General features: G+C 32.7%; 12 protein-coding genes and 2 long non-coding RNA genes across 25 annotated transcripts; 7 read left to right on the forward strand and 7 right to left on the reverse strand.

Moving 5' to 3' along the window:
• Nucleotides 1-17,078: 17,078 nt before the first annotated feature.
• On the forward strand, nucleotides 17,079-19,493 carry RpL26 (ribosomal protein L26). Its single transcript, XM_089703537.1, has 4 exons — nucleotides 17,079-17,192; nucleotides 17,418-17,598; nucleotides 18,148-18,288; nucleotides 19,315-19,493. Exons 2-4 carry the CDS (start codon nucleotides 17,431-17,433, stop codon nucleotides 19,450-19,452), a joined length of 447 nt encoding a protein of 148 aa, XP_089559663.1. The 5' UTR covers nucleotides 17,079-17,192; nucleotides 17,418-17,430; the 3' UTR covers nucleotides 19,453-19,493.
• Nucleotides 19,494-21,485: 1,992 nt separating this feature from the next.
• NO66 (Bifunctional lysine-specific demethylase and histidyl-hydroxylase NO66) lies at nucleotides 21,486-23,488 on the forward strand. The gene has a single exon (XM_089703538.1). The coding sequence runs from the start codon at nucleotides 21,633-21,635 to the stop codon at nucleotides 23,388-23,390; it is 1,758 nt and encodes a 585-aa protein (XP_089559664.1). The 5' UTR covers nucleotides 21,486-21,632; the 3' UTR covers nucleotides 23,391-23,488.
• A 71-nt stretch (nucleotides 23,489-23,559) lies between these two features.
• LOC149482807 (protein PBDC1) lies at nucleotides 23,560-24,870 on the reverse strand. Its single transcript, XM_089703540.1, has 3 exons — nucleotides 24,714-24,870; nucleotides 24,533-24,631; nucleotides 23,560-24,434 (listed from the first exon to the last, which is right to left on the reverse strand). Exons 1-3 carry the CDS (start codon nucleotides 24,714-24,716, stop codon nucleotides 24,045-24,047), a joined length of 492 nt encoding a protein of 163 aa, XP_089559666.1. The 5' UTR covers nucleotides 24,717-24,870; the 3' UTR covers nucleotides 23,560-24,044.
• Nucleotides 24,871-25,657: 787 nt separating this feature from the next.
• LOC149482808 (uncharacterized) lies at nucleotides 25,658-40,625 on the forward strand. 7 transcript variants are annotated; one of them, XM_089703544.1, is made up of 9 exons: nucleotides 25,659-25,781; nucleotides 26,440-27,422; nucleotides 27,589-27,704; nucleotides 28,644-28,807; nucleotides 30,347-30,520; nucleotides 33,091-33,197; nucleotides 33,586-33,765; nucleotides 36,257-36,383; nucleotides 38,103-40,625. In XM_089703544.1, the coding sequence occupies exons 2-9, from the start codon at nucleotides 26,448-26,450 to the stop codon at nucleotides 38,189-38,191; spliced, it is 1,932 nt and encodes a 643-aa protein (XP_089559670.1). In that variant the 5' UTR covers nucleotides 25,659-25,781; nucleotides 26,440-26,447; the 3' UTR covers nucleotides 38,192-40,625. The 7 variants fall into 7 exon arrangements, with proteins under 7 accessions (XP_089559667.1, XP_089559669.1, XP_089559668.1 ...); XM_089703546.1 differs by having other exon boundaries at nucleotides 26,458-27,422; XM_089703545.1 differs by having other exon boundaries at nucleotides 25,675-25,707.
• A 2,487-nt stretch (nucleotides 40,626-43,112) lies between these two features.
• On the reverse strand, nucleotides 43,113-55,053 carry LOC149482809 (potassium channel subfamily K member 6-like). The gene is made up of 5 exons (XM_089703298.1): nucleotides 54,308-55,053; nucleotides 46,749-46,889; nucleotides 44,948-45,157; nucleotides 44,064-44,252; nucleotides 43,113-43,849 (listed from the first exon to the last, which is right to left on the reverse strand). Exons 1-5 carry the CDS (start codon nucleotides 54,663-54,665, stop codon nucleotides 43,548-43,550), a joined length of 1,200 nt encoding a protein of 399 aa, XP_089559424.1. The 5' UTR covers nucleotides 54,666-55,053; the 3' UTR covers nucleotides 43,113-43,547.
• A 1,114-nt stretch (nucleotides 55,054-56,167) lies between these two features.
• Nucleotides 56,168-68,832, reverse strand: LOC149482810 (potassium channel subfamily K member 4-like). The gene is made up of 3 exons (XM_089703600.1): nucleotides 68,671-68,832; nucleotides 57,924-58,034; nucleotides 56,168-56,289 (listed from the first exon to the last, which is right to left on the reverse strand). The coding sequence occupies exons 2-3, from the start codon at nucleotides 58,021-58,023 to the stop codon at nucleotides 56,168-56,170; spliced, it is 222 nt and encodes a 73-aa protein (XP_089559726.1). The 5' UTR covers nucleotides 58,024-58,034; nucleotides 68,671-68,832.
• LOC149482811 (uncharacterized) lies at nucleotides 65,243-66,701 on the forward strand. Its single transcript, XR_016316600.1, has 3 exons — nucleotides 65,243-65,782; nucleotides 65,909-65,970; nucleotides 66,045-66,701. It is a non-coding gene; the product is annotated as an uncharacterized LOC149482811 (long non-coding RNA).
• A 2,610-nt stretch (nucleotides 68,833-71,442) lies between the features above and the next one.
• Nucleotides 71,443-74,114, forward strand: LOC149482812 (uncharacterized). The gene is made up of 4 exons (XM_089703365.1): nucleotides 71,443-71,515; nucleotides 71,987-72,189; nucleotides 72,756-72,861; nucleotides 72,969-74,114. The coding sequence occupies exons 2-4, from the start codon at nucleotides 71,988-71,990 to the stop codon at nucleotides 73,438-73,440; spliced, it is 780 nt and encodes a 259-aa protein (XP_089559491.1). The 5' UTR covers nucleotides 71,443-71,515; nucleotide 71,987; the 3' UTR covers nucleotides 73,441-74,114.
• A 1,158-nt stretch (nucleotides 74,115-75,272) lies between these two features.
• On the forward strand, nucleotides 75,273-79,028 carry Tango4 (transport and golgi organization 4). Its single transcript, XM_089703288.1, has 8 exons — nucleotides 75,273-75,547; nucleotides 75,637-75,764; nucleotides 76,059-76,277; nucleotides 76,552-76,638; nucleotides 76,800-76,885; nucleotides 77,454-77,648; nucleotides 78,231-78,551; nucleotides 78,802-79,028. The coding sequence occupies exons 1-8, from the start codon at nucleotides 75,432-75,434 to the stop codon at nucleotides 78,991-78,993; spliced, it is 1,344 nt and encodes a 447-aa protein (XP_089559414.1). The 5' UTR covers nucleotides 75,273-75,431; the 3' UTR covers nucleotides 78,994-79,028.
• An 844-nt stretch (nucleotides 79,029-79,872) lies between these two features.
• Tbcb (tubulin-binding cofactor B) lies at nucleotides 79,873-84,311 on the reverse strand. Its single transcript, XM_089703566.1, has 5 exons — nucleotides 83,708-84,311; nucleotides 83,241-83,440; nucleotides 82,975-83,118; nucleotides 82,600-82,758; nucleotides 79,873-81,843 (listed from the first exon to the last, which is right to left on the reverse strand). The coding sequence occupies exons 1-5, from the start codon at nucleotides 83,831-83,833 to the stop codon at nucleotides 81,726-81,728; spliced, it is 747 nt and encodes a 248-aa protein (XP_089559692.1). The 5' UTR covers nucleotides 83,834-84,311; the 3' UTR covers nucleotides 79,873-81,725.
• Nucleotides 84,312-86,237: 1,926 nt separating this feature from the next.
• LOC149482815 (uncharacterized) lies at nucleotides 86,238-87,845 on the reverse strand. The gene is made up of 2 exons (XR_016316632.1): nucleotides 87,069-87,845; nucleotides 86,238-86,981 (listed from the first exon to the last, which is right to left on the reverse strand). It is a non-coding gene; the product is annotated as an uncharacterized LOC149482815 (long non-coding RNA).
• Nucleotides 87,846-90,895: 3,050 nt separating this feature from the next.
• Isha (Insulator su(Hw) mRNA adaptor) lies at nucleotides 90,896-109,656 on the reverse strand. Of its 5 annotated transcripts, none has more exons than XM_089703574.1 (23): nucleotides 109,503-109,656; nucleotides 109,143-109,433; nucleotides 108,640-108,781; nucleotides 108,341-108,408; nucleotides 107,992-108,242; nucleotides 107,307-107,388; nucleotides 107,129-107,194; nucleotides 106,868-106,989; nucleotides 106,034-106,138; nucleotides 105,607-105,713; nucleotides 105,154-105,362; nucleotides 104,504-104,695; nucleotides 103,573-103,787; nucleotides 102,975-103,042; nucleotides 101,914-102,000; nucleotides 101,411-101,517; nucleotides 99,977-100,129; nucleotides 99,230-99,507; nucleotides 98,691-98,828; nucleotides 98,089-98,264; nucleotides 94,671-94,751; nucleotides 93,757-93,798; nucleotides 90,896-93,577 (listed from the first exon to the last, which is right to left on the reverse strand). In XM_089703574.1, the coding sequence occupies exons 1-23, from the start codon at nucleotides 109,536-109,538 to the stop codon at nucleotides 92,148-92,150; spliced, it is 4,446 nt and encodes a 1,481-aa protein (XP_089559700.1). In that variant the 5' UTR covers nucleotides 109,539-109,656; the 3' UTR covers nucleotides 90,896-92,147. The 5 variants fall into 5 exon arrangements, with proteins under 5 accessions (XP_089559700.1, XP_089559699.1, XP_089559698.1 ...); XM_089703573.1 differs by having other exon boundaries at nucleotides 103,600-103,787; nucleotides 108,341-108,441; XM_089703572.1 differs by having other exon boundaries at nucleotides 99,977-100,126; nucleotides 108,341-108,441.
• A 1,127-nt stretch (nucleotides 109,657-110,783) lies between these two features.
• On the forward strand, nucleotides 110,784-112,353 carry FRG1 (FSHD region gene 1). Its single transcript, XM_089703363.1, has 4 exons — nucleotides 110,784-110,989; nucleotides 111,232-111,602; nucleotides 111,748-111,940; nucleotides 112,152-112,353. Exons 1-4 carry the CDS (start codon nucleotides 110,928-110,930, stop codon nucleotides 112,297-112,299), a joined length of 774 nt encoding a protein of 257 aa, XP_089559489.1. The 5' UTR covers nucleotides 110,784-110,927; the 3' UTR covers nucleotides 112,300-112,353.
• A 920-nt stretch (nucleotides 112,354-113,273) lies between these two features.
• SCCRO4 (DCN1-like protein SCCRO4) lies at nucleotides 113,274-120,506 on the reverse strand. 2 transcript variants are annotated; one of them, XM_089703579.1, is made up of 9 exons: nucleotides 120,236-120,506; nucleotides 120,025-120,145; nucleotides 118,970-119,085; nucleotides 118,245-118,345; nucleotides 117,680-117,808; nucleotides 117,433-117,557; nucleotides 116,611-116,818; nucleotides 115,689-115,778; nucleotides 113,274-114,935 (listed from the first exon to the last, which is right to left on the reverse strand). In XM_089703579.1, exons 3-8 carry the CDS (start codon nucleotides 119,071-119,073, stop codon nucleotides 115,705-115,707), a joined length of 741 nt encoding a protein of 246 aa, XP_089559705.1. In that variant the 5' UTR covers nucleotides 119,074-119,085; nucleotides 120,025-120,145; nucleotides 120,236-120,506; the 3' UTR covers nucleotides 113,274-114,935; nucleotides 115,689-115,704. The 2 variants fall into 2 exon arrangements, with proteins under 2 accessions (XP_089559705.1, XP_089559704.1); XM_089703578.1 differs by having other exon boundaries at nucleotides 120,029-120,145; nucleotides 120,236-120,505.
• Between the last annotated feature and the right edge of the window lie 1,263 nt (nucleotides 120,507-121,769).

A 121,769-nucleotide genomic window follows, 5' to 3' on the forward strand; every position in this document is an offset into this window, starting at 1 on the left:
TCCCTGTTGGAAAGTGAAAACTGTACATCCAACATCCAATGTTGAAGTAAAAACAAACAAGGTATATACTTACTACCTATGTGTAGCTAAATGAGGTTCCTGTGCTAAATAATAATTTGTAGCATAGAATCCAATACCCATCCAATTAATTATTTGCATAAAATATAGATTTGAAATCGTGTTCCTCCAATTAATGTGAGCATTGTTACAACGACATAAAATTCAACCTTCCCATCAAATACAAGGGCCATCTCTAACACGTACTTCATCAAATCGATGATTGGAAATTTCAAATCCATGCGTCCGTGCTATTTTAATTAACCACTAGTAATATTTGTTTCACTACAGTACATATTCATGGTCTCATCAGCTTACGAGTTAAAATTCATCGGAAATCATGACATGAGTTTACTCGAAACGATTTTATACACACCTAGTTATCGTAAAAGAGTTATCAAAATATACATTTTTTATATAAAAGCCCTTTGAAACTAATATTTGCCGTAGTAAATAATAAAAATTAATATTTTACATCTTCAATAGAAATATATATATTAGTCTTTAATTTTCTGAATTCATTATTTTTAATTTGTAATTCAATTGTAAGTTCTTTCATGCTAATTGTATGAAATGTACAATTTATAAACTCATAAATGATCAGTCTTCATTTATAAAACCAGTATTTACTGTGGGACGCGTTAAACTTGTGATAACTTTTGTCCCCTCAATGTATTTAGGTTAATTTTGGGACAATGTACATTCTTGTTTGAGCATTAATCTCCCAACTTTTAAATCCGTATCCCAATCAGAAATTCAGACCGTAACGTATTTCAGCCATGTTTGACCAAAACCAATATTATCCCACAGAGCGCACCCCATAAATTGTCTCTGGTCGTAAATGTTGGTGAATTTAAGTTTACGAGGACGCGCCAACCCACTGATTGATATTGGAAGATTGTCTTTAACTTTACGAGAATTTATGATTTTGTACATTTTATGGTGGCTTACAAACCTGATTGATCAGTATAGTCGTAGTTATTGCTTCTGGTTGAAAATGTTCCTCGACATTTATGGTAATCGCTATAAACATACGATAAACTTATTGAAATAGTTAATTTCAATCTTTATACGAATGTGAACGGAGATTTTTTACATTTCCAGGCCCAATAAATTTCTAGAAATTTTACGATCGGTTGGGGACGGATGCAAATCGACACAACGGGAATTTTTATTGGGTTTTACTCACAGATACGACCTTGTACGTGAGCCTAGTGTTGGAAAAATTGGATTTTTATACTAGTGAAAGAATTCATGAGAATTATTTAGCAATAAATTTTTGCCTTTCATATAAATTTCGGTGTACCATTACCTACTGCCATCTATAAATCTGCCGTATACGTATTATAATACGATTAATACATACAAAAATAACAATATGTGAGTGTCTTTTTTTTAATTTTAACCTAAAATTAAATCATTTTTAGAGGCCTATCTAACAAACTGTTTTATTGGCTGAACTGAAATGTATACATATTTCTATCAGGATAGACCGAAATTGTATATTTCTTATTTATTTTTCAGGTTATAGGTACTTATAATGTGCGAACACGTTTTATTACTTACCTTTTCCTAATTTTACTTTTCTATAATGCCGCTAAAAAACAGAATTTACATACAGAACAGTTTCCATCCAAAAATGCATTAAATTTCATTAAAAACAAACTGGAGTTATAAGTGCGCAACGGTCGCGCGGGAAACTCTTTTAATTTTTTTCAAAAGTTCTCCATCTCGCTTCATCAAGATTCTCGCAATTTGCATTGAACTTACAAAACTCGCTCTCTCTGTAATTGAATCGTAAAAGAAAATTAAATTTATAACATTGAATTAATGTTTTCACTTTTTTAATACATTCTACAGATAATAAAAACCAATTTGTAAATGAAGACGATACTTTGAAAGTGTACTTCAACGTCTGAAGATTATAAGCTTAAAATTCTCATTTTTACACGATTTTATATGACTGCATATAGTGTTAGTTCGTACTGTTTAAACCAGATATTTAGTTTAGCTATCTTAGAACACGTAATTTTTTCAAACATTTTCATTAGGACTTTATTTCTTATCGGAGTTAGGTATGAGAATTTATCTATCCTGTAAAAGATCTACAGATATTGAACTACGGCGATTTAAATCATTATATTTTTTATACTTTATGAAGTTGGGATAACCTTTCAAAGCGTCACAAATATCCATTTCTATAAATAAGCAATGACCTATTAAAGAGCCTGTCACAAGCAGGTAAGTGGGACAGTGTGTGGAGAGTAAGTGATTAAGCACGCTACCGACTTTTATATTTTTAACTAACAACCCTTTGCGTTTTATTAACTTTTCAATGAGTTTTTACTGGCAACAACTCAACATTTAATTTGAATTGTGAGAGCTGTGAACTGGTTGAAGTTAGAAAACTAAGAATAATAAAAGGAGAATAGGTACGTTCGAAATTCAAATTTTGTATATAATCTGTAAGGATACCGCGAACATTCGTCGATTTTGCTTACGCCATTTTGTGAAATTCTCTTAAATATAATTCTTAAATTATACAAGATGCTTAAAAATATTGTGTTTCTTTGTAATTTGTAGAAAAACTTCATTTCCAGTTCTCGACTGAGTTCGCACGAATGCCATTAGTCACGTCTACGTTGTAATGTTCTACGCTTCGTAGTAAAATGCGAACCACAGACAATTAGGTATCTATCTTTTTCTTGCTTTTAATAGCCCGCTTAGAATGTACCTAATTTAAAAAAGCATAGATAAAATAACTCAGAGCGCTGAAGAATGAAGATTTTTCTGAACCATTTTTGTATTTATTTAAAAATGTATTTTTACTTCACTACCTATGCATTCCCATACCATCTTAAATTTTATTATAGGAAATTTAGTACAATTAAAAATAGAATCAGTATTACACTTCGATATTATTTAATTAATATTGAGCTATAATAATTCATCAACGCTATACGTACGGTGCTAATTAGTAATTATAAATCGATTAGCAGTACACAGCTGCGTTTCATAGAATTATGAAGAAAATGTATTAACTACAAATTTATGAGACAACTAGCGCCACGCCCTCGCTTTGATTCTTCAAAATTCCTTACACTATACATACTCCATTGAAAAGTTACATTTGGGGTTGCATTTTTTAGAGGACGCAATTTTATTTTTTTGATGTGTAGGGGGGGTCAGTATGAAGCTATCACCAAGTATGTGGGGTCGCCACCCTTGTCCCACGGCCGCCATCTTGAAAATAGCGGTTGATATGGTTTTTACGATATATCCCTTAAACTATTTATTTGATGAAAAACATTGAGTAACATTATTTGTTGCAAATTAAATTCTCTACAACTTTGGTCCAGTAATTTTTTGTCGTAGAACTATAAATAAAAAAGTTATAAGTGAAAATGTTCAGAAATTAGAGATATTTATATTTTTCAATAAAACTTTTTTTTATAATTTTACGAAGAAATGATATCAGACCATTTTTGTAGATTGTTTTTCGAGGAACAACTTTTATATACAACATTTTGTCATTAAGTAAATAGCTAAGGTTTTACAGCGCTCCGAAGTGAGTACTAATTTTCAGTACTCTGATCTATACAGTATACTTATATTATGTGTGTTAATAATAATTTGTCATCAGTAATTGTTTTTTTTTTTTTTGTTATTATAATATTTTTAATAATTAATTTTGCAATATTATTAATAATTAATTATTGAATCTTTTCCCCACCACCCAGGAGATAGAGTCTGGAAGCGCGTTTTTTTTACGTCGAAAAGCTGGGCTGAAATGTTCTGCAGTGTGCTTCCATTATTGTGGTGTCTGGGAAAAGAGCCAATAGCTAATATATTATGTATAGTTACTACTGAAAAATAGTACTCACTTCTGAGCGCTGTAAAACCTTAGCTATTGACTTAATGAAAAAATGTTGTATATAAAAGTTGTTCCTCGAAAAACAATCTACAAAAATGGTCTAATATCATTTCTTCGTAAAATTATAAAAAAAAGTTTTATTGAAAAATATAAACATCTCTAATTTCTGAACATTTTCGCTTATGACTTTTTTATTTATAGTTCTACGACAAAAAGTTACTGGACCAAAGTTGTAGAGAATTTAATTTGCAACAAATAATGTGAACGATATTTTTTTATCAAATAAATAGTTTAAGAGATATATCGTAAAAATCATTCCAACCGCTATTTTCAAGATGGCGGCCGTGGGACAAGGGTGGCAACCCCACAAACTTGGTTTTAGCTTCACACTGACCCCCCCTACATATCAAAAAAACAAAATTGCGTCCTCTAAAAAATGCGAGGTTAGGCCTAAAAAATGTAACATTTCAATGAACTAACAGTGACCTATATAAAAGCTGCCTGTTGATACTTATTTGAGACCAAAGTATATAAGCCTATGTTTTTTATCTAAGTTATAAATCATCTTCAATGTAATTACGTATAAAATGGCTCTATATCTCCAACTTATACATTTTTATAACTTTTAATGAAACTTGTAACTGGATTTTAAGTGTCAGTTTTAAACCCTCGACTGCGTGAAAAACAGTGCTTATGATACCGTAAACTATACGTCAGAACTATTATTTATCCTACGATACCGTAACCTTTGCATAAGAACTATTATTTATCCCTTGTTTATCCCTTGTTTATCCCTCACACACTTTCCACAACCTTCATAGATTAAAATGTAGCATGTAAGGATCATTTCAGCTTCATTATGTGAGCAGTGAGGTACTTGAGCCCACATGTAGCGTTACCTAGAAGGTAATTCCAGCTAAACTTGAGTTCCTTGCATGAATTACCTCGCAAATTCACTACATGTAACGTTCTACGTGAATTTACAACATGTAGACTGTGTACTGTTTTCACAGCATTACAATTGCCAATGTTATCTGAATACAGAAGTTTATACCATAACATTTTGCATCTTATATTGTAATTAGCTTTCCGCTGGCGGCTTCGCAAGCTTTGTGTTAAACTTAATTATATACTAAAACCTTTTTTGAGAACCACTCTATAGGTATATAAAAAAAGACTTTAAATCCATTGCCTATTTCCTTTTAAAGATCTAAGCATACATCATTACATTGGGACAGATAAACAGCGACGAAATAACTTTGTTATACTATGTACATATTATTCAACATAATGTTAGTTACTGTTAGTCCATGATAATATTAATCACAAGTGATTCCCGACAGTCGATAAATTTTAATTCAATGTACAAATAAACGATGTCAGCTTCTATAATTAATGCGTTTATATGAATTAATTGGACAAATTGATTTATACCACCTACACAATAAAAGATTGAAATACATATATGGTCAGGATCACGCAGTTCTCTACATTTCGTTTTGCAAGTAATAAAATATATCTCAAGATTGCAATCCCACAAAATTCGCTCTCAATATTATAGTAGTAGCGTGAGTAAATGCTATAAAAATAAACAATAAAACTTATTCAGCGTACGCTTTCACACAATAAGGTGATAGCAAAGTTGTTTAACAGAATAATAAATGGTTTAGTCCTTCGAGCTAGCGTTGTACTGACCTTGCATGAAGATATTAATGTGGAGACGTCTCAAGACAATAATGACGGAGGTTTCCCCTTGTCCTTTAAGGGTGTGATAACTGATGCGTGTAATGTGCTCTTTCATCATGTGTATGGTGATCGTTTGTTATTGTTAATTAGCATATCTTTCTAGCTCACTTGGAGATGGGATCATTTTCGTTTCATCGCAATCATCATTTTTAGTAAATTTATATTTGTACACAAGACCACAGATTGCTAAAGAGTTCCCAAATAGATTTCCATTGGTTGTTGAATATATAAATATGTATAAGTAATTTGACTGGAATAGAGCACTGCCTCCATCGTTACTTTTATGCATATTATGAACAACCATTATCCTATAGATAATAAAATTCAATAATATCGTAAATTACGTTACAATACTTCGATTGACAATCACCTCAACTAAAAATCTGTACTAGAGACGATTAACTGTAAAATCCTTTGTCTAATAATTATTTAGGTTTTATTACTGATTTCAAAACTTCAAATCTATTAGCAGATTGTTGTACAAATATCGCAAGATATTTTGATTTCCACGTGCTATGACTGTATCACTTTTTATAATCCTTATTTTATTTTTTGAATGTTGCTACCCACACATCAATTTAATTGTACAAAGAATCAAACTTAAACTCAGTTAATTTAGTATAATACCATACTTAAAGAACGAACAATTTTATGGGCTTTATCGAAGCGCAGTACCTACACGTTGAGCTAGCGAAGCGTGAACGATAAAACTTCATAGTCTTTTACTTTCTCTTTAAAATTTTCCCTCGGCTATTTAGTTCCTTCGTGCAGGTTTAATAGTTTATGTTGTACCTTTTTTTTAGTTTTTATAGATATTGTAAATAAGTAGTAGGTAATTTACAGTTAGTTTAAGTGATAAATAATTAATATAGGTACCTTTGCAACCAACATTTTTAAAATGTAGAGCTTTATCAATTTATTGTTGAAACTAATGAAAACTTCAAAAAACGGCTCCGTAAACGGCACAAAATATATGTATTATGATTTCGTAAAAGTCAATAGTCTAAAACACATATTTACATCACTTCATAAGGTAGTTTTTCGTAGCGATTTACAAAGACACGCCCTTAAAAACTGCAACAATTAGTAAAACACTGAATATTATTTAAACATTAATCTTTACGAGCATCCATTATCCTGCCATTTCATATGTATCCCCATTTTATGACACGATTACGTGGGATGCAAATTTTATTGCAACGTTACACGATAAAAGTGAATTATGTCAAGCTTGTTATCACACGGATATATTGTTTTCCCATAACAATGAAAAACCATTTTCGTTCCAATCATGAAAAAATGTTATTTCAACTGAACCGCGCCCGTATTTTACTCTTTAAACGAGATATTTTTCAATTAATACCTGATATACATAAAATATGGCTTAAAATCATTTTCAATTCGTGATAACGCTCGCGTTTTACTGTAATAACTATAAGAATGTTTACAAAAGGCTATTATGAGATACTATTGATGTACTGATTGCCTTTTTATTCCAACCGACAGTGTGCCCACCAAAATAAGAATACAACCACTATTACCTAAAACCAGAAATTACATAGAACTCTTTCAGAACTACATATTATATCAATTAGAAAATTAAATATACATCTCAAATTACATAAAATATTTGAGTTATCATTTTAAAAATGTAAATCATAAAGTCCATTACATATAATACTTTTCTTCTTCTCATATTAAATATCCAACTTGAAACATTCAGACGATCGTCTAGCTAGTTCGTATTAGGAAAGATCAAGGAAATTTCATTTATCCACGCCGGGTAGCGACATTGACTACCTACTGCTTCAAAATTCTATACAACCGTTTTCTATCATCGGCCGGTAAAACAATTTGCTTGGATAATCATTTGAGGAGGGAGCAATTCACGGTATGAATACACTGAGATAAAAGAAGCTCTGCGTAGTTTTTTCATGTTTATGAAACTTGTATCGTTTCACATTTCTCATTCATCGTATGGGTACGCATTATTTTTATGGAGCTTATTAATTGCGTATCTATTTTAATTTGAAAATATTATTTTAAAATAATGACCTAGATACATCAATTATTACTAATGAGAACAATTCATTCGTTCTAAATTACAAAAAGAATTGTGAAAAAACGACTCCGCTATCAGCATGTAACAGATTAAAAATCTTAAAAAGCGTCTTTTACACTTCACAAAATTCATGTCCATTTCGCCCTCTTACAAAAGATATGAATAATGAAATCAGAGGCACTCAGTTTTAATTATCCCGCCCTACCGCTTTACAGCAAGCCACTTGAGCGATTGGGCTACATAACTATCAAAAACATTAACTCTCGTACAAAAGGATCGTGTTTAAGTAAAGTGTAGACTCGTTAATGTTACTTTAAATAATTAGCTGAAATTGAAGCTGTCTTTATGGTATGCTACGATAATAGAAATAATATTATAACGTATAGACTTATTTGATGGAGTAAAATTTCTTGGAAAGTATTTATCGAATACTTGCGGTCCGCGCCGGCTTCGCCCGTGGTACATATTTATAGACCGGGAGATACTGACACAAAATTTCGAGTCATTTGTAACAGGATGGCGGTTCTACAGGGGTCTTAGTACGCAATGACAAAAAGAAAAATGATGGTGTGAACGCTGGTACCGGTGGGTTAGTCGCGTGGGCGTTAGTCGAACTCGTCGGAAAAATAGCGAAAGTCAAACGATTTGTAACACAAAAATTTTAGAATTTACCGATAGCCCATAAAAAAGAAGTAGGCGGTAGTGTCATGCCATACTTTTCCGGTATGACTTACAGCCCGCCATACCGACGCGAATGTGTTGATTTAAAAAAAACAATTATTCAACCATTTGTACCAAGCTAACTTTTGCACAGGTAACCATCGTCGTGCAGCCATTTACGAAAATCGCCATGCCATACTTTTCGGACGATTCCAAATGGTCGCCATACCGCCGAAAATCTGCAAAATTTTTTTATTTCGCCTATCTTTTTGTACCAGTATTGCATTTGGCTTTTTGGAGAGTATTTGATAAAATGTGACCATTATTATATTTGCCATACTTCTACTAGGGGGAAAAAGTGCTGTCATACTTGAAAAATAAATTTATTATTAATTTATATAAGTGAAGATTTCCAACACCTAGATCTTTGAAATTTTGTATTTATATTCGTTGATCCTCAAACTTACAGGAAAAATAAGTGCCATACTGTTACAAATCGTTTGACTTTCGCTATTTTCCGACGAGTTCGACTAACGCCCACGCGACTAAGCCGCCAGTACCAGCGTTCACACCATCATTTTTCTTTTTGTCATTGCGTACTAAGAACCCTGTAGAACCGCCATCCTGTTACAAATGACTCGAAATTTTGTGTCAGTATCTCCCGGTCTATTACGTTTTCGTTACATAAAAACCATCCTCGTACTTCAAGGAATATAATAAAAAAAGAATTATCGAAATCGGTCCAGCAGTTCACGCGTGATGCCGTGACCAAGGAAAACGGGTTTAATTTTTTTTAATATAATAGATTTACAGACTTAAACGTTTTAAAATTTATATTTAATTATTATTTTTTATTTCGCGAACAAACTAAGTAGTTTTTGACGCACAAAAACTTATGGATGTTCACAATATTATTACAAAATATTTTAACTAACGTTTCCAAAAACAATACAGGAACTGTATCATTGTAAAATGTAATCTTGGATATGCGTCCTCATCCAAGTCCGAAATGAATGAATAAATGGTACAGCCTTTTTACGGTAGCAAACTATATTGTTGGTATGAAATACACCAGTAATAAAAATGTCATTTTTACTATTTGCTGTGTGTACATTCGTGTGATAAAAGCAATCAAATGATGTGAATTGTTTGAATGCTCTCTTTGTGTTTTATTTTTTATGGCCACATGATGGCAAATGGCGGTTTTAAGAAATGTAATTTAAACTTCAATTGAATATTATTCGTACTAAAACATGTATTTCCCATGGAATTTGAATAACATAGAATAATATCATGCGAGCTTTGTATTATTGATGTGTACAATAATTTTAATCGTCAACTTAAAGTCAGATTTAATAAACATAATTATTTTAACTATCTTCTTGCAGAAAAAACTACGAAGGCGTGTATTTAAAAATAAAATTCGCATATTTTGCTACTTTTAAATACGAAATCTTACAAAACCCCGACCTGTTACCACAATTTTTGTTTAACTACCCGCATAAATAAAAGCGGATTCAACAAGCGCAAGTCCACGGTTTATGTGGTAATACGACATCATAAAATATTATCTGGAACGACCGTACCTTCATACGAGCCTCGACGTATGAATTTTTCACCGAGTCATGTATAATTATGAATGTAAAATAAAATATTACAAGTGATGAATTTTTATTCGACGAAGTGCTTTTGCAAATCATGGCTGAAGCTTTTTTTATTACAGGAAGATGGTTGATCAAGCGGAAGCACAAAAAGTCTTGCAGGTTTGCAGTTGCTGATGTGCCATTTAAAAAATACCTTAATAATCATGAAAATAGAGATGTAGAATGCAGAATTTGAGAAAATTAATAAAACGAAGAGTAAATATGGCCTTTTCAATAATGTATTCATTGTACATATACATTGGCCATTATAAAATATAAACTTTACAAAATCGACAAATCCCGAACAAAGCCATTACCGTTTCCTATGTAACCAGTATATAATCCAAATTTGAACTATTATACACTAATAAATTCATGGATAGTCCCAAAGGTAATAAATACATAATAGTCCAACTCAAACAAACCTACCCACTTAGTCAATTCACAATTTTCCATTGCGGACTCACATTACACTCTACAGTATCTCTACGTAACTACATATTACCATTTAAACGTAGTAGAAAGATATGTACGTAACATATTTTTATAATTAAGAAAATTTAGGTTTGGCTTTTCTTAAACTGTTGGTAGATAAACTGCAGCATTGATTAACATGTAACTTACAATGATAAAGCAGCAAAATTAAATTATAATCAACAAAAATACGCTTCCAAATAGATAGAAACAATTTGTATCCCCACATTTTGATCAAGTTTCATATACATTTTCTAATTGTCACAACTCACAGTCTACATACTGTTGTCTAGTTATTGGCATTGCACCATTATGAAAACGTGATCCGCTTAACCAACATTATTCCTTCAAAGCTTTCCCTTGTATTCATTCTGCTCGCCCATTAGTATACCAGGAGCTTACTGAACAATGTAGCTCTCATCTATGGCGATGATTGTTTAAATCTAGTTACGAATTAAAAAACTTTACAAATCATGACTGTTGCCTTCAATAAACAGGAATATTTGAGAATTCAACCTACCATCGTTACACGTTAGACTTACATTTTTGAAGCTCTAGAGTCTAGTGGACATAACAAGATTTGCAAATTTATAAGACGGATACTAGGAATTGCTACGGTTGAAATGTATATATGTAATAATTCCATGTAACTTAAAAAATATAGAGTAAACATTTCTCTACATTTTTGCAATCTATCTTAAAATTAAGGTACCTATCCTTTATGGGATATAAATATTACTCGCGTAATGTTAAAAAAATATCGTATTCAGTATACATTTGTGATTTACTCTTATATTTACCCCAACGAATAAAACGTGGCTTTGGTTTGCAGATATTTTTATTCAACAATATTTTGGCTCGGTGGAAACTATTCAGAATGGATAGTGTTATGGCGTTAATGTACCACAACTCACAAGTTATGCTGAATCAGACTACCCTTTTACAACAACAAAAATAAATACATTTATCATTATTTTTATGGCTAGTGGAGAGCTTGAGCCCTGTGAATTACCAGCAGCCGGCCTGTCACAAGTAATACGAATTTTGTTTTGAAACGCTTCAAGTCACACATTTGCTGAAAAATAAACATCTTATTATGTCTCGCTTTCTTTCTTGGGAATTCCATTGTTATTATTTTATGCATACTGTTATATGTTCTCCATTCATATTAGATACATATTTAAAAGGGGGATTTTTTGTTTTTTCGTATGCAAAAAAATAATATCATAATTTAATTCTGTACATTTCTTCAAGTATTAGCCATATTACAGCGTTACAGTAATGAAAGTCATGGTCAATATGCAAAATCTTATCCAAATCAGTACCTATACTTACTTATTTCACCAACAAACAAGCTCAATAACCATTAGCTTTGACTACAAACACTAATAAAGTACTAAGAAGAAAGTACACACATCTGATTCTCGGCTTAAATTAAACATTGAACCTTTTCTTCGAGCTAAAATTATACAAAACGGGAAGGAACATATTTTATGTGCATGTACAAATACGCATAAACATTTCTAATGTGAGGACGGTCGTATATTCACATTTCAATAAAGGCGCTCGCATCTCCGCCTGAATAAATGATTTCAAATACGGTGGAACCTTTGAACATGTATGAGGACTGTAAAATTCTATATCACTACTATCTTTGGAGTTATAAAACTAGCTTAACAGCTGAAATCTTAAGATTTATGACATATTTAATAGTTGAGTGGGATTTAAGGTTGAATATTAACAGATTGTTAAACAATGTTAAATACATATATATTATCACAAATTCTGATCAGAAACTGTTTAAAAAAAGTTCATTGACATTTTATAAAAAGCAACGAACTGATATAGGTAAATTAGGTCACGACTGGAACTACAAGTTTAGCTACACACATGCAATCTTCTGCAAATTTTTCAAGTCTAAGTAGACAAATTTACCAATATCAATTTAATCTCGATTACTGTAACACATTCGATGTATCCGTGTTCTTACTAATATCTTAGCGTTTAGCTACTATTATGTATTCTGTGCTAATATCATAGACAAATAATACTAATACATATAACACCAGAATAATATATATAGGTAACTAGTTAAATTTACAAAAAAAATGTTTTCATAATTAAATGTACTTATTGATTCACATTCTCTTACATTCACTTTACAAGATCTCAAAGTGAGATTCATCATACAAGCTAAACACATAAATAAACATACTTAATTGATTTTCAATATAATCTCATCCAGTGAGTAAATAACTCTTTCAATCATTGATACATCTAAATACAGATACGTGCGATTGAAGCGACAGTACCTACATATCTGAATTTAATTTTGAATTTGTATCCAATTTCTATCGAGTATTTGCTCCCAAATGTAATAACTTTTGATACGAGTTACGACTCACTCAAACACCAATGTGCGGCTTAGAATTTCATCATCGGTATTCTAGCTTCTTTCCATTTATGTAGGTTCGATGCACGAGGATTTCTGGTTTTATTTCCATTTAACATTATCTAGTATATTATATATAGCCTTCATATTTTAAATAGGTAGAGTTTAAAAAGTAAAATCAATTTTAAAATTTTGCTCAATTAATACTTTCGTTTGGATGTATTATACATTTTACTTTTATATTATCACAATATTAGATAAACTGCCATAGGGTATAGAATAACCATTTTATGGGGAGTTATTTAGAATCACAGAGGCTACGACCAAATGCCTCTAGGATCCTCTGCTACATGCCTAAAATTATAGCTATTGTAGCAAAATCTTAAAAAATACACTTTTAAACAATGCAGGTCTTATACCCACCATGTTAATTTCAACATAAATACGTTAAGAAGTTCATACAGCTATGGCTTAGTTACGAGCAACGCTGAATTAATCCACCATTTAGTTTTGTACAATTAGTTATGGAATTTGAACGTAAATTTCGCTCAGTAACATAATGTGGAAGGGTCTTAAAACCTCTTTGAATTTATGTTACGTGTATCTCTATAGGTATCTATATCCTCTAGCAATTTCAGTATGAACTGAAAGATAAGGTGGAAGTAATTCGATAAAATAAAAATTGTTGATTCTGATTGTAAATGATATTTATTATTCATGAAATTTCGAAATTAGTTGAAGTATACTATAAAATGTATTTCGTAAACTATACATCGTTTTGCCTAACAATTGATGTTGAGGAACGTTAACAATATGTCCATTCATTCGTTTCAAATTATATTAAATTTGAGAATTATATTATTAAAATAAATTAAGTTTCCTATATCTAATGAATATAATGAAATGAAATAGAAAAATACGTACCACTTGCTATTACTAACTATTTAAAATAAATATGTTAAATATGAAATGTCTAAGCATACATAGGTATTACATATTCTTAAAGAAAACTTATTATTCAGCACGTACATAACCTTAAACTTGGACAAACTTGTTAATTAAAGTTCAAAATGTAGTTAGAAATTATTAATCTCTACGCACCTAGCACAGAATAATAATTAAACCATAATAATTTATAGGTAGGGCTTGAGCTTCACCTGATCATAATAACACTAAAATTATACAATCTTTGCTAATTCATAAAAAATATTTTTTCAAATTCACACAATATGTCAAATAAAAATCCACTGAGAAAAAATGTGTTTGTTTTTCATGAATCAAAATAAACATAATCCGCCCTGATTGTATTTTTCCGCGCGGAAATTCATATAAATTCCTACAGATAAAAATTGGAATTGAATTTAGAAATTGTCTAAATCATAGGTGCCCAACCCCGCGACGGAGCATTTTGACAGACGGGTTCGAGCCAGGATTTGGGGTGACCTTCACTTACCTACGACCCCGAACATGGTCCACAGTCGCCGGGCGCTTTAGGGCGCGCGGCCATGTCTCTTTTCACAGATTTATCATCACCACGCTACGCCATTCACTGCACGTCACTCATATTATAACCGGGGGAGCAACGCGAGTAGCGTACACCCTCTGTACACTCTCTCCATTCACTGAAGGCCCGGGCGAGGGAGGTTTGCGCAGACTCGGATGCGATGGTACAGGAGAGCCCTCTGCTCTCCTTTCACGGGTACGCCTCAGAGGTCAGAGGAACAAACGTGTGTCGTGACCATAAATAAGTAAACTCCGAGTTCTCACTAAGCATTTATTTCAGTTGCTAACTGTTGAAACTGATAGTTCTAGGTTATCCTTAAATCTTCAATGCCAACTAATATATTTATGAAGCTATAATTATTATGTGAATATGTTTTGTAATAGTTTTAATTAATTTATTTATTATTGAGGTTTCATACTTTAATTTTTGTTTTTACTGTTCTGTGGTTTCACATCATGCATTTTTTCAGTGTATTATCTCAATTTATCTCGACTAATGATATTCTTAATGGAAAATATATTTTATTAGCCGCTCCACGCGGTTTCACCCCCGTGGCTCCTCTCTTGTTGGTCGTAGCGTGATCGTATATAGCCTATAGCCTTCCTCGATAAATGAGCTATCTAACACCGAAAGAATTTTTCAAATCGGACCAGTAGTTCCCGAGATTAGCGCGTTCAAACAAACAAACAAACAAACAAACTCTTCAGCTTTATAATATTAGTATAGATTGGTAGTTACCTAATACATACCTATATTCTAACATTAATTTTCACATCCCATAGATGATCTATTTTCGATTCGAATGTATGATTGATTCTATAGTGCGAACGTAGGTACAAACTGCAGAAAAAAATAAATTTTGATAACATTTTTTTTATATGTTACTAGTTACTACTTGGCAGTGTTATTACAAGGTTTATACGGTAACATATTAAAAGAATTTCATAAAACATGCACACTTTATATTTCGAACGTTGCATACAAGTTAAGCACTTGCTAAGCAATCGCTCCAGGGCCTACCTACTGCAAGGGCCTCCAAAAAAATAAGTTGTATGTAAAATCCAACATATAATGTTAAGGATTTTTTTTTTATTTGTTGTTTTTATGTTATTTTTTAATGATACGGACTAAAAGCAATAGACTCAGTAGCTGGACTATTTTCAACTATATTTTGTTCATGAACAATCGCGAATACTTAATATATTATTTCATAGTAGGTACCCGGCATTTATTAATTGTTTTTATACTTATTATAATAGATTCACAATTTTGCTAAGGGTGGGTATACACTAGACTACGGCATATCCATTTAATTTACCGTTACATCGAAATGCGATTAGTCGATAAATGTACAAAAATTACCTGTAGGTAACATTTCGATTTTCGAATTACATTTAATTCAGTTTTGCTCGTGAAATCATACAACAATACACTAATGGTTTTTAAAATCAAGGTTTTTACTTTTTACTTTTTACCCTATCATCGTGTTCACTGTTCGCATCAAATTCAAAGCATTTCTATAAATTAAAAAGTGTCGAATGCAGATGTTTTGTTACAAGTAAACGATCTAATCTGTCAACCTTCGACACCCTAAGGTTTTAAACTTTCAAGACATCAAAAGCTCTGCAATATAAAGCGAATGTAATACGCAAAATGTTCAGGGCCTCGCCAAGCTTCGAGCCAACTCTGAATAAGGAAGCCTCAAGCCTGAATCTCCCCGCATACAATCCAAACAATATGGCCACACATCCGCAACTTATGAGACGCGTTATAGCCGGTATGGTATATCTACTTCTATGAAGAAAATAAAGTACCTATATTGCAAAGCTTGTATTTATTGTATATGTATTTCGAAAGTGCTTAATTAAGCATTGTTTCTTTTTTTTAATTTAATGACTGATACAAGACATGAGTTCTAGCATGGACCAATATGTTCTAGACATAATAAGAAATCGACTGATTTTACTAAAATGTTTACAACAAATAGGCAATTTTAGATAAATTTTATTATAAAAATAAAGTACATTTCTTACAGGAAATACTATAGGAATATTTGTAAATACTATAGAGTATAGTAGTAATACTATATAGTATAGGCTAAGAGATTTTTTTTATTTACCTATGGGCGTATTCAGAAAGAAAGCTTGAAACTTATAAGCGCTTATAAGCGCTTATCGGCGCTTATAAGCGCTGGTAACCCGCGCTTATAAGCGCCGATTTACAGTATTACATTTTGCATTTTGCAGTATTTCCACAGAATAATAACTAGTAGCTTGGTATTTCTAACTAACTATGTAAGCTTTTTATCTGCATTTAAAAAAAAATTATATTAATAAGTAAATACAGATCAAACGATAGTAATTAATGTACATGGTACAAAAACACAATTATTTATTCCACTTTAATGAATACAGGCCCACCAAAAATCAAAATAAGTTAAATCCAGTTCATAAAATTACACTAGGTACTTAATAAAAGTGCCCTCTATGAAAAATAAACTGTACTAACACTTACTACAGAGATGGCAATACCAAATATTTTTCATTTAGGTATTTAATTTCTTAAATACGTTTTTTATGATGACTTATGAATTTATTTATATATAAAATATCTTTATTGTGGTTTGTTTTTTAATAATTACTTTTTTCTTCTTAGTTTTCGGACGACGAAACTGAATACTAGTTTGAATATTTTGTATATGGCAACTCAGAACTTAACATACACATCTGTTTTTAATCTGTATGTCTTTTTAGATTTGATTCTTTGCCGTGTCGATTCGGGTAGGTCTTTCAATCCCAAAAAATCTTAATAAACGTGTAAATTTATAACTTAAAACCACCAAATTTATATTTTATAATAGTCTAAAGACGTTTAGCAATGGCTATTTCCCAAATATACGCATTCAGTGCTTTAAAAAAACATTCCGGGAGTTTGACATCAAACACGCACAAACGGTAACCTATTGAAGTAGCGCAGTGAAATAAACGTGATATTTTGGATTTCAGCGAAGACGCCAGTATGAAGTACAATAAACTGGTTACGTCCTCGAGGAGGAAAAACAGGAAGAGGCATTTCAGCGCTCCTTCCCACATCAGGAGAGTACTTATGTCTTCGCCTCTTTCAAAGGAGCTCAGGCAAAAGTTCAACGTTAAATCGATGCCCATTCGTAAAGACGACGAAGTGCAGGTGAATATCTTTACATTATTTTAGATGATACATAACCTATTTGCAGATTAAAATAACATATTTCTTAGCATTCATAAATTGTCAAAAAAACAAACATACTTTCGGTTTACCACGTGTTTTCTTTACTAAGTTATGTTTTCATATAAATTAAGTTGTAAAAATGAATGCAAAACAAAATGATGATGACAAACCATTCTTAGACCACAGATATTTGTCGTCACTGGAGAGGTGGACTTGAGGTTTTCTCTGGTCAGCCTCAAAGGTGTATGGCTAATCTGTGCCATGGTGTATTTATGGCTCTGATTGTTTTGCAAATGTAAATACCATGTGCTTATATTATGATGCAAGTCCAGAAGCATTCTGAAATACATATTTTACTTATGTACCATGTATTATTAATGCTTTACTTTGTCTAGCTATGAGCAGTATATTAAACAATGAAACAATTGTAATTTCAAGTTGTAGTTTTCTTTACTATTGCAATACAGCAAATTATACGCTAAATATTTTCTGTAGATAATTTAAAAATAGTTAAAATTGCGGTGACAGGTTGTTCGTGGCCACTACAAAGGACAACAAGTTGGCAAAGTTGTGCAAGTGTACAGAAAGAAGTTTGTCGTCTACATCGAGAGGATTCAGAGGGAAAAGGCCAATGGTGCCAGTGCATATGTCGGCATCCACCCTTCAAAGGTTTGTTATCAATATATTTTTCTTGTTATAAGTAAATTATTCAATATTACAATGTACTATTCCTTTCCAAATCAATCTACTAAATTCTGTCGCATTATGTGACCATTGTGTGGCTTATTTCTATATTTTATGTACAATCATTAAATTATGCATTTATAACACTTTGGGATATGCTTATTTCAAATTATAATGAGAAAACAAAGTACCTATATGCTTCTTTCTTTCCTATATGGCAATTCCAGATCCAAGTGAGCATATAGGTTAGGAAACTAATTATTTATCAATAGAAGATAGTTGGCTTAGTTAAATTGACTGCTTTTTAAAGAGTGATTTCTTTAAATTATTAGATAAACACTTCTGTCAGTGGTAAACTAATATAACATACGGGAACAAAATTAATATTAAGTTTTTATGAACTTTTTTTATAAGAAAAATACATTTCTAGTTCTTAATTAAATTATGTACTATTGTATATTTTAGTTTTGTTTGAACATTCATTCTTTTTTATGCCTATTGTCATGCTTTATTATCTACTAGATTTCCGCCCGCGGCTTCGCCCGCGTTTTCAAAGGAAAACCCGCATAGTTCCCGTTCCCGTGGGATTTCCGGGATAAAACCTATCCTATGTGTTAATCCAAGTTACCCTCTATATGTGTGCTAAATTTCATTGTAATCGGTTCAGTAGTTTTTACGTGAAAGAGTAACAAACATCCATACATCCTTACAAACTTTCAGCTGTATTAAGATTAAGGTATAAAATAAAATTTCTTGTGGATATCAATTATGTATACATTTAGTGATAAGAGAATAGAACTCCACAAAATAAAATGTTGTAAACATTACTTATGTTGATTTTATGATGAAAACATTTATACTTAGGCTTTATCATGTCACATATTGGTGAAAATCAATATGTGCGTGATATTGTTACTGCTGAGACACTTCCATGGCTCTGAAAATTAAAAAAAACTAAACTATTTTAGTCTATGCTACAATGGGATGCTAATACAAGTTTTTTCATTTCAGTGTGTCATTGTCAAACTAAAGATGAACAAGGATCGTAAGGCGATCTTGGACCGCAGAGCGAAGGGCAGATTGGCGGCACTCGGCAAAGACAAGGGCAAATACACTGAGGAAACCGCTACTGCCGTAGAGACCTCATGAACATAGATTTAAGAACAATAAAATTATTAAAACACACATAACTTTTCTCTTTTTTATACCTGTTCAAATCAAAATAATCAGCTAGCTAACTAAACTTTTTTGCTTTTACAGTGAACTGTAATAAAGCAAAAAGAAAATGCAAATGAGTTCAAATGCCAATAATATTTCACATTGATACAAAAATTTCACATTCTCTTGGACTTGAGCTCCCTTTACCAGATAGTTATATATGTATCTTGAAATCTGAATATTGTAGTTAATTACCAAAATGTTATTTCAATAAATAAGAACCTTAACAACTTAACTGTCCAATGAGTCACATATGACTCATGGTGAACTTTTGGAATAAGTTCGTGAGTCACAGGTGACTCCTTTTTCAAGAATCTTTGGGGTATATTTTTGTTATGAACGTGGAGTGATATACTAAATATAATTACGTGAACGTGTGGCAAAAACCCTAACCTTCAAGAAATTTAAATAAATTTTCGCAAAAGTTTTATACATTATCTGTGGTAGGTCCTAAGGTAGGTAGGTGTGTGTATCCTATTTGTTCGAAATAAAACAAAAAATACAGTGAAAAGGAAAACGTTTTATTATGAAAAGTATGTTTGTAAGTATTATTAGGAGAACCAATCAACACATAATATTATGTTTTTAAACAAAATGCTTTTTTACATGTTTTGCACTCTGTGTGCACTTGTTTAGCTTTTCGAGCCAACTGCCCTTGAATTATTAATTTTTCATAGCAACCGGTACATCTCTTTCGAACTAACTTATTGTTTGTAGTATTACGCGGAATTTCTTGAACACTATGGCCAGGAGATGAACTAGAAACTGGAGATCTGGGAGTCAGAGAAAGCGAAAGTCTTTGAGGCACGTTATTTTCTGTAGTTCTCGCTGCTAACCCTAGAAAATGTCGAACTAAATGTTCTTGTACTTGCAAAACAGACAATTTAGGACATCCTGATGCCAAATCATTGTAAATGCACCTAGCATTTATTAAAGCAACTTGAAATAAAATATCAAAAGCGATTTTTTTGTACCAAGTTAGGATTTTGCGTAAAGGAGAGTGAAAGGATGCTAGTTGGTCCGAAATATCTATACCTTTTGCTTCATTATAGTCTATTATAACGTCGGGATCATCAAATTCGATTCGTCGGGTCATCAATCAAGTTTTATTGTCTATACTTGATGTGTACACATATGACTCATTGAACTTGGAAAAAAAAATCTTTTATCCCACGCTCATGCTCATATATGAGGCTTAAATATAAATTGAATAAAATACATAAAAACAATAACTATTTTCATAAAATATAATTTATTAAGACAATGTGAATGTTTTTTACCCTAATAGATAAAAAAAACTGATGGACGTGGGCTAGTGTTATTTCGTATTGTATGGGGACTTGATGGGGACAGTTAAGTTGTTAAATCTCAAAATAAAAATGTAATTGATTTGGTTTCAAACATGATGATTATTGGTTAAGTCGTTCTCGAGTTTTGCGCTCACCAACTGCACATTTGGCGATTCATTTTTGTTTTAGAGTATTCTTTGTTTAATTATTATGATTAAGCTTCGATCAATATTATCGTTTATTCGTTGAACTAAAAATAAATTTTGTGAATTATCCTGGATTCATAATCCATTCGCATTCAATTCTCTGATGACATGTTATATTATACACATGTTATGTTAGTAAAAAATATAAAATACTAGAGGTCCGCCCCGGTTTCGCCCGTGGTACATATTTCGCAATAAAAGGTAGCCCTTTCTCGGGTATCAAAATATCTCCATACCAAATTTCATGCAATTTGGTTCAGTAGTTTAGGCGTGATTGAGTAACAGACAGGCAGACAGAGTTACTTTCGCATTTATAATATTGGTATGGATTACTACGTGAACACTTTAGTACCTATGTAAATTATTATACAGGTGATGCGTTAGAAGCGTCCCAATTTACTCGTATTCTGCTCTGTGGTATTCCAATCGATTAGGTAAGGCATTGACATAGGTAATATGACAATTGAGTTTGACACATAACCTAAAAACCTGAAGATTCATGCTGTTTTTTTATATAATTATTTTACATTTTAGAATAAGTTGTTGGCAAGAATCGTTGAGTGTTTAAATGAATAGTTGTTCCTTGGTGATTCTTATATAAGTTGATTTTTCTATAATGGATTCGCCTGTATCAGCATTTGCTGTTTATAGTACTATTAAACCTAAAAAACCGAAGAGAAACAAAAAAAGAAAGCCGGTTTCACCTAAAATCTTACTGAATCAAAATATAAACGACGAAACTATGCAAAAAATTGGATCAAAACTCAAGAAAAAGGAAAATGTTCAAAAACTTGGGAAGATATCTAAAGAGAAAACTATCAAGAAGAAAAAGAAATTGATCCAGAAAAAACCAAAAGTTGAAGTTGATAAAAGATTAGATAAAATTCAGACATCAGATGATGAAGATATCCCTGAGTTAATACAAGGACCATTACAATCTAGTGTTTCCATAAAATATACAAATGATATTGACTCTGGGACATACTCACCTCAAAGCAATGAGAGCTTTGACTTCACTCCTGTAATGACTGACAGTAGTGAGGAAGGTCTAAAGATACTTAAGTGGATGATAGCACCTTGTACAGTTGATGAATTTCTTAATCAAATCTGGGAAAAGAAGCCAATTCATATTTCTAGAAAAAAGCCTAAATACTATAAAGAGCTTATTACAACACCAATGATAGATAAAATGCTGAGAACAGAAAATATTCAGTTTACCAAAAATATAGACATTACATCTTATATAGACGGTAAAAGAGAGACACATAACCCAGCTGACAGAGCTCTCCCTCCCTTAGTGTGGGATTATTATCTAAATGGTTGTAGCATAAGATTATTAAATCCACAAACATACATGTCTCGCTTACACTTACTTAATGCTACTCTTCAGGAATTCTTCAACTCATTTGTGGGGGCTAATGCCTATTTAACACCACCAGACAGTCAGGGCTTTGCACCTCACTATGATGACATAGAAGCTTTTATATTGCAAACTGAAGGGAAGAAACGTTGGCGTGTTTACAAGCCTAGGGAAGAAAATGAAGTGCTTCCACGTGTTTCGTCTAAAAATTTTACTGATGATGAAATAGGATCACCCATGATGGACATCATCTTAGAGGCTGGAGACTTACTTTATTTTCCACGTGGGTATATCCATCAGGGTGTAACTATTGATGGAGAACATTCACTCCATGTCACAATCAGTATGTATCAAAAGCATTCATGGGCTGATTTGTTTGAGAAAATGTTACCCGCAGCTTTACAACTTGCTATAAATGAAAATGTAGAACTACGGCGAGGATTACCTTTTGATATTTATGATAATTTTGGTATAGTACATTCTGATGTGAATACCCCTCGCAAGCAAGAAATTACTGATTTAATTATAAGTATGTTTGATAAAATTAAATCACATTTACCAATGGATGAAGCTGTAGATCAAATGGCTAAAAATTATCAAAGAGATGCTCTACCTCCTGTTGTCACCGATTTGGAAAAGGCTGTAACTGTGTATGGAGACACAGATGTTATGGTGAATGATGGAAAAGTAATAAATAGAGTGGAGATAGGCTTGGACACCAGGATTAGATTGTTAAGAAAAAATGTATTGAGAATGGTATCGGAAGACTGCATAAGATTGTATTATCATGTTGCAAATTCTCTAGAGTATCAAGGGAATGAATTACCATTTTTGGAAATAGAAGAAGACATGGCTCCGGCAATAGAAACTTTGATAACAGCATATCCAGAATATGTGTCCGTGGAAAATCTCGATTTACAAGATGACTATAAAAAATTACAAATTGCTGATGTATTATGGACTAGGGGATTGATTATGACTGAATATCCATTAGATAATATTGATGATGATTAAAATATACTTTTTTGTTTGAAAAAATATTTTATTTCGTCAATATCCTAATTTCATGAGTTGAATCTGATGAGTTATTGAATATTAATGTATCGTTGATATGGTCTTCTATTTTGGTTAATGAAATTATAATAATTATATGTAGTCTTTTGAATAAAATAAAACACATATGTACTGCAATACAAAATTTATTATAAAATGTATGAGTAATTGAGCACCTCATTCATTTTTCTAAATTGATAATATCATCTTGGATACATGTTTTTAGCATACATATTTTAACCAAATATAATATTAATAACGAAAGATTACTTTTATTACAATTGCTGTTGGCAAACAGTGTCCTTATTCTTATACCACTGTAATAAATAATTTCAAGACTAAAATATATGTACAGTCTTATGTAAGAAATTATCATATACATGGATAGTAGATCTTAGAATTTTTTTTTTTTATATGATGTGTACTGGCAGGCTATTAGTAAAGAGTACAATTTGAAATTGCTTGTAATAAAGTATTTTTTGATATAGTGTAAGAATGTAAAAATACTAAGATAAAATACAGATGATTATAATTATAGTTCTATTACTTGACAATGGCAAGACTGTATTTTTAACACAGTATACTTATAATATAAGTGTAAATCATTTTGATAGTTTATGCCATTATTTCAGTTTGATGATTTTGTTCCTCCATATTTGCTTTTGATGCACATTTGTATCGTTTCTTAACTTCATTGTTTAGCCCCTCACGGTTCCTTGCTATCTCTATAGCGTAGAACTGAACCCGAGGAACCAGTATCGTATTTGATTCTGAATAATCACCTTTAGTATCTGCCCTCATCAATGTGCCAAAACTGTAATCTTCAACAATATTTTTAAATTTTTCGCAGTAAGCTCGCCATTTCGCTTTATTCATGTTATTTTTTATTTCATCTTCTTTGATGTATGATACATCCAAATCTGGAAAATCTTGTCTGAAGTGTGTGTAAATAAGATCGTCATGTGGAGTTAGCTTTAGCCACCTTGTGTCCACTGAACACAAAACCTGCAATTTAAAATATATTTAATTTGTGATAACCTAGCTTATAGGACATATAGAGAGCAATATATATTATAATAATTAATAATTTCATATAGACATACATTAAAATAAATATCACTGTGCTCCATTGCCCTAGCTGCCCATAAATGCTCCAAGGTCTCATCGTTACCAAATTCTTCTGCCGGTCGGGTAAGTACGTCCTGAAATACCAATTGAATGCATTGGAGTACATTTCAACAGCAAGTGTTCTAATATTTTTGTTATAAATAAGAATATTCTTACCATATTTAATACAAATGATTATGAGGAGTGCAGATACAATTATGATGTATTGTTGTTCTCTATGTATTATTACAAATATTCTAATAAATACTTTTTCTCAATGTAATTACAAACACGAGTTCCTTTTGAGAGCCGCAAAATGCGATTGACGTTGACAGCGAAGTGCGAACTGTCACCCTGTTTACCATAGATAATTATATTAACACAGAAATACTACATTTATATAGATAAAACTAGGACAAGTGAAGCTATTAAAAGGAAAACAACAAAACCAATTTTGGTTCCCAATATTTTTTTGTAAAATCCTGCATACTTTGGGCCTGTTTATTCTTTACAGCACATAATCCTTAGCAGTGAATTAAACTATTGGTTACTATAAATTACTATTATTAACAATGTAATTTAAAAAATCACGATTACACTATATAAAACAAGCATTTTTTATGATTGCGAATTCATCAAAAATATTTCAATCGTCAAAATATTTCATTTATAAATAAAAAAAAGATTTCAAACAAAGGATTATTATCCAGATTATTCATAAGATTCCGTCCTTTATAATGTCCCATGTGTAAAGAAGACAAGGGTTTGAACTTGGTTTGAAATATTTCTAATTATGTATTATCAAATAACTAGGTTAATACTACCTAATTAATAAAAAGATTATGATGATATCTTCTATCTATCTTTTCTTTCAAAACTTTTGTAATTTGTATTGACCGTGCTAGCTGCTAGCTAAACATTATAAAAAGGCAGCTTCTCGCTTGGGCTTTTCATCTATTCATTTCTGTGTTGACATTTCCAAAAATGTTTTTTGAACGTGACCGGATTTAGAACGAGATAGCAGTAACATCAATGTCCATCTAATACGTGAGAGAGAAAGAGATAAAATATTTTCAGATTTTATGTTTGAAACTTGACTCTCTCTAGTATTTGATTGGAGAGTGGTAAGAAGAAGGTGGCGCATGCGCTGTAAGCCGACGCCATCTCTAAAGTACTGTGCATATTACTTGTTGAGAAATTTCAATGATTTAAGATTTTGTTTATGCTAATTTATATTAAAAAGTGGTAATGATGGAATTACTTATTTGTGACTGAGTGCAAGTGTTTTTAATAAGTGTTTACCAACTTAAATCAGAGAACGCTGAAGGCGGGTATCGGTGTTGCGGAAGTTCTTAGATATAGGAACGCATATTTTTTACGACTATTTCCATTACGATCGTTACACATCGTTTTCGGACGTCTTTTAACATTTTATTTTTGAGTGACGACTTGTCATAGATATTGCTCCGCCTAAAAACAGTTTTTAGGACTAGTGATAGAAAAAGCGGGCAGTTACTTTGGCGTTCTTGCGCGCGTACCGCCTATACATAGACAACTTGTGTTATGTATGAAATATGAATTATTGTTTTGGGTCAAAGACATCTCAGTGTGTTAACCTGTGTCAACAACAGTGAAACCGCGGTCTTTAATGTTTTAACTTAGTAACGTGAGGAGAGATCTTTTACTGAAATGAACTCGGCGTTAAAGCCAGTCCTACCACAGCCGGGGGTACCGCAGCCGGGGGGTCAGGCTAGTCCCGCCAAAGCTAATGTGGCTAACGCTAACCACGCGGTTGGCTTACCTCAAGGCGCACAAAATTCCCTCCATCATGGTACTAATAACCTTGTAGGTCAAAATTTGACCCATCACATACCTAACACACCACCGTTGCCCGCCCACGCAGTACCGTCAATGGCGCCAGTTACAGCAAATATGGCTCAAATGGCTCAAAACATGAGCCACCATGGCAATTTATCTCATGTAACACAAAACTCTGTAACACCAACAAATGTGGCGGCAAGCCCTAGCAAAAGTGCAAGTACAAGTGCTCCAACTCCATTAAGCTTAGTGCAAGATAAGGCAAATGCATCACAACCACTAGCATTAACCAGAACACCAGAAAAGAAAGAACCAGACTCTACAGCACAGGCAAATGGTACGATTGATTCTCCTAAATCAGGGACCAGTGCACCATCTAATTTAAAGCCTCAGAATCCTGAGGTAAACAAAGATAAACAGGATATAGCTAAGACTTCACCTAGTACCCCAAAACCACCTGAAAAACCTGCAAGTGCTCCGAGCACGCCCCAAAAAGCAGACACTTCAACTCCTGTATCTCAAGGAGATGGTCCTGCACAACCAAAAGTGGCCACAGCAAATGAACCACCAGAAAAATCACCATCTAAACCTATAGAACTCAAACCAGCTCAAACAGCAGATGTTGCACCCACACAAAGTGACAGTAAACCTGTACCAGAGTCAGCTAATGAAAATCCAAGTCCTGTAATACCACCACAACCACAGAAAGAAGTAGTACCAATTGAGAATCCAAAGCCTGAACCATTAAAGACAGAAGAAAATGGAGACAGTAAAGATGTCGCACAAAGTTCTGAAGATAAACCTGTAGAACAAAAAGATAAAGTAGAAACACCAAAACCTGAAGAAGTTAAAGTGCAAAAAGAAGAAAAACCTGAAGAGAAATCAGAAGTAAAAACTCCAGCTAAGGCTGAATCTAAAGTATCTACAAAATCAACATTAAAATTAGCTACAGTCACTCCTCCCATGAGAAAAAGAAGGCAATTGTCAGAAAAAACTGAGTCTACACCAGCTAAGAAGTCAAATGAGGACTCAACACCTGATACAAAATCAAAAAGAAATCGAACCAAGGTAAATAATCAATAAAGATAACGTAAAAAGTGTCCCATAAGATTTTTACCAAAGAACTTTTTTACCAAAGGCTGAAATCTGAGTGAAAATTTAAAAAGCTAATTACTTAATAAGACAAGGAAAGTTTTCTGAAAAATATATTCGTAATAAATTCCCACAATTTCAGGTGCAACTATACCAATCACCAACTCCTGAAATAGCGATGGCAACAAAGTTATCTGCTTCTGCTGGAAGATCTACACCAACAAAACAAAATGACGATAAATTGATTGTCTTTTATAAGTGAGTATAGATTTTACCTATTGAAACTATAATATGTTTTAGGTCATATAATTAGCAATATAATTACACACACAATTTCACAACTCCTATATAATAATTGCTAAAAAGTTGATAATGTAAATTTATAAAGAATAGAAAAAATTCGATCACGAGGCGGGACTCGAACCCGCATCCTTTCGCGCCATTCCGGGGCGGATGCCTGACCAATTCAGCCACTCGTGACCCGCCAGAGCAATCGAATTTATTCTATTCTTTCAGTTTTATGTGTCTAGGGACACACCGCGCGCCATCTATTGTGTCCCTAGACACATAAAACTGAAAGAATAGAATAAATTCGATTGCTCTGGCGGGTCACGAGTGGCTGAATTGGTCAGGCATCCGCCCCGGAATGGCGCGAAAGGATGCGGGTTCGAGTCCCGCCTCGTGATCGAATTTTTTCTATTCTTTATAAATTTATATTTATAAAGCATTTGAATGCCATAAAACCAAAAATATCAATTTCAAGTTGATAATGTTTGAATTTTGAATACAAACATAACTTGTCTTTGAAAACATTATGGTGATGTCATCTTAATTTATAGTTTAAATGTATTGATATAAATCAAAACAATTCCGCAATCATCAATATAAAAATAGTCTTGTTATATATATTACATATATAAATGTATGAAATAAACATAAAAACAAAGTTGCTAGTAAATAATATTATGAATTTGTGTTACTGATTGATATCTTATCTTACATATTATATAAAATGTTACAAACAAAATATGCAAGTGTTAAGTTACCGTAAATAAATAAAAAGAACTTATTCGAACTTTTCTTTATTTAGCCTAATATCTGAAATAGGAAATATAATGCTTGTATTTCTACTTATTTTGAATTTCTGTGGTTGAAATTGTAATTTGTAACTGATTATTTTAATTTGTTTTTTCTTAGGAATGAATACTTGGCTGTCCGAAATGCAGAGGGTGGTTTCTATGTATGCCAAGCTTTACAAAATGTGTACCGCACCACTCGCAAGATCAAAATTCGTTGGCTTTCGCAAGATAAAGCAGACCCCACAGGAGAGACATACAAACCTGATTTCTATGATATCACAGGTGGGATATTACAGTTTTATTATTTTATAATATACTTACGCAAAAATAGAACATGTTTTTTTCAATATGTTACAGTATGTCATTAGTAAATACTAAGAACAATTATCTATTTTTTAAAATACCCAAACTTTGACTCCGATCGCATGCATCATAATAAAATCAAATAAACCGTCTTCATTAAACACTAGTAATATGTACATAATATAATTATTATATTCTAATTTGCCTTCTTATCTCTTATGCACACATGGTAACAATAAAAAAAGTTGAATAACATTACATGTTTATTATGTTGATATTTATATCTAATCTATTAATAATTGATATAATGATCTCTGAATGGTCTAAATAAATCCATATCATTCTTGAGACTCATTTGTGTGCAACTGCCTATAAATCATGAGACATATTATATTCACAAATGATTATGTCGAAATAAGTAAATTGAAAACAAAGATTTAAAATTTATTTTAATTACATGTATCATAAAATTACAAGTAGGGCACATTTTAGATACACACAAAATGTATTAATAACGATACATTAGTATATTTATTATTAATAATTACCAGTCCATTTATTAAAAATTGCATTATATATTTTTCATTTACCAACAATTCAACTAGGTATCACAATCATTGTAAGAGCTAATCACTTTCATGGACAATGTTTACTACTTAAAATCAGGTTGCGCAGCTGCTATTTTACATGCAAGCAGTTTTATTATTTGAAAATAAACATTTGTCTATTACATTTTGATAATATTACTACGTATGGAGGAGACACCACGAACAAAATCTGTGCGCCATTTTTTTGCTGTAACTAAGTTTTAAAAATTATTATCTAGTTAGGTACTTACCGATGAAAAGTTATGTTAGTCACTTTTCCGTATTATTTGTGTAATATTGTAACACACACGAAGGCATATTTGATGCGTATCACTTTAAAACAAATAAAAAATGAGCGTACAGTTAAGCCATATGTTGAGCGGAACATAAGTGATGTAGGCGGTGTCGTCTCCATATGTATATCTCAATGGTCTATTATAACAATTTTTGTTATTGACACGCAACTGTTGACGACGCGGTTGGCGCAGTGGTAAAGTAACTGCCTACTGAGCCGACGGTCCCGGGTTCGATCCCTGGTCAGGGCAAATATTTGTGTGATGAACTCAATTATTTGTTCTTGGGTCTGGGTGTTATCTATATATATATATATTTATTAAATATTATATTTATCGTCGCCTAGTACCCACAACACAAACCTTAATTGAGCTTACTGTGGGACTAGGTCGATTTGTGTAATAATGTCCTATAATATTTATTTATTAAAGTGAAACTTTTATTACATCGTCTCAAACTTTTTGGTCTGTGTAGCGCATGTCGCGTGACGGTCGGCTGCCGAGTAGGTATAAAGCAGCGGAGTCATTATCGTACAAATACGATAATTTTGTGCCTAAGTTTCACTTTTACCGTGGTTTCATAAAACCACACAACATTTTTTATTTATTTATTTATTAACTCTAAATTGGTATTCCAGACATGGAGTGCGTGCTAACAACGTTATCGCTGACGCGGTCCGCGAGCGGCGGCGGCGCGTGGCTGCTGCGGCCGGCCGAGCAGGCGCGCGCCACGTCCATCCTGCAGCGGGCCCTGCGCGCCGAGCAGAGCGGCGCCAACTGCCTGCAGCTCACTGAGGAGCACCCCGATGGACGTGAGTACACGCACACGCATGCACACACGTGTATACACGCGCGTTCTCACACATCAAAGCCGATTCAAAGGTGACACACTGACATTAACGCTTGTAGGAACGCACCCGTATACATGTGTGCGTACACATGTATACAGGCGTATGTTTTTTATCCCTTTCAAAGGGAATAAAGGGATAAAAAAACATACAGGCGTCATTCAACGTCATATTTTCTTGTTACAAGTTAATGGTCATAGTGCAATCTCCAGTGTATTAGATATAAGCTTCTTGACACGCACACGCGCATGCGCACACGTGTATACAGGCGCCTTCACACACACATCGAAGCCGATTCAAAGGTAGACACACACTGACATTAACGCGTGTAGGAACGCACCCGTATACATGTGTGCGTACACATGTATACAGGCGTATTGACACACACATGAATGCAGTTTCAGAGATAGGCATCCACAATCTACTTATATATTGTACGCGTAGGATCGTATACGCACACTCATGCACGCGTGTACGGACGCACTCATGTATACTGTCGCGTTCACACACACATGAAAACAGATTCAGGCGAAGGCATGCAACGCGTACGAACAAAAAACAGACAAATACTCTGGAAACATATACAGGATGTCCCACCGTCGATATTTTAAGCTCAATGGAGGTTATAGTTTTGCATGAATTTTAAAGAAAAATTTAGCAAAAAAATTTAATTTTGTTGTTTAAGTATTTTTTACGTGATCAGTGTATGCAAGGCTACAAGTCCCTTCGCGCTTAGTATACCGACAGTGGGACATCCTGTATATTGAATGTTTAACATTTTTTTTATTCACACAACAACTACTTACCATACTACTACCGCATTCTACATTCATAAGTTAAAAAAAAATATTTTCTTTTACATTTATACTAATTTTTGTTTGTGTGTGTGTTTTGCTTTGTTTCGAAATTGCTTACAGTGTTTAAATTGCTGGAATTGTTTATCATTTTTTTGCATGACTACGAAAAATGCGTTACTAGTAGGGCATGCAGAACCGAGTCCGGTTCCAAGTTTCTGAAACCCGGTTCCAAATCGAGCTCAGAACCGGGTAGAACCGGGTTACCCGGTTCTTTTATAATACCTCGAAAAAAATACGAAATTAAACAAAAGTAACTGTAAAAGTACCTGATGGGCCTTTTATTTTACGCGGCTTGTGTCTTATTTTATTAAATTAATAAAGAAACAAAATTTTCAATATTTCTCTTTATTTATCAGTCTTATAAAAGTACCTTGTTATCATAATATCACATATAAACTTAAACCTTATTCATTAACTGCGAACTGTAAAGCAAAAAACCGGCCAAGTGCGAGTCGGACTCGCGCTCCGAGGGCTCCGAACAAACCTATTTTTTATAATGTTGTAACTTTAAAGTTTATGTTTCTAGCAATTATTCCTTTACTAGATTTCCGCCCGCGGCTTCGCCCGCGTTTTCAAAGGAAAACCCGCATAGTTCCCGTTCCCGTGGGATTTCCGGGATAAAACCTATCCTATGTGTTAATCCAAGTTACCCTCTATATGTGTGCTAAATTTCATTGTAATCGGTTCAGTAGTTTTTACGTGAAAGAGTAACAAACATCCATACATCCATACATCCATACATCCTTACAAACTTTCGCCTTTATAATAGTATTAAGATATTAAGATAAGAAGATCTGTGTTATAAGACGTTAATTTTACCAAATTTAAAGGCTCTGTGTTCATGAGAAGTACTTTGTAGGTTTTGAGTCCCATGCGGATGTCGAAATTTGCGAAAATTTTCAGCATTTACGGCTCTTTTGATGCGTTGGCTTGTGAGTTTGACTTTTTCACAGCATCAAGGGACCGAAGACTTGAGTATTCGATATAAATTTCAGCTTGATACCAAAAACAAAATCATGACTGGATCATTATATGAAACAGTAAAATCAACAGCTTTTAAAATTCACGACAAATCTAATAAAAATATTTCAGAAGCCTAATTTGTCATTTTCGAAGCCTAATTTTTTTTTTTGGTAATACACCCGTAGGAAACTTATAGCATCTAAGGTTAGTCAACCAATAAGACCCATGCTTGAGGCGTGGCAAGAAAATTCGCGATGCACGTGAGTCTGACGTTGCCAGATAGAATAAATTTGTTAAAGTAATGCAGCAAAATATAAATAATACTTTATATTTTAATATTTTGGTCGGAACCGGGAGAACCGGGTTTCATACTATTCAGACCCGGTTCTCAAGATCATCAAAAAACCCGGGTTTACCCGGGTTTTTCGGAACCGGGTAAACCCGGGTGCATGCCCTAGTTACTAGAGAGAAATTACTATTTAACCCACTTTTTCAAGAATTCTCGAACAGTATCACATTTTTTTGACAGCTAAGTTTTTGTGAGAATTGCATGTTGCGTACTTACCACTGTAATAAAATGCTTATCATTTCATAACCTCATCGCATCCTATCCATAAGATTTTAATAATTTCACTATTACTATACGTCTTCATCATTTCAATCGCAAAAGACGTCAGCATGGTGAATAGTGAAATATTTAAATCTGTTTGTCAGTGGATCTCTCGCTGTACACAGACGAGTCGCAACTGGACAAAAAGTCAAGGAAACGGACCAACTCCAAGTCTTCGCCGCGGGGAAAAGACGACGACAATGATACTTCAGTAAGTCGTTACTTTTACGTTAAATCTAAGATCCCACTGCAGGATTACTTCGTTCAAAGTTTTTTTGATGAAACCAAAATTTTATGTATATTTTGCGGCCAAATTTTGACTGGCAACCTAGTCGATATATTATATATAAACGAAGTAATGCTGCGGTGGGATCTAGTACTATATGAAACAATGTCGACTATATTATATTATGTGTGTTTGTACATTACGCATTCTATTTGATTGTGGTTCTAGTTAAAACGTAAGGACATTTATTATTTACGATAACAATATTTAGATATTGTTTGTTTCCAAAATCTAAACAGAAATTAATTAATATATATTTAACAGACTTGAAATAAGTGTTCATACAGATATTTAACAAACAATAAAATTCCAGAAGGAAGAATTGACGCCAAGCAAAAAGGCGCGAACGACGCCCAAGCGCAGTCCGCGTTCCGCGAAAAAGAAATCGCCGAAAACAGGCAAAGTGGCCGCAAATAAAGCGAAATCATCAGGTAGTTCGCCCATAGCGGCGGTCACAAGCAAGGTAGGCATAGTACGGCGGATTTATAGAAATGTACGTACTGCTCTCATCTCACTTACATACATTGTGGATTTGTTGCGGGGTCAGCACTTTAAATGCAGTATTATAAGTTTTTTTTTTTGAAAAAAATTTTTTTTTCCTTATTTTTTTATGTTCTTTATCTGAGTATATAATATTATGTAGCTAACAATATTGTTGTATTATGCATTAATATTCGTTATTTTTTTTTATTCATAAAGACGTAATTGAAAGCAAAAAAAGTTTGTTGAAATAAAGTATAGTTTTATAATTAGTACAAGATTTATAAGTATGCCGTGTTAAAGTGGTGACCCCAGTGTGTGTATGTGTGTCTGTGCCGGCCCGTACGTACGGTTTGGATGTGCGTTACGATGGGCTACGTCTGTTTAGATATTTTTTATTTGTTTTTTTTATTATTTGTTATTTTTTTTATTGGAAAATTGCTGTATATTGAAACGTCGAAAACTTATTTATTTATTTAAATGTTGTTGAATGTTATATATTAGTGTTTATCGAATTTGTGAATTTGGTTGTAAAAACGGAGTAATAGTGTAAACTATAAAAACAATTTTGGTCCATTATTTTTTGTTCTTAAAAATATTACGCAATATTAATTAAATTTTCCTAGAGATTTGATATGAGTATCAATTCTAAACAGACGTTGGCACAGAGTTGTATGAATACAAATTTTAGTATGAAAATAGACATAAGAATGTGTAAACGAGTGAATGTTATGTCGAAATTAATTGATGCAAATGTTGCATGTTATAGTTATATGCGGTCCAACTTTTCGAGAATATTATTTTGATTGGGTCAAGGTATTATTTAGTTTTCTTTTTATTATTTTTTATGACGTCACATACCATTGCATTTTTTTCATTTTCGAATTTGTGTTAGTCTCTGGACGATGTTTTTTTCTTTGTTTGAATATATTATCATGGTCAAACATGAAATCACATGACAGGTGTTCATTATTTTCATATATTCAAAGTTGTTTTCTTTAATAATTATTTCTATAGGTTTATATGAATGATAGCTTCAACAACTAAACTCTAACAAAACTAAATAAATCATTCATGAGTCATTACCCATCCGCCATGCTTGCTTTGTGTTCTATTTGGTGTTCTTAATTTTATAATTATTTAATTTTCATGACCTCTAATTTTATATGATATTTATTTAAATGCATGTATGTTAAGCATGTATTTATTTAAATGTGATTACTTTGTTGAAGGCACATTTAGCTGATTATTCTTTTATTTTATAAATGTTAATTAAAAGTAATGTGTCTTTAACAAAGATTATGATAACTAATGTGTTTGAAGAAATAGTGTCAATGGAACACAAATAAAAGTGTATTTTTGCGATAGATAGGTATTCCATATAATTGGATATTTGTTTTAAAAATTTATGCATTTGTTACGACCTTAGATCATTAAGTAATGGATGGAGTACGCTGGCAAATGTTCTAACTAAACTTTCTGCTGATTTTGGTGCGGGGAGGGTAACTCACACTGATGAAACACAATGAAACATAATCACACATTCACAAAAATAATTTGTGTCACGAAAGTCGTAAAAATTTACGACCTTTTAAGCGACGAGTTTTTAAATTCAACTCCATCACTAAGATAATAAAGATTAAATTTGTATTTCATTCCAAGATAGTCATGTGGAGTGGGGTTCAATATCGCGTTCTAAATTCAACTTTATCACTTAGGTCATAAAGATTAAATTTGTATTTCTTTACAAGATAGTCTCGTAAGGAATGGGCGTTTTAAATTCAACTTTATCTCCTAGTTCATAAAGATTAAATTTGTATATTTTCTTTCCATGATAGTCTCGTGGGGCCGCATCAATGATCGAGTAAACATGACTCGATTATTTTTCTTGATCATATCGCTAAACGATACATCGAAGATTATTAGAAATTGCATTTTATTAGAAATGTACGTTAAAAAAATAAAAAAAATATACACAAATGAAAGGTTATTCCATCTTTTTTAATATTCGACATGTTTGAATTGCTTCTGCAAGACTTGACAGTACAAAACGGCATTTTTAGCGGAGCACTCGCAGACGTCCGTTCGACGTTTTACGAATACGCAGAGTGCTTGTAATCGATTACGCAAGTAGTTTTTATGAAAAGATAAGATTTTTCGATGAAAATAATCTTATACCTCGGCAAAAGGGGAAACGCCTGCGAGTGTTATCCATTACTTAATGATCTAAGGTTACGACACAATGTATTATTTGGTTTCCATTTACCTAATTCTTCATTCATTATAAAATTAATGTAACAAATATGAATCACTCTTTGGCGTTCATAAGTCATCAATATGTTCATAAACTTGTCGTTAAATTCATAATCATCATAGTAATACCATATCGCACATTATGCAAAACGTCAAAGAGTGACTACATTCCATTTTTGTGTGTATTTCATATATTATATGTAATTTATAATTATAAAAGCGGTTTTCGTAAACAAAATCGATATCCACAGACGGCAACGGCGGTGACTGAAAAAGCAACGGATAAAAAGAAAAACACACCGGCCAAGAAGACGCCGACCAAACCGGTCAAGGTTGAAACGCCGACGTCTACGCGCAAGGGACGGAGAGCGGTTAAAGGTAAGTTTTATATATTACTAGATTACCGCCCGCGGCTTCGCCCTGTTTTTCAAGGAAAAACCTCCAAAGTACCCGTTCCTGTGGGATTTCCGGTATAAAAAGTAGCCTATGTCCATTGAGATATCAATACTACGTATGGAGACGACACCGCCTACATCACATATGTTCCGCTCAACATAGGTCATATGGCTTATCTGCACTCAGTCGCTTTAGCGCGATGGTCGCGTTCATGTCTTGTTTGTTTTAAAGCAAAAAACCAAGAAACTCGTCAAATATGCCCTTGAGTGTGTTGCGATATTGCACTTATAATTCAAGTAATGCGGCAAAGTGCAAAGAAATAACTTTTCATCGGTAATTAATTAGATAATCATTTTTAAAACTTCATAGACTAAAAATTTAAGAAACGGCATTGGGTATGAAAGATGTTTAGATATTCGTCATATTAGAAGACGTAAATTTTTATAGTGGAAAAAAATAATTTTACACATTTAGAAAATATTGTACTGTGGATATTATTTGAAAAAAAGGTTAAATCATGAAAGATGAAAATAAATTACCTAAGTATGTATTAATTTTTTTTTTGTTATATTGATTGGTTTTATAGTTGAGCCAATTTAATAGGCAACATTTGACGTCTATCAATTTTATCTTTGAAGAGAGGTAACCTGCTTAAAAACATCGATTAAAGTGAATTAATTGATACTGACTTGAAACATTTGTCAATCGAACTTGAAACACATTTATTAATATAAGATGATTTTTATTCAGAAGTAATCAATGCATTCGATTCTAGATGTCAGATTTCGATTTTTAGAGTAACGTCTCTGGTATTTAAAAAGAAAAAAGGTTTATTGACACAAAATTGTAGCGACGTCAGTTCTTTAATTCAGAAATTGTTTATTATGTTTAGAATGGTTTATCAGTAAAATGAAATCTTAAAATTACTTGTATCGGTCATTATTATTATAAATATGTAATCGTATTTGAAAAAAGTTAAGCAAATGTGCAGTTCTAACAAAACGAAATATCATGTTATTCAATGTCGTCGTTACTAGGTTACATTGTTGAATTTTGTTGAACTGTCAAATGTTGCCTATTAAAATGGCTCTACTATAATTGATAAGTTTATTAATAATTTATTTATTAGAATAATTATGTTTTTTTTGTTCCATTGATTGTTCTTAATTGATAAGTAATAGGCAAAATATTTACAAAGTTTCGCCTCTATAGCGGTGAGTCGATGACATCGCTTAATCTATGACTCACAAGCCGCCCCGCGCCGCCGCGCTTGCAGCACAGATTTTGTCCGTGGTGTCTCTACTATACGTAGTAATAATAGCTCAATGCCTATGTCTTATTTTTTGTCTTCATGGGATACATGTGTTGATACACATGTATCTTAATCGTGCAAGTGTAATTTTTTCCTAACATTACATCCATTCCAATATTTTTCCATTCCCACCATTATCACTACATAGTATAAAACAAAGTCGCTTTCTCTGTCCCTATGTCCCTTTGTATGCTTAAATCTTTAAAACTACGCAACGGATTTTGATGCGGTTTTTTTTAATAGATAGAGTGATTCAAGACGAAGGTTTTAGTATATAATTTATAAGGTTTTAGACAAAGCGGGCGAAGCCGCGGGCGGTAAGCTAGTATCCAATATTTTTCCATTCCCACCATAAGGAACAAAAAATACATGTGATATTTAATTTGCAGAAACAAAAAGCTCTCCGCTAGTCCCGACCCCGTCCACATCGACGGGCAAGACGACTCGCACGCCGCGAAAGCCGCCCTCGAAGAAATAATACACACAGACATACCGACACACGTTGTATGTAAGCTAACGGTTTTGTCAAATCGAGAGACTATGGAATGTAAAGATATTGCAACGTGCCTATTGTTAATTAGTTTGGTAATGAGATGATTTTAAATGAACTTTAATGAGATACATTAATTCAGTGTAGGTGCGGTACGGGAGCGCGTTTTATGCGCTCGCGCACGTGAAATTATAGCGTTTTTATTATTGACATATTGTCAATATTAAATATATCTTTGGCCTAATTGCTAAAGTTGTTCCCGATGATTACACGTTTAATGTACAATTAATTATCATTTCACAGGATTACCGATGAATTTCGATAGATGAATTTAATCCTTATATGCATGTGAATATAATATAAAAAGTGAAAACTGAAAATGTTATATTTTAAATATTCGATTTTTTTTAAATCCATTTCAGTTTTGTCGTTTGCACCACATTGCTCTCCATTTGACAAAACCAAAAATGTGTTTTCATATGAATGAAAATATTTATATTGAGTTAGCATAATGTAGTTTTATTAATTGACTTATTTACCGGGAAACATCAGATTTTGTATTTGTTGCGACCATTTTTGGTTATGACGTCATAATATAGTTATTGTAAGTTTCCAAAACTGACACGCCTCTTTAGTGAAAAAAATTTAAAATGACCATTCATGTCTTTATTGTATTTGATTTGTTAAATTTAATGGAATAATTTTGGTTTTATTTTTGTGAGACTACAAACAAGGTTTAAAAGTTTATCGCTCAAAAATGAGATTACTTTCAAAGAAATTAAATTCTATAGTACGCCTCTAATAATAGTACCAAATACCACGTTTAATGAAATATTTTCGCACTAGACATATCATATATGTAGCCTCTCATAAAGCGATAGACTGTTTGATTCTATAGAAAATGTAATACTGTTCTTGGCGCGAATATAGCATCTTTGTTAAATGAATTGAAAACAGATGTACATTGTTGTACTGTAAATTTTACTCAATATGAATTCTTTGAATGTTTTAAAAGTACAATAGTTGCAATTTAGATCGTAATAGTTTGAAAAGATAGATTGATATTACATAGGATACACAATCAGAGCTTTTATAAGCAATATTCAAGTACACGCCACAATTTTCGTCAATTTACATGCAATTATGTAATTTTTTGAAACGCACAGTTCAATTAACGATTTGTAGGCTGTGTTAGTTGCAAGATCTATGAACAAAACTTCATTGTTTTTCCCTTTGAATCACTAAATATATCACAATATTTCATTTCATTTATTTCTTTTTACTTACATTTTGGAAGAATTAGTTCATAGGGTGTAGTTTACGGAATAACCAACGTTGTAAATAAAATTAACAAAAAATATCATATTATAGTAATGTCCGCGCCGATTGAAGAGTGGCTCCGTGCAGTCAATATATGCAGTAAAGTTTTATAAATTGAGCCATCATATTTAATTGGCGGAACATTATGTAACGAGGTATTTTTACCTCAAAGCGTTGAGCAATAGCTAATTAAGTTATTTTAGGATTATCTAATTACTATATAAATTCTAAACTTTTTAGAGTATTCGATTTATTGCGACACAAATTGTATATTAGTACAAAACATCAGCGAGTGTGTTATTGATAAATTTTTGGATGTTATTATTATATGACTTTAATTTACAATCACACTATTTTGTGCAAATAAAAGTTGAAAAACAATCGAAATCTGGACCAAACGTAACGTAGTGAGGTAAGTGTACAATTTGATGCCAAATGTTGAAACACTGCCTCGGAACTTTATATGAATTTATCACCTGAAAGTCTCAAAAGGCAATTTATTCGATGTTTTCTTTTTCTCTTTTAAGTAAAAAGTATCAAATATACTAATATAATTTTATTTTGTGGAAATGTTATGGCGTACTGGTTGATGAAGATGACGAATGAGTTGGAATAATCATAATTTCTAATTTTAAGAGAGAAAATTATGAAAAACGAGATTTATATATAATCAACTCAATTGTCAACTTCGTCGACATAAATAGTATGTAAATAATTACATCACTGGCACAATATTGTTACGAATGTACTAATACATTTATATGTAGTTTTTTATTTGTTTTCGATGTATGGGTGACCTTATTGTTGCAACGAGCTCAGTGTGAGCGTGTGTGTGTGAATCATTAGTAGATGTAAGTACCTAAATGTAGGTGGTATTTTATTATTAAATAGAAATAAGGTGGAATAAGATTAGTTATATATTATTGCGTGTGAATTTTCTGTTTTAAGTTAGAGCAAATAACTGGCCCTCTGGTACAATAGATGTAAAACATAAATTTAGCGTTTTATACAAAATAAAGATATCAGACGAAGAGTACTATTGTAACAGAAAGTCCACAAAATTTCTATGCAATTCAGAAATAAATATAAATAATTTAAGAAATGCGTTGTTTCATTTTTCTATCAAATTGTCTTACCATACATGGGCAACGGTCAATATTAAACATTTATTTTATCAAATCTTCATGTTGTAATTATTTGGTAAGTAAGTAACCGATATAAATTGCATTATCTTCAAAAATATATTTTCTCATAAGCCCTTGAGATGAGTGAATAGTTTATCCCTTTGCATTTATTTTAATTCGATTAATAAATTACATTGTATTATAGCAAGATTATAGCCTATTGGAGCCACCCTTGGATAGAACTATAACTTGAAGCATAAAACGTACATATATACACTGCTATGTCACACTTTCTTAACTTTTTATCATTTTAATTTTTCATTCTTTACTTATCTTTTGTCAGTCGTTTCTTGACTGTATCAAATATTCAAATTTAAGATGACAAAAGCAAAGAATCTATATTAATCTGATTTAAGGTGAACGCACACTTATCTGAGCCCAACGAGTCAGTCAAGTAGGCCTCGCACAGAAAGCGAAAGAATCGACCGCGCTGAAGAAATGCTCCGTCGTACGCAAAATAAAAGGAATATAGTGAATGACGTCATCCGAAATAATCTAGGATACCCAGAATACTCTTGAAGGTACGGTGGATTCCACGCGGGCAAGTGTTCAGATTTCATATACGTAAAGAATTTCAAAATTTGTTCCATTGGCCTCGTTCGATGCGTTCGGAGGGGATAAAAAATAAAAACACGCTGCTACTTTACAAATGTTTATTTCAGATAGGTAAATCTCGGATACAGTTTTCTTTCTATTAATGCGGTTATTCATTGAAGGCATTTTGTGAGTCAACATCTATAACAGCTACAGTCTATAGCTACATCTCAAAATATTATAAATTCCTACATCTTTAACGTTGTGTTTTTTCGACAAACTACAGTGACATAAATATACTAATACATAGACGAAAATTACTAAGTAATTTATAATAACAGTAAATATTTCCTTTAGCTCGTCAATCGATTCTAGTTACGAGGCAAAGAATTTAATAGATTATTCAATGAATATCAAGCTTATCTCCTTTAAATTTTTATTCGTTCATCTACCAAAGATGGCGAGATACTGACCGTAACATTCAAAATCTGAATTTTATTTTAAGTTGACAATAGTTGATTATTACGTATTTAAATAGCTGTATCTGTTGTGTTAAATTCAATATATTTACGCATAAGTTCATATAAATTCGTTAATTCTGTGCATTTTAAATATATTTCTTTAGTTTCATGTTTATAAATATATATTGAATAGAATAAAATAAATAGGTATATTTTTCATTAGTACATATACAATTCCTTTAATAACAACTTCGCCATACAGATCCTATTAGGTATTTTATTTAATTATGCATTGTATATTTTTTGTAATTTAAACATTTGCTATATTGTCAATATTTCGTTCTATAAAATCAAAAAAATAACGGAAATTATAATCACAGCCGTAGTTAAAAATTAGGCTAGGAAAATACTTAGAATGTTTTGTAAAGTTCATAATGAAATCAAATATAACGATAATAAATTATTACATATATCGCAACATTAAAAAAATATAATAGTGTAACAATAACAAATATGTAGTGAGTTGTAGTGTGTACTGTGTTAAATATATTTGAGCAGAGCTTGGATCATTTTAAAATTTAATTTCGTCGAAACGTAAACTTTTTTTAAAGTTTTGATATTAAGGGTTGATATGCATTTTGTTTTTATTTTGTGGTAGGACGTTATGTATTTTCATGTAGGTATTTATCAGGACAGGGAGAAGCATTCAAACTCTCATTAGAAAAGTGCAAAATTTTATAAATTTCGTCAGTCTTACTAAGAATTTCTAAATCTATTTTTTGCGGATTTAATAAGAATTTTCATAATATTGTGGGGACGGTAATATAAACAAGTATATTAGGACATTTTAATAATAAAATTTGAAAATCTCTCAATTGATAATTTATACTTTTGGGATTGTCAAAATATTTTCGTTTTATTAAAGAAAATATACTTAGGTGGAAGTTTGTGTATATTTTCCTTTAGACGGTACCTAAGTTTTCAAGTATGCTAATATATTTTGTAAATAGGTTACTTAACTACACATATAAGATAGACACATATACATTATAAATACTCTCTATATACATAAAGTTTTAATCAGTTTCTAAATATTTTGTAATGATATTGATACGTATATATTTTTTGTAAATTTTGTATTTTTTTATACGACAACATCTAAAATACATTGATATTTCTTCTCTTACGCTATATTCATATTTATTGGTCTAACATAGAAAGGATTTGTTATCAGTTAAAATTGATTGAATTCAATAAAAAAAATATACCTAATAAGTCAACGTAGAACATAATAATTCATGACATGTCATATTTTAAGGTCTTAAACCTAAATAAGCTTACTTACACTACCTAATTGAAGCAAACTTTTGATGAAGATTAATTCTTGCAATATTACAAGGAGGTATGTATTCAGATTTTACAGAGTTCTGACCGTTTAAAAATTCAGGATACTATAGCAGCATAGAGGAGCTGCCATGATTTATCGGCAATTATTTTTTTCAAGTCAGTAAGTATTTTTTTTTTTATATAACTTAACGTTAAGTCATATCCACGATAAAATTTTTAAATGAACAAATTATATTTTGTGATGTTAGTACATGTATTACATTTATGTTTTTCTCTCATACATCAAAAATACCACAATATCTACATTAAATCAAGCATAAAACTCACAAAATACTTAAACTAAAGAAATTCAGTGAGCAAAATATTCACATCGCGTCTAGTCTAATATTTCTTGACGGCCGCTTTTATCGATCCTTTAATAGTGGATACAATGACGTAAGAATAAAATATGAGTCGCGCAAGGTTTTCAGAATAAGTCGGTCTATTGTTGGATAGAATTTACTGGACTCTAAGGTCTCTGGCGTGTACTGGCGTGGTGTCCTCGGGGCTGGGGCTGTCATCCAAATGTGGCCTGATGTGTACAACGGAGCGGCGTTGGTCATGGTGGTTGTAGTCGTCCCTCATCATAAGTCCCCCGATACCATACCCAGGGCAAATTCCCCCAGAACCACTTAAACGCATCTTCTCCGGATCATCGTCAAGTTTCATCGAAGAAAACACGCTGCTGAGATTCAGCTGAGGTATATCGTAGAAGACAGTCAGAGTCAGCATGAGGAACGTGAGACCCAGTAATAAGTAAACTGAAACGAAATCACAAATAAACATCAATTTAAATGAAACATCTGTTTGTGATCACGTAAAAGGAGAAAATCTGTTATCGGATCGTCGTCGCTCGACCTAGGTCGAATTGATACAAACTACTGTAATTTAATCAATAATGGATTTGGATTTAGTTTACTTTGGCAAATGTAATAAATGTTGGTATAACAAAATCGAATAAAATCATCAACTTACACGTCGTAGCAACTTTGTAGAGGGGTCTATACATCTGATCAGGGGAGTCTCCTGGAATGTAATCGCCGAGGCCGATGGTAGTGAGCGAAATGAAGCAGTAGTAGAACGAGTCCAAGTAATCCCATTCCGGCTCGATGGCAGAAAACACCCCCGCCGGTATCACCAGGAAGAATATCACGAGCATTAGCACTAAAAACATATAATTATTTTAGTTTTGTTCAATTCCCAAGAAAAGGAAATAAAACTATTTAAACTAACTATTCCTATTGTCTCTTCAAAATATTGTCTCATATAAGAATAATATTTACGTAGCTTTTTTTATATCGAAGGTAGCTACGTAACTTCAAAATCTTTTCAAAGCTTTATTGTTCATCAGTATAAATTTAGTTGTGCAGATGATCGGTCTACCGCTTTCTAAAGCGTTAGGAAACTCGTCTATCATCATGGTTTATACAAATTCTTTAGAAATTTTCATGTGTTGTAACGAGGAATTTTGTAAAAACTGTGAAGGTACGGAATCAATAAATAATGAACATTATTTCGGCAGTAGTAGGTAAATATTCGTGAAATAGCCGTGGGTATCTTTGGAAGATTTCCCCACTTAAAAAAAAGGTATTAATATTGTGTAAATATTACACTATTCACGGGCTAAGTGACTTGCAAATACAACAATAAATCGAGAAGATATTATTCCTTGAAATAGAAGTTAACATTGAGAGGACTAAAATAGACTTGTTCTGAAACTAGAAAACAGAAACACCTTAATGCATATTTCTTAATAAAAATGACCCAGAAAGTACCGGTAATATCTGTAAAGGCCTAAAATTGACCAATGAAAGATTTTCTTTCTTTAATTTGAAAAGTAATCGTAACTTATAACTTACCGATAATAAAAAGATGCACAAGCCGTATAGTGAAGGGTCGATACAGGTGACCCAGCGAGCTATTGAGCGCCCTCAGCAAGGAGGTCGCTGGGAGCAGCAGACGTTCCACCAGAGCAGACAGCAGTACCAGAGTCAGGGGGATTCCAAGCAGAGCGTACGCCATACAAAACATTTTGCCTGGCTTCGACAGTGGTGTTACGTGACCATAACCTGTTAATAATTGAGAAAATTTATTAACAATATCAGGCATAGGTAATAGGTATGTATTAAAATATTCGTAACGTTATGTTTATCAATAAGTATATTATGTTATAATGCCGTGATGTATGTAAGTGATGTAACAAAAGACAGGCTGGACAATGCCACGTGTATCCGATCCTAATAAATGGATGGTAACAATATAAGTAAATAAGAGCAAAAAACTTTTGTAGAGTAAACCTTTTTTGGGTTCTTTTCAGAAGATCGAAGAATATGAATATCATTCAAATATTGTAAAGCAAGATTACTACCCCGAATAAAGAATGCTGGAATTTCAATGCGAAAATTTTTATATATACAAATAGATTTACTTTTGGAATAGGTACACTGATCTGTAGTGTAGATACATAGGTATCTACATTACCCTATCAGAAGCTAAAGATAAATATAATAGCACTTGAATGTATCGAAATTTCGCATATTGTATTTCCAAAAAGTATCGAAAAGGCTCGAAAAGGTATTTCGATATAAAATTCATCCCTCAGAAGGGCGGGACGTCGATCTCTATTACGCCAACAAACTTACCCGCTTATTTTATTTGAATTATTGATCCTCATACACAGAAAATAGCTCTAATAAAATATTCATATGGCGACATTATTCTCAAACATCGGAATATTCATCGATATTGAATATTATATTATCTATACCTACCGCCTACGTGCCATTTAGTTACAAGGATAAATATAATACATATCTAATATTAACTATGTATTTAAGTAGTTTATAATAATAATAAAGTAAGTACCTACTGTATTGGTATACATATCTTTATTAAATTAGTGATCAAAATTTCAATATCCATTACAAAATTAGATCCAATCAAATAATAACATAGCATTGAATGAAATTTATCGACTTTGGATATACATATGTAGCTTTAAGATATACATATAAACATCTTTGGTAAATCAGGTCTAAGTCTATAAATAGCATAACTTAGTCCCAAATTCTGTAATAGGTTAGCCGTTAGTATGTCGCCTGGAAATTCGAATGACGTCGAGACCTCAGACATTTATGTACAATACAGCCATCTATATTTAGATTTACTGTAAACTAAATAACTAATAACACCAATTATGTAGCAATTTACTACCTACTAAATTATACAGTAAAATTATATGAACTAAATAAATCATTCATGAGAGCAGAGATCGCATACGGTATAACAACATGATGTTTTAATTCAATTACATAATAGGGTACAACCTAGGTATTGAATTTTGTAATTATGCCAAATTGCCAATTATTTATTTTTATAAGTAACTAGGTAACATTTAAGAGAAGATTTTGCGACGCTTTTATAATAAGTTACATAACTAGACGTTTAAAAAATAGTGGTTATTTATGTAGTTGACTTTAAATTCGCTAGCTGCAAAGCTTTCGAAAGCTCAGTTTAAAAATATTTTATCTTTCTCGTAATGTGAATGAATTATTATATAAATTGAATTTCTTAATTCAGAATTTGTTTTTTATTTTCGATCTGTGTATCCAATTATGCCGGCAAGAATTTTCTAGAAATTGAATTGTTAAACGTCCTTACCAATAGTAGTGACGACAGTGGATGCAAAGAAGAGTGATTGTCCAAAAGTCCAGTTGGGGCCTGCACTGACGTTTCTAGAACCTGATACTCCTTGGTTGCTGGCAGTTATCACCACGTCCAGGAGTGCCTCTAGATCCGCATCTATAAAAATATAAAACAATTAATTATATCCCATTATATACCTATATTTAATATCGCTAGTTTCATAGGCATGTTCGGAATTTTGATGGGAGCAAATGAGGTGAACGGAATTGAACTTTACAGTACACAGGTGATTTATAACATCGCAAGTGACAATGTTCAACCATGCGAAGTCAAAGCGTAGGTGTCTGGTAGGAATAAGCAATACCTAGCTGTTAAAATAAAGCTCATGTTTAACAAAGTAACGTTATTTATTTTAACTTCATTCATCATGAGTGTCGCATAAAAATTCATTTAAACATAAGCCAAGACATGTCGTGACCGCAGTAAGGGCGAAGTGCTATGGGTCTTTGCCCTCATATTAAAGGGAGGTGCCTGTGGTAAATAAACATGACTTTACGCGAGACACTTTCATTTGAGCGCGGGTAATGAAAACTTATTATAATTACATATGAGTGTAAGTATATTAAGTAGGGTATAAATTGCAAAAACCTTATCTTTTAGTTTGTCTCTCTAACTTTTACTCTAAAATATTATCACGTACTTGCCTATAAATAAACAAATACATGTCTTCTCCAAATAACCTTAAATTTTAATTTTTACCATATAAGTTTATGTAAGTAAGTACATACTTACAATTTTATTAATTCCAATTATTATATTTACCATATTTCTATTGTCATAATCATGATACAACATAAGTGAGCTCCACATGTGCACGAGTACAATATTATAAAGATTTTAATTACTACTTTTCAGTTCATATGAAATCTGAAGGAGATCTCGACACATATGACGTAGTGTTTGCATTATTCATAGAGCACTCGTCCCTGTAAATGGTTTTTGATGCAACGCAATATCGCTCTAATTGCATTTTCAACAACCTAGATAAGTTGGTAAGAACATTACGATGAAATATAGTTTTCATGTTATCAGCGAAATATGCGGCGAATTATAAATCGGGATCAGGACAATAACCGTGTAAAAATATATATTATTAATTTATTAGATAGGTATTATAAATGATCAGCTCCAATAATGATAAAAGCCTACCTACACATTTTTAAAATGTAGATTTATATGTAAATATTTTTTCCATTCATCTATAATTTTATGGGGTTCAGTACGCCTTCTTAAAATTAAAATAGTCCTTTCTAATTAAATCTTCTCTTTTTCAACATACATTAAAAGGATAACATTGGGTCAACAAAATCAACGTAGGTACCTAATTCATTATTTAGATATACATATAGAATTATAGAGTCTGGATTATGTTTGGTCTAATTGAAATGGGTCAGCTGCCAAAGACCCGGCGTCCTGGGATTAATTAAATATGAATTAGGTGTAAACGATTCTTTCTGAGTAAAATCAATTTTTTATTCATTCATGTTATTCTAAAATTTTTCCACGTAGTTTGTATAACCACGTTTAAGTGGAATACTAATTCTTTTTTAATTACATTATTGAGTTTTAAATTGGTGATTAGATTTTTGTTTTATAACGGCTATTTTTTGCTGATGAATAAGAAAAATTCATACACTCAATAATGTATATAACTAACTAAGCATAATTTATCATCTCAGGAATATAGAAAAGGATTGAAAAACGGTAGGATTATAAAATAGTTATGTATGACTGGACAGCCCTATATCTACAACATTTGCATTCTATATACATATGTGCATAGGTCAACGGTTTCATATAAAAATACCACCTATTTTATCGTAAAATCGATTTTACAGCTATATACTTTATGCGAGTTACGCTCATAAAGCTGTGACGAACCAAAGAGCTTTTTTAACTTGTTATTTTTTATGTCTTTTCTGTCTGTCAGCTATATTTTAAATGAATGAAAGATGAATTAGACTTTGAGGATTGAGTAATGATTACTCTATCGATATGCATTTAAAGTCAATATGAGCGCCTGATAGTAGTTGGTAAGTTGGGTACATGATATCTCTTTGATAAGAGTTGTTTGACAGTGTGTAAACAAAAGTGTAATAATATAAGCTATATTTTTTAATTGATTAATGTTCACGTGATCGACTGAAGGTAATTAAACACCGTTATTAACACCTAATAAAATATTCTTTAATCGGAAGCATGCAAACACGACATGCGAACTTCATAGAACATATTTATTTCCGTGTATATTTATAAATTCAAAACTATTTTCCAAGACAAGGAAAATTCAAACTACTAATTGCAATCAATTACGTCAATAAACATATCGTGTCATATTTATCAGATCACGCGGTATTATTTACAAAGGAATGCAATCAAAAGGGTGATAGCCTTTACTCTTACTGTGGGTGTGTGTTCTTAAATCATTGTAGATACATATATTACTATTTACTAGTATATTACTAGTTGTATTATGTATATGTATAATACCTACTAGATCTTTATGTTGTTAACTTAAGCATATAATATATATACATGCGCATATGTTTAAGTTTCAACATAATACGGATTTATACCTACTTATAAGATTATGCTACATACACGTATTATCATGGATTTAACACATTATTATCAAGGAATATAATATGTGTTACGACTTAAGATATGTAAACTCAGGGCTGATCTATCATTATAAAATTATAGTTATCTTAAACTAATTTTGTGATAATTGTACAATTTTATTTCTACTTTTTGTTTAAGTTTTAATTTAGATCGAAATAAAATGATTCTTAGGTAGTTTTAATGATCTTTAAGTAAACTAAATTGTCTCGTCTAAAATTTGATCTTCTCTTAATAATGTTAACAACATAAGCAGTTTAATATACCTAATATGTATAAATAAAATGAAAAATCTTCCCTTTCACTACCAAAGATCTGTCTCATCTCATTAAAAACTATTATGTGTTGTAAGAACTCAAGTAGTATATACATGTAAGTATGTAAAAAGCCTTTTCAGAAAGTTGAAAGTAGTACGTAGTTTTTAGTAACGTATCTTGTCAGAACCTACATATTTGGCAAAAGCTTTACTTTCAAAACTGTAGTTGTTGGTACAGATTGAAAGACCCATATTGAAACCAGTTATGCATATCGTTGTAAAATGTACCGGTTGACGAAAATTGATCACTTTGTGATCCAAAATAAGAGTAAAAGTGAACGCAATGTTTCACAATCAAGTCAATAACTTTATTAATAATCTATGAATTACAATGAATTTAACTAAGTTAAATAGTTTTAATGCGTTAATTCTTTTACTCTTAATTATTTATACCAATAAAATAAAATAAAATTAGTCGTGCTTATTCTGTCAGAATAATAAGAACCTATTGTGGAACTGCACTGTAATCTTAAACGATCCCGCCCCCATATTAGCTGATTTACAAGTTACAACACAATTTGACGTAGTGGAAGATTATATATTTCTATAAACATATTTATTATTATCAAATGATATAGATTAATAACATATTGATAAGAAAGTGCGTGTTACTGCTCGTCATCATGCTGTAAGAACAATAATAAATAATGATGTTTCTTTCATCTCATTACCATCAGGATGCATGCAATTGGAATAACTTAGCTCTTCTTTGGTGTTTGAGATTGTTTGAGCGACTCATTTTTAGGGTTCTGTACCGAAAGGGTAAAACGGGACTCTATTACTGAGACTTCGTTGTCTGTCTGTCTCCAGGCTGTATCTCATAAACCGTCATAGCTAAAAAACTAAAATTTTCTCAAATGATGTATTTACGTTGCCGCTATAACAACAACAAATACTAAAAATTAAAAAATATATATACATATTAAGGGGGCTCCCCATACTACGGAACCCGCGTCCGACTCGCACTTGACCAGTTTTATTTTATAAATTAATAGCAAATCAACGCTACAAAATTGGAAGAGTATTGTCATGCCCACTTTATTCATATTTGGCATCTGATCCTGTAATAGGATAGCCCTATTATGCAGTTAATTTTATCACCACAAATTGCTCCTTTGTAATATCGTCATACAATATATAACATATCGGTGTGAGTAGCTCAGGGCAGAGCAATAACGTAAAATATATAGGGGTCAACGGTCCACTTTAGCTCACTCGATATATCTTTGATCGTGTGGGGTCAAATGAACTACGATTTTGTGTAGAATAACAGAAGGAAGTAGTGCTTGAATAAAGGTGTCATGTGTGCACACAACGATGTCTGCGGTTAATTTATCCTTTATGATTGCCAGTGTTACTAGTTATGACCGACAATAAAAGTACCCTACAAATTACTTTAACTATCATGTTTTACAATCTCTGTTCGATTGATGAAGTTGATTGAGTGATTCTAAGGATATAATAACTAATAAGTAAAATATATATTCGAATTAAACAATATTTATTTTGTATTAAAATAAAACAGGGTGACACACTGATTACCCTGTTCGTTTTATTTTTTATTTAAATATTATATTCCAATTCTAAACTTCTAAATTAGATTTTTGTCTGCTACTATAATAAAAACTTTACCTTATTAAAAAATTGTGAGACGTAGCCGAATTGTAGTTTGATTGTGTTCGGTTTGTGTTCGGTATACATTCATTTCAAAGTGTCATCGTCCGTAACAGATATTATATTGACATACAATATCCGAGACAATTGGCGTAGATCATTACAATGTAGGGGGCGTCATATTGTGGTTATTATAAGATTTATGAATCGATATCTACTTATACCTACGATAAAACTGATACAATTAAATTATATAAGTAAAGTTTAATGGAACGGTAATATTGTGGTAATATTATGTTGTAATTAATAGCGGAATGTACCGACATGACACTAATTAGTACTATCAGAGCAATAAAATAATAAATAATGGTCATCGGTCGCTGCCTGCAGTGACTGCTTCCACGTGATCCTGGTAGTCTTACATAGAATTTAAATCTAGAAGTTCCAAGCAGTTTTTTTGTAAGGCATTATGCGAGTTTGTCGACTGTCGATTGCAATAGATACAAAAATATTAATCGTGAAAATATAATCTTGATGCGTTAGAATCTTCCACACCGTAGGCATTGGATGACTGACATAATCATAAATCATATAATATAACCCACGGCCCTTTCCCCGGAATGAATTAGCATCCTTAAAAAAAGGGAGCTATTATTTGCGAAGGTTTATTAGTGCTACAGGTTCATTCTTTTTATCATTGATCCCCTTTGGATTTTTATTATTTAGGACACTTGAAGATAGTTCTGACAGTTTTGACAGGATTCTTTTTATACAAAGACAATGTAAGAAAATCTTTCCTTTCGTGAATAAGATAACTACGAAGTTTCTCTTCATAGCTGTCATGTACATCTTCAACGTTCAAACAACATGAGAAATCCATTTCAAAAGAAATCTTCCATTACTTACAATTGAAAGGCATTCTATCGAATAATAACGTTTTGAGAAGGGTCCGTGATTCTGACACACCTGACTTCCAAACTCAATTTTCTGAAAGTTATTTCATTCTTAAGTTATTATTGGGAACCTACAAACATTCTCCATGATATTATCTCGGATTTGATTTTTTTAGATTTAAAGATAGAGACAGGAGAATATTTTTCAAGAACTCCAAACACCAGCAAATAATATTTTTTATTTACGTTCCCAATTACATAATAAATTTAATACTAATCTAGACAAAATATTATTCATTCTATTTGTATTTATGCGATCTCCTTCCTCATTTTATGGCATGCTATAGGCTGTGGCAGTACCTAGTTTCTAGTTTTTGTTGCAAGATCATTAAAAACCGGTTAAAAGACCCACGCTGTGTGTTGTCTTGACTATTTAGAAATATTTCAAATTGACGGTGATATTGTGGACTCCGTTTTAAAATACCTATTTATTTTAAAAACAATTGTAAACAGCATAACTATCGCAAACGAAAAACAAGCATTTGTAAATGAAAGAATATGGTAAGATCATAGAAATCTTAATAACAGTGTCTTGTTATTTCGATTTCTATGGGTAAGATATTGTAATTTTCCAATTTATATCGAGTCGTCAAGTCAAGGCTTGGACGCATAGACAAGGACGATGTTCCAAGTTATAAAACCGGTACCTTTGCAACAGGTTTATTATAATCTATAACTTATCTTCGTGTTATCTCTACCATTTATTCTATAGCATTTATTAACATTAAGATATTTTCAAGAACTAGAAATATATTACGTATGGAAATATATGGAACCATATTTACTTTTATTTGAAAATTATATACCTACTTTTTCTTTAATTGCTTGAAAATCTAATAATAGCTACCCCTACAACAACATATTACATTGGAGATAAGAACCAGGCACGATCATTACATTCCCAACTCTACAAAAAATAAACCTGTATCTGCAGACCCTCACCTGGAACCCTAGTAAATAAAAGACTGTTATTTGTGAGGAGCAGCCAGGTAAAATATGTTTTTACTTTACTTTTTAGATTAGCTTTAGTCGCGTTCTAAACCAGTGACTTAGAAATCTTCCCGATGCACATTTGTGCATCTTACGATCTTAATCTATTTAGTCATATAGCATGAATATAATAAACGTACCTACCTAGTCGTTGAATTGAAAATATTCCCACGTATTCGATAGACGAATATAATTGAGATTGGATCGTCTTATTTATTAGATTTGATCTTATCAGTGCCTCGTCTCTTCTAATAATATTTTAAATTATTCACGATAATGTTATCTCTCTTAGAGAATATTAATTTTCGGGTCGCCAATGTTAATTTTTTTTCTAAACGCCTCCTTGGTACAGTGGTTGACGCGTGAGCGTAGCACCGATGTCCTGAGTTCGATTCCCGGTGGAGACGAAGAAAAAAAATGTCTCGGTCTGGTAGGACACAGAAGGCTGATCACCTACTTGTCCCTAAAGAAAATCGATCAGTGAAACAGATGTATAATGCATCTGCTCCTTACCAAACTAGGGGACATGGGACTTCACTTAATGTTCATTTTTTTTCTAACAGGTATGAGAAATAATGAGATTGATATATGTATATTAAAACTGAAAAAAAAAATTTAAATAGGTACAGTAACTTATTCCCGATTTTAGAGGACTTATCTTAATCTTCTAAGCTATACAAAGCTGATGCTGTTTATTGAAAATATTTTTTATTACTTATTACTTAATAGGTAATAAAAATAATAACGATCTAAAGTCATTACTTAAAACACTTTTTATAACTGTAAAAATAAAAGAATGTTAAAATATATTCGAAATATACGACGCGACTGTGGACGCGACGTTTCTAATTTCTTACGATAATTCGAAGCGTGTGACGGGTATCATTTTGTTATGAAAGATAATTAAAACTTTCCTTTTCTAGTTCGTTTAATTTTGTTTTCTTTTTGCCGGTAACATACAATAGTACAATAGTAGTAGTTTTCACTGAGATAATTTAAATATCTTATAATTAAGTCCTTACCCAAAACAGTTGGATTTTTCAGCATAAAATCTTGCTTCGCACGAATAACTTCCAATCTTATTTGATTTTCCATCGGCGTCTCTAATGCTGAGAATACCAGTGCTCCAGACAAAAGGTATGTTGCGTAGAACATTACATAAATCAGCAATAGACACGCGAATCTAGCTTTCCCAAAAATTCTCGATGTTGCGAAAAGCGGCTGGAACGGTGGGTGTTCTTCTTCATACAAAATCTCCCTTTTCACAATCATTTTCTTCTGGTATGGGAATACTTGGCTATGCACGGTCATATCGTCATCACTTCTTGCAGAGCTCATACTCCCATAGGAATGGATTCTCGTATACTTTGGCTTATCCATCTTTGTTATCGTACTTCTAAATTGCAACCGCAACTAAGTCGACTCACAAATGTCCGAAATAATGTCAAAAAAATGTCCAAAACATAAGTAAAATACACTGAATTAACACGAAATTATATAATCTTTTTCAAAATTAAGACACGTCAACATACACTTTTTCTAATGTCCGTTACATGAGAAAAACTCGTAACGGCTGTAGCTACGGTCAACTGTATTTGAAGAATCTTTTGGGATGATTCGATTCGAAAAACAACGAACAGGGTTTATAAGCTGTGCGAATTACTTTGGGCGTCATCTTGATACATTTTAAAATGACGAAATGAAAAATCTAATTATCGTTTATACGAAACGACGTTAACGTCCGTTATACACCACGTCCGATAACTGAGTGAAGCGAAACTGACAAAAAGCGTAAACTACTAATGACATGAGGGATTGCGCACGCGCATTCTTCAATTATTATTGCTGTCTGAGATATCTATTAAAAATTAGTTAACAAAAATAAATATATAAAATACCAGTACTTATTACAAAGATTATAGTTAATTTCCGAAATAATAAATTAATTGTTTCATAATTTTAAGAAATAGTTGTATGTATACGCAGATTATAGACTAAATAGGAAAAAAATGAGTAAGTATTTAAATTTTAAAATAGCAAAATAAATATAAAACAAGAGAATATAAGTCTGGTAATGAATGCAGGTGCAGGTAAGGCTTTGGTAAGGTGTAAGGTGTTTACCATGCGTGAAAAAGAAGGGTCCGTGAAAGATTAATTTTGTGAGATGTGTGAGTATGGGTAATAATATTATTTTAAAGTTACCTACTTATTGAATATTAATTGAACTAGCAACAATTTAAAATAGTACAGCAGAAACTTGAAATTATAAATGTAAGTATCGTCAAAAAATGCTATGAACTGTTAATTGACGTTTTTGTTATATGCAGTTGTGTTTTTTTTTTATTTTAATTTAATATAAATTATTAATTAAATATAATTTTATAAACTTAACACATCTGTGCGATTTTAAAAAGTATTTATATTTGGTTATTAAATGCGTTTAAAACGAATTTGTAATTACAATTGCCTCCATATTATATTATGATACCTAATCTTAGTACCTATTCTAGGTATATCTACCTATAACCCAATTACTTAGTCAAACATTCACTTAAATAAATAAGTCTCAGAGCAAGGAAAGATTAATGATATAAAATTAAATAGAAAATGACATATAAAACCCATTAATAATCGTCAATGAATATTTACCTAAATATTATCAATCGTAGTAAGTGTGTAAATAATACACTCATAATTACTTTGTTTACGGCACGTGATCTTTATCATAATATTTATCTGCTCCAAATAGGTAATAAGGTATATTATTTAATGTAGTTACATATTATTTATTTAGGTTCTAAATGTGAAATTGTAAAAGTGCACTTTTACAATTTCACATATATGTATGATACATGGGATGTATTATAACTATTAGAAAAGATTCAAAAAGGTAATATACCTGTAACAGAAGGATGGTCGCGTAGAAAATTACTTTTCGCCATCTCCACGCGTTCCTCTCTTGCCTTTTCAACAGGTCCTTCGATTGCTTGGAAAACTGTAGCGCCTAGAACAAATGATTAGGTACTTGTAACTGTCTTAGACAAACTAAGTACAGCTTATTACTTATAACCGTCTAATCTTTCGAAACCTTAGTTCGAAACACATCTCTTCATCTACCAATAGGTACTATCGTATTTTGATAGACGAATGAGAGTGGAATCTTATAATGGTTAAGTACGTCCTAGATTAATAGTATAAGAAGAAAATCGTAATAAGTATGTACGAAACTGATTTCAAAATGTCATACTTATACGAAAGTAAATAAATTGTTTGAACTAAACTAAAAAAAAAAACTCAAACATTCATTTATTAGTGAAAACTAGCAAGTGAAAAAATCAGATTTAAAATCCTTATAGTCTACGCTCTTGAGCTAGATGGAGGTAAACGGTACACCAATTAATTCACCCCCTGTGACGCCAGAACCACAGTTAATTGAATTCTCCGCGTCCGTTCCAATATCTCTCACAAAATTGCGCCCATACTCGATTTTAAATCTATTATAGTTGACACTCCGCTTGATTACATATTATGATCACATATTATAGTTTAGAAATTTGTATTTATATTTAGGGGTAATCTAGGAACTTAAATATAATAATAAGAGAGTTACAATTATTAACAATCTATAATCTATTAATTCCACCGCTAATAATTATTATCAAGTACCCAATATAGAAAAGAACAAAAATATTATCATAAATTCATAACCATTTCTTACATTAATAACTCTTCCTACAAACTAAGTTAAAAGTAGTAACAAAATAAATTCATGCATTCATTAACCTAAGTGACTTCATGGTTCATATTTTTAATTTGAAAGTTATAAACGAATTAAAGTACTTCGCAGCAATAAAATACAACGCTACTAATTCTTCGCAAACCTCTTACCAACAAAATTGAATTACCGAGACGTTTAAAATGATTCAATTATAATACTGAATTCATTAACGAATGAAAAATAAAATGTTAGTAGAAATTTAAAGCTAGAAAATTGAATGGATGTTCCATCTCAGTAGGATTAGTATTTTTTGCCGTTGAAAGAAGTAATTCAACAAATCATAGCTGTAAAAGCGAGTAACTATATTGAATTCTGTTAATAAAGACGTTGAAGGATTGCCCACACTGTAATACTGTTTATTTATCGTGTGGTTTAATATAAACAGAATAGGGATGAGTAGGTAGATACTTAGAGCAACGAAACGAGAGAAAATTTAAGCTTATATCAGAGATGTGTCATGTGTGTGCTTTATTTTATTATTTAGCTACTTTATTCTTATATTTTAGAAAATTTTATTACAGCTTAGTTTTAAAATAATCTAACTTTAATTGTAGCCTTGGCCTTGTAGGAACGGGAAATGTCACAGACCACAGTTGTAGATATACCGTAGGTAAAGTTAGATTGTGGTCCTGTGGTTTTTTGTAAATTATCTTTAAATTTTAAGCATATCATTATTATTATCAGCCATGACTGTCCCACTGCTGGGCAAAGGCCTCTCTTCCCTCAGTCCATTTACCCTATTTTGAGCAATTTTGCTCCAATCCGGTAAATGAGAGTCAAGCTCGTTCCGCCATCTTATTCTGCCATATTATGTATTCATTTAATATAGAAGCTCCAATTCAAACATAAAACATACATACCCATAGATAAATATAGAGCCATAGCCATAATAAGAACGAGCACGCGTAGCGCCGGCACGCTCCGCACGTGGCTCACACAACCCGGCATCACGAGCCTCATTGCTTATTTATCTGTGGAAGAAAACTTTGTTAATAATACATATTGTATATTAATTATGCTGTTTGTTATCTTAGGCTGTTATTGATTTCTAAAACTGTTCATGGGCTTGATGAAAATGGTCAGGATGTTTTGATTGTACCTAGGTACCTATCACGATTCAACCATGGGATTCAACTTTCAAAATCACTCGCTTTCATACGTACTGACTTGACTTACTGATAAAATTCAATTTACGCAAATAAATTACAAACTATAATCTATTATATAATTTATATTCTGATTTTGCTTTATATAATTGCGTAACATTATACGAGTTAACGAGTATAGATTTTCATGCAATTAACATCAAAAACAACGTTCACCGTGGAAAATTCAATTTATTCGATATTAAATCGCGTTCGAACTACAGGTAGGATGGCTCTCTATAAGCTTGAAAATTTAATAACAAACTCTCATATCATCGTTGATAATCGAGTGTTTTAATCGAATGAAATTGGATGTTTTTAATCACGTTCATAGGTGAATATATTGCTCTAATAAGTTTATTCCACACAACATCCTTCATTTCTGCTTATCTTGATTGGATTCGATTCATATAGGTACGTCTCGTATATATTATTGTATATCCGATGCTTATAAGTTAATCACAAAGTTTCGGTAATGGATCTCGCCACAGAAAATGAAAGAGCTTCGCTTTGGTCATGAGAATTCATTAAAATAGAGTAGCTGGCTCTCTCGCTAGGTACCTTGTAATTAGGTCAACAAACAATAGTTGAGTAAAAACATACGATTGAGTCATATAAACGGATTATTATCATTATCCGATTCCGAAAGAATATGAAAATAAGATAATAAGGACTGGAAAGGGATTAAGAAGGAAGGAAGGAATTAGATAACATCTGACTTCAGGATTAATCCATTGTTTTTCGTTTAGGTAAATCCACAAGAGTAGTAATTGTGAAGCTTCTAGCTCCGGGTAGTCTTAACTGATAGATATTATTTTTTTTTTCTATAGGAAATTTCTGACATTACACACTAAAGAGATACTTACGGCGAAAAAAATAAATAAAAATATGAAGCACCGACTTGGACGTTTACACCTTAGTTATTTTATTTTAAATTAAGTAGGTAGGTATGTAGATACGTATTCTGCATTGTAATTTTTTTTAAATAACGTTGAAAATTATCTATGACAGTTTAGCCATTTACATTGTTATAATCGCCGTTATAATCATGGATCTCGTTTTAAATTATGGTACATACGTAATCTGCACCACATTTACTAGTTAGGCACTGACCTGAAGATCAAAATATACAATGCTGTTATCATGAAAATTCATGGATTATTTGCAGATATGTTAAGTTTTCTGATAAAAATAAAAATAAACATTTTTACCTAAATACATACTTTGATCATCATACATAGATAATATTAACTTTGCAAAAGTTAAACATTTCGGCTGTTTCATTGTCAAACAAAGCTTTTAGCTGGAGTCCTTGAAAGTTTTACTTCATTAGCGACTTTTTCTAATTTCTAAAGGTATTTTAGGTATTTATTTATCTATAACTAGCGGTCCGCCCCGGCTTCGCCCGTGGTACATATTTACGTTTTCTCTACATAAAAACCATCCTCGTACTTCAAGGAATATAATAAAAAAAGAATTATCGAAATCGGTTCAGCCGTTCTCGAGTTATGCGCTTACCAACTCATTTTGCGATTCATTTTTATATATAAGAAGAATATATATTATATTTACAACATTCTTTTTTTATTATATTACCTATATATATCTACTTAATTATTCAAAGACTAGGTACATCGTTAGCCCTCCATTAAAGGGCCACGGGCCACGTACATTAGTAACCATTACGGCTTGCGTGTCTTTACAAATATAGTTACCGTAATTAGGTGGCCATCACATTAGATTATCTTACAAAATGTATCATGATAAGGCATATTACTTGTTAAGTATTCATTCGCCAAAATAATCTAACAGCACTATCGAAAAACGTAAAAGATACCACGTTTTGTATTTTATCTATGATTTGTCTTCATTCACTTTTCTAGATCATAATTTAGGAATACAGTTTATTTCTTGATTAATATTATTAGTAAGTAGGGCAGATGCACAGTGCAGTAAAGTCTTAATTAAACAAATAAACAATTTGTTCAACTACTGGTTTATAATAAAACATACTTTATGTTGCCTGTGCGTTATTACCTTTCATGTACAATTATTTTAGGCTAGAGCGGCCAGAACCTAGACGTCACAGTAGGGGAAACTTTATTCGAATGACGTCATGCGTATAGTATAAATTTTTTATGTTATCGTGAATCGTCTATCGATATTCGATATTGCTACATATTAGCACAAGGCACATCCGCATAACGTATAAGCTGATATGAAGTTAGCTCGGATTATCGGCTCATTGTATCCTGCTTACTATTATTATGGCGTAGAAAATTGCGGATAAAAACGTTATAAACTTATTCTATTACTATTATACGCGTGAGCCGTAAGAGTCTAGATTGCAATAACAACTTTATTCTCTTTTTACTTTTTAGTTCGTAGACAACGCGATGTACCATTTGAATTATGGAAATATTCAATAACAATTATTAAAGACAGTAATTACTTAATAAGAGTATTAATTATTCAATAAAAATGTTTAGTCCATTAATTATTTGTCTTGACATACTTAGCTATGTTTGAAGTTATTGAGAATCGACTAACGGTAGATACACGTAATTAGTAATTACTTTAATTTTGAATAGATATATAAATTTATACCTATTTGGTAAGTATCTACATATATATGTACAATAAATAAATAACATTAAATGTATTTATATGGTCCCTGAAAACGAAATGAAACTTTTCGACCTTAATTGCTTTATGTTTTGTCTAGACACTAGACGTTATAAAGTTGGTAAGTCCAAGTAAATGTTATCGACTTCTGATTTCTATCGATCTTGAATCACTGGGAACTATTTTGCAGATTCTTATCTAAAATTATTATGTTTCTTTATGATCTCCTAAACAACAAACTGGACTGCCCCCAATTAACAGAAAATATATATTTTAACACCCCTCTAACTCGAACACGTAATACTCCTTTATTCTTTATACCACGTACAAAAAACCAATATATGAAGAACTCACTCTTTAATCGCCTGCCTTCGATAAACAATCAAAAATTTTCTACTCTTGACATATTTAACAGCCCTCGCAATCGTTTTAAAACCAATGTAATTAAAATATTATCTAACGTACCTAACATATTTTAATCCTGCACACACACACATATATACACACAAACATACCCAAACGCACGCACGCACTCACCCACACACACAACTCACCACTCTTTAATAAGTTACTGTTTTAAATATACATGTAATTGATAATAATTGTAAAACTCGTAATTGGCGTATTGTATCATAGATATAAGTAGAGTAAGTCAAACTGTAAGCTGTGTAGTTTTCAAAATAAATAAATAAATAAATAAATAAATAAATAAAAAGATCTTTTCTTTTTAGATAAGAGTCTTTTTTTTCTTTCTTATATTTAATATCATTATCTAGCTTTAGCTAGTCCAAATTGCCCTATAAACCTTAGAGCTATGAACCAACCTACTACATACCTTCTAAATCAGCTATAGTTCAATAAGTTAAAATGAAACAGCAAGTTAATATTAAATCAAATCCCATATTAATGAATAAACTTTGACCTTTAATCTGTTATTTATCTAGACTGAAATAGAAACTAATCATCTGCTCGGACCCGGCTTAGTTATATCTAATAGCTTTTTAATAGACTATTAATTAGTTGTTTCTAGATATATTTATCTGTATTCCCGAGAAACATTAAATGGAGTTATAATATCAAAACATACAGAGTAGAAAAATACCAAGCCAGAGCCTAATACTATAAAGCTGAAGAGTTTGTTTGTTTGTTTGTTTGAACGCGCTAATCTCGGGAACTACTGGTCCGATTTGAAAAATTCTTTCGGTGTTAGATAGCCCATTTATCGAGGAAGGCTATAGGCTATATATCATCACGCTAAGACCAACAGGAGCGGAGCAATGCGGGTGAAACCGCGGGGAACAGCTAGTTTTTTTATACGGTTAGTGGGAACAGTGAGCTTTCATTTGAACACTTCACGTTTAAAGTTTGGTGAGGACTTAGCTGATAATTTTGTGCTCACAAGAGGACTCGAGTTCGTGCCAAGAGGCAAGTTGAAGTTTAAAAGTACTAAGTACTCCTAGTTAAGTATTTCTTCGTGAACGTATTAACTATATGTTTTATTAGCACCGTGTCGCAGGAATAAGGCTTAGTAGGAGTTATTTGTGACTCGCGCAGAATACAAAATTATGCTATCAGACTAAGAATTTATATTAAAATATTTTACGCTGTTAAGCCTTTTTATCTATGATGAAAAGAAAAATATAATGGTTATGCCTAGTATTATAATTTATGAAATCATTCGGATAAAGTTACAGTGTCTCATTTACTTTTTAATAATTTTAAATAGCTTTCTATATGTGAGTACACAGCAATACATTTCCATTAGATATTGTGGGGAAAGATATATGAAGAGATGGGATTGTTTGTTGAAAACAAGGAGATGAAACACTTTGTCGCACGAGTTGATGAAGTACTAGCGTTAAAATATCACAGCTTAATCTCAAGCTGACAGATTCAAGCTTGTGTGAAGATACGATCTTCATACAAACTCAAGTCTCAAGAGTAAGGTCGAGAGATGCCCCTGACCTTCGAGCACAATCGATACAAATTGTGTGTTTCACCCCGTGACATAGTGCGTGCTACGTAATGGAAAAATAAATACATAGGTATTTTCACGTCAGTAATTTACACCACAGAACTATATTCTGTGTACCCTATTTACGTATTTTGAGACAACAAAAGCAAAGGAAAAGAAGCTTATTTGAAACATATTTTTTTATCGATAATTGTAAACTTATTTAATGTAAAATAACACAGACAACGTATTTACGGTCCCTATATCATTAATAAAAAAATATGTATACGTAATGTAAAGCAAAATTGCCTTCTGATAAACAAGTAGGTATTACATACTACCTACTCAATTAAACATATTTCGTTTTCATTTATTCCGATGGCCCACGCTGAAGACTGAAGTCCTAAAATAATGAAGCGTTTATAACAAATTTAGCGCTCTATTTTGTTATTTCGTAGCCCGGCTACGAAGCGCTTCAGGGCTATTTTTATTTATAGACGTAGGTATATGGAGCCTTTAATTAATTATTTATTTAGATGAAAATGTAGGTCTCTAAGATAAGTATTCTAGATATTATTATTATACATTATATTATTATACAAAAGTATGAATTAAGTGGGTTATACGTATCATAAATGTTGGATATTTACCTAAGTAGTTAAATCGAATTAACCTAAAAGAATATTAAAGTTATCTATGTTACATGTTCAATTTATTAAATAAAATGTTGGAATTTATCAGTATAAAATCTTAGTTACACGGGTAGAGTTAGAAAGTTTAATCCTTTAAAATTTAAATGTAGAAACTCGTTACGAATGAGAGTTATATACGCACCAACTTTTAATTGGGGTTATTGCCAAAATTCATAAGTTACCTACTCAAAAGTCTATGACCAAAAGTTTCTAGGTATATATAGTAGGTACAGTTCGTCAATTAATAGTTAAAATTATATAATAGGTAAATATTTACGTACTTTCATCTTTTATTTTTAGACGCGAAAACGGATAATTGGATATTTTTTGAAACAAAAATAACTTCAATTAATCAAATATAATATCTCGAAAATCGGGAGAGTTCTTAAATTTCGCCCTCGTTTTGGACATCTTCTAAATATATTTCACATAGAGGTAAGAATAATGCTAGGACGTAAGCATCCGCTAAGAAAGGATTTTGATCAATTCAACCCCTAGGGGGATAAAATAGGGGATAAAAGTTTATATGAATGAGATGATATGACGTAGGCATAGGCTAAGAAAGGATTTTAAACCCCCCCCCCAAAGGGGTTAAAATAAAAAAAAACTTATAATAATACTTCTTAACGCGAGCGAAGCTGCGAGCAAAATATAGTTTCCTTATAAAACGTTTCCTACCTGTACGGTTTGTACGTGATCCACAGCATTGACGATAAACATATATTTTTTTATGTTTATTTTCCACCCCGTTCGCGTTGTAACTTTGACCTACATCATTTCTGTGCGAACGCTACATACTTTATTCTCCCATAAAGGTACATTGGTACCTCGGTAGATCGGTAGATTAAACATTGATATTGTAGGTATATCGTTATATTATATCTGTAACTCATGCCGGGGATATCGCGACATCAATCATTCAGAAGCGGGATCCGACCGTGACCCTTGCGACCCTGTCAACACTCGTCACGGTTCACGAATATTTTCACCAGTCCTCTTAATGTACATCTGATGTAGACTTTCAACCAAAAAAAATTCCACGATGTAATTGATATTCCAAATATTCAGCGATAGGCATATAAATTTATACAATATTAAGTAATAGCAATCAAAATCAAAACGATGCTTGGAACAACTTGATTTAATAGGTAGTATCACAGGGTAGAATGGTAGCCTTACGAAGGAATGTAGGTGCAATTTATGAAAATAAATATATATTTAAACAAAACTAAGAAACACTTCTAAATGCAAAAATAAAATACTAATGAAGCTAATAAAATAGAAAGGCAAGACAAAAATTATAAAAGGTATGTGATGAAGATGGAACTGGGATATCACTTTATTATCCGACGCGACGTTCCAAAACACCAAAGATTTTCATTTCCGGGAATCTTACAATTAGTTACGTGAATAGGTAGTTATTTGGATTGTAAATAGTATTAGTGTGATCAAAACTCAAATGAATAGGTGATTTGAATTTTGAATTAAACGTGCTAGGCGTAGACCGAAGAGTTATGTATTAAGTATGTACAAGTACAAAAGCATTTGGTTAAAATAATGCTTACTGATATTTAAATCATAATAAGTACATAATTAGTAAAGACGAAAATAAAATAATGAAAAATTTAAATGTAGGTTGTATGAAATGTAGAGAATATAAAGTTTTAAATCGAGTCCTCTACAATTTTAACAGTAAATAACATAAATATACATACTATTTACTGGAATGAGTTAGTTAAGGTGATGAATTAATTTTTCTAACATTTACGGCCCTTTTCAAACCTTCGTAATTTTTATATTATTAAAGTTGTCGTGATGAAAATTCTTGACAAGAAAGTTCAATAGTAACACAATACGTCTACCGTTTTAGAAACATGATTCCATGATATTTTCTCGATAGAAAAAAAATACAAAGTTATCATTGTTATTTTTTTTTAATCTCTGGCATCTTCAAAATAACAAACGTAAAGTTACGACTTTTTGGATATTAACTATAAAATATACAACCTATACGTCTACCGTGTTAGAATTTTGAAATATGCGATGGTTTTGAAATAAACAAGAAATACTTGAAATTAGCGCCTGACCAGCCAATATAGCGAGAGCCGCCCTGTACCTTCCTACCCCGATCGCTGCACGAGTCATTCCCGCTACGGCCGTCACACGGGGAACTTGTGTCGCTCGCGCAATCGTAAAAAAGGGTGACAACACGATAAGACAAATGGGGACAATAAAGAAAATAAGAAGAAGAAACATAAAGGTTGGAGGAAAAAGAATGCTTACAATTGGAACAAATTAATGAAGTAAGTTGGTTTTATTTTAAATTTGATGATAATTGTATTATAGACGATGTTTGATATGTACCCCTGTTTTAAGTACATAACGAATGTGTAAGATTTTTTCATTTATAGCATAAATAATCTGTTCAGAAATCCGGAATCCAGAAGGAAAATAAACCCACTGATTGTTCACAATGTGAATCCACTCCTTCGTAAGTACCTTTATTCAGTCAAAAATGTATGTTATCAAAGCTCTACTGGTTTTATCGCATGATTCCATTTTTAGCAAAAAGCAACAAAGTGCAAAGAAATAAAAAATCATGGTGAACTTAGTGGAAGTATGGCGGACATAATATGGAACAGGAGCTCATTGGAGTAGTATTATATTTAAAAAAAAATACGAAATAATTTCAAGAATTACATTTCTTAGAAGGTGGTAGATAAGTATGTTGTATAAAGAATTTGATGTTGATATTTATTTCATTTATACTTACTACACCTGTGCGGGAAATTGCTTAGTACTAAAACAGGTTTATATTCATATTTACATAGTAATGTGAGTTTTCATTTCGAAAAATTTTGTGTAAGTATGTATATTAAATTGAGTTCCTGGGTGATCTGGAAACACAATTGGGCCCGGAAGATGGCGCTGCAGTCACTCCTCCTAATAACATGAACCGATTTGGATGAATATTTGTGTGCACATTTCATTTTTGTGGGATGATTGGTTGATTCGCTTTCACATTAGCTAATATTATGTATTTTTGTTGTTAGAAAGTAAACTTAATTTAATGTTTATAATACATTATTATTGGTATAAATAAGCCAGTGTTCGTCTCACATTGCTGTACCTGCCTACCTACCCTACCAGGGCCTAACTTTGTTCTGGCTATTTTATTTTGATTATTTGTAATGAATAATAATTACAATTATAATAGAGTGCAAAAAATAAATACATGCGTCAATATAATATTTTGTGTTTTTTTTAAACAATTTTTTTATTTAAAAAAATATCATTCCGACCGCGGCTTTGCCCGCGTGGAATTAGATTATATCGTGAATCCTGTCTTATCCCACAGAAGTGTTCAGTTCGGATAAAAAGTATCCTATGTGTAAATCCAGGCAATTAGCTATATTTTATCAAAATTGGTAATGTAGTCTTGACGTGATTAAGTAACAACTAACAAAAAAATATACAAATTAACATCCAAAGTTTCGCATCAGTTTTACTATATTAGTGATATCTTCCACTCTTGACTTTGACTGAGAAGAATAATTAGGGTTTATAACTTCTTTCAGAAATATTACCTTTCATTTCTGGGCATGACGTAATATCTACGTCAGCATCAAATTCTATCTAAATCCATTCAGTAGTCCGCGTTATTGAGTACCATTTCATTTTTTCAGAGTAACAATATTTTTTGTTATTTTAAAGATTATTTATAACCTGTATTATTTTGTAATAAAGTAAACATTACGAAATAATAATAATTATTAATAATGTCTAAGTAGTTGTTAAAAAGAAGATTATTTGTTTATAAGCAAGAAAATAAAACCAATAAATCAACAATTAAATATGTATATGTATAAGAATATTATAACTGTATGACGACTCCATACATGTTTGTCCCGAGTCGGCCCGCGGCAGCGCGGCGAGTTTGCAAGAATGACTTCGCGCACACCCGCGTTCGCGATAGCGAGCTATTAGACTCCGCCTGCCAAGCAGTAGATTTTTTTTTGTGTATCGTCTTAAATATTTTTTAGTTATAAAGACTGAAAATTGGCTGCGCGTTTGATCATAGGCAACTGGCAAACTCATTTAAACTTCATGGAAACAACCCGGAGGTATTTTTCTTACAGGCTAGAGCTTTCGCAAGCTCTTATATTTCATTTACGAGATTTCAGATCACATTCTCACCCAACAATACCTTTAACCTATTTTGAAATTGGTTACCAAAATATTTATGTAGAGGCTTGATTAATATGAATTTTATTATAATTTATTTTTAACGATTTTAGTGGTTTACTAAAAATTAAAAAGTATGGAATTTTGTTGACGTAATAAGGGAAATATATGATTATCTATATCAATTTAAAGATAAACTATTTATAGTACAAGTAAGATAGGTAATTATTTCATTTTTGGATTCAATGGCGACAATCACTTGAATTTTTTTCAATTGATTAAGAACCTATTTCCTTTGACACCAAGCTAAATGAAATGACAATTACTTAACGTAGGTAGAAAAGTATAAGCTGAAAATAATAATGGAAAAATAATATTTTCAAAGGCTTTCTAACAATGGCATTTTCCTTCATCTTCTTCAAAGTGTTCTTAATTTGGAAAGTAGGAAAATGCCATATTTTAATGACATTAAACTTATTGTTAAAATCGGTCAAAAATTAAAAAAGAAATCGCCATTTGTGCTCATAATTCAGTTTTTAATTTATTTGAGACCACTTGTTCATTTAAAATAATTATTACTAAATTATAAAAGACCCGATCCAAGTTATAGGTGTCTAAATATGTAATTTCAAAATTAAAATAGTTGTTCGGTGTATTATTTCAAAGAAAATCATATAACAGAAACGGCATTCCATCAGAAATAATAATTTGCAAAATAATATTGTTTCTATAAATATATATTAAGTACTGGAATCGTGTGATAGGTAACGTATCATAAATTTTCCGAACCACCTGTAGATTTACGCACATAGACCCGAGGCACCAAGGGTACTATGTTATGTCTATTCTACGTTAATTTATAATTAATACAGGGGATATAAATAGCCCTTCAAATTAACAGACCTTTCATTATTGTGGTGTCTAAAAATACGTGAGTCTTTTAGATCTGATAAAGATTAAATAATGTATTCACAACTACTTCATTTTTAATAGTCTATTAACTTACCGTTTAACGAAAATGAAATGTAACGCGAGATACTTAAGTTGGTTTGTAGAAAAGTTTGAAAAACCGGCACAATAATTTTATACCCCGAGAGAAGTAGCGAACCGGCCACTTCGGGTGAAATCACCTCCGGACTGAGGTTTTCCTGAAAAGCTTGTGATGTGGACGACATTATTGCCTGAAAGCTTAGCGAAAATTTTACACGAAACGACAGCGACACGACAATTTCTCTACATTTTTAAATGAAAAAATCTGTCGCTTGTAAATGTTAAATGCAAGCTTTATACTGTCGTAAGTCTTTTTTTGACATTAAAGTAATTTATCCTCTACTATAGATGAAAAATTCCGAATTTCAAATATGTAGGTAATCGTTTTCAATCCAAAAGTCGTTTGAAAAATCCGCAAGTTGTTATTTAGTCACGTCTTGCTTTTAAACAGGAAACTATATTTTTATTAATTTAAAGATAATTATATGTGAAAGCTCTCCTATCATATATAAAATCGAATCTGTGCAGTTAAACAGCCCTAACACAATCTATCAATGGTTGTATACCTCATAACGGAGCGTGCGCGTTTCGCTCACTCTGCCATGACGCTTTATCAATGGGACGGCCATCTTTTGACGTCATAACCATGGCTGTCATGTTTATTTTGTTTCCAACGAGCTTTTATTTTTCAGCTTTAGTAGGTACGGTAATGACATATTGTTCAGATCTAGGTTTTGATAATGAATAGTGTAGCTACAAGCTACGCTTTTAAATTTATAATGAAAGGTTTGCAACCTACGTAGAGCCACGTAGAGCGTAGTTGTTATGAGGTACTATGTCGTGGGTAGTAGGTAGTTAGGTACGTATATACATACATAGTTTGACTATGTTGGAATTATGAAAGAAGATAAAATTAAAATAAAAAATCTGGACTAAATATATTTTTTTTATTTTCAAAAGACCAGAGGCAGACACAGATTAAAAACCCACTTTGCAATATCTTATAATACTTAAGTACCTACCAATTAGTTTCTAGCATTTATATAAAATACGTTTCATGTTAGAAACAAGTGTTTCCTTCGAATGTTGCTTTAGCGGATATACAAGGTGAAAGGTAAGACATTTTAATTGGACTTTGTAAGGAAACTTCGCTAATCAGCTGACAGATTTCCATACAAAGTCCAAATTTTTTTCTACGAATTCAGCAAAGTTGTAGAACAAAAGTTGTTCAGTTTCATGAGTAGAAGCTCCTGTCTAAATTTTTCAAACGTCTTACCTTTCACCTTGTATATAGGACTACTATGATTTTCTTGTAGATACCTACTATTTTATGGACATTTTTATTCATAAAATTAAAACATAAATATATTTAATCTCCGATGTACCTAAATTAGAACTGAAAATATTTCACCCATCGCAGTATATTTGGATAGGTTTATAAATAGGTTGGCATCACAGGTTGGCATTCAGGCGTCAGTACAAAAGAGCTTATTTTTAAACTCCTTATTTTAGTTTAATGATAGTAAAAATAAACAGTAGTTTAAAATTATAAAATACGTTAGTTTTCACTTTTCAGTCAGCAGTTTCACCCGCGTAGGCAAAGAAAATTTAGCAGGAAAAGTTGTGATTCATTTACCTATGTCAGTCTCTAGCCTCATAACTAGCTCCAAACACAAAAATCATACCATAAAATAGCTCAGATAAAAAACAAATATATAGATAAGTACTTTAACATTTATTACCTCCATTATTAAGGTCTAGTAAGGATAACTAAGTTATACGGAATACTAACATTTTAAGTAACAAGTAAAAGAAGACCAAGACAAGAAAAAATTCATACTAATTTTATGGAAAATAACTTAGATCCAGTAATTATTAGCTGATGTTTCAAACAGATATTAAATAAAGTTTTGTGTCGGGCAACAGGCAACTACGGAAACCTACAAATGATGGTACATCAAGCTTAGCCCGACACGAGTCACGAACTTAATCATATTATTATCTCCTCCTCTTACTCCTCCTTCTCTTTCTTTATTCATACAAATATTATGTAAAATATGTTTCTGTATAAAGATACTAGTTAGGTAATTATTAATTTTCAAAACGTAAACGTTATATTGAATGTGGGAAAATATTTGTTATTGATTAGGAGTTAGGTAATATATTGACACTTTTAAGTTTAGAACAGTGGATATACTATAACTGTTATATTATAATATGTACCTACATGACGTCGTTCATGATATCTTCTACTCTTTGTTTACTAACTGGGGTACTCCCCACAAAGCTCTTTTGCGTGTGACCGTAGCTTTAAAATCTATCATCGTCTTTACTTTATTAAATAAATTTTCATAACAAGGAAACAAATAAAGTTATTTCCACTTTACAGTATTAAACTACACGTTTCCTTTTTATACTTTTAAATTTTATACGTTAAATGCCCATACATTTTGTTTTGTCTACAAAGCATGTTGTGAAAGAAAGAGAACACTATTAAAATTTTGCTGTGACCATTGTTATTATACTTACCCCTGCTTAGGGGACGCAAATCAGTTCGCGCGCTTGCGCGGATCAATAATTATCTAACTACTAACTACTCGCTTACCCTTAAAATAGGGTGGATTTTAGCAAAGCAAGATGTCTAACGCTGCTATAATATAATGGACCCTACAGCAATTACCAGTAAAACCAGCAATGGATAACATCTTGCGATATGACATCAGGATAAAATATGTTTTACAAGTTAGGAGTAGAGGGCTACGCATGCGCTTTTCATCCCTGGACCAAAGTGGACAAGTGTAACTAAATAAGAACAGCTTACAGAAGTCTTTTGTGAAGAAAGTGTTAAAATATATATGTGAGTTTATTTCAGTATGTTATATTTTATAATGTAAATAAAGGCACAATAATCATATGTACTGGATTAGATATTGGGTGTACTGTTTTAAGTCATAAGAAAACACACATTTTTGTGCCATGACGGGTAGTTAGTTACTATTTTAATAAATGTAAAATTATTCTATATCTCTATAAATAGTGCATTGGTAATTACTATATATATAAAGAGAATTACTTAAAAAAACGGGAATTTCATTTATTCATAATATTATTAAAAAAAATACTAAAACTTTCTAATCCAGTGAGTTGAAAAATAATACGGTCTAAACTTTAAATTGTAAGGTTTTCTATACCTAGGTAGGTAGGTACCTATACCTTAAGTTGCATAGGTATTATAAAACCTATAAAAGTATATCAAACATTCATTCATTCAACATTCAAAACAACCTTTATTACATTGAATTTATAATATAGAAAATAATGTGTTGTCACAGGATGTCGTGTGGGCCAGAATGCCTCTCCCTGGGACCTCCTCCGGACTCCATCGTGCACATGCCACCTCCCCCGCTGCCGGCGTTCCTCGCAAACATGGCAAATTTAACACCTCCTTGCAGAGCCTTCAAATGTCCCCCGCAACACAATAACGAAGACAACTCCCTGTTCCCTGGTGTTGAATACCACGAGCTACCACGACATGGTGAGATTTTGTACCAGTCATTACAAAAACAAAGTAACAAATCGGTTTGTTTTGTCGCGAATAAAATGTTTAATTGTTTGGCATTCACTGGTGAAAGAAATGTTGTTTAGCATATCTGTTTGTTAAAATGACAAATATCTTTTGAAGTAGTATCACTAATATAGAATATCGTAAGACTTACTGATAAAGTAAATGAAATAATTGGCCCTAAATATATCAGTCAAGATACTATTACACAAGGCTATTTAGTAGACTCTAATTAGTTCAAATGTGATTAGGATCGATTCATTGAGGATGATGAATTATATATTCACAGTCCACAGATACACATTTAATAATTTAATATCTTATCAACCAGGCCAAAACTGATTGCAAAACTTATATACCTACTTACCTACTACTTAAGTATTTAACTACTAGTTCTACATTCAGGGCATTATTGTGTACCTAACAAAGGCAAAGGCTAAGGCATGACTATGCCCATTGATATAAATCGGATAAGATAGCTTATTTCTAACAATGTAATATTGATGATTCGTCCATATAAATAATAATTACATTTTCAGAGCCAGCTGCAACAGACGACACATGGTTTTTGGTGTTAATAACATGCTGTATCGCGGTTTTGTGTATTGCTGCTCTATTGGCTCTGTTTCTTCTTAAGTGTCGAGAGTAAGTTATGCCTTTATAATTACGACATTATTAATATTTTCTTTAACATGATTTATTGCAATTTACTATTTTTATTTTAGTATTTTATTTTCTATTTATTGTTTTAGGGCGAGAGGTGGATGTAAGAGTGGAACAGGAAAAACCAGCGGCTCAAATGCCCTATATGGCAGTGCAGCTCTTGATTCTCGAGTCCTCTGGGCGGCTCTCACTCCCCGAGGCACCAGACATTTCGTTGCCGACACTTATCCACATGATGAAACTGAAGACCACCACTATGAATGCGTTGAACCACCTCTATACAAACTTGGCCCACCCGAAGACCTGGCTATCACTAGACATTACAACGTTGAGTACGAAGATCCAGCTCCGCTAATAGAAAGCTATTCAGACCGAACGGAGGAATACTTCAGAAACGGAATGGAGACTCTACGCAGAGGCAATAGACCATTAGTTTCCTCTCCAACAAGGATTGAAAGACCTAACTTGCCGCCACTAAATCTTCAGCCCAGAACTCTCCGCCGTGCACCTCACTCCCGCAGGGTCAGCGATGCAAACAATTCAGAGAAATCGACCATCTGAACCGAGAATGGCGCGGTATTTTCCGTCGCCGATTCAACAGATATCGATTATGAGTGGTCGATTACAGATTCAAACGTCGATCGACTTGTATAAAGACATATTATACTTATCTTGAAGATAAAACATGGAAATATAGTCTTATAAAATCAGAAGAAACTGAACGGATCTTTAATAGTTTTGTGTACAAAAAGACTTCAAATTTTCAAAATCGTGTTTGTTCTCCGGTATCAAATTGCCATTAAAATGTACAGAAGTGAACACTTAACAACACCAATCCAAATTGTAGAATACCTATTTAATACAAAAACAGGACTAAATAAAGTAGATAATTTAATTCATCTATATCTAACAGTAGCCATTAGTAATCCACTTTTACTGCACTTTTAAACACCTTATTTTTAACGTATGTAAAATTAACGTACCTATGTTTAAAATGTAAAACCATGCTTGAAAAAAATATAGGTATAAGGTCTGATCTAGTCTAAGGATCTCATAAGGATCTAGTCGATTCTAGTAAGTTTTTATTTTAGTCATTTAACACTATGAACTTAGATTTTAAGTACCTATATGTAGAGCTATAATATTTATGTGTAAAATTATAATTAATTGTAATAGGAAGGATGAAGATTTTATTTCTTTTATTATTGTGCAAAATTAATAGAAAAAAGTGACTTTTGTACCATTTAATAAATTATTCTTAGTTGCGTTATTTAAATTTTTTTTCATTTCCTTCGACTCGCAGCGATCTCTTGTACTCTCAAATAATGCTCCATAAATTGCTTCGATTTTTTTGACCCACCGCGCGCGCAGTTCAAAAAGTGTCATTACAAAAAAATTTCAATCGTTCTAGAAGCGTGTTAGATACAATATTTTTCAAAGAATTCTACAAACGAGTATTGGTTACAAATATGAAGTACTAGATTTCTGCCCGCGGCTTCGCCCGCCCTTTCAAAGAAAAACCCGCATAGTTGCCGTTCCTGTGGGATTTCCGGGATAAAAAGTAGCCTATGTCTTATTCTGGGTCTTCAAAGCTACCTACATACTAAATTTCATTGTAATCGGTTCGGTACTTGTTACGTGAAAGAATAATAAACATCCATCCATCAATCCATCCATCCATCCTCACCTTAGATCATTTACTTAGGCTGTTTTCCAATTACAGAGCATAATGCGACTCAGTGCTGCACAATGCCGAATTATGCTGATGATTAATTGGAACGTGAAACGCACCAGCAGGTTGCGCTAAGTTCAGTGTTGAAAAAAAAATATATTCATAGAGTTGTCAATAACCTCATTAATGTGTAAATAAAGTGGTATACATAATAATTGGTTGAAAAATATTAACGGTTATTTTAAGTCATTTGGATTTTGATTATTTCATTAACATTTTTTTCAATGTTTGTACCTTCATCCATACTTATATTTATTTTTTTTAACACAATTCGAATTAACTTTGATTATTTCGCAAAAACTACAAAGAAACGATTAACGAAAGCTTTAATTTTTTTTCCAACAATTAATAATTACTAACGATAAATCGATTGCACGCATCAATTCACGCGCATTACTTTTTCTAGTGCTCGATTGTGCGAAGTGTTGCTTAAGTTGGAACATTCAACGTTAAGCATTATGCCGCTTAATGCGCTCTAGTGCTGTAATTGGAAAACGGGGTCAATGATCTAAGATCCTCACAAACTTTCGCGTTTTAGATAGTCCGGTTTACAGTTTTGTGTAAATTGCTTCAATTAAATAAAATTTTTGAACGCGGTTATTTTTAGTCTTAGCTCATAGCTGTCACATTTGACATATAGTTTAATTTGACAGTTGTCGATTATTAAAAGCGGGACGCGTTTTACTATAAATTTGTATTTTGTAGTTTATAATATAAATTTAAAAAATACTGCATTAAACTATTTTTTATAACTGAATATGAATACACAAATCGCGTCATTTTAATATTTATTAAATAAGTAATAATAGAACAAGACAAAATGACTGACGAAGTAATAAAACATTCAGTGCACACGCTAGTGTTTCGTTCTTTAAAAAGATCTCATGATATGTTCTTAGCCAACCAAGGAATGCTACCACCAATCGACGAAAAAGCGTAAGCATATACATATATTTGTTTTAAATAAATCTAAATCTGTGATACCTATATCACCGATAAGCGATAACGAATGTTGTACATTTTAGGGAGAAAATACTTAGAGCTACCAAAACACGGGATAGTTATGGACTTGTCATGTCAGCAGTTCAAAAGGCTCAAGCCATAAAACAACTGGAAGCTAACATGAGTCGACCAGAAACTCCTCATGACACAGGTGACAAGTCATATTCTATTAAAATCGGGGCAACAAATGAGTGCCTTAATTATTGTAAAAATCAAACTTAATTCAAAACTAATTTTATTTTAAGTTATAGCTACCTGACTATTTAGGTACTTAGTGTGATTGTAAAATACACAATTAGTTATAATTTATGATTTTTAATATACCATCAACATACTTCACAATGCAACCATAAAAGATAATTAAAAGCTAAACAAACCTAAATTGCAAGGTCCATATTCAAAACAAACAAAATACAGTACCAACATTTACAAATTATTCATACAGAAATAGCGGAATCTGCAGCCATTGCGTCAGACGGAGCTATGCTTCCATACAGTGGGCCAGCCCCCACAAACACAGCTATCACACCTCTGCCAAGAAAGGCCCCAGTGATGCCGAGGCCCAAGTGGCATGCTCCATGGAAACTATTCAGGGTCATATCTGGACATCTTGGCTGGGTTCGCTGTGTTGCCGTGGAACCAGGGAATGAATGGTTTGCTACAGGTAAATTGTATTTAATAAAATTTATACTCATAGACCTATTTTATGAATTTTAATTACCTTTATGAGCAATTTATGAGCAATAAAAACCATTACATCATGCAAAATTAACTGCAATGCACTTTTGGCACGCATATTCTTGGAGATATATCAAAAAATATTCACTATTTTGTTATTTGTACATCAGATTGTTTGTTTAATAAACATCATTAGTTACTCAATGAACATATAATTTACCTTTGAAGGATCTTTTTAAGCTTATCAAATAATATTTTAGGTGCTGCTGACAGAGTGATAAAGATTTGGGACTTAGCAACTGGTAAATTGAAGGTATCTTTAACAGGACATGTTAGTACAGTAAGAGGTTAGTAAATGATTAGCTATTATATAACATGTTAATGTATATATTTAGTTAGTATTAAATGACTATATTTAGTTTAAATTTGTATGTACAAACAAATGAAACAAAGAATGTTACTCATTATATTTTTGTATATTATACTTATATCATTTGTTTCATTGCAGGATTGGAAGTTTCTGCTAGGCATCCATACTTGTTCAGTTGTGGTGAAGATAGACAAGTTAAATGTTGGGATCTCGAGTACAATAAGGTAAACATAATTCTATGTATTTCTGCATTGTTTCATAGTTTTATCATATTCCACATTCCGGATTGATTTGGTAGATGTTTGGTTATTTTCTTAGGACTTAGAAACTAATGCTAAGTTAAAGAGAGTTATAATACTATAAGCACAGAATACATAATAGTAGCTAAACGCTACAGAACGGGCACTCTCCGCCTCCCGCCAAAATTAAACACTTACCTCACCCCGCACGATCAGGCTATAAAGGGTCCACATTTTTCTACAGGGACGATACGCAACGAAGATTGACAACATTAACCAAATTGACTAAAAGTAATTTTATTATTTTGGATTTGTGATTATCGTTTTTCGTAGAAAATGGTTAGATATTATGCTGTTTACGGATGTATTTCATCAGTAAAACGCGAATTTTTTTTTTACGCTAGTCAAAAATGTGCCAACCATAAAGCGTTAACACACACATTTGCAGTCTCTACAGTGTGACTGTCAAAACGATAATTTTGTATGGAGTGTCCGGGGTGTGCTTTATAGCACATGCTTATGCATAATCCTATAATAAGTATAATTATTCCAGGTGATACGTCACTACCACGGCCACCTTTCAGCGGTGTACACACTAGCTCTACACCCCACTATAGATGTGCTAGTGACTGCCGGCCGTGATGCGACCGCACGTGTGTGGGACATGCGCACAAAGGCGAATGTCCACACGCTAGCTGGACACACGGATACTGTCGCATCACTAGCCTGCCAATCCGCGGAGCCACAGGTGAGCACAGATAATGCGTTTGACAGGTGGACCACAGATAATGTAGATGTTGCACAGGTAATAAATTGACGTCACTATCGACGTACTGGTGACCCCCGGCAGCGAAGAAACCGCGCGCGTTTATTGTAGGAGAAACAGGACACCACACAACTAATATAGAATAATATATAAATCTCGTGTCACAATGTTTGTCCTCAATGGACTCCTAAACCACTTAACCGATTATAATAAAATTGGCACACCATGTGCAGTTCGATCCAACTTGAGAGATAGGATAGGTTTTATCCCGGAAATCCCACGGGAAAGGGAACTATGCGGGGTTTTTTTTTAAAACGCGGGCGAAGCCGCCGGCGGAAAGCTAGTATAGAATAAAATATTACAGACATAGACACAGATTAAATAAATTGTTTTTACAGTATTTTAACATACTAATATAACACAAAAAAGTATCTATTTACAGCTTTGCTACATTTATAATTGTATTTTGGTGTGTAAATATCTTCTATAGTTAAATATCTCTTATTTTGAAGAATTGTATTGTAATTCTCATAATAATTTAATTCATAATGAATTTAATTTCAGATCATTACCGGTTCACATGACTCGACAATTCGTCTATGGGACTTAGCCGCTGGCAAGTCAATGTGCACACTCACGAATCACAAGAAGTCAGTTCGATCTATTGTAATCCACCCAACGTTATACACATTTGCATCTGCTTCACCAGACAATATAAAACAATGGAAGTGTCCGGAAGGAAAGTTCATACAGAATTTGTCTGGACACAACGCTATAGTTAATTGTATGGCGGTTAATCCTGAGGGTGTGCTTGTGAGCGGCGGTGATAATGGCACTATGTACTTCTGGGATTGGAGGACGGGATATAATTTCCAGAGGTTACAGGTCAGTTTGTGTTTAAAGTACCTATAAAAATCAATTTGATCAAAAATCCTGTTTGTTTGAATATAATCAAAGAAAATAGTTCATATAAATGTGTCCATAATAACTCAAAATCGCTTTACAAACTAAACATAAAAATAAACTCTGCTACTCAGGTTTACAAAACTTACTACACTGTCAGATTAGCATAATTTTGATCCTTAAGTATAAATTATTAATTTATAATCAACTAATTCACCAACTATTTTTCTAGGCGGCAGTACAACCGGGTTCCATGGACTCCGAAGCTGGTATATTCGCAATGACGTACGACCAATCGGGATCACGTCTCATAACTACAGAGGCTGATAAAACCATCAAGATATATAAAGAAGACGATACAGCATCTGAAGAGACACATCCGATCAATTGGCGCCCAGAGATATTGAAGAGACGGAAGTTTTAATTAAGAATAAGTTTAATAAACGATTTTATTGTGAATTTTTGTTTGATTTCATAGATGTTTATGTCATGGTATGTCGTAGTCGAAGTTGCTTAAATCAGCCGTACAACCATGCCTCTTTATTATAAAACGGCAGTTTAATTTAAAGTCTGAATGATAAAAAAACTTTAATTTGATTTGATTTTAAATAAGCTTTTTAGTATCGACTAGATCGTGCGTCCTCCTGTATTTAATACATAGAAAGTATTATGTCCAGTATAAACATATAGACCAACCACCTCACAAGAGTTTACAGTCTCTTCCTATCCCATCCCAGAAACTATTTGGCCGCGGCCGCACAGGCGCGGGTACATCAAAAGTATTCTGTGCCTAGAGCCTAGCGAGTATGAATGTTATTATAGTTGTTTTTGGTGTGAATATCAATTTAATACATGTAAGCGTTCATGAGTACAGAGTAAAATTTTTAAAAATATTTTTTTAAGTACATATATTCATATTCTGAAAGTTATGTTTTTCGCAATTATTCCTATATCTGTGTTTTAAGACGTTACATTGTACCAAATTCTAAGACTGTGTACACGGAGTTGAATCAACTTTTGTTTTGATTTCCTTGAGAATGTCGAAATTTGCGAAAAATTTCAGCATTTACGGCTATATCTTTTGATTGCGTTAGCTTATACGTTTGATTTTTTTACAGCATCGAGGGACCGTAGACAGGAGTATTCGATATAAATATTTTCAGCTTGATACCTCCACGCGTTCCTGAGAAAAAGGGTGTTGACAGACAGACAGACGGACAACAAAGTGATCCTATAAGGGTTCCGTTTTTTCCTGAAGTTCGGAACCCAAAAAATACTTGGGAAAAAAAATAAAACAAACAAATATATCAAAAAATTTATTGCATAGCTCATTATTTTGTTACACTGACATGTCGTTATTAATTTGCTCGAACATGGACAATAATCACGGACATATATCAAGATAGACTAAGCGAGTGTATGTACTTCCCGTGTCCAAACTACGATTATGAAACTTACTTGACGCTGGCCTACACTCAGTCCGCGCTTGCAGTTCGCCAAGGAAAGACGTGAAGCTGAATAAAGTAAAATGCCGAATTACGCCGTTATAAACTGTAGAAACTCCACAGCTGTGAGTGGCCGAGTTAGCAGAGATGTTTCCTTCCACCGGTAAGTAATTTTCTAATCAGAATATGCACTATTTATTTTAAAATCAAATAAAGAATATCTGTGGAAAACGATCGTGACAAACACGGATACCAAATCATACGAAATGATTCGGAATACATTGCGGCTTTTACTTGGCACGGTAAAGATCGCGTCGTATGATAACAAGCAATGAATAGCGTCTTCTCATTTTTCTGTTCTCATTTTTCTGTCCAATTTTGTGGTTAGTGATGTTCATTTGATGCAACAGTTCTCGATTCTAATCGATTTTATAATCGAACAGATAAATGATAATTTGAAGGAGCAATTTTTCAGAAAAAAAGGCATAGATTTTTTTTGTCATTTAATACGACTTGACCTAGAACTTTTAAGTATTTTAATACAAAGGTACTAAAAATAAATATTATGACATGGACGCCATTAGTTAAAGTGTCATCTTGGGAGTTTTTTAAGAAAACTCCTTATTGCTTAGACTATGTTTGTTTTTTCAGTTTTCCAAGTAACCCGAACATAAAAGGAAAATGGATCGATGCAACGGGACATAAAGATTGATTGATTGACAGTTTCATTACTTTCTTTCGATGGCCTCTCTAGTACGTAGTACATGGTAACTCAATGGGCATATGTAAGAAAAAGCTAAAACACATTAGTTTACTTGTTAGAATATTAAAAGGTTTATAACTTTATTTTATCATCCCTCTGTCTATGGTAATTATCATTTTTCTGTCTTGAATCGATTTAGTAATCGATTACGATTCATTTATTTGACTACCTCTTAGACATAGATCTAGTTTGATCTGATTTCTTTCGATTTACTTCGATGGGATAGGACGATACTAGAATCGCCGCGCGAGTGGCGGCCTAATCGATTTAGCGTAAAATGAAATTAACATCACTAAAAAGCGCTCGTGACGTCATAACGCGTCAAGGTCAGTACAAAAAATATGACACGCTTGGTTTTCATACAGATCGCGGTACTTGCGTTGTCTACTTATATATACATGTCTGTGACAATAATTAATAGCATCAATCCATTCTTGGAATGTTTTGTTGTTTGCCAAACAACCACCAAACAACTCATAATTTACGTTACAATATAATTAGTTATGTTATTGAACATTACTCATAATCAAATATAAAAAATACTATCATGATTTTTTTAAAGTAAAATATATAACGATAAAATAATTCACACATACAATCTACAAAGTATAAGACTAGTAAAAACTGGTCAGTATCAGACAGGTTTACAAGAAATTATTCAAAGATTAAATACAAGTGAATCATTAATTATTCTCACATCCTATCTTTGACATTACAAGTATACTCAATTTAAACCAGTACATTCAAAATCTTGATGTAACACATTCAACCAAGTTTCAGTCTTTCTTCTTAATAAATGATTCTATCAAACTTGCATACAAAGCAAAATCATCCAACCACTTTCTAGTCATGATTAATATTTATATGATTTTAAATATTTAAGCGATTATGTTTTTTCTCAAGCGCTAAATAGAATTAATAGGCTTTTGTGCATGTTTTCGTTTGAGATCATATTTCATCATCCAAATCAAAAGATTCTTCAGGGAAGTCACCAACAGTTACATACACTGGCTTCACGAAACCTCCATATTTAGGCGGACACGTAAAGTACCTCTTTCCATTCACTCTGAAAATATAAAAAAAAATATTATAATATAGATATATCACATAAGGTCTAAATGTTAAGGAATAAAAAAAGGTTATTTGGTTTTGTTTCAATATAGGGAAAGATGAGACATATTAAAACGCATTAACACCACAGTAATTTGAAAATCTTAATACTATTATAAAGGCGAAAGTTTGTATGGATGTATGGATGTATGGATGTTTGTTACTCTTTCACGTAAAAACTACTGAACCGATTACAATGAAATTTAGCACACATATAGAGGGTAACTTGGATTAACACATAGGATAGGTTTTATCCCGGAAATCCCACGGGAACGGGAACTATGCGGGTTTTCCTTTGAAAACGCGGGCGAAGCCGCGGGCGGAAATCTAGTTATTTTATATAATACTAGATTTCCGCCCGCGGCTTCGACCGCGTTTGCAAAGGAAAACCCGCATAGTTCCCGTTCCCGTGGAATTTCCGGGATAAAACCTATCCTATGTGTTAATCCAAGTTACCCTCTATATGTGTGCTAAATTTCATTGTAATCGGTTCAGTAGTTTTTACGTGAAAGAGTAACAAACATCCATACATCCATACATCCATACAAACTTTCGCCTTTATAATAGTATTAAGATTAAGATTGAAAAATTACTATGTATATACATTTAATGTAGCTTGTTTATATTCTTAGTTAAATACCTTAATTTTTTAATCAATTAATATATTCTATGTTTTATATTAAAAAAAAATAAGTATAAAAACGCTACTAACGATCCATCATTCTTTCCCCTTGGTTCATCATATTGCACTCCAATCCACAGACCCTTGGCTCCATCAAGAGGTCCGTTGTACCGAACTGTGGCCCTGCGTGTTGGCTGTGATGGTACACGCACTTCACACCTAGCACCAACTAGCACAGATTCTGCTATCCTAAAATGTTATAAATTGTATTAATAAAGAAAATAATATTATCTATGGAAAATGAATGAAACCTTTAAATTTAATTAGTTTGGTTTAATTTATTGAAACTAACAAACGCAAACTGTATAACTTATTACTTTCAAATTTGTACCACTCAATACAAAAGATATTCATAAGGTTTTTGCAATAAAAAATGCAAAAATATATTATCTATTTAGAACACACTTGGCTTCTTCCTCCAATTCTTTTTGCTGAGTCTCTTTCATTTTGCTCATTTCTTCTTCATTGTATTTGCCAAGTTTATTGCGCTGCAAGAATGACCTGAGAGTATCACTCTTTTTCTCATATTCTTCTTCAGATAACTTGAACCTGAAAAATTGTAAACTTTATTAGAAAAATAAAGGAGTATAAAAATTAATTTTGATGTATGAGACAAGAAAACTATCTATATTATTAATATGAATTCAGTACAGCATTGATAATAAACCCACCTTTCAGCACTATCTGATGCATCAAAATCTTGAATAAGAGAAAATTTATCAATGACATGTATCCTCATCCCATCATCAATAGGATATGAGCCAAGTAATGCATTATCATTATCAATATCGCAAATTAAGTTGTTTTTGTTGTCATAAAGCTTCAGTTTCATAGTTGTTGCAGAACCTCCAGTTACCAGTTCTAGCTTCGTCTAAAAATTTAACAATGGGATAACAATGTTACTACAGAATTTCTTAGGTGAATTTACCTTGTTTTTTTAATTTTAAAGCTCTATCAGTACATTTGGTAGGAATATGGCTTGACCCCCTTTTCATACTATTAATTGTAATAAATATCAAAATGTATTACAGCAGAGACATAATATGATATACTGGACATTGGCGAAGTCCCTTTTTATTGGGTGGAGCCATTATTTAAGAGAAGAAGAAGAGGAAGACATAATATGAATCATACTAACCTTAAATTCCAATACAGTAATGGCTTTCTTGAACCTGCGTTCCACGGGAGGTGCATCTTCAGAATCAGATTTTGTAATATGTACATTTACATAGTCCTGCGTTATCACTTGAACTCCTTCCATCATATTAGATCAAAATACTATTTTTTAACTAAATCTTTCGTGGAATTTTTTTCTCAAAACAACAAACAATACGAAAATTTGCGAGGTTGACAGCAATGAGCAGACAGATAATTTTTTATAATTGCATAAAAATGTCAAAGCCTCGGAGCAATTAACAAGCCTGGAGAAGTAACAATTAATTGAACGTTTCTTATATAGTGGCTCTCTTTTATTCAATACCCTAATTAATGCGATAGAAAGAGACAACACACTGTTATCGGCTTGGCATTCAAATCCACATGTAGCCACTTTTTGTTCTAAAAAGGTAGTGCTTGCCACTTTATCGAATACTAAAATATCGATAAATAAAAAAATTAAGTTCTAAAATTGCTTGAAGATAATTTAAGATCCTTTTAATTTTGAATTATGGATAGGTAATTCCAAATTTTAAGATTCGTTTAATTTGGAATTATTCATTTACGATGCGTATTGACTGCCTTGCATTGTATGGTAGTAGTCCAGGAGGAATCGGCGCATGAGTACCGAAAACTATTCCACCTCAATTTTTTTACGTGATCCTCTTCAAATTGCCCTACTGATGATATAAATGCATGTTGCCATGGGGCAACCCGGTGCCATATTGTTTAAACCGAAATTGTTTAAACAATTGCAAGGAATTGTTATTTTTCAACCGGACAAATTTTTTTTATATTTTTTATCGAAATACCAATAAAAAAGGTCCAATTACTTTTCACGATAAAGTTAATATTTTCAAAGATATGAATTTTTTAAGGTTTGAAAAATCTCAAATTTGGGTACTTTCGACCCATGAAAAATATATTTAAAAAAAAAATAATATATAAGTAATATTTTTTTTTCAATTCTCTATACAATAGTTAATAATATTGTTAATAGAGATTTAAGAAAATTTCATTGTTTATATCTGTTTTTTAATTGTTAACTTCGCGCGCTCACAAATAATATAAGTTGCATACTTCTATGTGGTTGTGATTCAGAAGACTGTAAGAATATAATATATAAAAATAATATTGATAATAAATAAATACTTATTTTTAAATCTTGTTTTATTATTTCATACTTCTCCATCTATAACTTTCGTTTGAAGAAGTTATTCAATGTAATTAATAAGGTAAAAGACCTAGTTATTGACACTTTAAATTTTATTTTAGTTAAAAAAAAAACAAATCAATTCTAATAAATTAATAAATATAATTTTTGAATTAAAAATTTTAAGATCTTTGGTTTTTTGAGAACATTTCATTCTTTTAATTAAAATCAAATTGCGAGTGTCAAACAACTAGGCCAGTGTCAATAACTGGGTCTTTTACCTTACTTGCTGTTTCAATAACAAAAAAGTAATATAAACTGACAAAAAAGTAATTTTAATTACATGTTTCAATTTATGCTTAAATAACTTTAAAAAAATTGATTTCAGAAAAAAATATATAAGAAACAAATTGTAGACAATTTAATTATTAATAAGATTGCTCTCTTTAGAAATCTTGATAAAGTTGATAGTTTTTAAGATAAATGATAAATAATGATTCAAGACACAGAGAGGCCGATGCAGCGCATGAGTAAGAGAGAGACGGCGATACTTAAAGGTAAGCGGCGCGTACTTGTGAGCGCGCGAAGTTAACAATTAAAAAACAGATATAAACAATGAAATTTTCTTAAATCTCTATTAACAATATTATTAACTATTGTATAGAGAATTGAAAAAAAAATATTACTTATATATTATTTTTTTTTTAAATATATTTTTCATGGGTCGAAAGTACCCAAATTTGAGATTTTTCAAACCTTAAAAAATTCATATCTTTGAAAATATTAACTTTATCGTGAAAAGTAATTGGACCTTTTTTATTGGTATTTCGATAAAAAATATAAAAAAAATTTGTCCGGTTGAAAAATAACAATTCCTTGCAATTGTTTAAACAATTTCGGTTTAAACAATATGGCACCGGGTTGCCCCATGGCAACATGCATTTATATCATCAGTAGGGCAATTTGAAGAGGATCACGTAAAAAAATTGAGGTGGAATAGTTTTCGGTACTCATGCGCCGATTCCTCCTGGACTAAATTACTTTTTTGTCAGTTTATATTACTTTTTTGTTATTGAAACAGCAAGTAAGGTAAAAGACCCAGTTATTGACACTGGCCTAGTTGTTTGACACTCGCAATTTGATTTTAATTAAAAGAATGAAATGTTCTCAAAAAACCAAAGATCTTAAAATTTTTAATTCAAAAATTATATTTATTAATTTATTAGAATTGATTTGTTTTTTTTTTAACTAAAATAAAATTTAAAGTGTCAATAACTAGGTCTTTTACCTTATTAATTACATTGAATAACTTCTTCAAACGAAAGTTATAGATGGAGAAGTATGAAATAATAAAACAAGATTTAAAAATAAGTATTTATTTATTATCAATATTATTTTTATATATTATATTCTTACAGTCTTCTGAATCACAACCACATAGAAGTATGCAACTTATATTATTTGTGAGCGCGCGAAGTTAACAATTAAAAAACAGATATAAACAATGAAATTTTCTTAAATCTCTATTAACAATATTATTAACTATTGTATAGAGAATTGAAAAAAAAATATTACTTATATATTATTTTTTTTTTAAATATATTTTTCATGGGTCGAAAGTACCCAAATTTGAGATTTTTCAAACCTTAAAAAATTCATATCTTTGAAAATATTAACTTTATCGTGAAAAGTAATTGGACCTTTTTTATTGGTATTTCGATAAAAAATATAAAAAAAATTTGTCCGGTTGAAAAATAACAATTCCTTGCAATTGTTTAAACAATTTCGGTTTAAACAATATGGCACCGGGTTGCCCCATGGCAACATGCATTTATATCATCAGTAGGGCAATTTGAAGAGGATCACGTAAAAAAATTGAGGTGGAATAGTTTTCGGTACTCATGCGCCGATTCCTCCTGGACTATAGTGGTATTTATAAAAAAATATTATTAGGTATTTCGGTTTCGATTGTTTTTTATGGTTTCGTAAAAAGGTACGTATTTTTTCCTGTTTTCATAGATTCATTCATAGAATTATACGGAACCCTTCGTGCGCGAATCTGACTTCCACCTGGTTGATCTTTTTACAAATCAATAATCGTATCCTACTAATATTATAAAAGCAAAAATATATAAGAATGGACATTTGATATTCTTTCACGAAAAATCTACTGAATGAGTTTTTATGGAACTTTACAATTATACATATTATAGATTAAACATCAGAATAACATATAGGCTACAATTTACCGCGGGAAAATAACTCATTCCCACAGGAAAAAATTGGTAAAAGTTTAAAATAAATTGCTTCAAATAAAACAAATAAAATTTAAAAAAATTTTTTACAACATTTTATTTCGATACTTAATTAACAAATTACAATATTTATTATTTAAAATAGATGCCACCTTAAACTTGTGGCACAGCATCTCTGCAAAGCACTTTACTTTTCTTCCCGTCTGATTAGAAATGATTTGAACAAGGCCGAGAATGTTTTGAAGGCTTCCAATTTTCCCTTTGCTAAAGCTTTAACCCAAACATCTTTTAATTTTTCTCAAGCCAGAAACCTGCAAATAACAATAAAATCCATACTTAAATACCTTTTTTTTCTCCTAACCTAAAGCAGTCATTATCAATGAAGTACTTCGTACCTACTCAAGTATCGATAATTGCACAACACTATGGAAGTTATATTTTGCATTTTTTCTAAAAACTAAGCTGATTATGATTTCATTTCAATGATTACGGTTAGATAAAACATAGATGATTATGAAAATAACGTAAATTAACTTATTTATAATACAATTAACAAAAAAATTGATCAAAACACTAACCTGTGAAAAGACAAATTCCAATCTTCATCCGATTTCCCAGTACTACGGCTTTTGCAGCCGTGAACAACACAAGCCATGTAATCTTTAGTAAATTATCTTTTCATAAAATAACTTAAGAAACTAGAAAACACGTTTTTCACTTCAAAAACAATAATTAAAATCAACATGCGTTAGTGACCAGACTGGTCACTAAAACAAATTCAAATGAGCACATGTCATTTCAAACTGTCGAACTGACATATATCTATCCTCTTTTTTCGCATGACATTTTGCCATAAGCCAAAAAGGCCAAACTAGTGCTTTATTGTTCAATTAATTGTTACTTCTCCAGGCTTGTTAATTGCTCCGAGGTCAAAGCTGTGTCAACTGTCAAAGTATGCCAAAGCCAATTAAAAAGCTCATATATAATATTTACTAAAACTTATGTGCAAAAAACCTTCTTGTATTTCAAAAAAATCTACGGCTGTGGTTTGATGAAAATCAAAAAAATGAAAAACGAAGGAAACAAAGCCGCAAAGATGATAAACTTACCTATAATTGAATTTGTTTTCTATTATATTGCTTTAAACCTATGGTAACTTTTTCCCTAGCGGAAACTAACCACAAGCGGTCCGAGCAAGATGTCTCTCAAAGGTAAAGGGTGGTAAAAGTTTTAACCTTCTGGCTTTTAACAATTCGTTAATTTTTTTTAATAATATTCCTCTATATATGCCTAAGTACGAGGATGGTTCTTATGGGGAGATAACGTAAACATGTACCATGGGCGAAGCCGGGGCGGAACCACGGCGAAACGCTAAGGTATTTTTGGTACGAAGTACGAACCTATTTTAGAAAATTGAGATGTTTCTATAATTAATATAGAATTTATAGTTTTGCAACCAAACGACCTTATTATTATGAATCAGTAGCTCGGATAAAAATTATTTCCTAGATTGTTTGTTTGGTTAAACGCGCTAATCTAAGGAACTACGAGTCCGATTTGAATAACTAGGTATTCGAGGTACTAGATATGTTCGAGGTATGTCTAAGAACTAATCCTATCGCTTCTTTTACCTCGCCTCGGACCTCGGTTAGCAGAGCTTTGGTGGAAACAGCTAAGGTGCTAGATTTTTGCGCATACAAAACAAGTGAGGAAGCAGCAGCACTTCCCGTTATTTTAAGCAATGTGGGATTCGAACCCGCATCTTCCGTTTATATAGTTCTAGTGCAGCACAGTGCAGATATGCTATAGACCACTACGCTAACGACTATACGAGAGCCTTTTTTTGTTTTAGCTAAGAATGCCATTTATTTATATTGAAATCAAAATTATAATTTAATAAAATAAAGTGAACAAATAATCTCTGGGATCCTAAATTAAAAAAAAGTTTGCATAAAAGCTATTTGATTGACCTGATAATAAATAATTAATTGAGGCATGTAGGAGTAGGTATCTACAATTTAGATTAACACAACATAATAAAAAAGTTACAGGAAGTGAAAGTGATATACAGGGTCACTTGTAAAACACCAGCAACCTAGCAGGACAAGTCACAAGATATCTAATATCATAAGTAAAAACATATTTTGTTCTACGACTATTGGTATTATATTCTATTTGTCCATGGCATTATGCAACAAATTATTTTTAAAATGATTTTTTAAGCTTTTATTGTACTATCCTAACATTTGTAAGTCTATGTTCTATTCATTATCGAAAGGACGACGCGACGCCCCCTTCCCCCTCTCTTTAGCTTCTTGTTTACGTAATTTTTGGGATGAGCGTAGAGTAAATAATATTCAAACGGAAAATTAAATGAATATTGCACGCCTCATATGCGAAGCGTTGAGGTGGGTACTACTGTCACTTCGCGCAAAACATCTGATTTTTCAAACTTAAAATGTCTTTATGTATCATACATTGCACTTGTAAGATAATACATACACACACATATTATAGTAGGGGAGGCCAGGATGCTAAATGTGGATTTACTCGAGCGTCACGGGAACCTATTAGAATTGGTAGATTAGACCATAGCGAGAAAAAAAGGTCCTATAATGTTTTCACTTTTAGCGGTGGGGAAGGGTTTTTTGATTTTTTTTAATTTAAAAAAGAAAAAAATTGGCTTGGAAATACTCAAGCGCGTTAGATATTGATATTTTGCATGCTCCAGGACGTCACTGAAAAAAAGTATACGTTAATCTGACGATTTAAGTGGCGATTTAATCGCTATGAAGAAAGGGTAAAAAATTAAAGTAATATTATTCGAGCGCGTCAGATTAATATATGGGGGGGTTAATTACAATATAAGAAGTCCCCATTTCGCTAATCTGACGATTCGAGCTCAACCTTAGGGAATTATGGATCATTCAAATTTTCCAGCGGGGCCCCTGAGCGCACCCACCAACCATAACTGCTCATATTGACTAGAGGTACTAATGAATAGCTAAGGTACCGTCCCTTATAGTAATCTGACGCGCTCGAGTAAATCCCAAAATCCCCCTCTTGGCCTCCCCTACTATTAATAAAAAACACTATTTTTAACATTCATGATATTTTTGATGTCATTTTTGTTATTTAAACTAGTTAAAAAACAGTTTAAAAAAGTTCTGTCTTGGACGTCCGTGTGTATGTGCGGAGGATTTTCTTGTTAACACGATAGCGACCGAAATACTTTACTAATCGAGTCTTTTTTTTCTCTTACGCTTGAGTATGCTCAGGAATAGAACCCTTTCATTTTTCAGGGTCTGATTCGATGTGGTTTAATTGTTATTAAATAAACAAAAATAATAATTAATAAACTATTATTAAAAAAAAATTATGAGGCGTGCACTTTTGGATTTTCCAAATTATTTATTTTTGTATGATAATAAAATCTAACAAATTATCAAACGTCGTAGAACAAATGTTGTTATTTATGATGTTAGCTATCTTGTCTTGCGAGGTTGCTGATGTTTTACAAGTAACCCTGTATTTATACACGTTAACGGTTTATATTTATTCCACTATAATAAAAGCTGATAGATATGTTTATATATAATAGAATATATTGTGACTCGGCTACACAGGGCTCGCCAATGTTGCAAAAGTAGAGCTGAAATGCAAACAGGAAAAAACAAACATAACAATGTGTGCAAATGGCACTTCGACGAGGCAGCATGTTGCGATCCTATTTTCTTTTGAAATAAGAATCAAAAAATCACAGTGTATTTTTAATTTTTATTTAAGTAAGCACAAATATGACAAACATTTAAGCATGCAATTTAACTTTATAACTACACCAACTAACGTGTTCTTATTATATCCATAAAACAAAGCCAGCTATATAAATTTATAATAATCATTTTAAAATAAAAATTATATTTTACGTCAAGTGAACAATGTATTATGTAATTTAAAAATAATCCTACTTTATTACCTTATGCATAAATCAAGATATAGATTTTGTTAGTATCTTTACGATGTAAATAGATGAAATTAAAATAAAACTTTTCTACCTTCACCAAGATATATGAAACACAAATAATGAATAATGAATTGATCATAGTCTATAATATTAAATTAAAATTACCTAACTAACGATTGTATAAACACTAGGTCAAGCCTATTATTCTGAAAGAGTTAAACGATGGGCCGTATCGTGGACACCTAATTTGGCGACTGAAGACGCTTGAAGAATCCATTTTATTCCTTATCTTCTATTTCCAGTGTTGATTCGGGTGGCACGGCGTCGTCGAGGCCTTTGCACACATTGCTAGTGATATAATTTATGTTGCAATGGATCATATTGGTAGCTAAAAGTAGGCTTAATTTGATACAAAACTAATATATCCATTGCGACATAATTTAAAAAATGATATACACTCGTCGACAACAATTGTTTTTTTGTCAGTAAGTAAATGAAAAATATTGAAATTACTGAAACTAAAACAACTTACTAACATTCAGTTAGGGCGTGATAAACATTGAAAATTGTTGTAGACGTGCGTATTGGTATGTATCAACATAGCAACCGTACCTGGCCCGGGTCGCTCCACTTGAGCGCCCGGGCGGGTTCCTCTTCACCGCCGCAGAAACAAAACACCAATAAGGCACTCGGTATTTATTGCAATCGTATATTGTATAAAATTATCTTTGGCGTTATAAATCTGCGTTAATCTATTTGCAGCTCACCAGTGCTACCAGTTCGAGTTAAATAAATTACATAATTTATTGGTGTCATTTGATGACGACCACATTTGTGATATTAAAATTATATTATTATGCCAACAAAATTATATTTTTGATTCATTTAAATAGCAACAATAATATTCAGAAAATTCATTAAACGACTTTCCCGAACAACGCGCAACTATTCCGAGCTGGCAACACTGCGTAGCTCCGTGTTTGTGACGTCGGGCCCGGACGCGTCACCCGAATCAATTCCACTGGAAATATCCAAACTTTATCCACCGCTGTCAGAGATGACCTTCTTTGCTTTGTGCCACTTCACTTTCAGTATTTTCTTGTACTGGTTCCTTTTGCGTAACTTCATCCACCGCTTTATCGTTAAATATATCGTCCGACTTGTCAGCAGTATCTGTGCTGGGTTCATGTTCAAGTGGTTCTTGTACTTCTTTTGACGCTACTGAAAAACTCGTATCTACAGCATCGTTTGCGTCGTAAAGATTAGCTGGTTCACTAACTTCCTCATTTATCTCTCTGCTATCTTCACTGTTACCATTAAAAGTATTTGTTTCTACTTTATCAAAATTATCATGCTCTATTTCATGATCGTTTGATTCTTGAGTATCTTCCTTTTCTGTGACATTCGATTCATGTACATTATTTTCTAACGTATTTTCTTCTATTGGAACACTATTTTCTTTAGATTCTAAATTATTGCTTTCATTTTCTACATACTTTGTGTCAGAGTCTACATTATTAGTATCTTTTTCTACAGAATTTGTTTCCTTAACACTAGGCTCACTAGTTTGTTCGCAGTTGCTAGCTTCATTATCATTCGTATTATTTTGAACTTCCGTTTGTTCAGCTTCTTCACTCTGATTTGTGTTTTCATCAGCAGCTCCCCATCTGGATTTTCTATCTTTATCTCTTCTCGAATTCCTGTCTTCGCGGGGTTTTGTTCTGTCATCATGGTTTCTTCTTCTGTCGTTTCTATCTCTATTATATCTATCTTCATGTTCACTATTTCCTGCACTCCTTCTGTCCCTTCTTCTGTCATCCCATTCGTTTCTCCTGTCCCATTCTCTATCTCTATTCCAGCCCCTTTCAAATTGTTCGCGTTCGTCAAATCTTCTGTTCCTATCAAAGTATTCAGGGGGACCATCAAATCTAGGCCCATCAAACTGTCTATCTCCTTCATAACCTTCGTATTGCCTTGGTCCTTCGAATGGTGGTCGCGGTCCATCGAAAGGCGGTCTGGGACCATCGAAAGGTGGTCTTGGAACATTGAAGGGCGGTCTAGGTCCGTCAATTGGTGGACGTGGGCCATCAAAGTGAGGTCGAGGACCGTCAAATGGCGGTCTTGGGCCATCAAACGGTGGACGTGGACCATCGAAAGGCGGTCTAGGCCCATCGAACGGAGGACGCGGTTTAGGACCGTCGAAAGGTAGTCTTGGACCATCAAACGGTGGTCGTGGTCCATCAAATGGCGGCCTGGGTCCGTCAAACGGTGGTCTGGGACCATCAAATGGAGGTCTTGGGCCGTCGAACGGTGGTCGGTTATCAAATGGCATTCGATTGAACGGTGGTCTATCAAACATTGGCCCAGGACCACCTTCAAACGGTGGTCGTTCAAAAGGTGGTCTATTAAAAGGCGGTCCCATATTATTGAACCTTGGTCCAAACGGACCTGGGCCTCCTGGTCCTTGATCCATCCACGGTCCTGAAATGATACAAAATTCTATTGTTATGTAATGTAAGGATCGAAGTCAGCTTATATTTTTCAGACCGAACATTGATAACGAGTGATTTTATTTGTACTATCTATATTAAATAATGAGATTTATATCCTACGACAGATTTAATTCAGTCTGAAAAATTATGAAGTAGAGAGATTCATACCTCTGACAGGCGGTCTGATCGGAGGTCCTCTCATTCTTAGCTCTGCAAATTAAAAATTTGCTTGAATCCTTGTCTATTGATGTTTGTTACTTAGAAATAATAAAATAAAAATAATTTGGAAGGATTCATAAAAAAAATAATTCAATAGCAAGAGCTAAGTTTTTAAAAATAATAATATCAAAATACAATTACGCAAATAATAACTAATACTAATAAACACTATATAAATACATTAGTACAAAAAGCATGAAAAAAAAATAAGGCTATAAATAGTTTAAAATTACGCACATTAAAGAAAAATAGCAGAAAAATCATAGTTTAAAAATTATTTTGATAAGGTATAAATAAATAAATATAAATGATTTATAAGATAATAAATTGAACCAGACAATAACGCCAATTGCGTTTAGGCAATCATAGTGATTTGTGTTAATAGATGAGTTTTAGTATTTAGTAAAAATATATTAAACTAGCGGTCCGCCCCGGCTTCGCCCGTGGTACATATTTACGTTTTCTCTACATAAAAACCATCCTCGTACTTCAAGGAATATAATAAAAAAAGAATTATCGAAATCGGTTCAGCCGTTCTCGAGTTATGCGCTTACCAACACATTTTGCGATTCATTTTTATATATAAGATTATTTAGTTAAACTAGTATTTGAAGGCATGGAGAAGAATGTTTTTATTATTTATTACATTTCAAACACAAACAATAGAATCTCCTCTCTTTATAACCTTAGAAACAGGTAATAATATAAGCACAATCAAACAGTACTTTTTTAATTAAGTCATAAAAAGTGAAAATTTTGCAACATGCTATGTTATATCACAAGGTATATTTCAGGTAAATTATTAATAGGATCATATTATATAAAGAAATTGGGATAAAGAATTAATTGATAAATAAACTCACCAGCCCTGAACATCGGTGCCATTTGTCGCGGTGGAGGCAGCTGTGTCCATCCGCCCTCGTTTTCGGCTGCATTATCATCCCCTGTAATATTTATTAACCATATGCCAACATACATTGCTAACTAAGGTATTTTTATACCGATTTCATCAAGTAAATTTTCATGTCATCAAAGCATCGTCCTATAGTCGAGCCAATTTAATAGGCAACATTTGACGTCTATCAATTTTATATTCGAAGAGAGGTAACCTGCTTAAAAACATCGATTAAAGTAAATTAATCGATACGGACCTTAAACATTTGTCAATCGAACTTGAAACACATGTCTATTTTAAAATTCATCAGGCGAATCCCTGTCCCAGTAATATACTTTCTTTCGTAAATTTAAAGTGCAAAATAAGACAAGTATAATACATAATTAAAAAAACACAACGCATTTTGCACGCCTCATAAGCGAAGCGTTGAGGTGGGTACTACTGTCACTTCGCGCAAAACATCTGATTTTTCAATCTTAAAATGTCTTTATGTATCATACATTGCACTTGTAAGATAATACATACACACACATATTAAGAAAAAACACTATTTTTAACGTTCATGATATTTTTGATGTCATTTTTGTTATTTAAACTAGTTAAAAAACAGTTTAAAAAAGTTCTGTCTTGGACGTCCGTGTGTCTGTATGTGCGGATCCTTTTTCTTGTTAACACGATAGCGACCGAAATACTTTACTAATCGAGTCTTTTTTTTTCTCTTACGCTTGAGTATGCTCAGGAATAGAACCCTTTCATTTTTCAGGGTCTGATTCGATGTGGTTTAATTGTTATTAAATAAACAAAAATAATAATTAATAAATATTTATTAAAAAAAAATTATGAGGCGTGCACTTTTGGATTTTCCAAATTATTTTAATGTATGATGATTTTTATTCACAAGTAATCAATGCATTCGATTCTATATGTCAGATTTCGATTTTTAGAGTAACGTCTTTGGTATTTAAAAAGAAAAAAGGTTTATTAACACAAAATTGAAGCGACGTCAGTTCTTTAAATCAGAAATTGTTTATTATGTTTAGAATGGTTTATCAGTAAAATCAAATCTTAAAATGACTTGTATCGGTCATTTTTATTATAAATATGTTATCGTAATTGAAAAAAAATAAGCAAATGTGCAGTTCTAACAAGACGAAATATCATATTATTTTATATCATCGCTACTAGGCTACGTAGTTGAATTTTGTTGAGCTGTCAAATGTTGCCTATTAAAATGGCTCTACTATAATAACATAAATGTGTTAAAGGTGGTGTTTGAAAAGATGAAAACGGCATTCGAAAATGCCTCCGCATCCGCATTTTCTATTCATTATAAATTTATATTTATCGAGCATTTGAATGCCATAAAACCAAAAATATCAAATTCAAACATACATTAGTGGAATAATATTAGGGCGAGAATTTTCATTTTGCAGATTTTATAATGTTCAAATGATAACGACCTTTTCGAAACATGCAACGGTTTATTGAAATATGAATACATAGTCATGAAATTTATTCAAATACAATTGTTACACACATTTTTCGAAAAAAGTAGGCGGAGAATCTACACAAGCATAGGACCACTTTATAGTAGTGTGTGTTTGTGTAGTTTACGTTTGTATTTACATAAGATGTAAAAAAACAGTCAAAAGGATGCGGGGCAGGTCCCTGTCGTGACACGGTGTACCGTAAATGAGCAATTAGCAAAAATAGTGAATGTAAATCGTGTCTAACATATAGATCAGTAAGAATATCGTATAATTATAATTATAATTAGGATTACAGCTGGTTAGGTCAATTCATTCCTAATTAGGATAATAAGAAACAGTCCAGAAACACGGCCAAGTCGAGTAAAAAACATGACAAAATAATATCATCTAACACGGACGAATCACATAATTTACTTGTCTCAATCACACCTACCTTAATCGTTAGATATCTCGCTCGCACACCACATCAACATAAGGGTGCTTTTTCACCAGAGATGTGCTATGCTATGTTGCTATGCGTTTGATATCCACCAATCATATTCATTCATGCATATAGTTTAGCACTGATGGATAGAATTCAACTATAGTCTGTCCAATATAAGAATTGCTTTTTGACAGTTCGATGGGTGATACCAGAAGTGATGTTCAAAAGATTATCGATTGTGATACCATTTCAATTAAAAATTCAAAATATTATACTAAATTGAATCAGGTACGTAAATAATAATTACATCGTAAACGTACTAATAAGATATGTAATAATAAGACCAAATATCTATGAATTGTATGTTAAAACTAAACTAAACTAATATTTTATTATTTATTGGTTTCTATCTTACAATTTGGTTGTCTTTACGTTTAAATTATATATCATAATAGAAGAGTTTTTCTGTATCGGATATATTATGTATTTTACAGAGTATTTCTATCGATTATTATAATTTATAGACCCATCATTGAATAATTCTGTAGACATCACTAAGTGGGCGGGGCTTGTCCATGAAGTACGATAATTATTTGTATGACATTTACAATACAATCCTTCATAGGCGTGAAGCTGACAAAAAGAAAATAATATAATGGACAGAGTTTAAGATATGTTTTTTATATGGAATGTTGGGTGCTATGCATTTGTGCTATGGATGCGTGCTACGAATGGCCGCGAGTAGTGTACTACGATATATTGCATGGCTCGTGCTGCGTAAATTCTTCGCGCAGCTAGTTTGCGTCGGCGCATCTTCATAGCACAACTTACTCGAACTGCTACATAGTTTCACACACAGAACAGTAAAAACAAATAGAAGTGCTATAATGTCATAATTAGTATGAAAACCAGTGTCGCCAAACCCACACATTTAAACCGATAGTTATACAGTACACTACAAGTAAACTATGCCTTTGATTGGACAGCTTAATTTGAGTAAAAACCGACTTAGGTTATAAATTCAGCATTTCAATATGAACGCACAACTGAGAGCAAGTTAGGTGATCTAAACTTATTATTGACACGTGGGCCACGCCCACATCACACTTCTATTTGTTTTTACTGTTCTGTGGTTTCACAGCATAGCTATTTCACTTTCGCAGCATACCTGCATAACACATCGCTGGTGGAAAAGCACCCTTAAAGTCTTTTTGTTTGTTGGAGTGAAAACTTCTTTAGCGGCGTTGAGCACTTTTTCTGTAATGGGTATAAAATCTTAAACTCGCGTCAGGACACGTGACCTGATCGAAAAAGCGTAAGACGGATACCATTCCAAAATATCAAACATGCTCAATGTTAATAATCAAGTTTTCACTTCTGCCGGCACTCCCGGAGTGCAACCCGTCTTTTTTTGGCTCGTTGCCACGTGGAGGCCTATTTCAGAATCGCTGCACGTATATAAATCTTCTTACCATTATCAAGCAGTGCGGGAGGCAGGTCGATCTGCTCACTGTCACTGCCCCGTTCCTCCGGTTGCTCTTCCTCAATCTCCATCTCCTTCCCGTTGGCCATCTCCCAGAGCCGCTCTTGGAGTGTCTTCTCGTTTGTTGGCTCGTTGCCGCGCGGTGATTTGTCGCGGCCTCTTTCGCTGAATAAAAAATACAAGTAAATAAGAGATATACTTCAAAAAAGGAACCAAATGTTTAAGAAAATAGAATTTAGACTGTAAACCGGCTCCTGATCAAAATAGGTTTATTAAATGTGTTTTTTAATCAATACAGCGATTATAAAAAAAATAGAAATTTAAAAAAGTTATATTGTATCAGACTGCGACAGAGACAATGTAACCCTTGTTCGATTGTAAGTATTATATTTGTTTGGCCCGACCTGGAGCCTAAACGGCTTGCCGTATTTTTCTGTGGCAATATATTCATCTCAGTCGTAGAGGTACACTGTGTACATAAAATATAAAAAGTAATAATAATTTGGTGCCAAAAATTATAAACAAACAGTAAAACTTGCAGTAAGGTTTTTTGTTTTTATTGTAATAATTAATTAATCTTGTTGTACTCACGGATTATTGGCATCTCTATTGACACGGTCCCGATCCCTGTCACGGTCGCGGTCCCGTCCGCGGTCACGGTCACGTCGCTCCCGCCCGCGATCACGCTCACGATCCCTGTCACGGTCACGACGGTCGTCCCGTTCTCCTCTGTTATATTGTTTATACAATCAGGTTATTGTAAGCGATGATTAACAATATTACAAAAGCTTGTGTCTCCACTGTTAAATTTTTTAACCACATTTTAATTGAAGGGCGCGATGCTTCCAATGCGATAGATACTGAACCATATAATTATTAATGATAAAATCGATATTTTCATGTATAACAATTTTTATTCGTAAAAATTAGCATATCAACAATCTTTTACTTTCAATGCCATTTTTGTATAACGTGAAATGAAATCAAAAGGGAATATGAAAAATTCCAAAATATTTGTTATTAATAGTTTTAAATAAAGTGTAAAATTAGTTACACATGTATTTCATTGACAAATAAACTGCCTTTGACAGTGTTTGATGTGTTTAAAGCTATAAACAATGCGTACAAACCTATCCCGCTCGCGTCCATCCCTTCTCTCGCGATCCCGGCCACCCCTTGGCTCCCTATCCCTAGCGCTTCCATCCCTTCCACTGCCATCCCTTCTATCCCGATCCCGTCGCTCTCTATCCCGATCCCGATCCCGTCTATCCCTGTCACGGTCCCGTCTATCCTCATCCCGCTTGTCGTCCGGGGGCGGCTGGGTAGAGTCGAAGTTGTCCGGGTTGAAACCAGGGGGCGGTTCTGAGCTGTTGAACGCCGGTGGTGGTTTCGAGACCAGCGCTTGTAACTGCGTAAAAATATTACTTGCATGTTAGAACGCCCCAATTTTTCTGGTTTGGTCGAAAAATTCAAGTGGCTCATTGCTAAAGAATGAGAGATAATCGAGAGACGTATAAATTTTGTTTGTTTTGTACGTAATTATGATGATTGATACGTTTGCAGATTTGTTATTATCAAAAAACCATCAATACGGAAAAAAGTAATGTCCTTGTTTATAATCCATACTAATATTATAAATGCGAAAGTAACTCTGTCTGTCTGTCTTTTACTCAATCACGCCTTAACTACTGAACCAATTTGCATGAAATTTGGTATAGAGATATTTTGATACCCGAGAAAGGACATAGGCTACTTTTTACCCCGGGACATAGGATAGGTTTTATCCCGGAAATCCCACGGGAACGGAAACTATGCGGGTTTTTCTTTGACTGTGCGGGCGAAACCGCGGGCGGAAACCTAGTAATTAATAATATTACCTGATCAGGATGCATATTAGAAGGCACATTGTCACGTATATGCATTTCGCTCTGACTATCTGTAGGAGTATCTTCTGGGTCCAACTCCATTGCGTCATCGGCTCCACTCACGTCTGAACTGGCTTGTTGTTGTTGCTGTTGCTGTTGTTGCTGCTGTTAACAACAATAATATTGATGAGTTAAGAACATAATTACAAGATATACTTATTTCTATACAGGGTTAATTCACATTGGAAGAGAAACACTTTGTACTCCAGTCAGTCAAGACAATCAATTCACAATAATTCCAAAAGTTTTCAAACTTCGGTCAAGTGAATGGTACATTGGGACGACAATAAATCTCATTTTGCAACCTTGTCCGCAGTCCGGAACATTGTTAAAATTGCAATTAAATTATTTTTTGGTGTATGGTCGTGAAAAAAAATTCCAAAAGTTCTGCAAACTTGGGGAAGTTTTCGAAATAATATTTCATATCACGTATTAAAGGAGAATGGGCATTTTACTATGGAAGTTGGGCCTGAACCCTTGAGTTGGACCAATACACATGAGATATTGTTTTTATAATAGATCATAACACATAGATAACGGGAAAAATATATATAAAAAAATAATCAACCGGGTTTTTGTACAGTCACATCAAGTTTTATTTCTTTGTGTATAATATTTTTTGCAGTAAATAACTGTTATAAGACAATGATAATATCTTTATGTTACTCCAATTCACTTTCACTTACAAATACGTACTAATCTTAAGCCTTCTAATAACCGAAATACACTAATATTATGTTTTGTAACAGGTACCTATACCGTGTTTATTATAATTCAACGTAGTTAGACGTTTTTTGTGGTTAAACTCAGTCACTCCAGTGACATTTAGATATATATTTACTTCACTCGAATTAAAAACACCGTTATTGTGCGCAAAATAATAGCCAAATAAATAAAACTTTTTGCCTTGACTGTACAAGAACCCGGTTGATTTATTTTTTTATTTTATTTTTTTCGTAAGGTATGTGTAATGATCTATCACAAAAACAATATTTCGTGTGTATTGGTCTTAGCCCAAGTTTCAGGCCCAATTTGCCCATTCTCCTTTGCAACGCTTCAAAATATGTTATACTTGTTACAATTTATAATTATTACTCTTTTTCAACATTTTTGCGTCACATTTATTTATTTCCATACTAATATTATAAATGCGAAAGTAACTCTGTCTGTCTGTCTGTTACTCAATCACGCCTTAACTACTGAACCAATTTGCATGAAATTTGGTATGGAGATATTTTGATACCCGAGGAAGGACATAGGCTACCTTTTATTGCGAAATATGTACCACGGGCGAAGCCGGGGCGGACCTCGTTTTTGTATAAATTAAAATTGCCTTAGATGATACACTACAAAAGAATTAGTTAATTTTATTACACTAATACTAACCTGTTGCTGCGGCTGCGGTTGCGAAGGTAACGGTGCATGATGCAGCGGCAACACGAGACCGCCCATTCCCATGCCCATCAACCCACTTAGGAAACCGCCCACCATTCCTGTACGAAATAATAGCAATAAATAAAATAGATACTCAAAAAAATTGGTTGTTTGTAAAGTAGGTTTACGATCGAGATGTTTACGTGATAACATAATGCAGTGGTAGCGCTCGAGATGAGACGGGAGATCGGTCCGTCTCTCTCTCGTTATACATGCGAACGCGCTCGTGAGGTTTTGGTGTGACACAAGTTTCTGAACATGTCACCCGACTAAAACGATTTTAAAGATGTTATCACGTCAATAAAAATTTATGTGGTATATAGATGTAATATTAATCATTCTAGGATTGGTTTCTGTGTTTAAAAAAAAATCCAAGGTAAATAATAACCAGTTGTTTATTATACTGTTTTTATATATTTTATGAAGTACATGTATTTATTCAAACAATTAATTACCTGGTTGTTGTAAAGTGTGAGGTTGCATTGAAGGCGGGAACCCTAATAACGCACCGCCCGCCCCTAAACCACCCTCTGCTTGTACACCTGTATGTGCAAACAAATACACATTAGAATAATAATAGTTTAAAAAAACTAAAAAACACGCTTTTTATAGAAAACCGAACTAAAAAATAGAAAATTTTATCAAATTAGTGTATTGTCATCGGTCCTCAATAAATCTACAAAGTTTGAACGAAATCTGGCCGTTTAAAGTGGGTCAAAATCGCGCCCAAAGAAGTCGGTTACAAACAAACATACAGGTGAAGCTAATATAAAGCGTGTAATGATGCTGAGTAAATACATACGTAAACTTCAATCATAGCAATGATGGGCACTTTAACAAGATCAATATTAAATAATCAAGTTTTTATGTTATCGAATGCCTGTAAGTATGTCCATAACACAGTGTGATGGCTTAATTTATGGGTGTTGACTTTATTATGCTATTTCGCCTTAGGCTGTTCTTTTGTAAAATATGTGTTTCTTTTAATAATATTATGCATTATTATTTATAACAGATGGTAGAATTAATGTATGCAACAGCTCAAAAAAATTTGGATGTGCTAAGAGGATTAATCTTCTACTATATAAAAATAAGTCGGGTTTTCCTTCCTGACGCTATAACTCTAGAACTCACGAACCAATTTCCACGGTTTTGCATTCGTTGGAAAGGTCTCGGGCTCCGTGAGGTTTATAGCAAAGAAAAGGTGACTCTGGAGGCGAAACGGAGTTCGCTCGGTTTGCTAGTTTAGTTTATATTTAAGACTAGATTTCCGCCCGCGGCTTCCCCCGCGATTTCAAAGGAAAACCTGCATAGTTCCCGTTCCCGTGGGATTTCCGGGATAAAACTTATCCTATGTGTTAATCCAAGTTACCCTCTATATGTGTGCTAAATTTCATTGTAATCGGTTCAGTAGTTTTTACGTGAAAGAGTAACAAACATCCATACATCCATACTTACAAACTTTCGCCTTTATAATAGTATTAAGATCTCACCGACATACAGATGTATGCCTCACCTGGTAATGGTGCGGGAAGCGGCGGCCGCATGCCGGGCGGCATGCCCGTGGGCAGACCAGGTCCCATACTGAAAAACAAAATATAATTAAAAATAAAGACGGGTTGCACTCCGGGAGTGCCGGCAGAAGTGAAAACTTGATTATTAACGTTGAGCATGTTTGATATCCATCCGTCTTACGCTTTTTCGATCAGGTCACGTGTCCTGACGCGAGTTTAAGATTTTATACCCAACGCCGCTAAAGAAGTTTTCACTTCAAAAATTTTAAGTGATAAACATCATACACTCGTCCACATGAAGAATAATGGAAAGTAACGGCCTGCGTACGCGCTGTTAATGTTGTTTATTCAAAGGTCAATAATTCTGAAGCATAAAACATTAAAAAATTATATACCTATTATCTTTATGGCTATCATTTTGTCCATGGTCGGCACTTATAAACCATCAATTAAACATTTAAAACGCACTTGCCGTAACATCCAAATTATGCAAAAAAAATTGCAGAAAAAATATTTATTATTAGATTAGGTCTGCAATTACTATTATAGTGTTAGTGTATTACTGGTCCATCATTATCTATCACATATGTAATATATTACCTAGCGTCAACAGTATAGGGCACGTACCCCGGCGGCGGCATCCTCGGCACGGGCAGCGGTATGCTGGCCGGCGGTGGGCCACTCATCGCCATCGTGCTGGCCGGCAGTGGGCCACTCATCGCCATCGTGCTGGGCGGCAGGTTGGGCAGACTCGGCAAGGCTACTGGTGGCATGCCGCCGAGTAGCGGTATCTCGGACATGGATTTTGGTATTATCTGTGTGGAGAGACAGTTATTATTAACTTTTATTCAATTTACTTGAAAATAAAGCGTTTTTTTCGTAATTCCTATTTTTTCATATACTTACTTACATAATTTCTAAAGTAGTTTTAAATTAATACTTTATTTTAGAATTATAAGTGAAGTAACATTAAAGTAAATTGTTTCACTACATTCAACACCAAGCACTACTGCAACGCAAACATGCAAACTGCTGCACGCACATATACATTCCTTGTGCAGCAACCAGGGTCCAGGGCATCGCTCGTGACTGTTCAGTTGATGGTATTTGACCACATTTAAACAAACCACCAATCACTATTACACATACATTCAAACAAACCACCAATCACTATTACACATACATCCGCACCCTGTTTGATTCCATTCACAATATAAAACACGCAACACCATACACACACACAGCTCGGCCTCTTCACACATGCACAGCGCATACATACATATGCACACTGTTTGATCCAATCAGAACAAAAAAAGACGTGTGGCACTCGGAGACTGCCGCGGTAAAGCTATTGCATGCTATGCCTTCAAGCCCACGCTCCCCACTCTGACGGGCGCGGAGGTGTGCTCCGCGCCCGTCAGAGTGGGGAGCGTGGGGTTTTTTCGTTACGCAATTTCTGGATTCGGTCCCCGCGCTCAAGGCCCGCGATAGAAGCTATGCAATAGCTTCACAAACAACACCGCACACTCACCCTGGGCGGCAGCCACGGCGGCAGCGTCTCCTCGTCCACCGCGCCGCCCTCCTCGAGCGCGTCGAGCGACAGCGCGCCGAGCACCCAGCGCGCGTGCAGCGCGGCCCACGGCAGGTACGCCACGCCGAGCTCCGCCTCCCAGTAGTCCTTCCACTCGCGCCCCTTCACGCCCTTGCCGGCCGCCCACGCCACCTGCGCACGATGTTATTGTGAAAAGTGTGACATTACAATAATAGAGGAAAAAAAAAAAGAATTATCATCATAACGAAAAACTTACGCTTCTATCGCAGTTGCGTAATGAAATAAAGTTCTACATCTACTTAGTCACCTTTAAACTAGTACTTTTGTTTTACGTCAAACTACTTTTCATCTATTGTGCCGTGCACATATTGTGTAAAGTATGATATTACAATAATAGAGGAATAAAGAATTATTATTATTACGAAAACCATAAAAAAATCCGAATGCTTCTATCGCAGTTGGGTAATAAAATAATGTTCTACAAGTACTTAGTCACCTTTTGTCAAACTAATTCTTTCCATCTGTTTTGCCATGCACTTTTACTGTCTACTTTTGTTTGATGAATACATCTAAATTCTAAAACACTCTGCTTGCTATGTCATTAATATAATTTAATTTCAATTACTCACTGTTATTTCCTTTGAGTGCAATTTATGCCTGTCCAATTTTTGCTTCGCTCTCGCAGCATCTCGTCTCCTTTCCATAACAACGAAAGCGCATCCCCTCGGCGGCACTAAATCCACCGACACGAGACCTCCAAATGCACCAAAAAGGTCGGACAACTCCTCTTGTGTTGCCAGTTTCGATAAATGGCCCACCCATAGTGTTGTACTACACACTGAAATATAATTTATAGATTAGGGACTTTACTCAATTTATAACTCAGGCCCCAGAATCACAGACACAATAGAAAATCTATTGTGTCGTGGACCGATCGGGCCGTTCGGGGCTCAATGGGTTAATTTATGTTAAATAAAATTACCATTATTTTTAAGTATTTAACTGATAATGTAGCTTATGCAAAATAACAAAAATTTACGTAAATTTAAACTAAATCCAAGATTCCTTGATAATTAACTTACCACTTAAGTTCTCCTTTTTAATAGGTGGCAAGCCCTTTTTTTCTCGTTCCCGTTGTTTTTCTTTTTCCGCCTCCCTCTCTTTGTAACTTTTTTCCTTTTCTTTATCCCTGGAAAAAATTAAACATATATAAGATCAATTTATTCTCATCATGTAGTTCATGCAATTAAGTTATTGGATGTAGATTCATCAATTTGTTGAAGTAATCCGAAATCTATCATTCCAATTCAACTTTAATTCACTCTACATATTGATTAACATAACATTTAATATTTAGTTTTATAGCATTCAAATGCTTTATAAATTCGATTTTCTTAGAATAAGAAAACCAATCACGACGAGGGGTTCGAATCTTAAGAATTTTTTACATACATTTAAAAAAATTATGACCACAATTTTAATATTAAATGAAAAAGACAGATAACATACCTATCCCTATCTCTGTCGCGGTCCCGACGTCTACGCGGCGAGCGCGAGCGACGCCTTCTGCGCGGTGATCGCGATCCGCGACGACGAGATTTTGGCGATGGACTCCTGAAATATATATATACATAATAGATTTTTGACGTGACAACGTCTTATAATTCGGTAGAGCCGGCTGCACGCACGAAAAAACATGACTCATGCGGCGTTACCTCGCTCTGAGGCGTTCCATGTAAGGCTTGAAGTGCAAGCGAGAGCGCGGAACGAGCGACAAAGAAGCACAATCGGATGTTGTCACGTTCAACTATCGTCAGTAAACCGACTTTACAGACAACCAATTTTTTTTTTATTATTGATTAGAAAGCTGGCCTTCAACAGATATAAATTACAAGTTCAAATATATTTTGGTAGGTTTTATTATGTAATAGGGCAATCCCAAGACGGAATCATCTACATCTATATATATAAAACTCAAAGGTGACTGATATAGTGATCTATCAACGCACAGCCCAAACCACTGGACGTATCGGGCTGAAATTTGGCATGCAGGTAGATGTCATAACGTAGGCGTCCCCTAAGAAAGGATTTTAGAAAATTCATCCCCTAAAGGGGTAAAATAGGGGATGAAAACTTTTACCATGAAAATTAATCTTTTCCACGCAAGCGAAGCTGCGGGCAACAGCTAGTTAAAAAATATGATTATTAAAATATAAATTTTAAATTTCATATTGAATTGAATACTTCACTCATAAATATTTTTTATTAAACTCATAAAATTTATAGAGGCTGCAATCTAGCTTGTTTAGTCTGGACAAAAGTAACACATACAAACATACATACCTAGAATCATTTGCATCAGGAATTTCAATAACTTGAGGTCCAGCGTCCACAAATTCTATGTCAGATTCATTTGCCATGTCATCCTTTGATTCATTTTGCTTTGGAGGCTCATTTTGCGAACCCTGAAATTAAGGTGACGATTTCCATTTTATTAACATTCATCACTTTTCAATTAATGTAAAAGTATTAATTTTATAACTTATCTCCAGAGTAATTAATCAGATAAGAAAAACCATAGTGTAAGTCACATAATATACTCACTAAGAAAGGAAGCCCTTGGTTTTGATTTTGCTGCATTTGCAAATCTGACATCATTGGCATTAAATTCTGAAACAAATAACAGTTATATTAGTAAAAGGTATTATTGGCAATATTATATTATAGAAAAAAATATTTCTACTTAAAACACTAATGGGTACAGATAAGTGATAATACTCACGGGTATCTGCATTCCAGCTACTAATTGCATTTGAGCTTGTAAGCTTTGAAGTTGTCTCATAATCTCTGGATTTGTTAATATGCTGAAAAAACATATGGGTAATATAAGTTTTTGTAGACCATTTTTAAGATAATAAAACTGGATGCTTGGATATAAAAATAACCGCTTTTTCAATAATAGGAATATTATTCTAAATAATCTGTCTGTTTGTTTGGGTTCTAATAATATGTTCCTGGTGTAAAAGTTACTTATATGCACCATAATAAATATCTTTTGGAATGCTATCCTTGTTTCATTTAATTATTTGCAAGTAAAGTTCCATGATCCCTAGGCATGAGGCAAATGTTTGTAACCTTCATTAAACATTATCTTGTTAACAGGTTAATGAACTCCATTACAAACACTTATGAAGGAAATTCATCTCAAGGCTGCATTCCACAGTTTATAATAAGTCCTGATTTTTTATTTTATCATCTTTACTAATACTATAATAAAGCTGAATAGTTTGTTTGATTAACATGCAAATCTCAGGAAAGGCTGATTTTATTTGAAAAATTCTTTCAATGTTAGATAGCCCATTTATGAGGAATATAAAACATACATATAGTAACGCTAAGACCAATATGAGTAGAGTAATGATAATGATAAAGAACTAAAATAAATAACGATTCAAATTAAAACTCACCTTCCTAACGCATCGGCTGGATTATGCGATTGTTGATGTTGATGAGTAGATTGAGTATTTTGTGAATGTTGATTATGCTGCATATTGTTTTGATTATTGTGAGCATTATGCATATTCTGCATATGAACTGAGTTGTGTTGCACGGGACTTGAGTCTGCCGCGGGAGTGTCATCCCCACTCTCATATTCAAAATCATTGAGTAATTTGCGATTAAATTTTGCAGGTGGCGGCCCTGAGGGCTGATCCTGAAACTGATAATAATAACAATTATATCAAAATATACTTGTTTTAAACGTAAATTATTGTTAGTAATTTAATAAAAGCAAATATATAAAATATGGATAATTACCTGATCACCCATTGGTGTAGAAGAATGTGGCGTATGTTGTGAAGCAGGGCCAGGAGATATTTTATTATCTGATGCATTATGGGTGATATTTAATGAACTTCCTAAAATTTAACAAAATCTTAGTTATTTTGACAAATATTCTGTATAGATAGATAGATGAGATTAGATAGAAGCAAATTCATTTTTGGTATTAATGTATTACAAACATTAATTATTGAACTTTATTGTTTAAAGATGCAGATGAATATCAAGCGACTATAAGAAAATAGATTGCAAATAATATTGCATCGATTTGTTACCATTGGCAGTGTTATTTTGTTGTTGTTGTATTTCCAAATGTAAAGGATGATTTGGATCTGCCATGTCCAATAAGGGTTGGATGACATCGGGACCAAACACATTATTCTTTTGCCAAAGGTTTAACACTCTGATAATGTTGCGCTGTAATATTATAAAATTTATAGTGAGAATAAATTATATATTTTGTTTATAATAATTGTTGATAATTAGTTTTATGATAACATATAGTATGGTTTTGTTTAACTAAGATATTATCAGAATTATATATCAATAATATCATAAAATATGCTATTCTTTTTTTATTAATCTAATGATTATAAGAGACATTATAATAATATAATGTAAGAGCATTTAGCTTATCTGACTTACTAACAGGATGTCTACCAATAAACAGCAAATATTTACCTAAATTCATAGACAAATTGAGTCTATACTACTTTAGCGGTACCGCTGGTTATCAGAGAACGAATCATAACCTAATAAGTGACTTTATATAACCAACCTTATCTTCTGGAGGGCATCTAAACAGATTAGCAAATGTTTGTTGCATATTTTTGGCAAACCTAGGGGCAAACACATCTTTATCTTGTCCAAATTGATGCCTTGACTGTCTTACAATTGAATCTATCACGTAAAGTCCCGGAACTTTGTATTCAGGTTTACACTTTTGGATGAACTTTTCAACACTATGTACAACGTGTTTGTAGAACTTAATTGCCTTGATAGCACCTCTTGTTATAGCACTCATTTTTGCCTTTGATATTGGCGGCTTATTTTCGTACAACCCGGATAACTGTAAGAAAAATTTTAATGAAGAAAGATGCCACGGAAAACGTAAATTTCGAATAAGTTTTATCTTTACCTCCGCGTTGAACGATTTCACTTCTGGTTTATCCATTTTGTTTATTTATTTACTATAACTTAAATATAAACTAAATTAACTAATAAAATTAATATCAATCGGAATTAAAATCATTTTCGTGAGCACATCAACATGCTCAGAATTACAAAATGGCGTGAATAATGTTACCAGACTACCAGTAACCAGTAACCAGTTACGATAATAATTTGTGACCATCTGTGCCATTGTGCCATTCTGTGGTGCCAATAAAGGATTTTTTTATAAATTGTACATTTTAAAATAAAGTCTTTTAATTTTATTTAGTACAAAAATGGTTATTACATTTTTCCATAGTCTTATTAACATAAATTGAACGGCATACATGTGTATAGTGACATATATGTGTAACCAGTAACCCACAGGTGTAACCGGTACATGTCCTCACTTAGGCCGCCTATCCATCTGCAAGAAAACGCAAGAAATGTCCGACAGTCTGGCTGACAGTAGCTTGCAAGTCTAATTCCGCGTTTCCACCTGCAAGTAGACTTGCAAGCTGCTGTCAGACACTGTCGCACATTTCTTGCGGAAGTTTTCTTGCAGATGGAAACGCGGCCATATTCTACATTTTAGTGTGGAGTGCTCGCCACTCGCCAGTCGCCACAAAATAAGTAGTACGTCTATATTACTTGATCTGTGTGTACCAAGGTCCAAGGCTAACTAAAGAACTAAATTTGATAGATCGGCCAAATTGTAGAAAACACGTTACGAGTGTCCCCTTCCACGGTAAAACTTTCCGCCGAGGTACGTCGCGTCGCATCTTGGTGTGAGCTGACTCTAATAATAATAAAGTATAATTTTTTTCTGTCTTATCGATACCGCTGCACAATTAATCAAATAAAAATCCATACTACACATATAATGAAGCGGTATTTTTCATAAACCATTAAATACATTTTTTACGCAACTTTGAAATTAAGTAATACTGGAAAACTAATACTGTAATACCCCACCACGCGTGATTGACGTATTTCTGTAAAGATGCATATAGTAAATTATTTTATGAAAAATAAGGTCATAAAGAAGTTTCACTTCTTACGTGTGTACACTAGTACACGCACACATTTTTTATTTTAGACGCTGTGCCTCCGCGCCGGCGCCGTTGGCGCCGCACGTAGGTATGGGACTTCTTTCATGAAGATCCAATGAATCAAGATTTAATCTGCATCCGCGCAGCTCCCCTGATAGTATAATATATATGTTCTGTGCCGCACAGTCATGTCGATGGATGACCTTATCTATGGTATTATTAATCTGTGGACTGTTGTCAAAATAATAAACATTTGGCATTTATTGAAATAAAATAAAAATTACTTTTGAAAATAGTTTAAATTATACTTAATACAAAGATATAAGAATAAAACAAATAAGATCTTTTAATTTTTAACAATGACCGATGAGTATTCTGCGGTTAAACGTGGCAAATTGGTTTTAAAAGGAGATAAACCAAAGTAAGTTTATTTTATTTTCATATCTTATACCTAGCCATTATTATTGATATTCTTAATATCTTTGGCCTATATTATTCAACTACATGCCATAAACTCTGCTTTGCTTGTATGGAGGGGAGTCATGATACCTAGGTAGCCTAGGTTTACCCGTGGCCCGTGTTAGCTTCGTTCAAAAGCAGTCTATTTAAACTTTTAGAATAGTATTCTGTATTAATCATTTTACTAATCACATTTATTTTTAGAGCAAAGAAACGTAAACACAAAAATAAGGATAAAAGTGAAGATTCAAAAATAGATGAAGACTGTGTAAAACATGGTAATTGGTGGAAAGTGGAAAAAATAGAGGACGTAACTGGACCTATATCAATAGAATTTGGAAAGAACTCGTATATATCAGCTCTTGATAATGGTTTATTTACATTAGGCGCTCCACATAACGAAGGGGAAGGTCCATCCCCTGAGGAAATTTTTACAGCATTTCCAGCTGGTGATAATAAATTTGCCCTGAAATCTGGTTACGGAAAATATGTTGGTGTGTCCAAGAACTGTGTGGTCACTGGAAGATCTGATGCTGTTGGCCCTATGGAACAGTGGGAACCAGTATGGCAAGATGGTACCCAATTATATTTTTCTATTTTAAATCTTTTATGATGGATAAAATGCTATTATTAAAATTACAATTTAAGCATTGTTTTAACTTTAACAAATTATCATATTATGTAAATAAATTGTAATATTCAACAAGCATTAATTTACAGGTAAAACAGCAATATTGAGTTCAATAAATAAGTTCATGTCTGTAAACCCTGAAGACGATTCAGTAGTGACCAACAGTGGCACAGCAGGGGAACATGAGTTTTGTAATATTCGCTCTAACAGGAGTCGGGAGGTGCAGAAAGTTGTCGTCCCTGAGGAGGAAGGTGACTTGGCTGAAGTTGAAGTTAATTATGTGTAAGTGCTTTTGATAAAATTCATAATAGTTAATAGGAGTCATTTTCCTTGACAATGTTGTGTATTGAACGCATGTTTTCTTATTATCTATATATTTTTTTATGTTTGCCCTTTATTGCACTGTATCTTAAGGCAAAAAGTAAAGATGGAAAATGAATTTCCAAGCTATCAGAATAATCAGAATACTGAAGAAATATTTCTTTTTTTTCAGTAAGAAGTTTCAGAAATTCCAAGACAAGAAATTACGCGTAAATGAATCTGGTGTTATTGAGTTGAAGAGAGCTAAAGTGGATGGAAATTTACATGAAACATTATTAGATCGGCGAAGTAAAATGAAAGCCGACAGATATTGTAAATAATAATTATTTATATGTATAGTGTCAAGGGATATAAATAAATCATTGATTTAATAATTTGTTTTCATTTTGCGGCTTTGAACATGTAGACAAGCTTTATTTATTCTTAATTGTTTTTGTGTATTTCTAATATCTGGATGCATGGATGTATGTAATGGTAATTAATATACTAAACAGTTTATGATAAATTTTTAAAATAATATGTAGTAATATGCATGTAAGTATTATAATAAAAATAAAGTGAACAATATCAAATAATATCTAGGCATTGACATTTTATAGATCTTAATTATAATTATATGCTGAGCGCGCAACTTATTTTGCCCCCGGAAGGAAAATTGCTGCTTTATCCTATTTTAGCAACATTTTTCAAGGGGTCTCCATTCCTTTCAGTTATATCCCGATTCGATATATCCTTTATTTTCCTCCAGAAATAAATTATCCAAATTTCAATATAAAAATAGTAATTTTAATTTGAACCAGTAGCTATATTTTTCAACGGGATACGAGAAGGAACACGATAATACAGTACGTTAACCCACTGTACACTGTCATTAATTGTATTAATAAATGTCGCCATAAGATTGTAAGAACTGTTAGATTATAATCTTACTTCCGATCTAAGCTTCTGAGATTTCAAATTGTCTTATCTGATGACTGATGGTGTTTACAATTTCTGGTGTCATCCATACTAATATTATAAATGCGAAAGTAACTCTGTCTGTCTGTCTGTTTCTCAATCACGCCTTAACTACTGAACCAATTTGCATGAAATTTGGTATAGAGATATTTTGATACCCGAGAAAGGACATAGGATAGGTTTTATCCCGGAAATCCTACGGGAATGGGTTTTTCTTTGAAAACGCGGGCGAAGCCGCGGGCGGAAAGCTAGTACAAAATATATTTATGTTAAATTTTACAAAACTTTGTTCAGATCTAAAAGGATATTTTGGACTAAGGAAAACAAAACATGAAAATAATTTTCAAATGATTTATTTCTCCTGAATGACAATCGGTATGGGGGCCTAAAACATTTTAGATTAAATTTTGATACACCGTTACGATAGAGACTGTTACTTTGTATTTTCCACAGAGAATTTGAATATACTACCTACATGCTTATACAAAACCATATCTACACCTAAACCTAGGATTAGACTAGACATCTAGTCCATTGGAACTTGTTTCAGAGCATTCGCCTTCAGTCATGATACCCATTTATATTCAATCACATAGTAAACTTGAAATAATATACGAGTTTTGGCTTGCTCTGATCAGCAAATGCCAATAAATTTTAAATAAACAGTATAAACGGGTATCTTGACTACTTAAATACAAAAAATGCAAATAAGTCTCTGAAATTAAAGCAAATTCGAAAGCATTTTCAGTCGATTTCAACATATTCAAATTCTGCAACACTACTACTTGCCATTATTTATTCATACAAATATAAGAAATGTATTTTATGAAAACAATTTCAGAATGTTTAATTATTAAATACATGCACTTTTTTGCACTATGACCAATTCTAGATAACAATAAAGAAGTTGTCAAATAGCAGATTAATACAACAACAATTTTATATCTGATTAAAGGCTAATGTGCGATTCAGTTAAATATTTTAAACATTCTGTAATCATTCAGGTAAAAATGATTATATTTGACATGATGAGACTTGGCAGTAGTACTTGGCCATAAATGGTACATGCATTTGATTAAATAAATATTGTGATCTTTAACAATATGAAAACATACAAGAAGTATAATGAAAATGAATTGTACTATACAAAATTAAATAAAATTAAAATGGCCCATATGCATTATTATAAATCAATGACCTAAATTTTAAAACTTAAAATCGATAATAAACATTATTTTAAATACATGTAAATGATGTAATGTTAATTACATGTAACAAACAAATATGAATGCTTGCAATCACATAACTAGTTCATATGCAATTTAGTACACTTTAATTGGACCAAAATGAGAATTTAATTAAATGTTGTCCTACTCATTCACAGGATTTAATAAAAAAACACAATTAAAATGTTCCAATGTTATTAATATAATAAAATTATTTACTATGTTTTGCTGAACATTAACAAATCTTGTACTATTTCAAAAATAACGATGGATCGGTGGGCGTTAATAATAAATTAGCTAATACAAATGTGTCAATGAGTTGCGGGAGTATTAAGAAATGCGTGCATGAAAGAAAGAAAAGAAACAGACATATAATAGTTACATACTAAGAGAATTAGGACTGTGATTCTAGAAAGAAAATCGTCATAATTGGAAAATAATGCTTAAATAAAAATTAATTAGTCAATTGATTTAGAATAAAGTAAAGCAGTCTTCAAATAAATTTACACCTAAGCTTTTAATTTAGCACAGCTGTTGTTGAAATTCAAATCTATTGAATATATTTATAATTTATATACATCATGACATTTAAAATGAATAAATATACAAATGACCGACAAATAATCACAGTTCCAATTCTTCGATTGTGACAGTGTATGGATGGATGTATAAATCATAATATACATAGATATAACTAATTAATATACATGACACTTAAAATTATTACAAAGCAGGCCCACACTGAATCATCCGAGAGTGAGCACTGCCTCTTCCTGGAAATAAAATAAAGAATAAAATTAATATAATCTTAAAACAGTTCCATAGTAAACAAAAATAATATTATATACTATAGATATTTTACTTCAATATAATATCTACCTACCCATCGTAATTTCAGTAAGCTTGTTACCTTTTGCCCAAGTTGCCTGGAAGAGATCACTTCTAAGTGATAAGGCCGCCTAATAAACTATACTTCTCTTAAATTAGCAATAAGTTTCCCATGTATAGTTTTATTAAAGAGTTATAAATAAATAAATAAATATTTTTGAAAGTCCTCTATAAATAAGTATAGATTGTCTAATCTAAAAATGAACGCCCCTCCGCTGTGTTTACGCTCACATTCAAAGTACGTGTATAGACGCAATACACACAAATTGGTCTGCCTCATTGGTCGTTCAGTCCTCCAGTCCCGTCCATGCCCGAACGACAGGACCAGTTGGCCAACTAGTGCATAAATGACGCGATGCACAACAGAACGGACGTGTCATTCCGTACATAGCGCGCTCTCCCCGCCATACAATGCTAGGCACCTGAACTGATCGCCCGATTAGTTGACAAATCAGTGCGCGAGTGTCAAAGTTTGCAGTAGAATCGACGCGCGCACACATATAAAGTGGTTCAATAATTATTTGTCCTCACACATTGAAACAATTAAGTTTAGTGGAGGGGCGTTCATTTTTAGATTAGACAATCTCTAATAATATTATCGTAAATATTCAACCATATTGGTTTGTGATGAAACCAACCTGTCTCGGTAGAGTCTCAGCTGGCATGCATGGCTGAATCTCCGCGCTCTGCTCTAAGCCATTCCACAAATTCATCCAACATTACTGGCCCTAGTAAAAAAAACAAACATTAAAAAAATACAGTATTCCCACTTCATAAATATGAACATTCTGTTGTGTATTATTAACTATTGAACCATATCAAAAAAAACAAACAGACCAAGCAATGTTACATTTGTAGGGTACCATTTTACCCTTTTATTATGGAACCTTAAAATACTGATAAGGTTTAACATAATTTTTATTATATCCCACTGAAAGCTCAAATAAACTTTTTAATGTAATATCATCACTCTACAATATAATTTTTAAGCTATTGCATAGCTTCTATCGCGGGCCTTGAGCGCGGGGACCGAATCCAGAAATTGCGTAACGAAAAACCTCACGCTCCCCACTCCGACGGGCGCGGAGGTGTGGCTTGAAGGCATAGCATGCAATAGCTTTACCGCGGCAGTCCCCGAGTGCCACACGTCTTTTTTTTTGCTATTTATTTCCACAAACAAACAAACAGAACAATAATTCTTATATTTCAAACTAAATACAAATATAGTACTAAAGTTGTTAAAAAATACACGTATTTCTATACACTACACTAAAAGTCATTAGTTATTATAAAAAAAATTGGTTGTTTGTAAAGTAGGTTTACGATCGAGATTCGAGATATTTACGTGATAACATAATGCAGTGGCAGCGCTCGAGATGAGACAAGAGATCGGTCCGTCTCTCTCTCTCGTTATACCTGCGATCGCGCTCGTGAGGTTTTGGTGTGACACAATTATCTGAACATGTCACCCGATTAAAACGATTTTAAAAACGTTATCACGTCAATACACGTATTTCGATACCCTACCCTAAAAGTCATTAGTTATAAAAAAAAACTCACAAGCTCCATCCGCGTCATACGCCGTGAGCTGCGCGTCAACAGTGCGGCTGAACTCCAGTATATTGCACCATTGGTCTCTATTCACGACGCGGTAACGTCGCTCGTTGGCTAGAAAGTTCGACAGCGGTATTCTGAGCGGCCAGCGAGGGAGCAATACACCGAGCAACGCTCTCGCCGTTCCCGTGTCTAGTGAGCGCTGGTCTTTATCCTGAGGGATGAATTGGTATACATAGGGTAATTGTTATTTGATAAAAAATTATTATCTTACTACTATTATAAAGGCGAAAGTAACTCTGTCTGTCTGTCTGTTACTCAATCACGCCTTAACTACTGAACCAATTTGCATGAAATTTGGTATAGAGATATCTTGATACCCGAGAAAGGACATAGGATAGGTTTTATCCCGGAAATCCCACGGGAACGGGAACTATGCGGGTTTTTCTTTCTTCTGCGCGGGCGATGCCGCGGGAGGAAAACTAGTATTATATAATAGTAATTAGCTGTTTACTTGAGAAAAAAAGCATTTTTTAAACAAATTTTTATAATTGCTGTATTTATGCTAGTTAATTTTTATTATAATCAGTAATCACAGACAGTGAATAATTTCTACATCATGAAATATGCCACAGGAGAAAGTTTTACATGTCAGTTCAATTTATTTCATATTTTATAGGTACTTAAAAGGGTTTTAAAATTTAATTTGTTTTATATATGTTAGGTCAGCCAAGAAACTGTATTATCAACAGTGTGCATTTAAACATGAACCACTATAGAATGGCATCTTAGTAATCAGATTTATTAAAAATAAAAAATATAACTCACCCTAGCAAAATCATATGAATATCTATAAATAGCCTTAAACATATATGGATCATTGAGTAAACTGCGCAGGTATTCTAATTTAGACTGCAATTTGTGTACACTGTCACATTGTAGCTCCGTTAAACCTGGTTGAGAATAAAAGTTTTAAATTAATATTGCTATGACCTCATGTCCTTCTTAAAGAAAGAAAATAAAAATAAATATTAGGTAGGTTATAATTTGATAAAATATTTAAAACATCAGTTACCTTTTAACCATTCTTCTTGTGTAAAATATCCCATTTGTTTAGCCCCCATTTTATAGGCAATGACCAGCATTACTACATTTTCTGGATCTACTCCTAAGTCTTCACAAAATTTTTCCATACCTTCTGGACCTAAGGCAAAAAGACATACATATACATTGTTATATTTTTCACTTATTTAAAAAAAAGTTAATTAAACAAAATAGTATTATTCTTATATCAACAATCATATTTACTGCACCTTTTCAATGTGTTGGATAAGACATTGAATCAAATACAATTTAGATTTATGTATGAAAGAATAAAAGTGAAGTCCCGTGTCCCCGTAGTGGGGTAAGGGGCAGATGCATTATTCATATACATCTGTTTCACTGATCGATTTTCTTTAGGGACAAGTAGGTGATTAGCCTTCTGTGTCCTGCCAGACCGAGCCATTTTTTTTTTCTTCGTCTCCACCGGGAATCGAACCCAGGACCCCTCGGTTCTACGCTCACGCGTCAACCACTGTACCAAGGAGGCGGTCAATGGTATGAAAGAATAATAGGCATTAATTATGTTAAATACTAACCTAAAACGTCTGGCTCTGAAACCGTTGTGTATTCTTTAAACCATGCTAAACATTTCTTTGCACTAAAACTTGTGTCTTCTGATTTGGAATGTCTTCTCGAACTGGAAGAAAATAAAATTAATAGATAAATACAATTATCTTAAAGTAAGTCCCCAAACAATGTAACATTAAATCGCAACTAGTTTAGCTTATTCAGATAATCTTCTCTTTACAATCAAAATGTACATATTTAAGAATTTTATTACTTTATTTTTTAAATAACAGCCACCACCATCTACGATGAACAAAGCACAGTTAATAACATTTAAAACAATTAGCCTTGCTATTAATAAACACTTAAAAATTGGTTACAAGTAAGTTTAAACCTCAAATTATAGAAAACATCATTCTGCCTTCTGTGATACAGGTTCAGAAGGCAGAGCAATATTGTATTGTTATATTTGAAGTTGCTAATAAATTTTATTGAAGTGAAACTTCTTTATTGGGGTTGGAAAAAAACTTAGTGTAACATTTTTCCGTAACGCGCCATTTTGTTTTTATCCCTTACACGCGTGATTGACGTATTTCTGTGAAGTTGCATATAGTAAATTATTTTTTGAAAAATAAGGTCATAATTCATAAAGAAGTTTCACTTCTTACGTGTGTACACTAGTACACGCACACATTTTATTTTATTTTTTATCATTAGAAAAGTGTAAATGTAGATAGAAGGCACATTTTATCACCTAGTATTTCTTGATCTCTTGTGATGGTGGTGGTCTTCGAGGGCTGTGGTGCCGGGCAGCAGGTCTGCCGCTGCACCACGCGTGCGTTTGCTGCATCGCGGCATTGCTCTACCACCCTGGAATATGTAAACATATAGTGTCTAAATTATTATATTGTAAATGAATAATCCATACTTATATTATAAATGCAAAAGTAACTCTGTCTGTCTGTCTGTTACTCAATCACGCCTAAACTACTGAACTTTTTCATGAAATTTGGGATGAAGATATTTTGCTACCCGAGAAAGGACATAGGCTACCTTTTATTGCGAAATATGTACCACGGGCGAAGCCACTAGTAATACATAATTCATAATAATAAATAATTTTTATGTATATTCAAGTGTATAGAAGTACTGAGTATAGTATACTGAGGCCTATGTCCAGCAGTGGACAAGTGTAGGCTGAAAATGATGATGATATTCAAGTGTATAGAAGGGTAATTTAGATTTGTTGTTAATGTTTTGTTTTACTATAAATAAGTTGTAATTTTGTTTAGGATATAAACAAAAGCAAATTCTAAAAAACTAAATGCAAGCTGTATTGGTTTAGTAAGTCATATAGATGCATGTATTTGAATGGTGTAAAATGTAAATAATGACACGGACAAACTTAATGACAAATGTTTGTTTAAACTACACATTTTTATCCTCAAAGACATTAAAAGTATAGATAAGAGTGTAAATATATAATAATGTACATATAAACTATACACTAAGGTATTTAAAAACGTTATATGAACGAAATAAGTTAAGTAGATAGACAATTTCAAGAGTGGATACAATCTTATTACCTTTGTATAATATTACATATTATGAGACTAGTACTTACAACCACAAATAGTTCATCTATATTTAACAACAATTTAAATGCCTGAATATTGACACCCACGCAAGTAAAGTCGAAGAACAACATAAGTATTGAATACTAAGCAGGAATTCGAACATTTTAAAAGTACTCAAAACACTCAATTCAGATCGACTGCTGGATGAATTATTAGCAAATAAGAAGCTTACGTACAATCGGTGGTAGATTTGTCAAGAAATTAGGGAACTTGAACGGATTTTCGTCTCCTATTTTGCGAATTTGCGGAGACAGCTTGACTAAAAAATGTCCTCTTGACAGGTCGATAATAACCTGAAATAAAAAAATCAATGTGCTTATAATGATATATCGAGCAATGAAATGAATGTCAGTACTGTGAAGATATTTGGCTTTGTATTATACCTTAAAAAATAAAGAATAACAACACAAGGAACAAATAAACGACTTGATTTGTTCTAAATATTATTAACTTATTGTATGTATTATACCAACGTAATGGGTATCTATCTGATAATATTTAAAGTATACAATAATAGAAGTTTCTTTTTAATAATTCAATTGAACATAAAACATATTGATCTAAGTAAATAATAGTAATAATAAAAAAATTAAAGTGCAAACACAGCGGCAGAGAAATGGAAAACTCAAATTCGATGCAACTTTTTTTCAAACCACAGATTATGATATAGATTTACATTTAACTTATTCCTCTGAGCTTAACACAGACATTTAACTTCTTAAATCACAGATAGAAAAATAATTTTTAGGGTTACCATATATTTTTTAATATATTTCCAATGCAAAACTCGTTCAACTTTTTATGACGTAAAAACCTTTTAATAAACTAATGAGTGCTGTGAATGAGTGGGTAATATTTAATATGTACTTTATAAATATTCTATATTTTATATACAAGGTTACTTGTAAAACACCAGCAACCTCACAGGGAAAGATACCCGTGGCCCTGTCGTTGATGCGGCTTGACGGAACACAGTGGGGTTTTGGTCGGTAGAAATCCAACAAATCCAACGTGGGTATCTAATATCTATGCAAGATTTCCCCACTTACAAAAAAAAGGGCAAGATAGCTAAGCTAATCCTAAGCTAAGCTAATCCTAATTCCTATGTAACAACATTTGTTCTACGACTATTGGCATAACGCAATAAATTATTTCTAATTTGTTTTTTTAAACTTTTATTGTACTCTCATAACATTTGTAAGTCTATGTTCTATTCATTATCGAAAGGACGACGCAACGCCCCCTTCCCCCTCTCGTTCGCTTCTTGATAACGTAATTTTTGGGATGCGCGTAGAGTTTATAATATTCAAACGGAAAATTAAAAGAATATTTATTTTTGTATGAATATAAAATCTAACAAATGATCAAAAGTCGTAGGACAATTAATGTAGTTACTTATGATGTTAGCTATCTTATCCTGCGCGGTTGCTGGTGTTTTACAATAAGTAACCCTGTATATAATAATGTAACATAACCATTGAGATAATATTACTACGTATGGAGGAGACACCACGAACAAAATCTGTGCGCCATTTTTTTGCTCTAAGTTTTAAAAATTATTATAATCTAGTTAAGTAGGTACTTACCGATGAAAGTTATCCTTTGCACTTTTCCGTATTATTTGTATTATTTGTGCAATACCGTAACACACACGAAGGCATATTTGATGCGTTTCACTTTAAAACCATTAAAAAAACATAAGTGATGTAGGCAGTGTCGTCTCCATATGTATATCTCAATGAACATAACATAACATATTCAGAGTTCAGACTGCTATGGTTCGAGTCGGATATGTAATCTAGGCACATTGTTACGTAACATCGATGTAAAAAATGTAATTTAGGTTCTTATATAATTATGTCCAATATTTACCACTTTTAGTTCATTTCAACACATTTAAGGGTCCGAAATTTTTTT

This window comes from Colias philodice, chromosome 14, assembly GCF_061535455.1.
Source record: "Colias philodice isolate Cphi_HAF_F1 chromosome 14, ilColPhil1 Martin Lab GWU primary, whole genome shotgun sequence".
In the NCBI taxonomy this organism is placed as follows: domain Eukaryota; kingdom Metazoa; phylum Arthropoda; class Insecta; order Lepidoptera; family Pieridae; genus Colias; species Colias philodice.

Bases quoted from the DNA above. Each gene is read 5' to 3' on its own strand.
- RpL26 (XM_089703537.1), top strand. From the start codon at position 17,431: ATGAAGTACAATAAACTGGTTACGTCCTCGAGGAGGAAAAACAGGAAG. The intron at 17,599-18,147 runs GTGAATATCTTT...TTGCGGTGACAG, and splicing joins GTAAAGACGACGAAGTGCAG to GTTGTTCGTGGCCACTACAA. The intron at 18,289-19,314 runs GTTTGTTATCAA...TTTTCATTTCAG, and splicing joins TCGGCATCCACCCTTCAAAG to TGTGTCATTGTCAAACTAAA.
- NO66 (XM_089703538.1), top strand. From the start codon at position 21,633: ATGGATTCGCCTGTATCAGCATTTGCTGTTTATAGTACTATTAAACCT.
- LOC149482807 (XM_089703540.1), bottom strand. The intron at 24,435-24,532 runs GTATGTCTATAT...TTTAAATTGCAG, and splicing joins ACAGTGATATTTATTTTAAT to GTTTTGTGTTCAGTGGACAC.
- LOC149482808 (XM_089703541.1), top strand. From the start codon at position 26,226: ATGAACTCGGCGTTAAAGCCAGTCCTACCACAGCCGGGGGTACCGCAG. The intron at 28,808-30,346 runs GTGGGATATTAC...TTGGTATTCCAG, and splicing joins TGATTTCTATGATATCACAG to ACATGGAGTGCGTGCTAACA. The intron at 30,521-33,090 runs GTGAGTACACGC...TCTGTTTGTCAG, and splicing joins TGAGGAGCACCCCGATGGAC to TGGATCTCTCGCTGTACACA.
- LOC149482809 (XM_089703298.1), bottom strand. From the start codon at position 54,665: ATGGATAAGCCAAAGTATACGAGAATCCATTCCTATGGGAGTATGAGC. The intron at 46,890-54,307 runs GTAAGGACTTAA...ATATTTTTATAG, and splicing joins GAAAAATCCAACTGTTTTGG to ATGCGGATCTAGAGGCACTC. The intron at 45,158-46,748 runs GTAAGGACGTTT...AATTATTAACAG, and splicing joins CACTGTCGTCACTACTATTG to GTTATGGTCACGTAACACCA.
- LOC149482810 (XM_089703600.1), bottom strand. From the start codon at position 58,023: ATGAGGCTCGTGATGCCGGGTTGTGTGAGCCACGTGCGGAGCGTGCCG. The intron at 56,290-57,923 runs GTATGTATGTTT...CATTTGTTCTAG, and splicing joins GGCTCTATATTTATCTATGG to GCGCTACAGTTTTCCAAGCA.
- LOC149482812 (XM_089703365.1), top strand. From the start codon at position 71,988: ATGTCGTGTGGGCCAGAATGCCTCTCCCTGGGACCTCCTCCGGACTCC. The intron at 72,190-72,755 runs GTGAGATTTTGT...TTACATTTTCAG, and splicing joins CCACGAGCTACCACGACATG to AGCCAGCTGCAACAGACGAC. The intron at 72,862-72,968 runs GTAAGTTATGCC...TTATTGTTTTAG, and splicing joins TTTCTTCTTAAGTGTCGAGA to GGCGAGAGGTGGATGTAAGA.
- Tango4 (XM_089703288.1), top strand. From the start codon at position 75,432: ATGACTGACGAAGTAATAAAACATTCAGTGCACACGCTAGTGTTTCGT. The intron at 75,548-75,636 runs GTAAGCATATAC...TGTACATTTTAG, and splicing joins CCACCAATCGACGAAAAAGC to GGAGAAAATACTTAGAGCTA. The intron at 76,886-77,453 runs GTAAACATAATT...TAATTATTCCAG, and splicing joins GGGATCTCGAGTACAATAAG to GTGATACGTCACTACCACGG.
- Tbcb (XM_089703566.1), bottom strand. From the start codon at position 83,833: ATGATGGAAGGAGTTCAAGTGATAACGCAGGACTATGTAAATGTACAT. The intron at 82,759-82,974 runs GTGTGTTCTAAA...ATAACATTTTAG, and splicing joins GAATTGGAGGAAGAAGCCAA to GATAGCAGAATCTGTGCTAG. The intron at 81,844-82,599 runs GTTAGTAGCGTT...TTATATTTTCAG, and splicing joins AGGGGAAAGAATGATGGATC to AGTGAATGGAAAGAGGTACT.
- Isha (XM_089703571.1), bottom strand. From the start codon at position 109,538: ATGGATAAACCAGAAGTGAAATCGTTCAACGCGGAG. The intron at 98,829-99,229 runs GTTTGTACGCAT...ACAATATAACAG, and splicing joins GATGGACGCGAGCGGGATAG to AGGAGAACGGGACGACCGTC. The intron at 94,752-98,088 runs GTAAGAAGATTT...TAAATATTACAG, and splicing joins TCCCGCACTGCTTGATAATG to GGGATGATAATGCAGCCGAA.
- FRG1 (XM_089703363.1), top strand. From the start codon at position 110,928: ATGACCGATGAGTATTCTGCGGTTAAACGTGGCAAATTGGTTTTAAAA. The intron at 111,603-111,747 runs GTACCCAATTAT...ATTAATTTACAG, and splicing joins GGAACCAGTATGGCAAGATG to GTAAAACAGCAATATTGAGT. The intron at 111,941-112,151 runs GTAAGTGCTTTT...CTTTTTTTTCAG, and splicing joins GAAGTTGAAGTTAATTATGT to TAAGAAGTTTCAGAAATTCC.
- SCCRO4 (XM_089703579.1), bottom strand. From the start codon at position 119,073: ATGCCGCGATGCAGCAAACGCACGCGTGGTGCAGCGGCAGACCTGCTG. The intron at 117,558-117,679 runs GTAACTGATGTT...ATTCTCAACCAG, and splicing joins ACAAGAAGAATGGTTAAAAG to GTTTAACGGAGCTACAATGT. The intron at 115,779-116,610 runs GTGAGTTTTTTT...TTTTTTTACTAG, and splicing joins GTATGACGCGGATGGAGCTT to GGCCAGTAATGTTGGATGAA.